Source organism: Erythrolamprus reginae, chromosome 11, assembly GCF_031021105.1.
Source record: "Erythrolamprus reginae isolate rEryReg1 chromosome 11, rEryReg1.hap1, whole genome shotgun sequence".
Lineage (NCBI taxonomy): Eukaryota > Metazoa > Chordata > Lepidosauria > Squamata > Dipsadidae > Erythrolamprus > Erythrolamprus reginae.
This window is the reverse complement of record NC_091960.1, coordinates 32684225-32828403: the sequence shown is the minus strand read 5'-3', so window position 1 is coordinate 32828403 and position 144179 is coordinate 32684225. Positions and strand designations below refer to the sequence as shown.

General features: G+C 43.5%; 1 protein-coding gene and 1 long non-coding RNA gene across 2 annotated transcripts; one reads left to right on the top strand and one right to left on the bottom strand.

The window, feature by feature from the left end:
* Positions 1 to 77876: 77876 nt before the first annotated feature.
* Positions 77877 to 121553, top strand: CRYBG2 (crystallin beta-gamma domain containing 2). Its single transcript, XM_070764255.1, has 19 exons — positions 77877 to 79521; positions 86367 to 86411; positions 87850 to 87968; positions 89051 to 89207; positions 91633 to 91772; positions 94320 to 94446; positions 99772 to 99807; positions 100656 to 100792; positions 101372 to 101498; positions 103498 to 103640; positions 104821 to 104947; positions 106519 to 106551; positions 109569 to 109681; positions 111552 to 111681; positions 112478 to 112617; positions 114263 to 114386; positions 116077 to 116235; positions 119157 to 119316; positions 120158 to 121553. Exons 1-19 carry the CDS (start codon positions 77929 to 77931, stop codon positions 120244 to 120246), a joined length of 3699 nt encoding a protein of 1232 aa, XP_070620356.1. The 5' UTR covers positions 77877 to 77928; the 3' UTR covers positions 120247 to 121553.
* A 7271-nt stretch (positions 121554 to 128824) lies between these two features.
* On the bottom strand, positions 128825 to 140708 carry LOC139174568 (uncharacterized). Its single transcript, XR_011560378.1, has 2 exons — positions 140390 to 140708; positions 128825 to 129803 (listed from the first exon to the last, which is right to left on the bottom strand). It is a non-coding gene; the product is annotated as an uncharacterized lncRNA (long non-coding RNA).
* Positions 140709 to 144179: the final 3471 nt, after the last annotated feature.

Sequence of the window (144179 nt, the reverse complement as noted above, 5' to 3'; positions counted from 1 at the left end):
ATTTTTTGAGTTTAGTAAATATTTTCTTTCTCTTATTTGGTGCGTTAAGTCCATTAACATTCAATGAGATCCATTTAATCTGTTGGTCCATATTTGTTAATTTTAAAATTTTTCCTATCTTAAGGCTTTTGCTTTTCTTTTGCTGATCTCGTCATAACTCATTGAAACTCTTGGCAACTGACTCGTATTCCTGATGGCTGCAGCATTATTATTATTATTTATTATTGTTTATTAGATTTGTATGCCTCCCCTCTCCGAAGACTCGGGGAGGCTCACAACAGTAATAAGAAACAGTGTAACAATGGGACAAATCTAATAATAAAAAATATATAAAAAACCCAACAATTATAAACCATACACCACATACATACCAAACATGAAATATAAAAAGCCTGGGGGAGATGTCTTAGTTCCCCCATGCCTGGCGATACAGGTGGGTCTTGAGTAACTTGTGAAAGACAAGGAGGGAGGGGGCAGTTCTAATCTCCGGGGGGAGTTGGTTCCAGAGGGCCGGGGCCGCCACAGAGAAGGCTCTTCCCCTGGGACCTGCCAAACGACATTGTTTGGTCGATGGGACCCGGAGAAGGCCAACTCTGTGGGACCTAACTGGTCGCTGGGATTCGTGCAGCAGAAGGCGGTCCCTGAGATAATCTGGTCTGGTGCCATGAAGGGCTTTATAGGTCATAACCAACACTTTGAATTGTGACCGGAAACTGATCGGCAGCCAGTGCAGACCACGGAGTGTTGTAGAAACGTGGGTGAATCTGGAAAGCCCCATGATAGCTCTCGCGGCTGCATTCTGCACGATCTGAAGTTTCTGAACACTTTTCAAAGGTAGCCCCACGTAGAGAGCGTTGCTGTAATCGAACTTTGAGGTGATGAGGGCATGAACGACTGTGAGCAATGACTCCCTGTCCAAATAGGGCCGCAACTGGTGCACCAGGCGAACCTGGGCAAACGCCCTCCTCGCCACAGCCGAAAGATGTGTTCATCTGTTCTCCTTTTGCAATAAGCAAAGTATCAAGAGCCTTGGTGGCGCAGTGGTTAGAGTGCAGTACTGCAAGCAGCTTCTGCTGACTGCTGGCTGTAGTTCACCAGTTCAGATCTCACCAGGCTCAAGACTGACTCAGCGGGTAAAATGAGGACCCAGATTGTTAGGTGCAAGAGGCTGACTCTAAACCGCTTAGAGAGGGCTGTAAAGCACTTTGAAGCGGTATATAAGTCTAAGGGCTATGACCATTGCTTCTAGGGAAGCCAGATTCGCTTAACAACTGGCAAGAGAGGTCATTAAATGGGGCAAAACCAGTGATGGGCTACCAAACTTTTTACTACCACACTGTGGGTGTGGCTTATGCATTTTGTTTCAACATTTTTCAGTGCAATTTTCGCTACCCCACTGTGTCCCCCCCGCCCCGTCTGGGCAGTAGCCCACCCCTGATTATCTAATATATAAAGTGTATGTACACACATGCACGCACAACTCTTCTAAAATTATACACATCCAACCTCATTTACTGTGATAGGAAAAACATGCTTGGCTGCATAGAATGCTTGGCTGCATAGCTAGAGGTATACGTAGCACGAAGAAGGAGATTGTGATCCCTCTGTATAGAGCGCTGGTGAGACCACATTTGGAGTACTGTGTTCAGTCCTGGAGACCTCACCTACAAAAAGATATTGACAAAATTGAACGGGTCCAAAGATGGGCTACAAAAACGGTGGAAGGTCTTAAGCATAAAAGGTATCAGGAAAGACTTCATGAACCCAATCTGTATAGTCTGGAGGACAGAAGGAAAAGGGGGGACATGATCGAAACATTTAAATATGTCAAAGTGTTAAATAAGGTTCAGGAGGGGAGTGTTTTTAATAGGAAAGTGAACACAAGAACAAGGGGGCACAATCTGAAGTTAGTTGGGGGAAAGATAAAAAGCAACGTGAGAAAATATTGTTTGACTGAAAGAGTAGTAGATGCTTGGAACAAACTCCCAGCAGACGTGGTTGGTCAATCCACAGTCACTAAATTTAAACATGCCTGGGATAAACATAGATCCATCCTAAGATAAAATACAGGAAATAGTATAAGGGCAGACTAGCTGGACCAGGAGGTCTTTTTCTGCCGTCAATCTTCGATGTTCCTATGTTTCTATGCATTATATCATTTATTTCATTGAATAGTTCTTTGAAGCCCCCTCCTCTCCACCTTAGTTTTATTATTATTATGTCAGTACCACACAGCAAACGAGATCACTATGCTGGATTTCGTATTTCATCACCAGTCGGGCGCTACCCAAGTACCTAGGACTGTGTAATGTAGCGGTGAATTATGGTTGCCGATCCCAGTAAAGCGGCCTTTTGCAATTGACAGATGGAGATTTTGTCAATTCCGATGGTTTTCAAATGTCCGCTGAGATCCTTTGGTACTGCGCCCAGCGTGCCAAGGACCACTGGGACCACTTTCACTGGCTTATGCCAGAGCCGTTGCAGATCGATTTTTAGATCTTTGTATTTCACTAATTTCTCTAGCTGCTTCTCCTCAATTCTGCTGTCCCCTAGGATTGCGATGTCGATGATCCATACTTTCTTTTTCTCCACGATCACAATGTCTGGTGTGTTATGCTTCAGAATTCGGTCAGTCGTAAGTCGTAAGTCCCACAGTAGTTTTGCTTGCTCATTTTTGACCACTTTTTCGGGCTTATAATCCCCCCAGTCCTTTGCCACTGGTAAATGGTAGTTCCGGCACATTATTATTATTATTATTATTATTATTATTATTATTATTATTTAGATTTGTATGCCACCCCTCTCCGCTGCAGTTTGCTGATTCTGGCTGTAAACAAGCCTGATAGTTCCTGAATAGCCAAAAGCTCGCTACATCCGATGACTTGATTTGACTCAGAATCCGTGACAAAGCGAACGTCGCCAGCATGTCTACAAGAGCCCAGCTACCTTTATTGCTCTCCTCTGCACTTTGAAAAAATGCTAATAATGTGCCACAGGCCATGTTGGCAGGGCATTATGGGACTTGGAATCCCGAGTTGCCCAGAGGCTACAAAGTTCAGAAAAAGTTGGCGTAAGCACTTTTTGATTGTTTCAGGAGCTGAGTCACCGGGTGGACCTTACAGGGATCATCTTTCAGATTCTATTTTAGTTTCTACCCCAAGGCATTTTTTTTAGGGGGGGGGAGCGGTGCTGTTTTAATTCCCCTTTTTGCTTGTGGATCCCTGCACTTCGCCTGGTTTCTTCTGTCCATTTGGAATCCATTCGGTCACCTAACTCCAGTCCGAGAATTTCAGAATTTTGTGCTCGAAATGTACCGTATTTAAATGATTTGCAAGGCCAGCTCGTCCATCCTGTTCGGCGGTGGAGGATTCTCATTTGAAACCATAAAAGATGAAAGCGTGTGGCGAACATGAAGAAAGCAAAATAAGCAGGAATTAAATGCAAGCAGCAAATAATAAAAACAGCAGAATTAATAGTATGGCCTTATTATCAGCCTTAAATATATATGTGCTGGAAATGGGGGAATGCAAAACGCTTTCTCTGCAGGAAATGTCATAAAATGAGGCTGCTGGATAGAGTGGAATTCTTTATTGGCCAAGAGTGATTGGACACACAAGGAGTTTGTCTTGGTGCAGATGCTCTCAGTGTACATCAAAGAAAAAGAGACATTTGTCCAGAATCATGTAGTACAACACTTAAGGATTGTCATAGGGGTCAAATAAGCAATGAGGAAATAATCAATATTAATAAAAATCTTAAGGATACAAGCAACAGGTTACAGTCATACAGTCCTAAGTGGGAGGAAAAGGATGATAATAATAATAATAATAATAATAATAATAATAATAATAATAATAATAATTTATTAGATTTGTATGCTGCCCCTCTCCGAAGACTCGGAATGATGAGAAAAAAACCTAGTAGAAATAGAACTGCAGATTTAGTAAAAGTTTGACAGTGTTGAGGGTAATCCAAAATTTCGGTTACTAAGTGAGATGTGTTTCTGTCTGTCTGTCTGTCTGTCTGTCTGTCTGTCTGTCTTAGATTTGCATGCTGCCCAGGACAGCTGGCAGCATATAATATAACGATACAGTACAACGGCAAATCTAATTAAATTTAAAATTACAATCTAAAAATCCGATATTTAAAAACAATCATACCAGTTCAACATTTTGTTGGCCAGGGGGCTGAGATCTAATTGCCCCAAACCTGGCGACAGAGGAGTCTTAAGACTCTCGCAGAAGGCAAGGGAGGGTGGGGGCAGTGTGAATCTCCAGGGGGAGCTGATTCCAGAAGCTGAATTTTGCACTAATGCGTGCGCCCACCAGCTGGTCAGCTGGAACGGTGCGCACAGCTCCCTTTTCACTACCGGGACGGCATATTGCCCTGTACCGGCTGCAACCAGGTACTGGCAAGGACCTTCCATAGTTTTCCAGAGAATAAAGGAGAACAAGGGAGAAGATGAAGAATGAGGATAGAGCTGAAAGGCACCTTGTAGGTCTTCTAGTTTAGCCCCTTGCTCAAGAGGGAGACCCTGTCCCATTTCAGACAAATACAGTAGCTGTCCTATCTCTTCTTGAAAGCCTTCAGAGATGGGGAAGGAAGGATGGAAGGATGGAAGGATGGGAGGAAGGAAGGATGGGAGAAAGGTAGGAAGGATGGGAGGAAGGAAAGAAGGAAGGAAGGATGGGAGGAAGGAAGGATGGGAGAAAGGTAGGAAGGAAGGATGGAAGGAAGGAAGGAAGGAAGGATGGAAGGAAGGAAGGAAGGAAGGAAGGATGGATGGAACGAAGGAAGGATGGAAGGAAGGAAGGATGGGAGGAAGGATGGAAGGAAGGAAGGATGGGAGGAAGGAAGGATGGGAGAAAGGTAGGAAGGAAGGAAGGATGGGAGGAAGGAAGGATGGGAGAAAGGTAGGAAGGAAGGATGGAAGGAAGGAAGGAAAGAAGGAAGGAAGGATGGATGGATGGAAGGAAGGATTGAAGAATAGAAGGAAGAGTGGAAGGGAGGGAGGGAGGGTGGGTGGAAGGAAATACGGAAAGGCAAATACGTTCAGCCTGGCAAGATTCAATTAATCTAACTTTACCATAAAGGTAGAGCTACTCTTCCCGGCGGGCTACTTCTTCTTGCCTTGGCTACTTCGTAGGCTGAGTGACTTTGTTGTACTTTCATCTTAGCTTTATTTATTTTTGAGGCTGCCAGCTGGAGGGGAGAAAGTATTATAGCGTCCGAGATAGGAGCTCTTGGCTGTTGACTTATGACACATTGCAAAGCATCCATACACATGAATGAGAGAGAGAGTAAGCCACAATTGCCTGGGCTCATTACATATGCCCTGAACCTGTATGGCTAGGTTCATCAAGCCAAACCAGCTACATTCACTCTTAGTCTATTCTACTAGTCTAGGGAGAGAGAGAGTAACTTGCCCTTGGCCATCTGAAGCAAAAATTAAGCCGTCTGATGCTGCCCAGAGCTACACAACCCAGAGCTACACAACTCAGAGCTATGTCTTCGAAGAGCTGGAGCCCCAACTACTCAGAAAGCACCAGATTGACTGTCTCTAGCAGGAAGAGGTATTAAAGCAAAGATGAACCACTAACGCCATTGCGAGTGACCTCTGCTTTTCCTTTGAAGTCAAGGCTCCTTTTAACCTTTTTCTCCCCTCCAGAGCGAGGGAGAAGGATGTGCCAGCTCCCCGCGGGAAGCGTGTTGCTGCAGAATCCTCAGCCTACAAGAAGCGGCAGAAGTCAACCACAAAGGTACCAGCTTTACCCCGTTCCCACCCCCCCACCCCCGAAGCAGATTGCATTGAAAAAAGATTTGTTTTCTTCGCGGGGCAATTTGGGAGGTGGGAAGAAAGTTTAGAACTAAGACGCCTTAAACAAGATCTAGGTATTGCCCACAAGATCATATGCTGCAACATCCTGCCTGTCGGCGACTACTTCAGCTTCAACCACAACAGCACAAGAGCACACAACAGATTTAAACTTAATATTAACCGCTCCAAACTTGACTGTAAAAAATACGACTTCAGTAACCGAGTTGTCGAAGCGTGGAACTCGTTACCGGACTCCATAGTGTCATCCCCAAACCCCCAACACTTTACCCTTGGATTATCTACGGTTGACCTATCCAGATTCCTAAGAGGTCAGTAAGGGGCGAGTACAAGTGCACTAGAGTGCCTTCCGTCCCCTGTCCTATTGCTCTCCTATATCTCCTATTCCTTTCTTCTATTCCTCTATCTCTTCCTCTATTCTTTCATTGATATGTTCTATTATTATATCTTCTTTTCTATTATTTCTTAGATATATTTTACTATGAGTATCTCCTCTATAACCTTCATCATGTATTTTACTATGTGTATATAGATATATACCCACTAAAACCCTCATTGTGTATTGGACTAAATAAATAAATAAATAAAATAAAATAAATAAAATAAAATAAAATAAAATAAAAAATAAGATTTCCAGCACGGCAATCTTTAAGACGGGAGGACTTCCTGTCCCAGAATTCCCCAGCCAGCTTACAGCAATTACAGTGAAAAAGCTTGTAAGCTTGTTTGGGGGGATTCTGGGAATTGAACTTCAACATCTCAAAAGATGGTGAAGATAAAAAAAAGTTTATCCAGCAGCTGCAGAGCACACCCGTTCGTTTCTGACCTGCTTTCGGCTTGTCACGATACAATCTTTGAATTTTTGCCCTTTTAACAATCTTTAATCATTTTTACAAATTTTAAGGTTTTAGGTTTCAACTTTTTCGATCCCTTTAGGCAGTAATGGGCAGCCCAATTTTTTACTGCCACACTGTGGGTGTGGCTTATATTGTAGGTGTGGCTTGCTGGCCATGTGACCAGGCGAGAGTGGCTTGAGTAATCATCATTGTTCAAGTGAACTGTTAAGTCCTCGACTTACAACCTCACCAGTGTCGTTCGCTGGGTTTCCCACGCTCTCCTTCCTGGGTTGCCCCCCCACCTCAGGCTGGGTAGCTAGGCAAAGGTGTCAATCAGCTGTTGAGAAAAAATGAGGAAGGAAAAGGACCCAACGCAACTCCTGCCGGTGCTGGTCTCCCTGCTGCTTTCAGAAGAAGAGGAGGAGGAGGAGGGGAGGGGAGGATTTAAAAATATCGGAAAGCCGAGGGAGAGTCACAAGGTTATTATTGCCACACAATGCCTTTTTGTCTCAGCTGCGGGTGGAGTGAGGGCTTTGCAAGAGGAAAAAGACGGCAGCCCAGACTGCTTTGGCGCGGCGTGGCTCGACTCTCCTTTTTTCCCCTGCTGCTGCTGCTGCGCTCCTCGCTTTTTTCCTCTTTCCTCCTTCCTGGCCTTGTGAGGCTGGAGGGGAGACGTGTGAGGCTGGAGGGGAGCCGGGAAGGAGAGAGGGAAGCTCATCCGAGGCCAGGAAGGAGGAAAGAGGAAAAAAGCAAGGAGCACACAGCAGCAGCAGCAGCAGCAGGAGGGTAAAAAATGAGAGCTGAACCGAGTCCAGTAATCCAGGAAGTGACTGCCACCAGTCAGCTGGAGCTGTGCACGCAGCTTCATTTCCGCCGGTGGAACTGCGTACCACCCTGTCCTGCCTGCTGCCTACCCCTGTCTTTAGGCCAGTGATGGCGAACCTTTTTTTCCTTGGGTGCCGAAAGGGCGTGGGCACGCTATCACGCATATACAAGTGCCCACACCCATAATTCAATGACTGGGAAGGGCAAAAACAGCTTTGCCCACCCCCCACCCCGAGGCCGTCTGGAGGCTGAAAATGGCCTGTTTCCCAACTTCTGGTGGGCCCAGTAGGCTCATGTTTTGCCCTCCCCAGGTTCCAAAGGCTTCCCTGACGCTGGGGAAGGGTAAAAACGCCGTCACACATTCCCCCACAGGCTCTTTGGAAGCCAAAAATCAGCTGGCTAGCACACACATATACGTTGGAGCTGAACTAGGGCAACAGCTCGCGTGCCAGCAGATATGGCTCCTTGTGCCACCTGTGGCACCCATGCCATAGATTCGCCATCACTGCTTTAGGCACATGTTGAGTTGTTGTGCAGAAAAATTCAAGAGTTGTGTTACGTTCCCTGACGCAAGAGTGCCCTCTACTGAGAGCACAGTGTAACTGTAGGGAGCTGGGCCATTTGACAATTGTACAGTACTAATGTTTAATATATGCTGTGATTGTATCTTAACACATTGCTAGCAGGTGTTTATTTATTTTGATTTTTCGGATCGTAGTCAGGATGAGCGGCTCTCTCTCCTTTCAATGCGTCTTTCATTCATGATCAATGTTTTTCTCTCCTTCTCTGACCATTTGCCTGTCTGCAACCTTAACTGAAACCTCATAAAACTGAATATTTGCTACAGGTAGTCCCTATTAATTTTCCAATATTTGTTTTTTAAGTTTCAATTGATTTAGAATTTCTCCTTCATACTTTCTAGCCTTTAATCTTGGTTCTCCTCTCTGTCCAACTGTATAATTTGTTCCAGGTTTCAAAGTAATCGGTGTTTAATTTGTCCTTTAACTCTAACATGTTTATTATTATTATTATTATTATTATTATTATTATTATTATTATTATTATTATTATAATACTGGGCATATATCTTCTGCTTCGCAGAGTTGGCGTTCTCCAGGTCCCGTCAACCAGACAATGTCGTTTGGCGAGGCGTAGGGGAAGAGCCTTCTCTGTGGCGGCCCCAGCCTTCTGGAATCAGTTCCCCCCAGAGATGCCCCAGGCCTGGGGCAATTAGATCTAGACCCCTCTGACCAATAAATGCGATGCATGGTGTGTTTGAATTGGTTGATTAACAGATTGGGTTTTTAGCTATAGATTATTATTATTATTATTATTATTATTATTATTATTATTATTATAGGAATCAGTTGCCAATCCTCTAAATTTTGAACATGTGACTTATGGGAGATTCTACGGCCATTCGTGTGAAAAAGGGCCTGCCGTCACTTTTTTCAGTGCCCGTTATAACTTTGAACGGTCACTAAATGAATCATCATAAATTGAGGCCTTTCTGTACTTTTAAGAACATGGGACAGAAATGAGCAAATCCACATTAAAGCAGAACCTAGCTTTTCAGATGCACCTCTGGGCTTTGGGTTGGAAGGAAGGGAAGACTGTCCGACTATTAGTGTTTTTCGCTGTGAGATTTGGATGGAAGTTTTAATTTCAATGATTCAGAAGTCTTGACAAGCCTGTCCTGCTTATCTTTAAAAACAGTCTGTTGGTATACAAGGAGTGGTGCTCAAACCTCTTTGATGCATTCGATTAAGCGCTTGCAAAGTTGGCAGAAATTTGGTTTTCTGCATAGGTTATTTGGCTTTTCATTAGCAGCATGAATGAGAACACTTTAGATTAGATTAGATTTATTGGATTTATATGCCGCCCTTCTCCGCAGACTCGGGGCGGCTCACAACAATGGCAAAAACAGTACATAGTGACAAATCTAATCATTACCAATCTAATTACAGTTTTAGGTTAAAAAAATTCATAAAAGCAGCCCCAATATATATAAAAAACAAGCACACAATCAAACACCAAAGCAACATGGGCAAGGGGGAGATGTTTCAATTCCCTTATGCCTGACAGCAGAGGTGGGTTTTAAGGAGTTTATGAAAGGCAAGGAGGGTGGGGGCAATCCTAATCTCAGGGGGGAGCTGGTTCCAGAGGGTCGGAGCCACCACAGAGAAGGCTCTTCCCCTGGGTCCTGCCAGACGACATTGTTTAGTCGACGGGACCTGAAGAAGGCCAACTCTGTGGGACCTAACCGGTTGCTGGGATTCGTGCGGCAGAAGGCGGTCCCGGAGATATTCTGGTCCGGTGCCATGAAGGGCTTTATAGGTCTTTATCCAGCACCTCTATAGGCAAAATGGGGGCTTCTAAGTTATCCTTGCAACTAGGGAGTAAACTCAGAGCAATTACAACAGAAACTGAAGATCAAGAGATTTGCAGAAGAGTTGTTGCAAAATCTTTCAGGCGGGAAAAAAGAGATTGCATAAAAATATCCTTGGAGTTTTTCAGTACCCTAAACCATGGGACTCCAACCTTGGCAACTTTAAGACTTGTGGACTTCAACTCCCAGAATTCCTCTGCCAGCAGGCAGAGGAATTCTGGGAGTTGAAGTCCACAAGTTTTAAAGTTGCCAAGGTTGGAGTCCCCTGCCCTAAAGATTGATTTATTGATTGGATTTATATGTCGCTGCTCTCTTAGGACTCGGGGCGGCTTACAACATATAAAAAGAACAATAAAACACAACGTCTAAATCCAATTAATTAAACTAAGCATCTAATCTAAAATCCCCAATAACATTAAAAATCTGTCGTACCCACGCAAACAGCAATCATGCAAAACATTCGTCAACCAGAAGGCCAAGATCTAATCGCCCCAAACATGGCAGCATAAATGAGTCTTAAGACTCTCGCGGAAGGCGAGGAGGGTGGAGGCAGTGCGAATCTCTGGGGAAAGCTGATTCCAGAGGGCCGGGGCCCCCACAGAGAAGGCTCTTCCCCTAGGCACCGCCAAGCGACATTGTCTAGTAGTTGACGGGACCTGCAGAAGGCCGACTACGGCAGAAGGAGGTCCTACAAATAATCTGGTCCGATGCCACGTAGGGCTTTATAGGTCATTGCTAATACTTTGCTCTATCAGTGCCACTTTTAGCAGCACGGCCAATGTCAGACAGCAGCGGAACCTGTTGGGGTAGTTGCGGGAGTTCTCTCCCTTCCTCCCAAAGCTGCAGAAGGGTGTGTTACTTCACTAATTCAGCGCAAAGGTATTGTAATGAAGCTCCCAAAACGGCTAATAAATCTCCCTCCCCGCATCACTATGCTTGTATTAGAAGGAAGCACATAGGCCTTAAAAATACCCCTTGAGTTCTTGTCATTCCTGGCTTGGAGCCACGTTTGCCAGCTTAGAAACATAGAAACATAGAAGTCTAGTCTGCCCTTATACTATTTTCTGTATTTTATCTTAGGATGGATCTATGTTTATCCCAGGCATGTTTAAATTCAGTGACTGTGGATTTATCTACCACGTCTGCTGGAAGTTTGTTCCAAGGATCTACTACTCTTTCAGTAAAATAATATTTTCTCACGTTGCTTTTGACCTTTCCCCCAACTAACTTCAGATTGTGTCCCCTTGTTCTTGTGTTCACTTTCCTATTAAAAACACTTCCCTCCTGGACCTTATTTAACCCTTTAATATATTTAAATGTTTCGATCATGTCCCCCCTTTTCCTTCTGTCCTCCAGACTCTACAGATTGAGTTCATGAAGTCTTTCCTGATACGTTTTATGCTGAAGACCTTCCACCATTCTTGTAGCCCGTCTTTGGACCCGTTCAATTTTGTCAATATCTTTTTGTAGGTGAGGTCTCCAGAACTGAGCACAGTCTTCCAAATGTGGTCTCACCAGCATTCTATATAGCGGGATCATAATCTCCCTCTTCCTGCTTGTTATACCTCTAGCTATGCAGCCAAGCATCCTACTTGCTTTCCCTGAGTGTCACAGCCTCTCCCATGTTTTTATACCGGAACGTTTTTCTCAGCCCTCTCCAGAGCCCATTTCTTTCTACGCATGCCGCATTTACTGAGCTATGACGTACACGTCGCTTGGCTCAGGGGTGAGAATCCCCTGAGGCTTAGGTGAGAATCCCCTGAGCCAAGCGACGTCTACGTCATAGCTCAGTAAATGCGCCGTGCGTAGAAAGAAATGGGCTCTGGAGAGGGCTGTGAAAAACGTTCCGGTATAAAAACATGGGAGAGGCTGTGACACTCAGGGTAGATAATCTAGGCTAGACCTATAAATATGTGCCTGTGTTGTAGCTGACTCAACACTCCTTGAGTAAGGTGGATCCTTCCAAGAGAAGATGGTTTGGCAATTATTATTTTTATTATTATTTATTGGATTTGTATGCCGCCCCTCTCCACAGACTCGGGGCGGCTAACAACAGCAGTAAAACAGTACAACAAAATCCAATACTTAAAACCTGTTAAAAACCCATTATATAAAAACCAATCATACATACAAACATACCATACATAAAATTGTGAAGGCCTAGGGGGAAAGTGTATCTCAGTTCCCCCATGCCTGGCGGCAGAGGTGGGTTTTAAGCAGCTTACGAAAGCAAGGAGGGTGGGGGCAATTCTAATCTCTGGGGGGAGTTGGTTCCAGAGGGTCGGGGCCGCCACAGAGAAGGCTCTTCCTCTGGGTCCCGCCAAGCGACATTGTTTGGTTGACGGGACCCGGAGAAGACCCACTCTGTGGGATCTAACTGGTCGCTGGGATTTGTGCGGCAGAAGGTGGTCCCTGAGATATTCTGGCCCGGTGCAATGCTACCAGTTCGGCCCAGTCCGGCCCAGTCCGGGCGTGCCAGTAGTGATGCCGGCATGTGGTTTGGAGAACCGGCAGCAGCGTTAGTGCGAGACTCTGCCCACCCAGCCAGACATCACAATTTTCTCTTTTTTTAACCCTCTGCGCATGAGCAAAGCATTCTGCACATGTGCAGAGGGAGGAAAGGCATGTGCACGAGCAAGTCGCGGGTGAAAATGCGCACGCATCGCGTGCACTTCCAAACTGGCATACAGCAAAATCTCACGAGGGGGCGCACACAAGATTTTGGTGATTTTTTTTTTTTGCTTCTGTGCATGCGCAGAAGCAAAAAAAATTGCTGAAATCTTTCATGTGCACGTCCTCTTGCGAGGTTTTTCTCCCTGTGCATGCGTATGCAGCAAAATCTCACGAGGGGGTGCGCACAAGATTTTGGTGGGGGTTTTTTGCTTCTGTGCTTGTGTAGAAGCAAATAATAATAATAATAATAATAATAATAATAATAATAATAATAATAATAATAATTTATTAGATTTGTATGCCGCCCCTCTCCGAAGACTCTGGGCAGCTTACAGCAACAATAAAACAATACAGAAAAAAAAATCTAATAATTAAAACTAGCTAAAACCCATTATGTTAAAAACTGCCGATACTACACAATCATACCCACTCATAACTTTAATGGTCAGAGGAGGGGATACATTCCCAGTGACCGGTTAGGTCCCACCGAGTTGGCCTTCTCCAGGTCCTGTCGACGAAACAATGTCGTCTGGCGGGACCCAGGGGAAGTGCCTTCTCTGTGGCGGCCCCGACCCTCTGGAATCAACTCCCCCCGGAGATTAGGACTGCCCCCACCCTCCTTGCCTTTCGCAAACTCCTAAAAACCCACCTGTGCCGCCAGGCATGGGGAAATTGATTCCCCTGGGCCGTTTCTGTTTTATGTATGGTTTATATGAGATGTATGAGTGCTTTTTATATTAAAGGTTTTAAATTGTTTTAATCATTGGATTTGTACTGTTTTGCTGTTGTCAGCCGCTCCTAGTCTCCGGAGAGGGGCGGCATACAAATATAATAATAATAATAATAATAATAATAATAATAATAATAATAATACTTTATTAATGCCTTCTTAAATGGATTTAATTTTTATTATTAGATTTGTAATGTATTGTATTAATGTTATGCTGTGAGCCGCCCCGACTCTTTGGAGAGGGGCAGCATACAAATCTAATAACTATAACTATAACTATAACTATAACTATAACTATAACAACAACAACAACAATAATAATAATAATAACAATATTAGTTTCCCCATACCTGGCGACATAGATAGGTCTTCAGGCTCTTGTGAAAGACGAGGAGGGTGGGAGCAGTTTGAATCTCTGGGGGGAGTTGATTCCAGAGTGTCGGGGCCGCCACAGAGAAGGCTCTTCTCCTAGGCCCTGCCAGACGATACTGTTTGGTCAACGGGTCCTGGAGAAGGCCAATTCTGTGGGACCTAATCGGCCACTGGGATGTATGCGGCAGAAGCCAGTCCCATAAGTATTCTGGTCCGATGCCATGTAGGGCCTTATAGATCATCACCAACACTTTCAATTGCGTCCGGAAACTAATATCTCTCATCCCCTCACTGGGCATGCGCAGAAGCAAATTCTCACTGGGATGCGCCCACGCGCCCTCAGCAGGAGTAAAGCTGTGCCCGCAGCTCAATTCTCGCTACCGGTACGGCGTCCTTATCCGTATCGATAGTCACCCGATATCCAGTGAAGGGCTACCAAAATTTTTACTACCACGCTGTGGGCTTGGCTTATGTATTTCCTTTCAACATCTTTCAGTGCCAATTGGGTACTTTATGGCAGTGTTTCCCAACCTTGGCAACTTGAAGCTATCTGGACTTCAACTCCTAAAAAGGAATCCTCAATCTGAGTATTGCATTGGCAGTTCTGTGTTAGCAAAAACCTCAGAAGAGAAGGATTTAGGGGTCGTGATTTCTGACAGTCTCAAAATGGGTGAGCAGTGTGGTCGGGCGGTAGGAAAAGCAAGTAGGATGCTTGGCTGCATAGCTAGAGGTATAACAAGCAGGAAGAGGGAGATTGTGAGCCCCTTATATAGAGCGCTGGTGAGACCACATTTGGAGTACTGTGTTCAGTTCTGGAGACCTCACCTACAAAAAGATATTGACAAAATTGAACGGGTCCAAAGACGGGCTACAAGAATGGTGGAAGGTCTTAAGCATAAAACGTATCAGGAAAGACTTCATGAACTCCATCTGTACAGTCTGGAGGACAGAAGGAAAAGGGGGGACATGATCGAAACATTTAAATATGTTAAAGGGTTAAACAAGGTTCAGAAGGGAAGTGTTTTTAATAGGAAAGTGAACACAAGAGCAAGGGGACACAATCTGAAGTTAGTTGGGGGAAAGATCAAAGGCAACATGAGAAAATATTATTTGACTGAAAGAGTAGTAGATCCTTGGAACAAACTTCCAGCAGACGTGGTTGGTAAATCCACAGTCACTGAATTTAAACATGCCTGGGATAAACATAGATCCATTGTAAGATAAAATACAGGAAATAGTATAAGGGCAGACTAGATGGACCAGGAGGTCTTTTTCTGCTGTCAGTCTTCTATGTTTCTATGTTTCTAATTCCCCAGCCAGCATTTGCTGGCTGGGGAATTCTGGGAGTTGAAGTCCAAATACAGTAGCTTCAAGTTGCCAAGGTTGGGAAACATTTTCGCTGCCCCATTGCGTTTCACCCCCCTTGGCTCACCTGGGGGCAGTTACAGGTATGGGTGGCAGCGGAACTCTCCAAGAGGTGTGTGTGGAACATGGAAAAAGAGGATGCTTATTATCTAAGTGGTTTCCTGCTACCTCAGCAGCTCCTCTGGGTAGGGTGCCCCCGAGCTGTTTTTCAATCCTTGGAGTTGGCCCCGAGGGTTGGCATGGCTGCTATCCAGGCCTGCTTCAATCTGCTGCAGGAGAATCCACCCATTTCCTGCCCTCCATACGTTAAGTTGAGCTGCACAATAGGGAGGCCTGCCCCGGGAACATTTTTACATAATTGGGAGTTTTTTAGGGTCATAAAACTTGAATTCCTGACAACTTTGACTTTAGCGTTAAGGCCCAGGAGCTAAGCTGTCAGTCCTCATGGCTGGAATGTAACTTATTTTATTTATTTATTTTATTTTATTTTATTCTTTGTCCAATATACAATACATATGAAAGAGAATAGACATTGAGTAATATATATAAAGATTGAAAGTAAGAAAGAAGAGAAGTAGAAGGAAAGGAGAGAAAATATATGAGATATGAGATAGAAACATAGAAACATAGAAGACTGACGGCAGAAAAAGACCCCATGGTCCATCTAGTCTGCCCTTTTACTATTTCCTGTATTTTATCTTACAATGGATATAAGGAAAGACAATTGGACAGGGGACGATAGGCACATCAGTGCACTTATGTACGCCCCTTACTGGCCTCTTAGGAACCTGGAGAGGTCAATCGTGGAGAGTCTTAGGGAGAAATGTTGGGGGCTGGGGGCTGACACCACTGAGTCCGGCAATGAGTTCCACGCTTCGACAACTCGATTGTTAAAGTCATATTTTTTACAGTCAAGTTTGGAGCGGTTAATATTAAGTTTGAATCTGTTGCGTGCTCTTGTGTTGTTGCTGTTTAAGCTGAAGTAGTTGTTGACCGGAAGGATGTTGCAGCATATGATCTTGTGGGCAATACTTAAATCGTGTTTTAGGCGCCGCAGTTCTAAGCTTTCAAGATCCAGGATAGTTAGTCTATTTTCGTAGGGTCTTCTGTTTCGGGTGGAGGAGTGAAGGGCTCTTCTGGTGAAATACCTTTGGACGTTTTCGAGAGTGTTGATGTCTGAGATGTGGTGTGGGTTCCAGACAGATGAGCTGTATTCGAGAATGGGTCTGGCATAGGTTTTGTAGGCTCTAGTCAGTAGTGAGAGATTGCCAGAGCAGAAGCTATGTAGGATCAGGTTAACAACTCTGGAAGCCTTAGATAGGAAAGCAGCCAGAATATTTATAAGGGGTAGGGTTCCTGGGCCAGGAATAGGGGAATGGCCTCTTTTTCTGCCTTCCTTAATTTTCTAAGCCCACTCAACGCATTTTATGATTTGTTTATGGTTTAATTAAAATGCACACATTGTTGCTTCATTACAAGTTGGGCATAGCTGGCTAGGGAATTCTGGGAGTTGAAGTCCACAAGTCTTAAAGTTGCCAAGTTTGGGGACCGCTCAACTAGTCAAATTACACTTCTATCCCAGACTCATATTTACTTGGTTCTGGCTTTTCCTCTAGGGCCGTGATGCCGAACCTTTTTCCCCTCATGTGCCCAAAAGCGCGTGGGTATGTGCTATTATGCACTATTATGTGACTGCCCACATCCATAATTCAATGCCTGGGAGGGCAAAAGTGGCCTCCCCCCCCCAAAGGCCCTCTGGAGGCCTGAAACAGCCCATTTCCCAACCTCTAGTGGTCCCAGTAGGCCTGTTTTCGCCCTTCCCAGGCTCCAGAGGCTTCTCTGGAGCCAGGGGAGGGCAAAAATGGCCCCCTATATCCCTGGAGAGTCTCCGGAAGTCAAAAATGCCCTTCCAGAGCCTCCGGGCAAGCCAAAAATCAGCTGGCTGTCACACACATGCACATTGGAGCTGAGCTAGGGTAACAACTTGCATGCCAGCAGATATATCATTATCATTATCATTATCATTACTATTATTGTTATTATTACTATTACTATTATTATTATTATTATTTTTTATTAGATTTGTATGCTGCCCCTCTCCGAGGACTCGGAGCGGCTCACAAAAGCAGTAATAATACAATACAAATCCAATATAAAAGTAAATTAAAAGCCCATTATTACTAAAAAACAATCAATTCTACACAATCACACCACTCTCAGATGCTAAAGTCAGAAGGGTGGGGGAGAGAATTAATCTCCCCATGCCTGGCAGCATAAATGGGTCTTCGACATCTTGCAGAAGGCAAGGAGGATGGGGCAATTCGAATTTCTGGGGGGAGTTGATTCCAGAGGGCCGGGGCCGTCACAGAGAAGGCTCTTCCCCTAGGTGCCACCAGACGACATTGTTTAGTCGACGAGACCCGGAGAAGGCCAACAGACATACTCTGTGTGCCCCCTGTGGGCCCCCAGTTTGCCATCACTGCTGTAGTGCCTCAAGGTTGTTCCTTCTGCCCACTAAATCTCCATCTGGCCTACCCAACAAGCAGCCCTTCGGAAGTTATTATTATTATTATTTATTGGATTTGTATGCCGCCCCTCTCCGTAGACTCGGGGCGGCTAACAACAGTGGTAAAACAACATGCGACAATCCAATACTAAAACAGCTAAAAACCCTTATTTTAAAACCAATCATACATACAAACATACATAAATTGTAGAAGCCTAGGGGGAAAGAATATCTCAGTTCCCCCATGCCTGACGACAGAGGTGGGTTTTAAGAAGCTTACGAAAGACAAGGGTGGGGGCTATTCTAATCTCTGGGGGGAGTTGGTTCCAGAGGGCCGGGGCTGCCACAGAGAAGGCTCTTCCCCTGGGTCCTGCCAGATGACATTGTTTAGTCAACAGGACCCGTAGAAGGCCAACTCTGTGGGACCTAATCGGTCGCTGGGATTCCTGCAGCAGAAGGCGGTCCCAGAGGTAATGTGGTCCGGTGCCATGAAGGGCTTTATAAATCATAACCAACACTTTGAATTGTGACCGGAAACTGATCGGCAACCAATGCAGACTGCGGAGTGTTGGTGTAACATGGGCATATTTGGGGAAGCCCATGATTGCTCTCACAGCTGCATTCTGCACGATCTGAAGTTTCTGAACACTTTTCAAAGGTAGCCCCATGTAGAGAGCGTTACAGTAGTCGAACCTCGAGGTGATGAGGGCATGAGTGACTGTGAGCAGTGAGTCCCGCTCCAAATAGGGCCGCAACTTGTGCACCAGGCGAACCTGGGCAAACGCCCCCCTCGCCACAGCTGAAAGGTGTTTCTCTAATGTGAGCTGTGGATCGAGGAGGACGCCCAAGTTGCGGACCCTCTCTGAGGGGGTCAATGATTCTCCCCCCAGGGTAATGGACGGACAGATGGAATTGTCCTTGGGAGGCAGGACCCACAGCCACTCCATCTTGTCTGAGTTGAATTTGAGTCTGTCGACACCCATCCAGGCCCCAACAGCCTCCAGGCACCGGCACATCACTTCCACTGCTTCGTTGACTGGACATGGGGTGGAGATGTATAACTGGGTATCATCGGCCTATTGATGATACCTCACCCCATGTCCTTGGATGATCTCTTAGAAACATAGAAACATAGAAGTCTGACGGCAGAAAAAGACCTCCTGGTCCATCTAGTCTGCCCTTATACTATTTTCTGTATTTTATCTTAGGATGGATATATTTTTATCCCAGGCATGTTTAAATTCAGTTACTGTGGATTTATCTACCACGTCTGCTGGAAGTTTGTTCCAAGGATCTACTACTCTTTCAGTAAAATAATATTTTCTCATGTTGCTTTTGATCTTTCCCCCAACTAACTTCAGATTGTGTCCCCTTGTTCTTGTGTTCACTTTCCTTTTAAAAACACTTCCCTCCTGGACCTTATTTAACCCTTTAATATATTTAAATGTTTCGATCATGTCCCCCCTTTTCCTTCTGTCCTCCAGACTATACAGATTGAGTTCATGAAGTCTTTCTTGATACGTTTTATGCTGAAGACCTTCCACCATTCTTGTAGCCCGTCTTTGGACCCGTTCAATTCTGTCAATGTCTTTTTGTAGGTGAGGTCTCCAGAACTGAACACAGTATTCCAAATGGGGTCTCACCAGCGCTCTATATAAGGGGATCACAATCTCCCTCTTCCTGCTTGTTATACCTCTTCCCTTCTCATGATTTCTCTCTCTTCCATTCTACAGACCCGCTCCCTTAGCTCCTCGGAGCCCAGTCTCTGGAAGAACAGCCTCTTCAACAAGTTCAGGAATTTCGCTTGGCACAAGCGCCGCAGCAGCCACCTCGAGCTCCCGAACTGTGTTGACCACGCGGCCTGCGATCCTTGGTCTTTGGGGCGGCTCCAGAGACCAGCTGTGGGCAGCTGCGTGGATATGAAGAGCAGACCTGACGTCTGCCCTCCGCCTCAAGAACCCGAGAAGGAGCAATTCTCATCTCAAGCAAGCGAAATGGATTCTGCATGGTCGGACCTGGTCCCATCCACATCCTTGGACACGCTGCATTTATGGGTAGACAAGTCCTTCTCCCTCAGCCATTCTTCCCTGGACTGTCCAACAGCATCCAAAATAGATGAAGACTTGGGGGCAACTAAGGAAGCTCCCAAGCTTTTCTCTGATTGGGTTGAAACTTCATTAGAAGATCCTTCAACCTTCGAAACTTCTCTGCTTCCTATTGTGGGGAATTCAGAAACCCTGAGTGACCGCACCTGGCCCAGAAAGTCTGGACATTTGGGCAAAGGGACAAGACTTAGGAGTGTTATGTCCGGCTCGTACATCCATTGGCCTCCAGGAGTAGCGGAGGGAGTGAAAACCACCCCAGCCAAGAATCCTTCCATAATTCGCTACGAGATTACGATCACGATGACTAAGTCAGAAGAAGAAGACGTGGTTGGAGCCAAACCCACAGCCGTCTGTGCCGAGCAAAGCTCGCCTGGCCACTCACCGGGGAAGGCAGCACTTTCTCCGGGGGTTGCTGAATTGGAGAAAACAGAGGGACGACGTCACCCAAAACCTGCCCGACCGGCTCCACGGTTGTCAGCGTGCAAAGAATTCCAAGACTGCAACAGGTTGCATGGGGTGGAAACCCGTCAGGGGTGCAGCCTGGTAGGAACTCCTGCCACCAAGAGCCTGGCTATTCCGCGGGGACTGCTGAGCAGCCCAAGGGGAGGAGCGCGGCGGAACGGAGCCGATCCACGGCGTTCGCGGCATGGCCCCTCGGTGGACGGGAAAGTAGCATCGGAGACCTCGGCCAACAGGTAGGAGGGGAACGGGGTTGGGAAGCCAGGCATCGGAGCAGGTGTGTTCTCTAAACCAGCCCTGAGCTGCCGAGAAGTGCTAAATTAATTAAATGTGTCTCAGCAAAGAAAAGAGAGAAAGCTGGGCGGTCATTTTTCACCTTCTCCAGTCCGCTAAACCTTGGGAGGTCCTGGATGCCCGTTGGGATAGTTTATGTCCCACAACAAACTCATTTTAACGTTTAACCTGTCTGCAATCTTTGGTTGGGCACTGAAAAGCAGTTATCAGAGAAAAGATGGAGAAGGGAGGTGTGAACAGGTTTGGGGGCAAGGTCACGGCTAGTCCAGGGTTTAGGATTTGTGCAGAATGAGAGAGAGAGAGAGGGAAGGAAGCAAGGAAGCAAGGAAGGAAGGAAGCAAGGAAGCAAGGAAAGAAGGAAGGAAGCAAGGAAAGAAGGAAGGAAGGAAGGAAGGAAGGAAGGAAAGAGGGTACAGAAGGTAAAAGGAAGAGAAGGAGAGAGTAAGAGTGGAGTGAGAAAGAGAAACAGGAATATAGACATAATTTTATCAATATGATAATTTTATTAATATGAGAGAGAGAGAGAGGGAAGGAAGGAAGGAAGGAGAGAGGGTACAGAAGGTAAAAGGAAGAGAAGGAGAGAGTAAGAGGGGAGTGAGAAAGAGAAACAGGAATATAGACATAATTTTATCAATATGATAATTTTATTAATATGAGAGAGAGAGAGAGGGAAGGAAGGAAGGAAGGAAGGAAGGAGAGAGGGTACAGAAGGTAAAAGGAAGAGAAGGAGAGAGTAAGAGTGGAGTGAGAAAGAGAAACAGGAATATAGACATAATTTTATCAATATGATAATTTTATTAATATGAGATAGAGAGGGAAGGAAGGAAGGAAGGAGGGTACAGAAGGTAGATGGAAAAGAAGGAGAGAGTAGGAGGGGAGTGAGAAAGAGAAACACAAATATAGACTGATAATTTTATCCATATGACAAAGATGTTGAATAGAATACAAATTGACTAGAAAGTTATAATAATATATGTCATGGAAATGTTTGTATGGCGTATGCAGTAATACATGTGTGAATATGGAGTTAACAAAAATAATATATATATATAAAACTTTTAAAAGAAAGAGAGGGAGAGAGAGAGAAAAGAACCAATCCCCATACTATTTGTTGCAGTCCTTGTGACCTGCTTTTTGGAAGGAAATCTTGGGTTTGATTAGAAGGGGGCTATGGAAACTCTACTTCAGCATCCCTGGAGGTACTGGGGGGGGGGGAGGGAGTAGATGGCTGGCCAGCATGGTTGCCAGTTATTCCAATGGCTCAAAAGGAAAGAAATGCCATTGGACTAGTGCTGTGTTCTCTTTTAAAAGTTTGAACCCAGCTTCCTTCCATCCAAAGAAATCCCATCCAGTCTGGAGAAGATTATTCCTTTGCAAGATTGTGCAGGATTATAATTAGTGGGCCTGCAAATGACGGAGGCATTTCCTCATTTTTTTCAAAGCCTTTGGATATTGCAAAGGGCTGGGGAAGAAACCAGTGATAATTTTTTTTTCTTTTTAAATTTAGTAACTGTCTGGTCTTCCTGAGTTGGGTTAAATAAGGTCCAGGAGGGAAGTGTTTTTAATAGGAAAGTGAACACAAGAACAAGGGGACACAATCTGAAGTTAGTTTTTTTTTATTTATTTATTTATTTATTTATTTATTTATTCATTTATTCATTCATTCATTCATTCATTTATTCATTTATTCATTTGTCCAATACACAAATACATAGGAAGGAAAATAGACATGTAGTAATATATATAAGGGTAAAGTGAATTTAGAGGAGAGGATATCTGAAAGAAAGAAAATATACATGATAAGTGAGAGAAAGGAAAGACAATTGGACAGGGGACGAAAGGCACACCAGTGCACTTACATACGCCCCTTAATTAGTTGGGGGAAAGATCAAAAGCAAAGTGAGAAAATATTATTCGACTGAAAGAGTAGTAGATGCTTGGAACAAACTTCCAGCAGACGTGGTTGGTAAATCCACAGTCACTGAATTTAAACGTGCCTGGGATAAACATAGATCCATCCTAAGATAAAATACAGGAAATAGTATAAGGGCAGACTAGATGGACCGTGAGGTCTTTTTCTGCCGTCAATCTTCTATGTTTCTATGAATGAGGAAGAGAGAGAAGAAGGAAAGGAGGAAGGAAAGAAAGAGAAGGAAGGAATGAGGAAGGAAGGAAGGAAGGAAAGAAAGAGAAGGAAGGAAGGAAGAATCCACAGTCACTGAATTTAAACGTGCCTGGGATAAACATAGATCCACCCTAAGATAAAATACAGGAAACAGTATAAGGGCAGACTAGATGGACCAGGAGGTCTTTTTCTGCCGTCAATCTTCTATGTTTCTATGGGACCAGGAAGTGGTGGGACGCAGCGCGTTCAGACCACTTTGCCCGATCCGGTGGTGGAAATTTGCTCCCGCTCGTTGAATCGGCAGTGGTGGCTGGCTATCCGTGCCCCCAAACCAGTCCTCTGGTCACTGCTTCTGGAAAGTGGCTGGCATGTGCATAGCTTTCTGTGCATGTACAGAGAGGGTCATTTCCCCCAACGCGACGTAGGCAAAATGCGGACTTCCTTCGCGATGCAAAGTCAGTGGACTCCACTCCTGGGTTGAGCATTGCTCAAAACAAGGAGAAAAAAAGGAATGGCACTTTGCAAGAGGGTTGCACAAGTTAATTTATAGGTAGAAATATAGTCATTTGGAAATAGTGACTATAATTTATATAGAAATGAAAAGGTACTTCAACCGACTGGAGAAAGACTTTAGCCCAGGTGACAATTCCTGCATGCAGTTGTAGATGAATGATTTCAAGGGCCCCCATCTCTGCCCCTTTAAGATGAATGTAGGATGAGCAATACTTTTAAATGTATTAGCTGTTTGGTCTTGTGAAGTCTTGTGAGGGATGCTAAGCCGCCTTTTAAAAGAGAACTAATTATTGAACCATGTTCGTCTTTAGCTTAATGCCCACGGGACCACCTCCTGCTGCATGAATCCCACCGTCCGGTTAGGTCCCAAAGAATCGGCCTTTGCCAGGTCCCGTCAACGAGACCAGTGTTTCCCAACCTTGGCAACTATTTGGACTTCAACTCTCAGAATTCCCCAGCCAGCGAATTCTGGGAGTTGAAGTCCAAATATCTTCAAGTTGCCAAGGTTGGGAAACACTGAACTAGACAATGCCGTTTAGCGGGGCCTAGGGGAAGAGCCTTCTCTGTGGGGGCCCCGGCCCTGTGGAATCAGCTCCCTCCGGAGATCCCCACTGCCCCCCACCCTCCTCGCCTTCTGCAAGAATCTCAAGACTCACTTATGTCGCCAGGCCTGGGGCCATTAGATTCTTGCCCCTTGGCCGATGAATGGACTGAGAGAAACTGATTGAATGAGAATGACTGGGTTGTTTTTTTTAAGGGTCTTTCGTTTTAGATGATATATTTAATTCATTGGATCCGAAATGTTATGCGTTGTTTTATTATATATTGTGAGCTGCCCTGAGTCCTCAGAGAGGAGTAGCATAAAAGTCCAATCAATCAATCAATCAATCAATCAATCAATCAATCAATCAAATAAATAAATAATAAATAAATAATAAATAATAAATAATAAATAATAAATACATAATAAATAAATAATAAATAATAAATAATAAATAAATAATAAATAAATAATAAATAAATAATAAATAATAAATAAATAATAAATAAATAAATAATAAATAATAATAAATAAATAAATAAATAAATAAATAAATAAATAAATAAATAAGTGGGTTTCTAATTGTCTATGTGTGTACGATGTGCGAAACCTCTAGGTGTGAGAGGTTTCCTGTTGTTAGCCAGCTTGAACTTGGAAGTGGGTGGCACATGAGCGATAAGTAGGTAGACCCCTATCGATGGGGAACACCTTCAAAGAGGTGTCTTTGCTAGAGCCAGGCACACCACCTCTTTATTTCCTCATAAGAACTTCAAAAGACATCAGGAAATAGCAGTTGTTAGTGGGCAATAATAATAATAATAATAATAATAATAATAATAATAATAATAATAATAATTTATTAGATTTGTACGCTGCCCCTCTCCGAAGACTGGAGACTACATAACTGAAGACTGGATTCCAATAAATATCCACTTAACGAATATTTAATCATTTCTGTTGGACTGAGTAGAATTTGCTTCTGCGTGAATGTTGATTGAATTGCATTATCTATCTATCTATCTATCTATCTATCTATCTATCTATCTATCTATCTATCTATCTATCTATCAGATTTTGTATGCGGCCCCTCTCCGTAGACTCGGGGCGGCTAACAACAATAATAAGACAATATAAACAAATCTAATATTTAAGTTAATTTAAAAACCCTAATTTAAGAAACCAATCATACATACAGACATACCATGCATACATTTTATAAGCCTAGGGGGAAGGGAAAGTCTCAATTCCCCCATGCCTGACGACAGAGGTGGGTTTTAAGGAGCTTACGAAAGGCGAGGAGGATGGGGGCAATTCTGATCTCTGGGGGGAGCTGGTTCCAAAGGGTCGGGGCCACCACAAAGAAGGCTCTTCCCCTGGGTCCCGCCAAGCGACATTGTTTAGTCGATGGGACCTGGAGAAGGCCAACTCTGTGAGACCTAACTGGTCGCTGGGATTCGTGCGGCAGAAGGCGGTCTGGGAGATACTATGACCAGATAAATGGTGAGTGCTTTATCAGCTGGTGTATCTTCAGATAGATTCGGCACAGAAATCTAACTCTGTATTCTGATTGTAGACAGATACACATTATGCTCTTCTTTCATTGCACCCTTGACCTCTCTTGTTCACATTACTGGGATTCTATAAAGCAGTGTTTCCCAACCTTGGCAACGTGAAGATATTTGGACTTCAACTCCCAGAATTCCCCAGCCAGCGAATGCTGGCTGGGGAATTCTGGGACTTGAAGTCCAGATGGAGGAAAGAGGGCTGTATGATGCATACTTATTTTGGGAGGGCACATGTGGTAGCATAGGAGCATTTCCAAAAAAGTTAAATGCTTCTTCCTCAGCCTCCCTTACAGGAAAATATTCCACGGCTTTTGCAATTGTTGGTGGGAATAATTCTAATTCTAGAGTCGAGGCGGCCCAGTGGTTAGAGTGCAGCGCTGCAGTTCGGCAGTTCAAATCTCACCACCGGCTCATGGTTGACTCAGCCTTCCACCCTTCCGAGGTGGGTCAAATGAGGATCCAGATTTTTGGGGACAAGAGGCTGGCTCTGTAAACTGCTTAGAGAGGGCTGTAAAAGCAACTGCCAAGCGGTGTATAAGTCTAAGTGCTACTATTCGTTCAAAAGTTCAAAAACATTGACTGCTGTGGTGATCAGCAATGGAGCCATAGATTACAAGTTTGCCTTGGGATGTTGTCTTGCGAGAAAGAGAACAAACAAACAAAGCTAAATATGAATGCAGCTTTGAATAGAGCTTTGTAGAGCCTCGGTGGCGCAGTGGTTAGAGTGCCGTACTGCAAGCTACTTCTGCTGATCACCGGCTGCCAGCTGTTTGGCAGATCGAATCTAAGTAGGCTGAAAGTTGACTCAGCCTTCCATCCTTCCAAGGTCAGTAAAATGAGGACCCAGATTGTTGGGGGTGATATTCTTACCTTCTGTAAACTGCTCAGAAAGGGCTGTAAAGCAATGTGAAGCGGTATATAAATTTAAATGGCATCGGACCAGAATATCTCCGGGACCGCTTTCCGCCGCACGAATCCCAGCGACCGGTTAGGTCCCACAGAGTGGGCCTTCTCCGGGTCCCGTCGACTAAACAATGTCGTTTGGCGGGACCCGGGGGAAGAGCCTTCTCTGTGGCGGCCCCGACCCTATGGAACCCCCCAGATATCAGAGTTGCCCCCACCCTCCTTGCCTTTTGTAAGCTCTTAAAAACCCACCTCTGTTGTCAGGCATGGGGGAATTGAAATATTCCCTTCCCCTCGGCTTATATAATTTATGAATGGTATGACTGTAGGTATGACTGATCTCTTAAATTGGGGTTTTTAGATTTTTTAATATTAGATTTGTTTACGTTGTCTTTTTATTGTTGTTAGCCGCCCCGAGTCTGCGGAGAGGGGCAGCATACAGATCTAATAAATAGATAGATAGATAGATAGATAGATAGATAGATAGATAGATAGATAGAAAGATAGATAGATAGATAGATAGATAGAAAGATAGATAGATAGATAGAAAGATAGATAGATAGAAAGATAGATAGATAGATAGATAGAAAGATAGATAGATAGATAGAAAGATAGATAGATAGAAAGATAGATAGATAGATAGAAAGATAGATAGATAGATAGATAGATAGAAAGATAGATAGATAGATAGATAGAAAGATAGATAGATAGATAGATAGATAGATAGATAGAAAGATAGATAGATAGATAGATAGAAAGAAAGATAGATAGATAGATAGAAAGATAGATAGAAAGATAGATAGATAGATGATAGACAGACAGATAGATAGATAAATAAATGCTATTGCTATTGCTATTTATTATTTCATAGCTAAAGCATCTGAGTAAACCAAAGGATTGTTTGTCTACCCCAGCGGTTCTCAACCTTTCTAATTCCACGACCCCTTCATACAGTTCCTCATGTTGTGGTGGTGACCCCCAACCATAAGTCTAGCACCAATTTCCCCAACAGAGCTTTAAGCTGATTGGCAGGAAGGTCAGAGGGACACCTCCACTGTAAATGCCTGATTGGTCGGATTTTAAAAATATGTTCCAAGGCGCCAGAATAGAAGGTTTAGTTCCTTTTGTCTTTGTCCATGGTCTTAGGGCAACCCCTGTGAAATGGTTGTTCGACCCCCAAAGGGGTCCCGACCCACAGGTTGAGAACTACTAGTCTACCCAGACATTTCCTCATTTGCTAGAATGGAGATCTGAAGCTTAGTTTTAAGAGAAGGACACGAGAGCCCTCATCACCTCGAGGCTCGACTACTGTAACGCTCTCTACATGGGGCTACCCTTGAAAAGCGTTCGGAAACTTCAGATCGTGCAGAATGCAGCTGCGAGAGCAATCATGGGCTTCCCTAAATATGCCCATGTCACACCAACACTCCGCACTCTGCATTGGTTGCCGATCAGTTTCCAGTCACAATTCAAAGTGTTGGTTATGACCTATAAAGCCCTTCATGGCACCGGACCAGATTATCTCAGGGACCGCCTTCTGCCGCACGAATCCCAGCGACCAGTTAGGTCCCACAGAATGGATCTTCTCCGGGTCCCGTCAACTAAACAATGTCGTTTGGCGGGACCCAGGGTAAGAGCCTTCTCTGTGGCGGCCCCGGCCCTCTGGAGCCAACTCCCCCCAGAGATTAGAATTGCCCCCACCCTCCTCGCCTTTCGTAAGCTTCTTCAAACTGAGATACTCTTTCCCCCTAGGCCTTTACAATTTACGCATGGTATGTTTGTATGTATGTTTGGTTTTATAATAAGGTTTTTTTTAGTTGTTTCAATATTGGATTGTTACATGCTGTTTTTTATCACTGTTGTGAGCCGCCCCAAGTCTACGGAGAGGGGCGGCATACAAATCCAATAAATAATAATAATAATAATAATAATAATAATAATAATAATAATGATGATAATGATAGACAGGTAGTAGTTTGTTGTTACATGCTTTCATGCTTGGGAAAGATTTGAGGTTTGGGATGCGAATCTGGAGCTTGCAAGCACCAGTAGGGGCAAGCCGGCTCTTAATGGGAGAGAGCAGAGAAGGCAAAGTTAGGGTGGAGGAGCAGGAAGGGCCTTGCTCAAGCCCCCTAGGCCAGGTGGGATGCTCTGAAGAGCTATATTTATCCTTGTGTTGTAAGCTTTCATGTTAGAATTATGGTACTAAACAGGGACATGAGTACTGTCTGGCCGTTATAGTGGCCACTTCTAGAACATTTTATTTCAAAAGCCACCCATCACATTAGGGTCTGCTTTGAAAAGTAAGGTGAGAATGCCCAACAAATGCAAACAGCAGGTCAAGATCAAGGAGGCCACCACAACTAGAGTCCACTACGGTGGCTTTTAATGCTACTGTTAGGGGTAAAGGCAGAATCTTGGAAAATGCAAGAAGAATGTATTAGAGTTAATTTAGGTGGAGACTCTTGGGATGTTTTGAATAGTTTCTACCTGGTTTCGTTGTGATCTGAGCTGCGTACTATTTATGAGATATGTTACCAATGCGCCCTCTTGTCTCTTGGTTGGTTATGTTTAATGCGCTTTCCATTGCTGCTCTAGTTTCCCCCCCAGGGAATTTTTGTATCGTTCTATTAATATTCTGCAAAGGTATGGTTGGCAGGCAGTGAAGGTTGGGCTGTGGATGCTGAAAACAGTTAAAGTGTTTGGAAACTTCAGGTCGTGCAGAATGCAGCTGTGAGAGCAATCATGGGCTTTCCCAAATATGCCCATGTTACACCAACACTCCGCAGTCTGCATTGGTTGCCGATCAGTTTCCGGTCACAATTCAAAGTGTTAGTTATGACCTATAAAGCCCTTCATGGCACCGGACCAGATTATCTCAGGAACCGCCTTCTGCTGCACGAATCCCAGCGACCAGTTAGGTCCCACAGTGTCGCTTGGCTGGACCCAGGGGAAGAGCCTTTTCTGTGGCGGCCCCGGCCCTCTGGAACCAACTCCCCCCCAGAGATTAGAATTGCCCCCACCCTCCTTGCCTTTCGTAAACTTCTTAAAACCCACCTCTGCTGCCAGGCATGGGGGAACTGAGATACTCTTTTGCCCCTAGGCCTTTACAATTTTATGCATGGTATGTCTGTATGTATGTTTGGTTTTATAATAACTGTTTAATATTGGATTGTTATGTGCTGTTTTTACTACTGTTGTTAGCCGCCCCGAGTCTACGGAGAGGTGCGGCATACAAATCAAATCAAATCAAATCAAATCAAATCAAGGAAGAAAGAAAGAAAGAAAGAAAGAAAGAAAGAAAGAAAGAAAGAAAGAAAGAAAGAAAGAAAGTGTTCTCCTTTAGAATACCAGAAGCCAGGGGTGAAATCCAGCAGGGCCTGACAGGTTCTGGAGAACCGGTAGCAGAAATTTTGAGTAGTTTGGAAAACCAGCCAATACCATGTGTGGCTGACCCCAGAGTGGGTTGGGAATGGGGATTTTGCAGCATCCTTCCCCCTGGAGTGAGGAGGGAACGGGGATTTTGCAGCATCCTTCCCCTGCCATGCCCACCAAGCCAAAATACGCCAATCAAGCCATTCCCATGGAGCTGGTAGTAAAAACAAAAATTGGATTTCACCACTGCCAGAAGCCCTTTCCCTTTGGAAGTTGTCTAAAACTTCTATGCCCAACTTTAGTTGATCCATATCAGAAGCAGGTATTAAAGGCACTGGACCAAGTAAAGATGACAGCAGCTTCGTGTCTCCAGCCAACACTTTTGATTCACACAATGCTAGCCTGTAAAATAATGCTAGGTTGCACTTTGTTCTCAACTTTGGGAAAACTAGCTAAAATTCCAAATGTTTGTCTCCTTAATGGCTCATCAAGATGTTGCTGTTAGTCATAAAGCTAATTAAACAGCCCACACATTTAGAGTTAGATGAAGCTATGATAATTCCGCTTTAGTGTCTGCAGAAGCGAACTTCTAGGCAAATCACCCCAGGAGAACAGAAAACAAAGACACACACCTATGCATTTTTAAGAAATAAAAGCTGTTCTTCTCAGCCCGTTCCAATATAAACTCGCCATTCCTTTCCTTGGGTATTAACTGCAAATATACCTAATCCCAAACCTAACTGAGTCAAAATGGTCTGAAAATTGAGCACGAGGGTTCTGTTGCACCAAATGAGTTTCTTATACAGTGGAACCCCGACATAAGAGCTGCTCTACTTAAGAGCAACTCGAGATAAGAGCTGGGAGGGGAGAGATATTTTTGTTCTACTTACAAGCCCAAATTCGAGATACAAGCGCCAAGGAGCTGTCTCCTGAAGCCAAACGCTAACTTCCGCGTTCGGCTTCAGGAGACAGCTGCGAAGCGGCGCGCGTGTTTTAAAAGGTTGCAGCCGGCCTGGGGGGCTCGGGGGGGGGTGCTTGCAGCTTTCTTTCTTGCTCTTTTTCTTTCTCTCTTTTACCTTCCCTTCTATTTCTTCTTTTCTTTCTCCTTCCCACCTTCTTCCCTCCCTCCCTCCCTTCACTCATTCCTCTCTTACTCTCCCCTTTCATAAGTTTCCTTGCTTCCTTCCTCTGTTCCTGTCCCTTCCCCCTTTCTTTCTTTCTTTCTTTCTTTCTTTCTTGCTCTTTTTCTTTCTCTCTTTTACCTTCCCTTCCTCTATTTCTTCTTTTCTTTCTCCTTCCCACCTTCTTCCCTCCCTCCCTCCCTTCACTCATTCCTCTCTTACTCTCCCCTTTCATAAGTTTCCTTGCTTCCTTCCTCTGTTCCTGTCCCTTCCCTCTTTCCTTCCTTCCTTCCTTCCCACCCTCCGTCCATTCATTCACCCATTCCTCTCTTGATCGCTTAAAGCCGGTCCCTGGTGCAAAAAGGGTTGGGGACCTCTGTCCTACAGGATTGGGTGGCAGAGAAGTTGAACATATGTAAATTTAAAAGTTTAAGAAAGTTTACAAGTTAAGTGAAAGAAACTTCATTATTCATTTATATGTACATGTACATTTCTTCATTAAAAACATGTCTTTCTGCATAATTTAGACTAACTTTGTGAGTTTTTTGAGGGCTGGAACCAATTAAAATTATTTACATTAATTCCTATGGGGAAAAGTCGTTCGAGATAAGAGCTGCTCGACTTAAGAGCCCAGGTCCGGAACGAATTAAACTCGTATCTCGAGGTACCACTGTATATATATATATATATTTTATTATTATTATTATTATTATTATTATTATTAATTAGACTTGTATGCCGCCCCTCTCCGAAGACTCGGGGCGGCTAACAACAATAAAGAAAACAATGTAACAAATCTAATATTAAAAAGTAATCTAAAAAACCCCAATTTAAGAGACCAATCATACAAACAAGCATACCATGTATACATTCTATAAGCCTAGGGGGAAGGGAGAAAAAATTTTCAATTCCCCCAGGCCTGACGACAGAGGTGGGTTTTAAGGAGCTTGCGAAAGGCAAGGAGGGTGGGGGCAACTCTGATATCTGGGGGGAGCTGGTTCCAGAGGTTCGGGGCCATCACAGAGAAGGCTCTTCTCCTGGGTCCCACCAAATGACATTGTTTAGTCGACGGGACCCGGAGAAGGCCAACTCTGTGGGACCTAACCGGTCGCTGGGATTCGTGCGGCAGAAGGCGGTCCCGGAAATATTCTGGCCCGATGCCATGAAGGGCTTTATAGGTCATAACCAACACTTTGAATTGTGACCGGAAACTGATCGGCAACCAATGCAGACTGCGGAGTGTTGGTGTAACATGGGCATACTTGGGAAAGCCCATGATTGCTCTCGCAGTTGCATTCTGCACGATCTGAAGTTTCCGAACACTTTTCAAGGGTAGCCCCATGTAGAGAGCATTACAGTAGTCGAACCTCGAGGTGATGAGGGCATGAGTGACTGTGAGCAGTGAGTCCCGGTCCAGACAGGGCCGCAATTGATGCACCAGGCGAACCTGGGCAAACGCCCCCCTCGCCACAGCTGAAAGATGGTTCTCTGATGTGAGCTGTGGGTCGAGGAGGACGCCCAAGTTTGTCATTTACTGGGAACCAAAGTATTTTGATCACCTTGCTCTCTGAAGTGTTTGCCATATTTTAATTGTTTATTTGGACGGAATAAAGAGTGGGGCTGTTCCGTAGCTGAACTGAATAGGAATATCGTCAAGGGAACCCTAATCCTGGGGTCCCCAAACTTGACAACTTGACAACTTGACAACTTTAGGACTTGTGGACTTCAACTTGTGGACTTCAATTTTAATTTCAGCTGGCTGGAGAATTCTGAGAAATGAAATCTCCAAGTCTTAAAGTTGCCAAGTTTGAAGACTTCTGCCCTAACCCTTAAGGTTGTCCTTTTAAGGTTAAGACACACTTTTAAAGAGAAATGCTAGATTCAGTTTAGATGCTAGAAAAGGTTTGGATTTTTGGTCCTATTTATAGAGCACCATTCCTGTTTCTGGGTTTTAAAAGCTTTCCTGTATATAAAAAGACTGTTAGAAACCTTACCTTTCCTTCCAGGGCAGTAGTAGTCAGTCCTTTCTCTGAAGTTCTTCATTAGAAGAACTAAACTGAGGTTTGGCAAAAGGTACATATCTAGTGGGATACAAAGAAACAGAGATAACCATATTTTTACACTATTTTAAATATATTTGTACCTAGTAGTTATATTGCATTAGACAGTGGTATCTAAAAGCTGATGACCCTCCTTACCACCCATTGCAATCATTATAGGTAACATGCTGAGTAGAATTCCTTCCTGTGTTTTAGTTCACTTACTGTACTGTGTTCGGAAACTTCAGATCATGCAGAACGCGGCCGCGAGAGCCATCGTGGGGCTTCCTAGATTCGCCCACGTTTCTGCAACACTCCGTGGCCTGCATTGGCTGCCGATCAGTTTCCGGTCACAATTCAAAGTGTTGGTTATGACCTTTAAAGCCCTGCATGGCATTGGACCAGAGTACCTCCGGAACCGCCTGCTACCGCACGAATCCCAGTGACCAATAAGGTCCCACAGAGTTGGCCTTCTCCGGGTCCTGTCGACCAAACAATGTCGTTTGGCGGGCCCCAGGGGAAGAGTCTTCTCTGTGGCAGCCCCGACCCTCTGGAATCAACTCCCCCTGGAGATTAGAATTGCCCACACACTCCTTGTCTTTCGTAAATTACTCAAGACCCATCTATACCGCCAGGCATGGAGGAGTTGAGATACCTTTCCCCCAGGCTTTTTTATATTTACGTTTGGGTATGTATATGTATATTTTTAAAATATGATAGGGTTTTATGTGCTTTTTAATATTAGATTTGTTTTCGCTGGAATGTTGTTTTTATTATTGTTGTTAGCCGCCCCGAGTCTTTGGAGAGGGGCGGCATACAAATCTAATAAATTGAATTGAATTGAATTACTAGTTTATAGGAAAATATATACTGCTGGAAAAAATACAGGGAACACTCAAAGAACACATCCTAGATCTGAATGAATGAAATATTCTCATTGAATACTTTGTTCTGTACCAAGTTGAATGTGCACAACAGCAGGTGAAATTGATTGTCAATCAGTGTTGCTTCCTAAGTGGACAGTTTGATTTCACAGAAGTTTGATTTACTTGGAGTTATATTGTGTTGTTTAAGTATTCCCTTTATTTTTTTGATCAGTGTATATATATTTGTCAGCTTTTAGAGACCCATCAGCATACAAAAATTTAATAAGAGTCTACTGGAGTTGGGTGACCAATAAATTTAAATCAGAGGTCTCTAAACTTGGCAACTTTAAGACTTGTGGACTTCAGCTCCCAAAATTCCCCAGCCAGCATGGGAGTTAAAGTCCACAAGTCTTAAAGTTGCCAAGTTTGGAGGGCCCTGATTTAAATTTTTATTTATTTATTTATTTATTTATTGGATTTATATGCCGCCCCTCTCCGAAAACTCGGGGCGGATAACAGCAATCATAAACAGTGTACAATAATACTAACAGCAAATTAAAAAACCCTTAATATAAAAAACTAAACATACATACAAACATACCATGCATACAATTGTAAAGGCCTAGGGGGAGAAGGAATCTTAATTCCCCCATGCCTGGCGGCAGAGGTGGGTTTTAAGTAGCTTACGAAAGGCAAGGAGGGTGGGGGCAATTCTAATCTCTGGGGGGAGTTGGTTCCAGAGGGCCAGGGCCACCACAAAGAAGGCTCTTCCCCTGGGTCCCGCCAAACGACATTGTTTAGTTGATGGGACCCGGAGAAGGCCCACTCTGTGGGACCTAACTGGTCGCTGGGATTCGTGCGGCAGAAGGCAGTCCCTGAGATAATCTGGTCCGGTGCCATGAAGGGCTTTATAGGTCATAACCAACACTTTGAATTGTGACCGGAGACTGATCGGCAACCAATGCAGACTGTGGAGTGTTGGTGTGACATGGGCATATTTAGGGAAGCCCATGATTGCTCTCGCTGTCCCTATTCTAATTTAATGTAGTTTTTCCGAATGGGATGGACTTGAAATACATTGCACTACAACTGTCAGACTTTTATCCTTAAGGAAATATCCATTGGCCCTTTTCCCTGTAGGATCCTTTAATTGCCTGTTTCCTTCTTAAATACCAGGTCACGGAGATGCCTTCGCTTTTCTCCAGATATTCTACTTACTGCTCCCACCCAGCCCTGTGAAATATGCATGCCTGCTCTGGCACGTACAGTATATTGCAGCTTTTGTTTATGTAAAAGCAGAACATTAACATAGGCTTTGCTGCATGGCAGTGTAGGGCGTTTTTAATATTGCTGGAAAGCAATGAGGAAACCAGATACGGGAGAGTATTAACAGGACTTTGTTAAAAGGTAGCTGGTATATATGAGGCACATTCCTCTCTAAGGGCTTTTGCTCCAGCAGTTTGTTTGTTTATTTGTTTATTTGTTTGTTTGTTTGTTTGTTTGTTTGTTTATTTGTTTGTTTATTTATTTATTTATTTATTTAGTTAGTTAGTTAGTTAGTTAGTTAGTTAGTTAGTTAGTTAGTCCAATACACAATGAGGGTTTTAGTGGGTATATATCAATATACACATAGTAAAATACATGATGAAGGTTATAGAGGAGATACTCATAGTAAAATATATCTAAGAAAAAATAGAAAAGAAGATAAAGTAATAGAACATATCAATGAAAGAATAGAAGAAGAGATATAGGAATAGAAGAAAGGTATAGGAGATATAGGAGAGCAATAGGACAGGGGACGGAAGGCACACTTGTGCACTTGTACTCGCCCCTTACTGACCTCCTCGGAATCTGGAGAGGTCAACCGTAGATAATCTAAGGGTAAAGTGTTGGGGGTTTGGGGATGACACTATGGAGTCCGGTAATGAGTTCCACACTTCGACAACTCGGTTACTGAAGTCATATTTTTTTTACAGTCAAGTTTAGAGCGGTTCATATTAAGTTTCAATCTGTTGTGTGCTCTTGTGTTGTTGTGGTTGAAGCTGAAGTAGTCGCCGACAGGCAGGACATTGCAGCATATGATCTTGTGGGCAATACTTAGATCTTGTTTAAGGCATCTTAGTTCTAGGCTTTCTAGGCCCAGGATTGAAAGTCTAGTCTCGTAGGGTATTCAATTACCTTCAAGTGACGTTCTGTGGCAGTAATAGTGAACCTTTTTTGGCAACGAATGCCGAAAAGGTCCTGCAGAAACACCGCGTGGGCGCATTCATCAGGGCTGCACTCTGGAAAATGCCCAACATCTGAGTTCTAGCATGCATGTGCGCCAGAGAAGAGCCGCAAATTTTTTTACTACCACACAGCAGGTATGGCTTATTCTATGGGTGTGGCTTGCTGGCCATGTGACCAGGTGGGAGTGGCTTGGCGATCATGTGACTAGGGGGTGGCTTAAAGGTCATGTGACTAATTTAAAGGTGGCCAACTTGACGTCATTCACGTCAAGGGTTTGGGTTAGGGTGCCTGGCCTCTCCTTGTCTACAAAAGCTTAGAACTTCAATGCCTTAAACGTGACCTAAGTCTTGCCCACAAGATCATATGCTGCAACGTCCTGCCTGTCAATGACTACTTCAGCTTCAACCACAACCACACATGAGCACACAACAGATTCAAGCTTAATATTAACCGCTCCAAACTTGACTAAAAAATACGACTTTAATAATTGAGTTGTCGAAGCGTGGAACTTGATACCGCCTCCATAGTGTCATCCCTTAACCCCCAACATTTTACCCTTAGACTATCCATGGTTGACCTCTCCAGATTCCTAAGAGGTCAGCAAGGGGCGTGCATAAGTGCACTAGCGTGCCTTCCGTCCCCTGTTCCATTGTCTCTCCTATATCTTTTCTTCTATTCCTATATCTTTACTTCTTCTATTCTTTCATTGATATATTTTATTCCTATATCTTCTCTTCTATTCTTTCATTGATATATTTACTACGAGTATATCCTCTGTAATATCTCCGGGACCGCCTTCTGCCGCACGAATCCCAGCAACCGATTAGGTCCCACAGAGTTGGCCTTCTCTGGGTCTCGTCGACTAAACAATGTCGGTTGGCGGGTCCCAGGGGAAGAGCCTTCTCTGTGGCGGCCCCGACCCTCTGGAACCAGCTCCCCCCTGAGATTAGAACTGCCCCCACCCTCCTTGCCTTTCGTAAACTCCTTAAAACCCACCTCTGCCATCAGGCATGGGGGAACTGAGATAACTTCCCCAGGCCTATACTGTTTATGTATGGTATGTTGTGTGCATGTTTTTTAAATTATGGTTTTTTTGTTTTAATTATTAGATTTGTATTATATATTGTTTTCTATTACTGTTGTGAGCTGCTCTGAGTCTACGGAGAGGGCGGCATACAAATTTAATAAATAAATAAATGAATGAATGAATGACTGAATGAATGAATGAATGAATGAATGAATGAATGAATAAATAAATAAATAAATAAATAGTGTTCTGGACAAAATAAAATAAATAAATAAATAAATAAATAAATAAATGTTCCTATTTACTGTTACCAAACATCCAAAATATACTATTTAATTCTATGTACTGTATATATACCACATGTGTACATACATATTATACACAGGCGCACAAAAATATATATTGTCTACTATATAAATTGCACGCACGCACAGCTCTTCTAAAATTATACACATTCAACCTCATTTACTGCGATAGGAAAAAACAGACCCAGAGCCCAGAAAGGGGGGGGGGGGGAATCAAAATTTTTCTACCAGTTCTGTGCACCTGACCAAAATTTTTCTACTGGTTCTGTGTATCTGACTGTATCCGTAGGAGACCATCACTGAGGTGCGCCCCACAATCAGCTGGCCAGAGCGCACCGGTTTTCGGCACTGCTGCGTGCGCGAAGGACATGCATGCTAGAAACCCGGAAGACAAACAGGCAAAGCCACACATGCTGAGCGACATGGCTTTCCACAGGCTCGCCATCCCTGTTGTATAGAGTTCCTCACAAGTTTAGAAACATAGAAACATAGAAGTCTGACGGCAGAAAAAGACCTCATGGTCCATCTAGTCTGCCCTTATACTATTTTCTGTATTTTATCTTAGGATGGATATATGTTTATCCCAGGCATGTTTAAATTCAATTACTGTGGATTTATCTACCACATCTGCTGGAAGTTTGTTCCAAGGATCTACTACTCTTTCAGTAAAATAATATTTTCTCATGTTGTTTATTTATTTATTTATTTATTGGATTTGTATGCCGCCCCTCTCTGCAGACTTGGGGTGGCTAACAACAGCAATAAAACAGCATATAATAATAATCCAATACTAAAACAGTTAAAAACCCTTATTATAAAACCAAACATACGTACAGACATACCATGCATAAAATTGTAAACGCCTAGGGGGAAAGAGTATCTCAATTCCCCCATGCCTGGCGGCAGAGGTGGGTTTTAAGAAGCTTACGAAAGGCAAGGAGGGTGGGGGCAGTTCTAATCTCTGGGGGGAGTTGGTTCCAGAGGGCCGGGGCCGCCACAGAGAAGGCTCTTCCCCTGGGTCCCGCCAAGCTACATTGTTTAGTTGACGGGACCCGGAGAAGACCCACTCTGTGGGACCTAACTGGTGGCTGGGATTCGTGCAGCAGAAGGCGGTCCCTGAGTTTGTCCAGGGTGCTCCCTGATAAGGAGATCGATTACCCCATGCTCCCTGATAAGGAGGTCAATCACAGCCTACAGACATCCTAAAGGATGAGTTTCCTGTTCCTGTCGCTCTTTTCCTTTTTCTACAAGAGGATGTTGATTCAGCATATTCTAATTCCCTTTATGTGCGACTGTGATGATGCACAATCTGAATCACACAGTCTCTCAGTGGGTGGCGGGAATGACGGATGGGGTAATTGAACATGTTCAGGACTTAACGTGTGCCAAGTATGTCTGACAAGACACCTGCCAGAATCTCCGAAGCGTGTTAGGTGTTATGAAAATCTTAGAGGATTCTTGGGTTAGGAAGTTAGGCAATTGGTTGGACCAATTCTCCACGAATGAAGGCAAATGTACGTGTCCCAGGATAATCTACGGAGAGGGGTGGCATACAAATCTAATAAATAATAATAATAATAATAATAATAATAATAATAATAATAATAATAATTACAAGCATAGACATGATGCTGTGGCACAGATGATCCACTGGAACTTGTGCCAGAACTACCATCTACCAGTGGCAAAGAACTGGTGGGATCATAAGCCCGAAAAAGTGGTCGAAAATGAGCAAGCAAAACTACTGTGGGACTTCCGACTTCAGACTGACCGAATTCTGAAGCATAACACACCAGACATTGTGATCGTGGAGAAAAAGAAAGTATGGATCATCGACATCGCAATCCCAGGAGACAGCAGAATTGAGGAGAAGCAGCTAGAGAAATTAGTGAAATACGAAGATCTAAAAATCGAGCTGCAACGACTCTGGCATAAGCCCGTGAAAGTGGTCCCAGTGGTCCTTGGCACGCTGGGCACAGGGCCGAAGGATCTCAGTGGACATTTGAAAACCATCAGAATTGACAAAATCTCCATCTGTCAATTGCAAAAGGCCGCTTTACTGGGATCGGCAAACATAATTCGCCGCTATATCACGCAGTCCTAGGTGCTTGGGAAGCGCCCGACTGGTGATGAAATACGAAATCCAGCATAGCAATCTCGTTTGCTGTGCTGTACTGATATAATAATAATAATAATAATAATAATAATAATAATAATAATAATAATAATAATAATAATATTGTGGGATCCAATCTTGGTCGGTCGTTGGGTCGTTTAATCTTCTGAGCTTTTGGACTAGTGTTGCAGTCCAACCTCAGGGAACTTCTCTCGAATGGGATGGAACCTGGGGGTCGGGACCCTTTTGGGAGTCAAATGACCGTTTCACAAGGGTCACCTAAGATAATAGGAAAAGACAAATTCCCCATGGTGCTAGTAACTAAAACTTCTATTCTGGTGCCTTGGAGCATATTTTTACACTCCGACCAATCAGGCGCCTACAGTGGGGGTGTACTTGGTAACATCATCCATTTGAGTAATGAAACTTGTGCAAGAAAGTCACCAACCTTGGAGAGCACCAAGGAAGGACTGCTCATTTCAGCCCTGAGCTACAAATATTCTTCTTTCTAGGTACTGTATTTGTCATTTTCTTTTCCTTCCCCATTTTATATTAGCGGCCATGTTCTGATGAAAGGAAGAGCATCTATCTGTTCCACAAATCTTCCACAATTCCACAACCAATGCAGTCCTAAGATGTAACAGGGGCAATGGGTTAGTGGCCAAAAATCATATTGACTTTTTGGCACAATCCAGAAGTCTCTTCACCAATTACAGTTTATTTTGTCCATGATTGGCATCAGTCAGTGGATGTTAAACTTTACTGGTGTTGATTAATTTTTGTAACATCTCATTTTTAGGTTGCTAAACTGAAAAGCAGTCAGAATTGCTGACTGCTGACTTAGTTAAGAAATGTTTTTCTAAGGGTTGAGTGAGCAGGTTGGACTTCCAGTGCAAAAATGGTTTTAAAACACCGCCTTTCCGTCCATCTCCATAATGGGTTTAAATGGGTGTAACCATTTAAAGCCCAAGCAGTCTAGATTTGGCACTTCTCCTTTTAACATGCTTATTTTTCCCCACCAGAAATTAATCTCCCTGGAAGCAGATGTGCCTGTGGTAATTTCTATAATAAGCAACATTTTGTGACAATCCTGCCTTCCTTTCCCTTAGGCTTTAGACAGTAATTCAGGTGACATTTCCATTCAGTAAATAGGACAGAAAGAAAGTCAGATTTTTTAAAAAAATCAGGACAGAACAATCCTCCCCGAGTCTATGGAGAGGGGCGGCATACAAATCTAATATTATTATTATTATTTTATTATTATTTATTGGATTTGTATGCCGTCCCTCTCCGGAGACTCGGGGCGGCTAACAGCAATAATAAAACAGTATACAATAACAATCCAATACTAAAAACGATTAAAAAACCCATTAATATAAAAACCAAACATACATACAGACATACCATGCATAAATTGTAAAGGCTTAGGGGGAAAGATTATCTTTCCCCCTAAGGAAAGTGGGGACAATTCCAATCTCTGGGGGGAGTTGGTTCCAGAGGGCCGGGGCCGCCACAGAGAAGGCTCTTCCCCTGGGTCCTGCCAACCGACATTGTTTAGTTGACGGGACCCGGAGAAGACCCACTCCGTGGGACCTAACTGGTCGCTGGGATTCGTGCAGCAGAAGGCGGTCCCGGAGATAATCTGGTCTGGTGCCATGAAGGGCTTTATAGGTCACAACCAACACTTTGAATTGTGACCGGAAACTGATCGGCAACCAATGCAGACTGCGGAGTGTTGGTGTAACATGGGCATATTTGGGAAAGCCCATGATTGCTCTCGCAGCTGCATTCTGCACGATCTGAAGTTTCCGAACACTTTTCAAAGCTAGCCCCATGTAGAGAGCGTTACAGTAGTCGAGCCTCGAGGTGATGAGGGCATGAGTGACTGTGAGCAGTGACTCCCGGTCCAAATAGGGTCGCAACTGGTGCACTAGGCGAACCTGGGCGAAGGCCCCCCTCGCCACAGCTAAAAGATGTTTCTCTAAGGTGAGCTGTGGATCGAGGAGGACGCCCAAGTTGCGAACCCTCTCTGAGGGGGGTCAATGATTCTCCCCCCAGGGTAATGGACGGACAGATGGAATTGTCCTTGGGAGGCAAGACCCACAGCCACTCCGTCTTGTCTGGGTTGAGTGATAAATAGATAGATAGATAGATAGATAGATAGATAGATAGATAGATAGATAGATAGATAGATAGATAGATAGACAGACAGACAGACAGACAGACAGACAGACAGACAGACAGACAGACAGACAGGCAGGCAGGCAGACAAATATATTTTATGATTTATTGGACATTGTTTTGATCCCGTAACAAAATGGCGAATTTCCAGTAATTTAGCATTTCTTACTCATGGCTAAAAGGTTAAAAAAAACCAAATTCAAACCCAGAGCTCTTCAAACTTAAGACTCGTGGGTTTTAACTCCCAGAATTTAACTCCAGCTCTGCTGGCTGGAGAATTCTGGGAACTGAAGTCCACAAATCCTGTCAAATCCATCGAACTGGTAGGATGCACAGAGAAATCACTTATATCTCAGGAAGGCTATCAAAATACAGTGTTTTCTGTTTTTATAGACTCAAGAACAGCAACCTTGAATGGGAACTCTGGGAGTGGCAATCTTCAAACACTGTGGATTAGAGTAGTGCGCGGCCTGTTCTATAAACACAAGGGATAAACCACCTCTTTTGAGTTCTTCTTACTTCTTCCACTGTTCTGTTGTTTGATACTGAAAGTGTCATAAATGCATTGTGCAGCATTAAAGGAATTCCAAAAGCAAAACGTGTAAAACTCAGATGTAAATACTCACAGTTGGATCTACCTATTAGCTAGGTGAGCATTTACAGGAAGACAGTCTGCATTGGTTGCCGATCAGTTTCCGGTCACAATTCAAAGTGTTGGTTATGACCTATAAAGCCCTTCATGGCACCAGACCAGATTATCTCAGGGACTGCCTTCTGCCGCACGAATCCCAGCGACCAGTTAGGTCTCACAGAGTGGGCCTTCTCCGGGTCCCGTCAACTAAACAATATCGCTTGGTGGGACCCAGAGGAAGAGCCTTCTCTGTGGCGGCCCCGGCCCTCTGGAACCAACTCCCCCCAGAGATTAGAATTTACCCCCACCCTCCTTGCCTTTCATAAGCTTCTTAAACCCACCTCTGCCGCCAGGCATGGGGGAACTGAGATACTCCTTCCCCCTAGGCCTTTACAATTTTATGCATGGTATGTCTGTATGTATGTTTGGTTTTATAATAAGGGTTTTTAACTGTTTTAATATTGGATTGTTATATGCTGTTTTTATTACTGTTGTTAGCCGCCCCGAGTCTACGGAGAGGGGCGGCATACAAATCCAATAAATAGATAGATAGATAGATAGATAGATAGATAGATAGATAGAGGTAGAGATAGAGATAGAGATAGAGATAGATAGATAGAAAAACAAAGAAAGAAAGAAAGAAAGAAAGAAAGAAAGAAAGAAAGAAAGAAAGAAAGAAAGAAAGAAAGCCAGCTATGACATTGATTAGGAAATTTACTGTTTCAATTTCAGGGCATGTTTTTTTTTTGTCCTTACATCCACCTTCTGGGCTATGTCCAAGACAGAGAAATGCCCTTCCCCTGTCAATGTTACCAAGCTATCATAGACCAAGAATCCACCAATTTTAATTTGACGAGGGCTTTAACCTTATTGTCAATTGAACACAGACAGTTGGATAAAGGAGGAAGAGACGCAAGCACAAACTTTTTCATGCCCAAGATTTCTGGATAAAGTCACGAGGATTGTGGTTTTAATTAAAAGAACAAATGCACTCACTAGGCCTCCGGGTAAGTAGCACACCTGGTTGTATTTGTACATCTTAACAAGAAAAAACGTAAAGAAAAAGGCAGCGAGGTGTGTAGCGGTTACTCTTTGAATCCTAAAACTCAATCTTGGACCAGTCCCTGGTTTTTTTTTTTCAGTTTCACCTTCTTTACATAAGATAAAAACCAGGTGTGGGGAGACCTGAATGTATTGCTTGACCTTCTGGAAGGAAAAAATAGGATAGATCAGAGTTCTTCCAACTTGGCAACTTTAAAACTTGTGGACTTCAACTCCCAGAATTCTCCAGCCAGCTAGGAAATCCACAAATCTTAAAGTTGCCAAGTTTGAAGGCCTCTGGGATAGATGTTAAATGAATCCTTCTAACTGGAGTAATTGCAATAATTTAACTATTTATTTATTTTTATTATTTATTTATTAGATTTGTATGCCGCGGCTCACAACACAATAAAAACAGTTTATAACAAATCTAATAATTTACAATTTAAAATATTAAAAAATCCCATTATTAAACAGACATACACACAAGCATACCATACATAAATTGTATAGGCCCGGGGGAGATATCTCAGTTCCCCCATGCCTGACGACAAAGGTGGGTTTTAAGGAGTTTGGGAAAGGCGAGGAGGGTAGGGGCAGTTCTAATCTCTGGGGGGAGCTGGTTCCAGAGAGTTGGGGCCGCCACAGAGAAGGCTCTTCTCCTGGGGCCCGCCAACCGACATTGTTTAGTTGACGGGACCCGGAGAAGTCCCACTCTGTGGGACCTAATCGGTCGCTGGGATTCGTGCGACAGAAGGCGGTCTTGGAGATATTCTGGTCCGATGCCATGAAGGGCTTTAAAGGTCATAACCAACACTTTGAATTGTGACCGGAAATTGATCGGCAACCAATGCAGACTATCTATCTATCTATCTATCTATCTATCTATTTATCACTCTATTTATCACTCAACCCAGACAAGACGGAGTGGCTGTGGGTCTTGCCTCCCAAGGACAATTCCATCTGTCCGTCCATTACCCTGGGGGGAGAATCATTGACCCCCCTCAGAGAGGGTTCGCAACTTGGGCGTCCTCCTCGATCCACAGCTCCCTAGGTAAGAGCAGTCATGGGCTTCCCTAGGTATGCCCATGTTACACCAACACTCCGCAGTCTGCATTGGTTGCCGATCAATTTCCGGTCAATAATTCCCCTCCCAGGGTGATGGACGGACAGGTGGGATTGTCCTTGGGAGGCAAAACCCACAGCCACTCCGTCTTATCAGGGTTGACTTTGAGTCTGTTGCCACCCATCCAGGCCCCAGCAGCCTCCAGACACCGGCACATCACTTCCACTGCTTCGTTGACTGGGCATGACGGAAGAAAGGAAAATCTATGCAAAGAACGTCTTTATTCTTTGAATTTCGCACCCCCTTCCACCACCCACCCCACCCAAAAAGATGAATTTAATCCAAAATGGGTTGGCTGTAGAATAAAAAAAACATGTTTTCCTTTCCCCAAACGTCACTGTGCTGTCCAGTTGGAACACTTCTAAAGACCTACAATTTTCTAAGATAATGGGTGAGTAAAGAACGTGCAAGTCTAATAATCACAGTACAAAATGAAAAGGGAAAAGGGAGATTAGAGGACAGGAAGCTATGAGAGCAGCTGCTACCTGGTGAATTCCTGGTGTCTATAAGACTATAAGCTATGCAGTGGAGTGATGGTCTTTTTGGAAGAAATAACTTGTGTCTTGGCAATATCCCATCAATCACAGGCCCATTTTCAGGTAAAATCATTTCAGCCAGTATCCCAAATGCGTCTTCCACACTGTCTAGTTGAGGATCCATGGTTGAGCTTTGAAAAAATCTCAGAGACCAAACTGGAGGCTTTCTGCAGGCAAAGAGGTCCATTATAATACGCCTATAGCAAGAGTCGGGTTCATACCGAACTTTGCGGTGTTTGCATAACGAACCCGAACCCAAATTTTCTTAAAAATTCGTGTTCTGGTTCGGCGTTTGTGCCGAGCACTGCGAAGCGCTGCTGCCCAGCTGTCATCTGCTGAGAAGAGGAGGAGGAGGAGCCGGGCGCCGGTGGTGGCGGAGGAGGGCGAACACCGGGGAGCTGTCGGCTGGTCGGGAGGCACGAAAGGAACTGGGGAATCCCACGAAGGGATTCCAGGGGTGGAGCCTTGACGTCACTTCCTGGATTCTGGGGGCGCCCGCAATTTTGGGCTTTACCTCCGCGCGCCGCCGCTTACAGGCAGGTTGCTAAGCACACCAAGGTGATCACTTCCTGGATTCCGTCCTCCCACCATTACTCTAGTACCGCCCCCCGTCTTGAAAGGACATCACAGAGTGCTCGGGGTTCGGTTTCAGCCGAACTTCACGCAAAGTTCGACCGAACCCGCCGAACCCAAACTCCGTTGGGTTCGCCCATCACTATCGGCAACCTTAAGTACTCAAAGAGCCATTTATTTAATTGGATTTCTAGGGTGCCCACTCCTTCTCAGGGTGACTTACACAATAAAGTCAATACAATATAAAATCTGAGAACTCCAATATAAGACCTAAAATCAATATAATCTAAACCCCACATAATAAAAAGCATTTAACTGACATTCATTCATGATCGTTCATTAATACTGTCGGCAGGAACCATTTAGAGTCCTCGGAGAGGGGCGGCATACAAATCAAATTAAATAAATAAATAAATAAATTTATTCAACGGCCCCAAGCCTGCCGGTAAATATGTGTTTTTGGGACCTTACGGAAGGCCAGGAGGGTGGGGGCAGTGAGAATCTCTGGGGGGAGCTGATTGCAAAGGGTCGGAGCTGCCACAGAGAAGGCCCTTCCCCTGGACCCTGCCAGGGGACATTGCTTGGCTGACGGGATCCGGAGAAGGCCGACTCTGTGGGCTCTTAACCAATCGCTGGGAAATTTTCCCTAGTGTTAAGAACTAAAGCTTCTATTCTGGCGCCCTGGAACATATTTTTACAATCCGACCAATCAGGCGTTTACAGAGGGGGGGTCCCTTCCTGCCAATCAGCTTCAAGCTCTGTTGGGAGAATTGCGGCTAGACTTATGGTTTGGGGTCACCCCAACATGAGGAACTGTATTAAGAGCATTAGGAAAGGTTGAGAACCACTGGAACAGCTCTTGATTCACTTGACAACTGGGGTGTGTGCTTGTTGTAAAATAAAATCTGGTTATGTGACCACTGGCATAATAACCACATCATTTAGCCACCAAAATCCTGATCCCAACTGTTGCTCTACCTGTGCCGCCTTTTTCTTTTTCGAGCCACTTAGGAAGAAACACCATATTTTAAAAGCAGTTGTTATGACTCCTTTTCCTGTTTCAATACTGTTACCATTAATAATTAGCCTCTTTTGTTGTTGTTGTTGTGGTAGCCAAAAGATTAATGGGTTTAGCATGCATTTTTATGGTACTAGGCAATATAGGACTTAATTGCAAAGGGTGGAATCCAAAGTCTCCAGCTGCTGTTTTGTTCTGATGGAGAGGAATGTTATGTGAGCATAGCAATTATTTTAGTAACCTGGATTTAGTGTTTTGTGCTAGTCTAGCTACTGTACAGCAACCTTCTCCAACGATTAAGTGTTGTACCCAGTGGTGAGCTGCATCTGGTACAAGGCCACACCACAGTGTGGTACCGAAAATCACAATGTGTATGCAGCTATGCACCAAGAATGGTGGAAAGTCTTAAGCATAAAACGTATCAGGAAAGACTTCATGAACTCCATCTGTATAGTCTGGAGGACAGAAGGAAAAGAGGGGACATGATCGAAACATTTAAATATGTCAAAGGGTTAAATAAGGTCCAGGAGGGAAGTGTTTTTAATAGGAAAGTGAACACAAGAACAAGGGGACACAATCTGAAGTTAGTTGGGGGAAAGATCAAAAGCAACATGAGAAAATATTATTTTACTGAAAGAGTAGTAGATCCTTGGAACAAACCTCCAGCAGACGTGGTTGGTAAATCCACAGTAACTGAATTTAAACATGCCTGGGATAAACATATATCCATTGTAAGATAAAATACAGGAAATAGTATAAGGGCAGACTAGATGGACCATGAGGTCTTTTTCTGCTGTCAGTCTTCTATGTTTCTATCCTCAATGCGAGCACATGTGCCCCCGCGTGAGATTCAGCTTCTGCGCATGTGCCACAAGTGAAATCTCACGCTAGGGCGCTAGGATACTTGCATGCATGAGATTTCATCAACTTCCTGTGTTTTTTGGCTTCCGCGCATGCGTGGAAGCAAAGAAATAACTGAAAACGGCAGTCATGGGCTCACCGTCCAGGTAGCGGGAATGGCCCAACCAAAAGATTCCTGGTGAAAATAGCCATTTTTTTGCTTCCGCGCATGTGCGGAAGCCAAAATACCAGCGAAAGTAGCCAAAATCTCTTGTGCTCGTGAGATTTTGTCAATTTTCACAGTATTTTGCTTCTGCGCATGCGCAGAAGGAAAAATATCAGTGAAAATAGCCAAAATCTTGTAAGATTTCACATGCTGCGCATGGGCAGAAGCCAAATCTCACGTGGGGTGCGCGAGCACATGTGTCAGGAGTGTTCACACCTGTGCCGGCTGCCGAGAACCATCTGGGTAGTGAGGTAAGTGGCTGCCCACCACTAAATTATGTTACACCAACACTCCGCAGTCTGCATTGGTTGCCGATCAGTTTCCGGTCACAATTCAAAGTGTTGGTTATGACCTATAAAGCCATTCATGGCAGTGGACCAGATTATCTCAGGGACCGCCTTCTGCTGCACGAATCCCAGCGACCAGTTAGGTCCCACAGAGTTGGCCTTCTCCTGGTCCCGTCAACTAAACAATGTCGTTTGGCAGGACCCAGGGGAAGAGCCTTCTCTGTGGCGGGCCCGGCCCTTTGGAACCCACTCCTCCCAGAGATTAGAACTGCCCCCACCCTCCTTGCCTTTCGTAAACAACTTAAAACCCACCTCTGCCGCCAGGCATGGGGGAATTGAGATCCTCTTTCCTCCTAGGCCTTTACAATTGTATGCATGGTATGTTTGTTTGTATGTTTGGTTTTTATATTAATGGATTTTTAATCATTTCTAATACCAAATTACTATTGTACACTGTTTTATTGTCGCTGTTAGCCGCCCCGAGTCTCCGGAGAGGGGCGGCATACAAATCCAATAAATGAATGAATGAATAAATAAATAAATAAATGCGCAGAAGCCAAATCTCACGCCGACATATTTGGAGGGCGCATTGGTAGCACCGAAGACGAGCAGCCCTTCACTGGTTGTACCTCATGATGATCCTTGACGAACGTATCTTTTCTTTTATGTACACTGAGAGCATCTGCAGCGTGTCCAATCACACTTGGCCAATAAAGAATTCTAATTTATTCTCATCTAATCTAATCTAACCTAGTGAGTTTTTTGTGTGTGTTAATAACATCTGGGAGTTACGGAACTGTGTTCAGGTTGAACCTGGGAGAGATTATGGGAGTATCTGGGAAAGGAATGGAAAAGGCTTTCAGTTTACCTCATCAATAGTAATTCTGCCAAGGTTGAGGGAAGACACTTTTCAATTCCCTCAGAGACTCTGCCTTAATTAACACCCTATAAATGTGTGTAGGACAGGGGTGTCAAACTCAAGGCTGCATCCGGCCCATGGGGTGCTTAAATCTGGCCCACTCGAAATAGCAAACGACCGGCCCGTGGTGCCTCTGGCACCCAAAATGGGGTGCAGGCATACGTGAGGACCCCTGCCCCATTTTCAGTCTGGATGGCCTCCTGCAGCACACACAGTGAAAAAGGGGCGTGAGAGGGCTGCATGTGCCCCACACATCCTGTTTTGGCCAGTAGGAGGCTTTGGTCCTGTCCAGGGAAGGCTTGCCATCTTCGGCGCTACAGGTGTGCCCTCTGATGCTGTCGTGGGCACGTGGATGCCTATCAGGCACATGCGCACCCATCGGCGTAAGATTTTGCTTCGGTGCATGCACAGCAAGCAAAACCTTGCATGAAGATGCTCAAGTGAGTAAGATTTTGGTGATTTTCGGCGATATATTTGCTTCCGCGCATGCGCCAAAGCAAATAATTGGAGACAATCACCAAAAACGTGCTCGGCGAGGGTCTTCACACAAGATTTTCTTCTGAGCATGCACAGAAGCATAATCTTGTGTGGGGGAACGTGTGCACACATCGGGGGCATGAAGCTGTGCACGCATCCCAAAAATCGCTACTGGAACGGAGCGCCTTACCATTTCAGTAGCAGGCCTTCACTGGTCCTATCTCACCCCGACCCCCCGTCCGGTTCTTGGAGGCGAACTACAATGTTGATCCGGCTCTCAAAGAGATCCAATTTGACTCTCCTGGTTTGGGAGATGCCTCTTACAGTTTCCAAAATTCTGTATTTGTCCCAGAGATAAATTAAAGAGGCATTAAAGACATTAAAGAGACTGGCCCAGTGGCATGGAGATTGGCAGATCCTGGTGGTGTTGACGATGATCATATTTATTTATTTATTTTATTTATTTATTAGATTTGTATGCCGCCCTTCTCCGTAGACTCGGGGCGGCTCACAACAGTGATAAAGAACAATATGTATTGACAAATCTAATAATTTAAAATCTAAAATAGCAATTGTACATTTAAAAAATCTAAAAGCAAGGAACCCCAATATAAAAAACATACATACAGTCATATCATGCACTGACACTACATAGGCAGGGGGAGATGTCTCAGTTCCCCCATGCTTGACGACAGAGGTGGGTTTTGAGGAGTTTGCGAAAGGCAAGGAGGGTAGGGGCAGTTCTAATCTCTGGAGGGAGCTGATTCCAGAGGACCGGAGCTGCCACAGAGAAGGCTCTTCCCCTGGGTCCCGCCAGACGACATTGTTTAGACGACGGGACCCGGAGAAGGCCAACTCTCCTTTTTTATTTTTATTTTTTGAGCTAGGTAGTTTAAGATATCTGGGCTTTACAGAGGTGGGTTTGGACCGGTTTGGACTGGTTCACCCAAACTGGTAGCAACCCACTGGTGATGTCATGATGATGTCACAGAATCTGATCTGTCAGTGCCAGTCCCTGGATGCCGGCATCTTTTGGGGGGATTTTTTTGGGAATTTTCTTTTTAAAAAAAATATTTGGGGGGGGGGATTTTTCCTCGTTTTTTTCTTCTCTGCATGCGCAGAAGCCAAGTTTCCAACACTGTGCATGTGTTGCCATCTTGTTTTCAGCTTTTTAATTTTTTAAAAAAGGTTTTTTTTGGCACATTGGCAGCCAACCGGCAGTAAGTTAGAACCCACCCCTGGGGCTTTAGGTTGGCCGGACACACAAACATGTGTCCTCTTTGAACCTATACTTTACGTAATATAGATGAGGCCATAAATTTGAAATTATAAACGGTGAATTAAGCAGAATAAAGGAAATGAACAAGGAATGCACACGCCCGTCATTCTTTCATTAACCTAGCTTTAGCATTGGATTATTATTGAAACTCCGGAAGGATTGGCCTAATCTCTGGGGTTTATTTTTGTAGCACTACCGTTCACGAGAAAATCAGTTTCATTTAGTCGTTAAAGGCTCTGGGCTAGAAAAGCAGAAGTTGGTGAGTTTTAGCTCTGTTTTAAGCATGAAACCATTTGGTGATTTGAGGCTAGTCACTGTCTGTGCTACCGTAGATGGTCTTAGAAAAAAAAGACAACTCACCACTTTGGAAAGTGATGCCAAGAAAACTGCTTGGACTTGTCTAAACAGCCAGGAGTCAAGACTGACTCAATGGCACAAATCACCATTAGAGTCACTACCGAATGACAAGAACTTAATAATAGATGGGCAAACCTTTAAGTAGCTTAAGGGCTATATTTTTTTAAAAAATTACTGCATTTGGCAACCTTGTGGTACAATGACCACACATGAAAGGGATTTTTAGGGATATTAGGCCACTCTGCAATACACACACAGACACAATACACACACACATGTCAGCAAGAGCTAAAGGAACTGTTCTTGAAAATTAATGGAAATTTAGATGGCATCGTCCCATCATTTTAAGCCAGTTCTCCAATCTTCTACTTTCTCGATGGTAAGGAGGTCAACTCCCATAATTCCTACTTAATGCTAAGTCTGTTGGCTAATAATTATGGGAATTAAACTCAAATATAGCTTAGAGAATAGAGAGATGGGTAAGAATTGTGTCTTTAGATTCCCTCCCCAAATGTTTGGATGCTAACTCCCCAAATTATTACTGTTGACGATTCTGGCAATTAAAATTCCATATATCCAGATTTGGGAAGGCTGTTATACAGTAGCCATTAAATGGTTCAGTGGACAGGCTACTACTGCCTTACCCTCCTTCATTAACTGTTCAAACCAGGAGGCTGTCCTATACCACATCAAAGTATCTGATCAGCAAGCTTAGGACTTTCTTCTCTGGTTCTATTGGATGTGCCACTTTAGTATATCTGGATGAGATCACAAACCTCTGCTGCTATCAAATCTGTTTTGATCTCGGAGATGGTTTGAAAGATTTATAAAAATGGAATTAGTGATTTATAGATGGTTTATGGAAAAAAATGAATGAAATTAGTTGTATTTTCCACCCCTCTTTCTTAGTACTTTTAATGTTTATGATTTGATAGACTATTATATGGGTTTTTGATTTAAGTAAAATGTGCAAAGAGAAATAGGTGGCACCACAGCCTAGCAGTTAATTAGAATGTTAGAAACATTGTTTATTTGTCAGTAGATATTTGAAGGAACAATAATGAGGAAATGTAATACATGACGATCGCGATTGCTGCAGGACAAGATTAGGGAAAAAAATTACAATAAGGGAGAAAGGATTTATAGAGAAAAATTTTGAATTATGTTTTTTTTTTCTGGGATTACTGTGCTGAAATTAGAAGATATTTGGCATTGTATTAAATTGTATGAAGGGAAAAAATAAAAAAAATTATACTGAAAAAAAAATCTGTTTTGATCTGAGTATAGAGCAGTTGGGCCTTTTCCCATGCAAGATGCCTTCTATTGAGTAATTGTTACTCCCTTAAGTAAAACCAGTGAGAGGATGCAATCCAGCCATTCAATACTGTTAAATTCAGTAGCTTTAAGCTACTATATGACCATGTTTTATTGAATAAGCTATACTTGGTTGCATTTGCACTACACAATAGCACTTCATGGCATCGGACCAGAATATCTCCGGGACCGCCTTCTGCCGCACGAATCCCAACGACCGGTTAGGTCCCACAGAGTTGGCCTTCTCCGGATCCCTTCGACTAAACAATGTCATTTGACGGGACCCAGGAGAAGAGCCTTCTCTGTGGCGGCCCCGACCATCTGGAACCAGCTCCCCCCAGATATCAGAGTTGCCCCCACCCTCCTTGCCTTTCACAAGCTCCTTAAAACCCACCTCTGTCGTCAGGCATGGGGGAATTGAAATTTCCCTTCCCCCTAGGCTTATAGAATTTATACATGGTATGCTTGTATGTATGAGTAGTTCTTTAAATTGGGGTTTTTTAGATTGTTTTTATATTAGATTTGTTTACATTGGAGCCATATCTGCTGGCACGCGAGCCATTGCCCTAGCTCAGTTGCAACGCACATGTGTGTGCCGACCAGCTGGTTTTTGGCTCTCACAGAGGCTCTAGGAGGGCGTTTTTGGCTTCCAGAGAGCCTCCGAGGGGGTGGTTGAGGGTGTTTTTACCCACCCCTAGCTCCGGGGAGGGTTAGGAGCCTTGGGAGGGCAAAACACGAGCCTACTGGGCCCAGCAGAAGTTGGGAAACAGGCTGTTTCTAGCCTCCAGAGGGCTTCCCGTGGGTGGGGGAGGCTATTTTCGCATTGAAAATAGGTAATGAATTATGGGTGTAGGCACTCGCGCATGCGCGACAATGCAAACACATGCTCTTTCAGTACCTGAGGAAAAAAAGGTTGACCATCATTGGTCTAGTGGTTAAGGCACCAGGCTAGAAAGCAGGAGACTGGGTTCAAAACCCAGAGTCAAACTCAACCCTGATAAGACGGAGTGGCTGTGGGTTTTGCCTCCCAAGGACAATTCCATCTGTCCGTCCATCACCCTGGGAGGGGGAAATTATTGACCCCCTCAGAGAGGGTCCGCAACTTGGGCGTCCTCCTCGATCCACAGCTGACATTAGAAAAACATCTTTCAGCTGTGACGAGGGGGGCGTTTGCCCAGGTTCGCCTGGTGCACCAGTTGCGGTCCTATTTGGACCGGGAGTCACTGCTCACAGTCACTCATGCCCTCTTCACCTCGAGGCTCGACTACTGTAATGCTCTCTACATGGGGCTACCTTTGAAAAGTGTTCGGAAACTTCAGATCGTGCAGAATGTAGCTGTGAGAGCAATCATGGGCTTTCCCAAAAATGCCCATATAACACCAACACTCCGCAGTCTGCATTGATTGCCGATCAGTTTCCGGTCACAATTCAAAGTGTTGGTCATCACCTATAAAACCCTTCATGGCACGGGACCAGGGTATCTACGAGACTGCCTTCTGCCGCACAAATCCCAGCAACCGGTTAGGTCCCACAGAGTGGGCCTCCTCCGGGTCCCGTCAACAAAACAATGTCGTTTGGTGGGAGCCAGGGGAAAAGTCTTCTCTGTGGTGGCCCCGGCCCTCTGGAACCAACTCCCCCCGGAGATTAGAATTGCCCCCACCCTCCTTGCCTTTCGTAAGCTCCTTAAAACCCACCTCTGCTGTCAGGCATGGGGGAACTGAGATATTCTTTTCCCCTAGGCCTTTACAATTCATGTATGGTATGTTTGTACGTATGGATGTTTGGTTTTACAATACGGGTTTTTTAGTTGTTTTAGTATTGGATTTACATGCTGGTTTTTTTGTTACTGTTGTTAGCCGCCCCGAGTCTACGGAGAGGGGCGGCATACAAATCCAATAAATAAATAAATAAATCTTATTCATGAAAGCTTGCTGGATAACCTTGGGCCAATCACTTGCTCTTAGGCCAACCCACCTCACGGGATGGTTGTTGTGGGGATAATAGGAGAAGGAATTATATTAGATATTTTAACCCCCTTGAAGTATTTGTAAAAATAATACAAGTGGGATACAAACACACAAATAAACAGATGCTTCCTCCTGATTTTAATGTGTCCAACACAGAGACTATGCTGCTATGCGGAATCTCATAGTCTCGTGACAGCTTCTGCTAAACATCACTTGTGTATTTTATTTCTCACCTTCATGCTGGGAACAAGATGCTTATCGCAAATGCCTCCCACATATTTCAAACATATGTATAAAATAATGGTATTATTATTTTTAAAACATCTTGTAATTTCCCAAGATGACTTGATTGAGAATTCTTGCTGCTGTAAAAAGGTGGGCGATACCTATATACCAGATAAAATTCCGCAGCCCTGTTTAAATGATATCTTTGACTCGGCTATTGCAGGGTGTATTGTACGTGTGCTGTGTAAATACTAATCCAGACAATTGTTCCAAACAATTAGCCCACATGTGGTTAATCTTAGCCTACAACAGCCCCAAGGCCATTTATAGTAAAGTAACTTCCCTGAATCAGCTGTATTGTCTTAACACAGGGGTGTCAAACTTGGGTTTCATTGAGGGCCGCATCAGGGTTGTCTTTGACCTCAAGAGGGCCAGGGTGGGCGTGGCCAGTTCAATGTCATTCGTGTCAGCCCCTGTGATGGCCCAAAGGCTCGGCCAGCGAAAAAAGGCTCCTGAGCTCCATTTTTGGTTGTGATGGCTTCCTGAAACCTTCCGCCAGCAAAAATGCAGCTTGAGAGAGCCACACATACCCTGTTTCCCCGAAAATAAGACGTACCCCGAAAGTAAGGCATGTCAGAGGTTTTGCAGAATTTGCTAATATAAGGCACCCCCCGAAAATAAGGTGTAATCAAGTTTACATACGGTACGGTGGAAAAACATACGGTACCATTCAAAGCTGTTCATAGCGGTACCGTAATAATGTGGCGTCCCCTGCTGGCCCCTTCCATCGCTTTGTACCGTCCAGTACAGCAGACAGAGTCTGCTGCTGTCTCACCGCCATTACAGTCTCCACGACAGTGCGTAGACTGTAGCTCCTCTGGTGGCCGGAAGCTGCAATAGCGTGAGTATACGGTTGTACCATACAAGTGCCGTCGTTTGTGTGTGTGCCATACTGACAGGTACCGTACTGTAATCAGTGTACCGTACGGTACACTTTCTTTGGGGGTGTCAGCTTTTCTGCCTGTGAATTTGTCTTATTTGAGAAATATAAGGCACCCACCCGAAAATAAGACGTAGCACAACTTTTGGAGCAAAAATTAATATAAGACAGTGTCTTATTTTCGGGGAAACACGGTAGCCCTCTGTAGCTCCATTTTCTATGGCGGAGGCACCGCAGGCCGGTCCTTTTCTGTTTCCAAGGCTTTCCTGTAGGCCAGATCTAAGCACACATACACCCTGGGATGGATCCCGCCTCCAGGCCTTGAGTTTGACACAGAGGTGGGATTCAATATGTTCTGACTAGTTCTGGAGAACTGGTAGTGGAAATTTTGAATTGTTTGGAGAACTATTAGCCCAATGGTCCAACCAGAAGTTCATTTCCCAACTTCCGGTAGGCCTGTTGGGTCCATTTTTCATAGGTTCGCCATCACGGATATCTTATTTTATTATTATTATTTATTAGATTTGTATGCCGCCCCTCTCCGAAAGACTCGGGGCAGCTCACAACAGTAATACAAAAACAATATAACAGTGAGACAAATCTAATATTAAAATAAAACATATCTAAGTGTAGATATTTTCCTAGCAGCATATCACAAGCACGTTGAGAAAAATGCAGAACCCATTGTAGTAAACCATCTGCATAGCCAATCTTGATCCTTGGAAGATGTGTGGACTTCAATTCCCAGAAATAGGAGTGGATGCTGGGTCGGTGGGGAATTCTGGGAGTTGAAGTCCACACATCTTTCAGCGGCCGTGATTGAGAAACACTTATATAGCATGTGCCATGTGTTCTATGAAGCATCAAACTATAATTCACATATAATAACATTCTTAGTTGGTTCATGGTGGGAAAATAAAACGAATTCAGAGTTTTTAATTTATTTATTTTTAAATGTGTAAAAACTAGTCACTGCCACATGAATAGATCTTTCAAAATCTGTTTTTCTCAGTTTCCTATTTCTCTGATAACACAAGTCTACAAAAAATATTTTTTTGTAATCATCACAGGTGTCCTTGTACTTTTATGAAACATTTTTTTTTGTTCTGATTTTTAAAATGTATATAGTTTTTCTGTAGCAAGTAGAGTTTCCACGGAGTAGCATCATTATTATAAGGTATATGAAATATACTGGCGACATTAAGAAAACAGTCTACATATCAGATATAACGTAATAACAAAAATGCTTCTGTATCAGACACGTTATGTGATAGAGCAAAACTAAGCATATTTTTGGAATCAGCACATAAAACAGACACATTACTTTTGCTGATGATTTTTTTGTGCAAACCAGTGTAATAAATCCTCGGAGAGGGGTGGCATACAAATCCAATAAAATAAATAAAATAAATAATTTCAGTCAGTTCCCCATGTTTGGGGAGAGGAATGAGCAGAATGTTTTAGCCTCCATTAGAAACATAGAAACATAGAAGACTGACGGCAGAAAAAGACCTCATGGTCCATCTAGTCTGCCCTTATACTATTTCCTGTATTTTATCTTAGGATGGATGGATGTTTATCCCAGGCATGTTTAAAATCAGTTATTGTGGATTTACCAACCACATCTGCTGGGAGTTTGTTCCAAGCATCTACTACTCTTTCAGTAAAATAATATCTTCTCATGTTGCTTCTGATCTTTCCCCCAACTAACTTCAGATTGTGTCCCCTTGTTCTTGTGTTCACTTTCCTATTAAAAACACTTCCCTCCTGAACCTTATTTAACCCTTTAACATATTTAAATGGTTCGATCATGTCCCCCGTTTTCCTTCTGTCCTCCAGACTATACAGATGGAGTTCATGAAGTCTTTCCTGATACGTTTTATGCTTAAGACCTCCCACCATTCTTGTAGCCCGTCTTTGGACCCGTTCAATTTTGTCAATATCTTTTTGTAGGTGAGGTCTCCAGAACTGAACACAGTATTCCAAATGGGGTCTCACCAGCGCTCTATATAAGGGGATCACAATCTCCCTCTTCCTGCTTGTTATACCTCTAGCCATGCAGCCAAGCATTAGTCCCAGAAAACTATATCAAGTGATCAGAATTTCAATTAAAAAAAAAAATCACGTATAGCCTATTCAAGATCTTTGGATAAAGTTCTCCAAAAATGATTTAGCCTTCCATTTGATTTTGCTAATGTACATTCCATTTGCAGGTGCTTATGCTAAACAGCAGGTGGCAGTAGTAAGATGCTCTTGACAAGAAAACCACTGAGAAGAACCAACCCTTGCTAGTCCTTAAAATGCCTAGAAAATCCCAGAGCTGTACAATAGATTAGAACAGGAGCAGACAACTATGGCCTTTTTATGACCTGTAGACTTCAACTCCCAGAATTCCTCAGCACGGCTTGCTTAAGAATTCTGGGAGTTGAAGTCCACAGGCTGTAAAGCTGTCATTGTTGCCCTTCTCTGGACTATGGGGATCATGAAATCTTGCAGGATTCGATGGCCGGATTTATTCACTGTTGTAAATTTTATTTTATTTATTTATTTATTCATTTGTCCAATACACAAATACATAGGAAGAAAAATAGTCATGTGATAATATAAAAGAGGGTGAAAGTGAACTTAGAGGAGAGGATATATGAAAGGAAGAGAATATATAAGATAGGTGAAAGAAAAGAAAGACAATTGGACAGGGGACGAAAGGCACACCAGTGCACTTATGTACGCCCCTTAATGACCTCTTAGGAACCTGGAGAGGTCAATCGTGGAGAGTCTAAGGGAGAAGTGTTGGGGGTTAGGGGTTGACAATATTGAGTCCGGTAATGAGTTCCACGCTTCGATAACTCGATTGTTGAAATCATATTTTTTACAGTCAAGTTTGGAGCGGTTCGTATTAAGTTTGAATCTGTTGCGTGCTCTTGTGTTATTGCGGTTGAAGCTGAAGTAATCATAGTGTAGTTTAAAAAGAGGGGAGCAAACTGGCTCCCTAAAGGCCATATGTGGGGTTAAGCCTCATGGTAAAGACCCCAGACCTCTCCCTGAAGGAAATTCCAAAACGTTCATGCTGCAATTCATCCCTACCAACTCTTGCTGTTTTTAAGTGGAAAACTTCACATTAAAAACCCTTAGATAGATTTAGAATCTAGGGAAAAGGTTTAGGTACATTATGTACAACATATTCTTCTCACAGCAACAAGAATAGTAATGGCACAATACTGGAAACAGAACGAAATACCAAGTGATAGGACTATTATTAAAAAAATATTAGAGAGTGCGGAATTGGATAAATTAACATATAAAGTGATACCTTGTCTTACAAACTTAATTGCTTCCGGGACGAGGTTCTTAAGGTGAAAAGTTTGTAAGACGAAACAATGTTTCCCATAGGAATCAATGGAAAAGCGATTAATGTGTGCAAGCCCAAAATTCACCCCTTTTGCCAGCCGAAGCGCCCGTTTTTGCGCTGCTGGGATTCCCCTGAGGCTCCCCTCCAGGGGAAACCCCACCTCCGGACTTCTGTGTTTTTGCGATGCTGCAGGGGAATCCCAGCATAACAAAAATGAGCGCTTCGCTGGCAACGGACGTCCGGAGGTGGGGTTTCCCAGCAAAGGGAGCATCAGTGAAATCGCAGCATCACAAAAACACCGAAATCCTTAAAACACCGAAGTCCTTGAAACCCCACCTTCGGACCTCTGCGTTTTTGCGATGCTGCGATTTCACTGAGGCTCCCTTCGCTGGGAAACCCCACCTCCGGACTTCCATTGTCAGCGAAGCGCTCATTTTTGTTATGCTGGGATTCCCCTGCAGCATCGCAAAAACACAGAAGTCTGGAGGTGGGGTTTCCCATGGAGGGGAGCCTCGGGGGAATCCCAGCAGTGCAAAAACGGGTGCTTTGCTTGCAACGGAGGTGGCACATCCCAGCAGCAGCGGTGGGTTTGTAAGGTGAAGTTTGTAAGAAGAGGCAAAAAAATCTTAAACCCCGGGTTTGTATCTCAAAAAGTTTGTATGACGAGGCGTTTGTAAGATGAGGTATCACTGTACATTAAATAACAAAGAAGATACAGAATTTTATGAAAGCTGGAATGTGTTCTATAGCTGGATAGAGGAAAGGAAGAAGATAAGGAGAGTAGAGGGAACAGGAGAAATCTGAAGTGTGTAAAGTCATAGATAGAGGTATGAGGAATAAACAATAATAATAAGTAAGTGTTTGTACTCTTATTATATTGTATATATAGTAGATATTGAAATATTGAAAGATAGATAGACCTATTGCATTGAAAAACCAAGTTAGAGAAAACACGCAAAGCCAAGTAAGGCTTGTGGAGTGAGTTCTCTCCAACCTTTGGACCAGCAGGGATTGCAGGAGGTCTATGCATTTTTCTCCTGTACTCAAAGCAGAGTGTTGTGCGCGTCTCTGTGTGTTTGCTTCTACTTCCTCTTCGTTTTATAGATGTACCTTTGTGTGAGTGGCAACCCAAGGCACCCTGCACGCTCTCTGCTCACACCACCACAAGGAGGTTTGAAATAAATGGTTTCCATAGGGATTCATTGGGATCCAACACGGATGAAATAGGTTGTGAGCAGGGGTGCGCAACAGTAGCAGCCTACTGGTGATATAATATAGAAGTGGGTCTTCTCCGGGTCCCCTCAACTAAACAGTGTCGCTTGGCGGGACCCAGAGGAAGAGCTTTCTCTGTGGTGGCCCCGGCCCTCTGGAACCAAGTCCCCCGAGAGATTAGAATTGCCCCCACCCTCCTTGCCTTTCGAAAGTTGCTTAAAACCCACCTCTGCCGCCAGGCATGGGGGAACTGAGATATACTTTCCCACTAGGACTTTACAATTTTATGCATGGTATGTCTGTATGTATGATTGGTTTTTATATTAATGGGCTTTTAACTGTTTTTAGTATTGGATTTTGTTATATACTGTTTTACTGTTGTTGTTAGCCGCCCAGAGTCTGCGGAGAGGGGCGGCATACAAATCCAATAAATAAGTAAGTAAGTAAGTAAGTAAGTAAGTAAGTAAGTAAGTAAGTAAGTAAGTAAGTAAGTAAGTAAGTAAGTAAGTAAGTAAGTAAACAAACAAACAAACAAACAAACAAACAAACAATTTTGGCTTGACAATTCCGGTACTGTTTGTGCCAATCCATGCACGCCACCATCTTTTTTAGGGGGAATATTTGATGATTTTTTCAGGTTTGGATGGCTTCTTCTCATTCTCTGCTTTGAAGAAAAAAAATATAAAGTAATTATTAAGGTATTAACAGTCATGGACTCTTCCCCCCACATGAGGGGATGCCGTCTGGTAGAGGAAATGGCCCGGGAATGGCACGACCGACAGATTTCCAGCAAAAATCGCCCTTTTTTTGCTTCTACGCATGCGCGGAACCAAAAATACCAATGAAAATAGCCAAAATTTCGCTCACGCTCACAAGATTTTGTCAATTTTCACTGTTTTTTGGTTCTGTGCATGCTCGGAAGCAAAAAATATTGGTGAAAATAGCCGAAATTATGTGTCGGGAGCGTGCGCACCCCCGCTGGCTGCCGAGGACTGTCTGGGCAGTGAGATAAGTGGCTGCCCACCACTGGGTATTAACCTTAATAAAAGTTAACCTTAATAAAGGTTAATACCACCTTTATTTCTTTGTCCGAAGCACAGCAAGCAGCTCCTCAGCAGTGTTTTGGGCTGAAAAGTCCTTCTGAGTAGGCACAGAAGTAAAATTGTGCACGAGGCGCTTGTGTGAATGCTAACAGAATGATCGGCATGTGCAAACTTCGTGATGCGCACCAGTAGCAAAGGTAACCGGAGCCCACCCCTGGTTGTAAGTGACCTTGAAAGCCTGGGTCAGTGATGGTGAACCTTTCCTCCCCTTGGGTGCCGAAAGAGTGTGCACACACACTATTGCGCTTGTGCGAGTGCCCACACCCATAATTCAGTGCCTTGGGAGGGCAAAAATAGCTTCCCCCATCGCCTGGAGGCCTTCTGGAGGCCAGAAACAGCCTGTTTCACAACGTCTGGTGGGCCCAGTAGGCTTGTTGTTCACCCTCCCCAGGCTCCAGAGACTTCCCTGGAGCCAGAGAGGGTAAAAACGCCCTCCCCCATCCCGCTGGAGGCTCTCTGGAAGCCAAAAACGCCCTCCCAGAACCTCTATGCAAGCCAAATATTATGTAGCCAGCACACATATGCACATTGGAGCTGAGCTAGAGCAATGGCTCATGTGCCAGCAGATATGGCTCTGCGTGCCACCTGTGGCTCCTGTGCCATAGGTTCGCCATCACTGGCCTAGGTCTTGCTGTACAGGTACAAGGAGAAAAAAGGACCAGCTCTTTTTAAAGAAAGGAAGTGGCTCTTTTGGTGGAGGCTTGAGAGGTGCGGAATGCTGCCCCCCAGCATCTCATACACAACCATAAGCCTGACTCACCCTGGAAATTAACAACGCTTCCTGCTAAGTAGGTCAAGACATCTTTAAACCTCATGGTGTAACCTGCTTCTTGGATGCACCAATTGAAGAGATGTGTCAATCTGGCTCAGCTGGATTTTAAGAGAGCCATTCAACCGTTCTGGATGAAACTACAGCAAGAACTTGGTGGCTTTGGTTGTTGTCTTTGTTTGGATTTTGTTTTGTTCTTTGTTTTTTTTTACTTGATAGGTTTCTGAAACAGGTGAATTTCCTGCTAGGAGAAAGGTGCATTTATCAGAATCCAGATTGCAGCACCAACACTAGCTCTTAGATTTATATAACATTGCTTTGCAGCCCTCTCTAAACGGTTTAGAGAGTCAACATATTGCCCCCAACAATTTGTTTGCTGTTTGTTTATTTATTTATTTGTCAAACATGTATAGGATAGTAGTACAGTGATCCCCCGCTCGTTGCGAGGGTTCCGTTCCAGGACCCCCCGCAACGAGCGGGTTTTCACGAAGTAGCGCTGCGGAAGTAAAAACACCATCTGCGCATGTGCAGATGGTGTTTTTACTCCCACAGCGCTAGCGAGGAACCGAAGATTGGGGGCGGCGCGGCTGTTTGCCGCCGGCATGGGGGGCTTCCTAGCAGCCCCCCAAACCCGGGTTGGGGGTCCGGGGGGTGCTGGCAAGCCCCCCATGCCGGCGGCGACATTTTAAAATAGCCGCGCCGCCCCCAATCTTCGGCTCCTCCGCGCTGGCTCTCGGCGCTTTCGAGCTGAGTCCGGGAGCGAATTCTCTTCCGGACTCAGCTCAAAAGCGCCGATAGCCAGCGCTAGTGAACGGCTCCTCCGCGCTGGCTCTCGGCGCTTTCGAGCTGAGTCCGGGAGCGAATTCTCTTCCGGACTCAGCTCAAAAGCGCCGATAGCCAGCGCTAGCGAACGGCTCCTCCGCGCTGGCTATCGGCGCTTTCGAGCTGAGTCCGGGAGCGAATTCTCTTCCGGACTCAGCTCAAAAGCGCCGATAGCCAGCGCTAGCGAACGGCTCCTCCGCGCTGGCTATCGGCGCTTTCGAGCTGAGTCCGGGAGCGAATTCTCTTCCGGACTCAGCTCAAAAGCGCCGATAGCCAGCGCTAGCGAACGGCTTGTCCACGCTGGCTCTCCGCGCTTTCGAGCTGAGTCCTGGAGCGAATTCGCTTCAGGACTCAGCTCGAAAGCGGCGAGAATGAACCGCATGGGCGGGCGAAGGGCGGGCGGCAGCGAGGAGTTTGCGTGGGCGGTGGGGAAACTCCTCGCTGACGCCAGCAAGAGGGGGAAGACCCAGGGAAGCCGGTTGCCATCTACGCATGCGTGCCCATAGAAAAAACGGGCACGCATGCGTAGATGGTATTTTGACTTCCGGGTTGAAAAATAGCGAAGTACCCTGTTCGCAATGGTTGGGGACGCAATAAACGGGGGATCACTGTAGTTTGTATTTATTTGTTTGTTTGTTTGTTTACGCCGCACGAATCCCAGCGACCGGTTAGGTCCCACAGAATTGGCCTTCTCCGGGTCCCGTCAACTAAGCAATGTCGTTTGGCGGGACCCAGGAGAAGAGCCTTCTCTGTGGCGGCCCCAACCCTCTGGAACCAGCTCCCCCCAGATATCAGATTTTCCCCCACCCTCCTTGCCTTTCGCAAGCTCCTTAAAACCCACCTCTGTCATCAGGCATGGGGGAAGAGAAATTTCTCTTCCCCCTAGGCTTATAGAATTTATACATGGTATGCTTGTATGTATGAGTGGTTTTTTAAATTGGGGTTTTTTAGATTGTTTTTAATATTAGATTTGTTTACATTGTATTTTTATATTGTTGTTAGCCGCCCCGAGTCTTCGGAGAGGGGCGGCATACAAATCTAATAAATAATAATAATAATAATAATAATAATAATAATAATAATTTATTACTTACTTACTTACTTACTTACTTACTTACTTACTTACTTACTTACATACTTACTTACTTACTTACATACTTACTTACTTACTTACTTACTTACTTACTTACTTACTTACTTACTTACTTAACTTACTTATGGTACTTACTGACTTACTTACTTACTTATTTATTTACTTATTTACTTATTTATTGGATTTGTATGCCACCCCTCTCCGAGGACTCAGGGCGGCTCACAACATATCAAAGAAAACCTAACAATACATCTGGATCCAATTAATGTAATTAAAAAACCTAAACATTCTAATATAATTAAAAACATTAGTTACCATTCACTGTGTGAAATGCACTAAAACACTTGTTGGTCAGGGGGAAAGATCTAATGACCCCAGGCCTGGCGGCATAGATGAGTCTTTAAACTTTTTCTGAAGAAGGGTGGGGGCAGTGCAAATCTCCGGGGGGGGGAGCTGATTCCAGAGGGCCGGCCCCCCCACAGAGAAGGCTCTTCCCCTAGGTCCCGCCAAGCAACATTGTCTGGTTGATGGGACGCTGAGGAGGCCAACTCTGTGGGACCTGACCGGGCGCTGCGATTCATGCGGCAGAAGGCGGTCTCGGGGGTAATCTGGTCCGATGCCATGTAGGGCTTTATAGGTCATGGCCAACACTTGTAGGTTATGACCAACACTTATAAACGTAACATAAGCAAAAAGTAACGATAAAAGAGGATAATAGGACAGGGGATGGTAGGCACAGTGGTGCGCTTGTGCAGACCTCTTAGAATCGGGGAGAAGGTGACTGTACACAATCTAAGGTTAAAAGTTTTGGGGTTTGGAAAAGAAACCACAGAGTCAGGTAGTCCATTCCATGCATTGGCCACTTTGTTGCTGAAGTTGTATTTTCTGCAGTCGAGTTTAGAGTGGTTTACATTTAGTTTGAATCTATTACAAGGCTGAGCGCAAGGGTGGGTTCTGGATTCTGCTACTGCCAGCTCACTCAGGGATACGCAGGCACAATGCTAAAAAACAGCTTCTGTGCATGCGCAGAAGCAAAAAACTAGATGGCATCACCAAGAAAACAGGCTCGGGCGCATAGCAGGCCCGGGTCAATGCCGGTTCCAGTGACCCAGACCGCCAAGTTACTAACAGTTCTATAGAACTGGTCCGAGCCTAGCTGAGTCAATCTTGAACAGCTCAGAATCGAACTCTTGGAGTGAGCAGTGCCACCACAGTGGTCTATGGCTAGGCCCACTGGCAGCTGGAAATGTAGACATTAGGACAGTGTTGGCAACTTTTAAGATGTGTGGACTTCAACTCCCAGAATTCCCCAGCCAGCTGGGCAGCATGCCATATCACTGTATTCAAGATTTCCCCAAGAAACCCTGCTTGTATACTGCCTGTATTGAAAATTCAGACCCTGCTCTTTGTGTAAAATAGAACAAAACAAAATTTATTTATTTTATTTATTTATTTATTGGATTTGTATGCCGCCCCTCTCCGCAGACTCGGGGCGGCTAACAACAGCAATAAAACAGCATATAATAATAATCCAATATGAAAACAGTTAAAAACCCTTATTATAAAACCAAACATATGTACAGACATGCCATGCATAAAATTGTAAAGACCTAGGGGGAAAGAATATCTCAGTTCCCCCATGCCTGACGGCAGAGTTGGGTTTTAAGCAGCTTACAAAAGGCAAGGAGGGTGGGGGCAATTCTAATCTCTGGGGGGAGTTGGTTCCAGAGGGCTGGGGCCGCCGCAGAGAAGGCTCTTCCCCTGGGTCCCGCCAAGCGACATTGTTTACTTGACGGGACCCAGAGAAGACCCACTCTGTGGGACCTAACTGGTCGCTGGGATTCGTGCAGCAGAAGGCGGTCCCTGAGATAATCTGGTCCAGTGCCATGAAGGGCTTTATAAAATAGGGATAGAACAGTTATATTGTTGTAGAGGTGGAGATGTAGAGGCCTTCTAGATCTTGCTAAACATTTGACGGTAATCTTGATTCTTCAGGCTGGTCATTTCAGGACTTGGTTTGCACAACATAATGAATCTGTTGAATATGCATGGAATACACAAGGTTGGGTAAACACTACTTATCATGTTTTCATCCTGCTTTGCAGCAAAGTTTCCATTTTCATAAGGCTAATACTAGGTTGGGAATTCTGGAAGTTGAAGTCCGCAGGCTGGGGTGGGCTGCTGGGGTTTTTGCCGGGGTTTGTGAGAACTTCTAGCTAAGGTTTTGTGCAGTTTGGAGAACTCCCACATCTCACTCCTGGCTGCCCCCTTTCACCCCTCCCCTCCCAGGAGTCCCACTGAGGCCCATTTTGGATGAGGGTACGTGCAGAGTTTTGCAGGGTTTTGCCTCCCAAAGACAATTCTATCTGTCTGTCCATCACCCTGGGGTGGGGGAGTTATTGATCCCCTCAGAGAGGGTCCGCAACTTGGGCATCCTCCTCGATCCACAGCTCACATTAGAGAAACATCTTTCAGCTGTGGCGAGGGGGGCATTTGCCCAGGTTCGCCTGGTGCACCAGTTGTGGCCCTATTTGGACCGGGAGTCACTTCTCACAGTCACTCATGCCCTCATCACCTCGAGGCTCGACTACTGTAACGCACTCTACATGGGGCCACCTCTGAAAAGTGTTCGGAAACTTCAGATTGTGCAGAATGCAGCTGCGAGAGCAATCATGGGCTTTCCCAAGTATGTCCATGTTACACCAACACTCTGCAGTCTGCATTGGTTGCCGATCGGTTTCCGGTCACAATTCAAAGTGTTGGTTATGACCTATAAAGCCCTTCATGGCATCGGACCAGAATATCTCCGGGACCGCCTTCTGCTGCACGAATCCCAGCGACCGGTTAGGTCCCACAGAGTTGGCCTTCTTCGGGTCCCGTCCACTAAATGTCATTTGGCGGGACCCAGGGGAAGAGCCTTCTCTGTGGCGGCCCCGGCCCTCTGGAACCAACTCCCCCCAGAGATCAGAATTGCCCCCACCCTCCTTGCCTTTCGTAAACTTCTCAAAACCCACCTCTGCCGTCAGGCATGGGGGAATTGAAATATCTTCCCCAGGTCTATATAATTTCTGTATGGTGTGTTGTGTGCATGTTTTTTAAATTATGGGTTTTTAACTCCGTATTATTAGATTTGTATTGTATATTGTCTCTATCACTGCTGTGAGTCGCCCCGAGTCTACGGAGAGGGGCGGCATACAAATTTAATAAATAGGTAGGTAGGTAGGTAGGTAGGTAGGTAGGTAGGTAGATAGATAGATAGATAGATAGATAGATAGATAGATAGATAGATAGATAGATAGATAGATAGATAGATAGATAGATAGATAAGAGTGCGGATGGAGGCTCGGGGAAGGCCTCCGGAGCTCAAGGAGGACAAAAACGCCCTCCCTACCATGGTGCAGGAGGCTGATTGGGCCATGTCCACCCTGGACACGCCCAGCGGTTGATTCCCAATCCCACCATTACTGGTACACTGGCACGCAGCTTTCTTCTCCAGCATATGCGCACGCACATCGCCGTGCATGCGCAGAAGCAAAACATTGCCGAAATATGAGGATGCGCTTCCCCTCGTGAGATTTTGCTTCCTGTGCATGTGCAGAAGCGAAAACACGCTGGGATACATGGTTGCGCATGCAGCAGCAGAAATCTGCGGGCTCAGTGCAACTTTTGCTACCAGTGCGGTATTCTTATCCATACCGGTAGCAATCTGCCAACTGGTCACGCCCAGCCAGCCGCCGGGCAGAGAACCCCTCGCTAATATTTTGGAAGCCCACCCCTGTCTACAGGTCGTAAAGGGGCCACTGTCGCCTACCCCTCTTTTGGAGGAGAACAAATGTATGGAAAGGAAATGGGGGAAGGCATGGGGGAACTGAGATATTCTTTCCCCCTAGGCTTCTACAATTTATGTATGGTACGTTTGTATGTATGATTGGTTTTAAAATAAGGGTTTTTAGTTGCTTTAGTATTGGATTGTCGCATGTTGTTTTTACCATAGTTGTTAGCCGCCCCGAGTCTACGGAAAGGGGCGGCATACAAATCCAATAAAATGAAATGAATGAAATGAAATGAAATGTAAAATTTGTATGCCGCCTCGAGTCTACAGAGAGGGGCGGCATACAAATCTAATAAATAATAATAAATAAATAAATTTCCCAGGAAATTTGAGCGCGGCACGAAGGCCCAGCCAGTTCTCTGCCATTCCCCCTGGGTTTCTCTCTTTGGCACAGTATACAGGAGGCAGCTTTGCGCTGGGTGTATGGGAGGCACGTGCTCTTTCTCGCCACCTAAGAGTCCCTCGGTTATTTTTAAGCCTTAAAGTTTTGGATTTTTTTTATTCCCCTCACCTCACCTTCTTCCTTCGGCAGTGACTGTCCTCCTCCTCTTCTTCCTCTTCCTCCTCCCACCCAAATTCCAAGCTTTTATTTCTTTCCTAATGAGTTTGCACGCATTATTTACTTTTACATTGATTCCTATGGGAAAAATTGCTTTTACTTACACACTTTTCTACTTAAGAAACTGGTGACGGAACGAATTAAGTTCTTAAGCAGAGGTACCTCTGTATTGTGTTCAGTTCTGGAAACCTCGCCTACAAAAAGATATTGATAAAATTGAACGGGTCCAAAGATGGGCTACAAGAATGGTGGAAGGTCTTAAGCACAAGGGGGCACAATCTGAAGTTAGTTGGGGGAAAGATCAGCAAGGTGAGAAAATATTATTTGACTGAAAGAGTAGTAGATGCTTGGAACAAACTTCCAGCAGATGTGGTTGGTTAAATCCAAAGTAATTGAATTTAAACATGCCTGGGATAAACATAGATCCATCCTAAGATAAAATACAGGAAATAGCATAAGGGCAGACTAGATGGACAAGGAGGTCTTTTTCTGCCGTCAATCTTCTATGTTTCTAAAATGCAGATGCTTGATGGCTGTCATTTTCAGCCTGGGGATATTCTGTGCATTTGATGATATTTCATATTCCACGAAAAGATTCTTTATGTCTGCACCTTGTAAAAGACAACGTAAACAAATCTAATATTAAAAAATCTAAAAAAACCCAATTTAAAAGATCAGTCATACATACAGTCATACCATACATAAATTTTATATGCCTAGGGGAAGGGAATATTTCAATTCCCCCATGCCTGATAAAAGAGGTGGGTTTTTAAGAGCTTACGAAAGGCAAGGAGGGTGGGGGCAACTCTGATATCTGGGGGGAGTTGGTTCCAGAGGGTCGGGGCCGCCACAGAGAAGGCTCTTTATTATTTATTTATTATTTATTAATCAGATTTGTATGCCGCCCCTCTCCGCAGACTCGGGGCGGCTCACAGCAATCGCCATACAATGTAAACAAATCCAATATTTAAATTAATTTTAAAACACCACAAGTTAAAACCAATCATACACACTAGCATACCATACATAAATTTTATAAGCCTAGGGGGGAAGGAACATGTCAATTCCCCCATTGACAATTTAAAGAACCCGCCAAACAACATTGTTTAGTTGACAGGACCCGGAGAAGGCCAACTCTGTGGGACCTAACTGGTCGCTGGGATTCGTGCGGCAGAAGGCGGTCCCAGGTTCCGGCTTACATGTGCAGCTTTGGATGACCGGTGGGCGCAGGCACACCTCAGAGTGAAATTTGACTCCTGCACATGCGCAGGAAGCAAATCTCGCAAGAAGACGCACAGGCGCAAGAGATTTTGGTGGAAAATCGCCGGAAAATCGCCGGAAATTGCCAAAATGTCTCATGTGTGTGCCCTCTCGCAACATTTTGCTTTCTGCACATGCGCAGAAGCCAAATCTCACTCCGATACATGCGTCACCTGGTGCTGCATGCGCAGATCGATTTCAGCTACCGGTGTGCCATCCCTCCCTCCCCCTTCCGTCCATGTAGGAGCCCAATACTGACCTTGGCATTTTTTTGAACCTAGATGCCCTATGATTTCTAATCTGTACGGCAGAGGCCCGGTTTGTTTGAACAACAAAAATATGTTGGCAATTTGGACTTTCTGGGAGGAGCTCTTGAGCTAGAGAGAGAGAGAGATTACACCGATCCCTTTTCTCTTGTAATTTAGCCTGGGAGCAATTTGCCACCTTCTTCCACCGAGTTATTTCTGACATTTCCTGTTCTTTTATTTTATTCCGTTCTGTCATGCTCTGGTTTTAAATGCCTTTTCCAAATGAGCCGATTTATAAGCTTCTTTCTCATCGTTTGTTTTCATATATAGTCATGGTTAAGTCACTGGCAGGGTTTTTGTAAGTTAAATAGAAAGCAATCCATTATGTTTTTATTAGATGTATAAAAGGCAAAGGGAAAGATTTCCTTGTTCAGTTGGTGTCCGACTCTTAAGGCGAGGTGCTCTTCTCTGTGGCTTGGCCAAGGCAGCCAGGGTTGTCCAAAGACATCTTCCATGGTCGTCTGGCCAGCATGACTGTACGCCGAGGCTCCCGGAAAACTCTCGTCTTCCCTCTGAAATGGTACCTGTTTATCTACTCGCGTTTGCATGCTTTCGGAGTGCTAGGAGGGCAGGAGCTGGGGCAAGGAGTAAGAGTTCACCCCATTGCACGGTGCTCAGATCTTGAACCCGGGCTGTCAGCTTTGCAACCTGGGTTCTATTAGATTTATACCCTGTCTTTATTCCCTATATCGCGAGGCGGCAGGCATCCCCTTCTCCGGGTTTTCCCCACAACGATACCCCTGCGAGTTGAGTTGGGTCGAAATCTCTTAGCCGTCAGAACCATGTGGAAATTACTGACCTGCTTTTTGTGTTTTATGGAGTGAGGAAAATGCACTCTGCGTGTGTTCAGATGCATTCTTTATTCCCTTCTTGCCTTCCCTTCTGTAAAAGTAAGAGATGCGTTTCGATCCTTATTTCAGATGTTTCCTTCTTTTAAAGCAACTGAATTTTGAAAAAAAAATTTGGGTTTTTTTAAGCTTTGCTTCTAATTTGAGCTTCTGAACAAAAACAAACAAACAAATAAATAAATATATTGTGTAGCTTGACAGAGTAGGCACTATTCTCTCTCTTTTGTTGCGTTGTACCCCAAATTGTCTTCCGTGCCTATTTATTTATTATTTTCCCATCTCCGGGACCGCCTTCTGCCACACGAATCCCAGCAACCGGTTAGGTCCCACAGAGTTGGCCTTCTCCGGGTCCCGTCAACTAAACAATGTCGTTTGGCGGGACCCAGGAGAAGAGCCTTCTCTGTGGCGGCCCTGGCCCTCTGGAACCAGCTCCCCCCAGATATCAGAGTTGCCCCCACCCTCCTTGCCTTTCGCAAGCTCCTTAAAACCCACCTCTGTTGTTAGGCATGGGGGAATTGAGACTTTCCCTTCCCCCTAGGCTTATAGAATTTATACATGGTATACTTGTATGTATGATTGGTTCTTTAAATTGGGTTTTTTTAGATTATTTTTAATATTAGATTTGTTCACATTGTCTTTTTATTGTTGTTAGCCGCCCCGAGTCTTCGGAGAGGGGCGGCATACAAATCTAATAAATACAAATACAAATAGAGGATAATATTGAGGAGAATATCAAGGGTCCTGTAGCTCTGATGATGTTACCTAAATTTGGAAAATAAAACATTTTAAGAAGACAAACCAAGCTCAGAGGATACCAAGGACCCCTTATTCTGTGGTGTAACTGGTTTTCCAAATTGGAATCTTTTCGTTTTTACCTTTGTAAGCAGTATGTCACGATTTTTTGCAGCTGAGCACGGCTTGGAGAGGACAATGACTCACAAGGAAGTTTTAATTTCCTTTTCTGAAGACAAAACGAAATTCCAGTGGTGACATTTCAAATGACCCATCCTATGCCACAATGAGCAAAGTGGCAAAACAGAATGTGTTTGGCTACCAGGTTGTTTACAAGCAAACATTAGCAAGTGTTAATGAGCATTGCCCTAATCAGGCTAAGGTGTAGTCAGTCCCTTCATGCTTAAAACATGGACGTCTCAACCTCGGACCAGTTTAGCAAACTATTCAGAGATTTCATGGCCCTTCAGTTTGGCCCCTTCTATTTTATTTATTGATTTTTGTCAAGTACGTATTGGTGGTATACAAAGATATAACATTGTTTATATACATGATATTGGTACTAATAAGAGGAAACATTAGGACAGGGGTCGGAAGGACACTGGTGCACTTATGCACGCCCCTTACTGACCTCTTAAGAATCGGATGAGGTCAACAGTGGATAGTCTATGGGTAAAGTTTTGGGGCTTTGGTGATGAACCTCTAGCTGTCTTAGGACTCTGAAATGATGGGCATCATTCTGGGATATGGGTGTGGGGGTGACATATATATGTATGCATTGAAGAGCTACCAAAATTCTCACTACCACACTGTTGGCATGGCTTATGCAGGACACCCTGCATTTAGAAACATAGAAGTCTAATGGCAGAAAAAGACCTCATGGTCCATCTAGTCTGCCCTTATACTATTTTCTGTATTTTATCTTAGGATGGATATATGTTTATCTAAGGCAGTGATTTTCAACCTTTTTTGAGCCGCGGCACATTTTTTACATTTACAAAATCCTGGGGCACACCACCAACCAAAATGACACCCTAAGACACTCTCCTCTCTTTTTCCATCCCTGTCTCCTCCCCACCCTTGTGTGTATGTGTGTGTGTATACACACTCTTGAACCATTTGCAAAAACAGGTGAGGGCTGGGTTTTTTTCTCTCTTATTCTTTGGGTGCTTTTTATCATATGCTTTAAATCAAGAGTCACTTCTCTCTCTCTCTTTTGTTTCTCTCTCTTTCCTCTCATTCTCTGTCTCAATCATTTTCTCATTTCTCTTTTTTCCTCCCCTTTTTGCTCATTTCTCTCTCTCTCTCTCCCTTCCTCTCCTTTTCTCTCTCTCTCTCTCTTGCTTTCTTTCTCTCTCTTGCCTTCTTTCTCTCTCACTCCTGCTTTCTCTCTCTTTCTCTCTTTTCTTTCTCTCTTTCTCTCTCTCTCTCTCTCACTCTTTCTCTCTCTCTTTCTCACTCTCACTCTCTCAGCAAAAAGTTGCGAGACCGGAACCTGAGCTTCCCTCTTCGCGGCACACCTGACCATGTCTCGTGGCACACTAGTGTGCCACGGCACACTGGTTGAAAAACACTGATCTAAGGCATGTTTAAATTCAGTTACTGTGGATTTATCTAACACGTCTGCTGGAAGTTTGTTCCAAGGATCTACTACTCTTTCAGTAAAATAATATTTCCTCACGTTGCTTCTGATCTTTCCCCCAACTAACTTCAGATTGTGTCCCCTTGTTCTTGTGTTCACTTTCCTATTAAAACACTTCCCTCCTGGACCTTATTTAACGTATTTAAATGTTTCGATCATGTCCCCCCCCCCCCCTTTTCCTTCTGTCCTCCAGACTATACGGATTTTATTTCAACATCCTTCAGTGCAAATTGGGTGCTCTGGGGTGGAGCTCCATTTTTGCTACCCCACTGCGTTCCCCCCCATCCAAGCAGTAGCCCACCCCTGTATGTATGTATGTATGTATGTATGTATGTATGTATGTATGTATGTATGTATATCAGATTTAGAAGCTGCCCATTTCACCCACAGTGTGACTAAAACAAAAAAATATAAAAGCTGAATTATTTCATTCCATAAATTGGTCCTTTGTTGTTGCTACTTCTTAAAAAAACCGATATCCAGTTGAATTGACTCAGACTCTAGAGCGGTGATGGTGAACCTTTTTTCCCTTGGGTGCTGAAAGAGCATGCCCGTGTGCCCACACCCATAATTCAATGCCTGCGGAGGGCAAAAACAGCTTCCCCCACGCTCCGGAAGGCCTCTGGAGGCTGGAAACTGCCTGTTTCCCAACTTCTGGTGGGCCCAGTAGGCTCATGTTTTGCCCTCCCCAAGCTCCAAAGGCTTCCCTGAAGCTTGGGGAGGGTAAACACCCTCCCCCACCTGCCCGGAGGCTCTCTGGAAGCCAAAAACACTCTCCCAGAGCCTCTATCTTAGCCAAAAATAAGCTGACCGGCACACAAATGCACATTGGAGCTGAGTTAGGGCAATGGCTCGTGTGCCAGCTCTGCCATAGGTGCCATAGATTCGCCATCACTTCGACACAAAACCTTTGGGCCCTGAACAGACCTTTTCTTTATCCACTGCTCAAAAAAATAAAGGGAACACTCAAGTAACACATCCTAGATCTGAATGAATGAAATATTCTCATTGAATACTTTGTTCTGTACCAAGTTGAATGTGCACAACAGCAGGTGAAATTGATTGTCAGTCAGTGTTGCTTCCTAAGTGGACAGTTTGATTTACTTGGAGTTATATTGTGTTGTTTAAGTGTTCCCTTTACTTTTTTGAGCAAGAGGCGAACAGAGGCGAACGGCAGCCGCGCGGGCGGTCACTTACCTGTTTCTGGGTTTTTTCGCTTCTGCGCATACAGAAGAATAATCGCAAGAGTAATCTGTTTGGAGGCAAACTGGATGAGGTCTGTTAATGCCATATGCATAACTGGTTGGGTGTTACACTATGTAAAGCAAACCAGCAATGTATGCTTGAAAGGTTTAGTACAGTGATGGCGAACACAGGTGGCACACGGAGCCATATCTGCTGGCATGTGAGCCATTATTATTATTATTATTATTATTATTATTATTATTATTATTATTATTAAGATTTGTATGCCGCCCCTCTCTGAAGACTCGGAGCGGCTTTTAGATGTTAAGGAGTAAGCTGTGCTACTCTTAACTTACAAAGAATATACGGAGGAAAACGTGGAGGTAGCAGAGAACAGAACAGAACAGAATAGAATTGCCCTAGCTCAGCTCCAACGTGCATGTGTGTGCCATCCAGCTGATTTTTGGCTCACACAGAGGCTCTGGGAGGGCGTTTTTGGCTTCCAGAGAGCCTCCAGGGGGATGGGGGAGAGCATTTTTACCCTCCAGGGAAGCCTTTGGAGCCTGGGGACGCCGAAACACAAGCCTACTGGCCCTATCAGAAGTTGGGGAAAAGGCCATTTCTGGCCTCCAGAGGGCCTCTGGGAGTTGGGGGAAGGTGTTTTTCCCTCCCTAGGCATTGAATTATGGGTATGGGCATTCGCTCATGCACAATAGCGCGCATGCACACACTCTTTTGGCACCTGAGGGGAAAAAGGTTTGCCATCATTGGTTTAGTACATTGTTGCTTTAAAATCTGGAGATGCATTAAGCCAGCAGGGGGAGCCAGCAGCATCTCTCTTGGGGGAGAATTGTGGTAAGAACTACTGTGTATAGCAGTGTTTCCCAAGCTTGGCAACTTGAAGATATTTGGACTTCAATTCCCAGAATTCCCCAGCCAGCGAATGCTGGCTGGGGAATTCTGGGTGTTGAAGTCCAGATATCTTTAAGCTGCCAAGCTTGGGAAACACTGGTGTATAGCATTCTCATGTTGTATATGTACATGTATTGAGAAGATTGATTGATGTACTGTATTTTGTGAATGACTAGGATTGTTTCTGACAACGGTGTTTGATAAATGTAAATAATATTTATATACTTAAGCTATCTGGTTTTCTTATATGTAATATTACTCATATCTCTGGGTTATTAGTTGGATATTGGAACAGTTTTCCCCCAAATGCCATCACTCTGCTAAACAAATAATTCCCTCAACACTGTCAAACTATTTACTAAGTCTGCACTACTATTACTACTACTTTTCCCCCTCCTCATTCTTATCACCCATTTCCTCCCACTTATGACTATATGACTGTCACTTGTTGCTTGTATCCTTAAGATTTTTATTAATATTGATTGTTTCCTGATGGCTTATTTGACCCCTCTGACAATCATTAAGTGTTGTGCCTCATTATTCTTGACAAATGTATCTTTTCGTTTATGCACGCTAAGAGCAAATGCACCAAAGACAAATTCCTTGTGTGTCCAATCACACGGCCAATAAAGAATTCTATTCTATCCCCTTATATAGAGCGCTGGTGAGACCACATTTGGAATACTGTGTTCAGTTCTGGAGACCTCACCTACAAAAAGATATTGACAAAATTGAACAGGTCCAAAGACGGGCTACAAGAATGGTGGAAGGTCTTAAGCATAAAACGTATCAGGAAAGACTTCATGAACTCAATCTGTAGAGTCTGGAGGACAGAAGGAAAAGGGGGGACATGATTGAAACATTTAAATATGTTAAAGGGTTAAATAAGGTTCAGGAGGGAAGTGTTTTTAATAGGAAAGTGAACACAAGAACAAGGGGACACAATCTGAACTTAGTTGGGGGAAAGATCAAAAGCAACGTGAGGAAATATTATTTCACTGAAAGAGTAGTAGATCCTTGGAACAAACTTCCAGCAGATGTGGTTGGTAAATCCACAGTAACTGAATTTAAACATGCCTGGAATAAACATATATACATCCTAAGATAAAACACAGGAAGTAGTATAAGGGCAGACTAGATGGACCATGAGGTCTTTTTCTGCCGTCAGACTTCTATGTTTCTATGTTCTGTTCTGTTCTGTTCTCTGTACCTCCATGTTTCCCTCTGTATATTCTTTGTAACTTAAGAGTAGCACAGCTTACTCCTTAGCATCTAACAGGGACCCAGGCCTAATCTTTCGCTTTCCTTTTCTCCCACCCTGTCCCCCACTCCCTCCCCTCCCCACTGCAGCAAAACCAAAGGAAGCCCTTGGGAAAGCAGCCACGAACAGCTTCCGCCTCAAAGTGGGGCCGACTCTGAAAAAGATTCCCCTTGCCCTAATTCCACCATGGAGAAAATGGCCGGCAAGACCCGTTCCCATCCAAGCAAGCCAGGAGGTCCTCCCTCAAGTCCTTCGCTACGATGGAAGAAAAGCTCCCCTGACTCTGTTAAGACGACGCCGTTTGGCAAAGTGTCGGCAGCCTCCCAGAGGGTTGAGGGAGGAGGAGGAGGAGGTGCCCGATCGAGCAGCCCCTCTAAAGTCTCCAAGCTGCTTGAAGCCTGGGAGAAAGGACTCGTGGGGATGGATGCCGCCGTCCCGGCTCCTCCTGCTGAAACCAGGACTTCCCGTTCTCCCTTACCCTCCAGGCGCTTCCTTTCGCCTCCAGAGGGCGCCCATGTGCCTCACGCCATTGGTTCCAGGGCTTCTTTACCATCCAATGTGTCCTCTGTGAACGCCAAGCGGTGCCTTTCTCCGGTAAATGCCAAGCAGTGTTTTTCTCCAACGGGGAGAAGGAAATTCTCAGAGGAGGCCAAGCGTTCCAGTTCACCTGATCCTTGGTGTCCTCCTGGGCCCACAGCAGAAAAGCGGAGGTCCCAGTCTCCGGCGGAGAAGAGGCAACCTCCCCTGCCAGCGGCAAAACCGCAGCTCCCTCCCCCGCTCAAGGCCAAGCCGACACAGGTGCCCCTCTTGCCGACAGGTAGCACCCGTTCATGTTCTCCAGTTGGGAGGAAAGATATCCCTTCCAGGACAGACAACCATTCCTCCTCCTCCTCCGCAGACGATACCCAGCACTCGTCCTCCGCGGCAGGGAACAGGTCCTGCTATTCCGTGGCTGATATGAGGCGTTTGTATTCTGGAGGAAGCACCACAGTTTCTTCAATGGTGGACACCAAGCGGCCTTTCACCTCAGCAGAGAGCAGGAGCAAGTCTCCCTTGCCCAAGGCCAAGAGCTCACCTTCCCCAGCGGCTCCAAAGTGTTCCTCACCCTCCTTGGACATCAGGTATCCATCCCCTCCACCAGACAATGGATGGTTTTCCTCTGCCGCGGATGCCAGGTGCCCTTCCCCAGTGGAATTCAATTGTTTGCCTCCTCCACCAGATGCCCTGCTCTTGTCCACCCCAGTAGGCAGCTGGCGGTCCTCAGCCCCAGCAGATGTTGGGGTCTGCCCTTCCCTGGCTGACCCCAGAAGCTTCCCTCCCGCAGCAACGGAGAGAATGGAGAACGGAGAAGGGCATTCCTCCTCTCCCAGCCCACAGAGAAATTTTACCGCTCACGGGCCTGTCTTCGCTCAAGTTTATTACCGACTTCCCAAGCCGAAGGGCCCGGTGGCGAAAGAGATGCAAGATGGCGCCAATACCAGAATGACCGAATCGCTTGGACCCACACACTCTCCGGCTGCTGTTGACAACCCTGGAGACATCGCATTCCAGAAAGAGGGCCAGGCCACAAACACCAGTGGGCCGCGAGAGCAGAATCTGGGCCTTTCTCGTGACACCTTGAATGGAACCATCTCCCAGAAGGAAGGCCATCATATGCTAAATGGGGATTTTCCCAATGGCTCCCTGAAGGAAAACAGCATCCCTGGTGCTTTGACACTTCAAGCCTTAAGGGAAAGTTCTCCCAACACCCTCAATTCTATTTCATGCTCCGGATCCCCAGGGAGAAATTACACATCCTCTGCCCCGAGCTCTGCATTTGATGAGGAGCCTTGTGTCCCTCCGGTCCTGTGTTCCAGCACTCTAGCCAAATCCCAAACCCAGTGGTACGGCCCCAAGGGGAACAGCACAGTTGTTTATCGAGCCCAGCAGCAAGTCATTGTGCCTCAGCCCGGATGCTCCACCGTCTACCAAGTCGGGCGAGAGTTTGTGATGTCTGGATTGGGAAACCCCAGCCAGAGCCAGCGAGAGAAGCCCTTCGCTCCCAGTTCCAACCCCAGCACTGCGTCGGACGAAACCTGGCCGTCCCAGGCCGATCTCCCCAGCGCCAGGTCCCTGCAAAGAGTCCACGCCACCTTCCCCAGAGCCCGCACCTACGCCACGTTAGACTCAAGACCTGAGAATGGCCTGACTCACTCCCAAAATGCCAATGTGAGGGATGCCCAGAGGGCAAGGTGTGTGCCTGCGCCGAGCCCTGATCGCACATCAAAGAGAGAGGCTGCTGCAGCCCAGGAGGGAGACGTTCCATTCAGCGCAGCTCAGAGAGACGGCAGCCTGCCGAGGAATTCTGCCTCCCAGAAGCCCGTCAACCTGTTCGCAGGGAGCAGGTCCGAACAGGAGCAAGGCATGCCCACTGCAGGAGGCCTAACAACCAACGGGCCAGATCACGAGAGCAGCTGGCTAGGCGTGGGAAAAGGCAGCTTATCTGCCAAGAGGAGAAACAAGGGCCCCTTGGACCCCACCGCAGAGGACATTGCTGCGTCTCAGCCAACTTCTCCAGGGGATCCTAAAGCCAGGACGCAGGACGATGAGCTAAAGAAAGACAAGGCGAACTCGGGCAAGAGCCCTCTGATATTCGCCCTGGAACAAGAGAGTTCCCCTGCTGGGACCCTAAGCCCCTTTTCGTGGCCCGAACCTCCAAGTGACTTAATAAGGAGCCTCAGCCAGACGGGAGAACAGGAACCCGAGGAAGGATTCCTGGGGGAGATGGAGCATTTTGTGGACACCCTCCGCAGCATGGACCCTGCTGAGCTTCGGAAGCCTTCCAAAACCCTCCCGAGGACGCCACGCCCTTCCACGCTTGCCAAACACACCGTCCTTCCCCCGATCGACGAGAACCACGTCGCTCCCAAGTCAAAGGTTTCTTTCCCAACAGTGTTAGGCGAGCTGTTTTCTCTCGCCGAGGAAAACCCGGAGGAAGGAACAGCACCCAAGGGGGAGGAGCCGGGATTGGCAGGAGAAGACACGGAGGAGGTCGAGAACCCTTATCTCACTCAGGAAGAGAAGCCACGGGATGGCAGCGTAGGCAGGAGATCTTGGGGAAGCCAGCAACACCAGACCGAAGAAGACTTCAGCTCTTCTTTCCTGGGGAAATTCCCACAGAGCCTAGGAGATAGCAAAGCCAGCGCTGTTGCCCCCAGAGCTGTTGGGAACCATCAGCCCAATTTGATTAGAGCCAATGTCCTCTCCGGGATGTCTCTCTTGTCCAACTTCGTAGACAGAAAGGGCGTGGAAGACAAGCCGTATTCTCGCTTGGACAACAGCTTCCTCTACAGCAAGTTCATCTCCCCGGAGAGGGTTGAAGCCAAAAGCATCACCAAAAGGAAGGAAATGAGCCCGGTTATCCAGAAAAACAGCAGCCAGACATCTCCAAGCGCACATCAGCAAGAGGTAGCTCAGAAGGGGTCATCCCGAACTGCGCTCCATGCTGGGCACCGCTTCAGAGCGCCGGACACAAGCGGTAGCTCCAAGCAGATTATTCTTCTGTCCAGGGAAGCGGAAAGCTTGACGCAATCAGAAATTCAGGTGAGTGGACTGTTGCTGGGCATCCTGAAATCCAGGTGAAGTTGTAATTTTAATGTAACTGTTCTCAAGTTTGTACCTGCGTAATGTCTCGGGCTTTCACTTGCACTATTCTACTGTGTACTTTGGGGATTATGGGAGTTGAAGTCTAAGGCAGGATGTCTCCAACCGTGGCAACTTTAAGGCTTGTAGACTTCAACTCCCAGGCTCAAAGTTATCTCAGCTTTCCAAAGTCGGTAAATTGAGGACTCAGATTATTGGGGGCAATATGTTGACATTGTAAAGCACCCAGAAACTGCTGTAAAGCACCATGGGGCAATATATAAGCTAAATACTATTGCTATATTTTTCCAGGGGATATTTATTAGTTTAATTGGAGCAAACGGAGGAGTCTTTTGCGCCCCAGGCTTGCAAATTGGGATTGCCACCAGGTTCTAAGACATATGGGTCATCACCAAAGAACAGTTTTGAATAAGCGAGCCACCTGTAGAATAGAGAGATCTGTAAAAAGAACTGGCAAAACAAATAATTATAACAATATCTTCCGAATGGAACTGTAATCCCAAGAAAATTTCTGGAAGGAGACAGTTTGATCAATGCTTTAAGCCAGCAGTCCTCAAGCCTGGCCACTTTAAGACCTGTGGACTTCAATTCCCAGGATTCTCCAACCTGCTAAGGAATTCTGGGAGCTGTAGTCCACAAGTCTTAAAGTTTGCCAAGGTTGGAGACCCCTGGTCTAAGGCGTCTGCAGAGCCCTGAGTTAAGGAAACCTGAATGAGACTGTTCTGTCCGAATTCCTAGCGCCATGTAACAGAGTGATCTCCCATTACTTGCGCCAGCTTTTGCCAACCTAGCAGTTCGAAAACACGTAGAAAAGGCAGGTAGAAAAATAGGGACCCCCCCCCCTTTGGTGGGAAGGTAACAGCGTTCTGACGCCTTCGGCATTTAGCCATACCGGCCACATGACCACTTTGGACAGTGCTGGCTCTTCGGCTTAGAAATGGAGATGAGCACCGCCCCCTAGAGTCGGGAACGACCAGCACATATGTGCGAGGTGAACCTTTAGCTTTATTAGCTCATGCAAAGAGATTTCAAAGCATAACATTAAAATTTTTACCTTTATTAGCTCATGCAAACACATTTCAAGGCATAACATAATTTTTTTTTACCTTTATTAGCTCATGCAAGCAAATTTCAAAGCATAACATAACATACATTCCCAAGCAATATGACACCCAGATTGCTCACAAGCTGCCAGGAGCTCTTTAATATCCCAGCGGCCGGTTAGGTCCCACAGAGTTGGTCTTCTCCGGGTCCCGTCGACTAAACAACGTCGTCTGGCGGGACCCAGGAGAAGAGCCTTCTCTGTGGTGGCTCCGACCCTCTGGAATCAGCTCCCTCCAGAGATTAGAACTGCCCCTACCCTCCCTGCCTTTCGTAAACTCCTTAAAACCCACCTCTGTCAAGCGTGGGGGAACTGAGACATCTCCCCCTACCTATGTAGTTTTTGTGCATGATATGACTGTATGTATGTTTTTTATATTGGGGTTCCTTGCTTTTAGATTTTTAAATGTACAATTATTTTAGATTCTAATTATTAGATTTGTCATTATATATTGTTTTTATCACTGTTGTGAACCGCCCCGAGAGGGGCGGCATACAAATCTAATTAATAATAATAATAATACTAATACTAATAATAATAATAATAATAATAACTACAGCAAAGAGACACCAAAGATGGACAGTTCCCACAGTATCTAGTGCTAGGTTCTGTGCAGAAGGACTGCATGGCACATGACTTTAGGATGGATCTGAGACTTTTACAGTAAGAAAAGCTTGCAACTACGTTAAAATCTCGGCTTCTCCTTCATTCAAAAACAAGAGTAAAAAGCAGGTTAGCTCAGAACGAGTTCTAAACCTCTAGACTTTTCTTAATATGAAAGGAGAAATCAAAATAATGGTACTAAATTCTTTGGAGTAAGAATAAGCTGCAGGCAACTTTTAAGACTTGTGGACTTCAACTCTCAGAATTCTCCAGCCAGCTAAGCCAAAGTCCACAAGTCTTAAAAGCTGCCAAGTTTGAAGACCTCTGAGTTATCGTCTCCGGCTTCAGCAAGTTGTGGAACTGGTGGCCCAGCTTAAGTTCAAAAGGATGGTTGCAGGAACAAATTGCTCAATTGCCCAGCGCTTGGAGAAGCCACTTGAATGCTGTGAACGAAGGTTGTTATTTACAATCTTTTAAATTGGGACAGAGTCAACGATGCTCATTAAAGAAATTTATTTATTTTATTTATTCTTTTGTATTGATAGGCCGCCCTGCTCCAGCGGAGTCAGGGCGGCTTACAAGATAAAAAGAATACAAAATCTTAAAACCCCAAATGTCAAAATGAAACAGTACAAGATTTAAACAATACAAAAGTTTTAAAATTTTAGCATTAAACCATTCAACCAAATCAAACCATAAGCGTACTATAGGCCAGAGAAGAATGGCAACACATAACGGTTCCAGGCCTACTGGCAAAAAACAATGTCGGTTGGCGGGCCCCAGGGGAAGAGCCTTCTCTGTGGCGGCCCAGACTCTCTGGAACCAACTCCCCCCAGAGATTAGAACTGCCCCTACTCTCCCTGCCTTTCGTAAACGCCTTAAAACCCACCTTTGTCGTCAGGCATGGGGGAACTGAGACATCTCCCCCGGGCATATACAATTTATGCATGGTATGTTTGTGTGTATGTTTGCTTAGTAAATGGGGTTTTTAAAATATTTTAAATTATAATTTAGATTTGTCATGAATTGTTGTATTCTGTTGTGAGCCGCCCCGAGTCTGCGGAGAGGGGCGGCATACAAATCTAAATAATAAATAAAATAAATAAATGTTTTTAAAGCCTTTCCAAAGGCTAGGAGGGTGTGGGTAGTGGGAATCTCCAAGGGGAGTTGATTCCAGAGGATGGGCGCCACCACAGAGAAGACCCTTCCTCTCAGCCCCGCCAATTGAAAAGTGGTCATCTCAGATAGCAGCAGAGATCCACGATGAAACACACAGCAACGATCCATTTTAGAGAGCTGAAACCCTCACCTCAAACTACAGTTGTTGTGAGATCTTGGTCGGCGGGGTTAGACTAGATCAGTGTTTCCCAACCTTGGCAACTTGAAGATATTTGGACTTCAACTCCCAGAATTCCCCAACCAGCGAATGCTGGCTGGGGAATTCTGGGAGTTGAAGACAAGGTATCTCCAAGTTGCCAAGGTTGGAAAACACTGGACTCGATGACCTACAAAGTCCCTTCCAACTCTCTTTGATCTACAGCTGTAAACATGTCCAATTCTCACCCACCCTTTTTTCCCCTTTATGTTTAAACAAGAACCTTCAGTGGTGAAGAGAACAAGAGGACTCCGATGTTTCTGATATGTAAAGCATTGCAACCTGACAGTTTCACAACGGCCTCCTTTATGGAGCAGGAGAGACAGGTTCCGACTCGCTTCCCTGGATAAATATTCCCACCCCCCGCCCCCTGCCCCCAATTGCTTTTATGTCGGGCCCTTTTGAGCAATCTGGATTTCCATGCAGGGCTGGGTGCACCAGGTTTCAGAACTGTGATGGATGCTTCCAGAGAAAGAAAGAACACTCCTTATGCGGGCAAGGGTGCATTAAGTCAGAGAACTTTCTGTCGGCGTTGTGAAATTGACTTCAATAGATGATGACACCCACTAGATGAGTTCTTTGATGAGATTGGCTTGCAAAACCAATTCCTGTAGAACAGTGTTTCCCAACCTTGGCAACTTGAAGATATTTGGACTTCAACTCCCAGAATTCCCCATCCAGCGTTCGCTGGCTGGGGAATTCTGGGAGTTGAAGTCCAAATACAGTAGTACCTCTAGATACGAGCTGCTCCACATGCGAGTATTCCAAGATACGAGCCACGAGGGGAGAGAAATTTCTTTTCGAGACCCGAGCTCAAATTCGGGATACGAGCCGAGCGTCCACTAGGTGGCACAAGAATCCTTGCTTCTGGTTATCTCGGAGGGGAAAAACAAAGTCTAAAGCCATTTGTTCCAGATACGAGTTGTTCGACATACAAGCTCCCTTCTGGAACGAATTAAACTCGTATCTAGAGGTACTACTGTATCTTCAAGTTGCCAAGGTTGGGAAACACTGCTGTAGAACATGATTGAGGGCCCAAGGAGAGGATGGGGAGAATGAACTGTCTTCTCCCTCCCGGCTTCTGAAGCCATAATTGTCAGAGTCGGTTTAATGTCAGGGTCCCTAGTGATACACCCATAGCAAGCAGAACTCCGAGGCAGATAGGTTCATCAAAGACATCTCCACCCCATGTCCAGTCAGTGAAGCAGTGGAAGTGATGTGTCGGTGCCTGGAGGCTGTTGGGGTCCGGATGGGTGTCAACAGGCTCAAACTCAACCCTGACAAGACGGAGTGGCTGTGGGTTTTGCCTCCCAAGGACAATCCCATCTGTCCGTCCATCACCCTGGGAGGGGAGTTACTGACCCCCTCAGAGAGGGTCCGCAACTTGGGTGTCCTCCTTGATCCACAGCTAACATTAGAGCACCAACTTTCAGCTGTGGCGAGGGGGGCGTTTGCCCAGGTTCGCCTGGTGCACCTGTTCCAGCCTTATTTGGACAGGAACTCACTGCTCACTGTCACTCATGCCCTCATCACCTCGAGGTTCGACTACTGTAATGCTCTCTACATGGGGCTACCTCTGAAAAGTGTTTGGAAACTTCAGATCGTGCAGAATGCGGCCGCGAGAGCTATCATGGGCTTTCCCAAATATGCCCATGTTTCATCAACACTCCGCAGTCTGCACTGGCTGCCGATCAGTTTCCGGTCACAATTCAAAGTGTTGGTCATGACCTATAAAGCCCTTCATGGCATTGGACCACAATATCTCTGGGACCGCCTTCTGCCGCACAAATCCCAGCGACCGATCAGGTCCCACAGAATTGGCCTTCTCCGGGGTCCCGTCGACAAAACAATGTCGTCTGGCGGGATCCAGGGGAAGAGCCTTCTCTATGGCAGCCCCAGCCTTCTGGAATCAACTCCCCCCAGAGATCAGGACTGCCCCCACCCTCCTTGCCTTTCGCAAACTACTGAAAACCCACCTATGCCGCCAGGCTTGGGAGACATAACTGACCCTTAGCTGTTTCATTTTATGTACGGTTTAATTGGATGGTATGACTGTTTTATAATGGGTTTTTATAATTGTTTTAGATTTGTGCTTCGTATTTTGTTGTGAGCCGCTCCGAGTCTTCAGAGAGGGTTGGCATACAAGTCTAATAAATAATAATAAATAATAATAATAATAATTGGATAGATCAGTGATGGTGAACCTTTTTGGTGGGGTGCTGAAAGAGCGTGAGTAAGTGCTATCGCACATGCACGAGTGCTCACACCCATAATTCAATGCCTGGGGAGGGCAAAAATAGCTTCCCCCACCCCTGGAGGACCTTTGGAGGCTGGAAACGGCCTGTTTCCCAACTTCTGGTGGGCCCAGTAGACTCATGTGTCACCCTCCCCAGGCTCCAAAAGCTTCCCTGCAGCCAGGGTAAAAATGCCCTCCCACATCCCCCTGAAGGCACCCTGGAAGCCAAAAATGCCCTCCCAGAGCCTCTGTGTGAGCCAAAAATCAGCTGGACAGCATACTATTATTATTATTATTATTATTATTATTATTATTATTATTATTAATTAGATTTGTATGCCGCCCCTCTCTGTAGACTCGGGGCAGCTCACAACACAATAAAACAGTTCAAAGTAAATCTAATAATTTAAAATTTAAAATATTTTTAAAACCCCATTATTAAGCAGACATACATACAAACATACCATACATAAATACCCATGCACACTGGAGCTGAGCTAGGGCTACAGCTCACGTGCCAGCAGATATGGCTCTGCGTGCCACCTGTGGCACCCGTACCATAGGTTCGCCATCACTGGGATAGATTATACTGGCACAAGATGGTGAAAACCGACTCTGAAAGTTCTTACGGTTTTCACCTAATTAAAAGTAAACTTTTGCCCCTTTTCCCAAATTATCAGTCAATGATCCAATCAAAGGACAGTCCAGTTCCTTGGACAACATCATTCCTCCTTTCTTTAGCTACCTGTGAGAATGTCCTCAGTAGGGAAAGTATGTTGTTTTGGCTACCCAAAACACCTGTCTGTCATCTGCACCTCTATAATGGTCTGGTTTGGTTCTGCAACCCAACAAGACCGACACAGACTTCAGAGGAGAATCAGAACTGCAGAAAAAACAATGGCTGCCAACCTGCCTTCCATTGAGGACCTGTATACTACACAAGTCACAAAGAGGGCTGTGAAAATATTTATGGACCCCTCGCATCCTGGACACAAACTGTTTCAACTCCTACCCTCAAAACGTCGCTACAGAGCATTGCACACCAAGACAACTAGACACAAGAACAGTTTTTTCCCTGAACGCCATCACTCTGCTAAACAAATAATTTCCTCAACACTGTCAAACTATTTACTAGGTTTGCACTACTATTGCTACTAGTTTTTTGTCATCATTCCTATCACCCATCTCCTCCCACTTATGACTGTAACTTGTTGCTTGTATCCTTAAGATTTTTATTAATATTGATTGTTTCTTCATTGCTTATTTGACCCCTATGACAATCATTAAGTGATGTACCACGTGATTCTGGACAAATGTATCTTTTAGGTACTCTGAGAGCATCTGCACCAAGGCAAACTCCTTGTGTATCTAATCACATTTGGCCAATAAAGAATTCTACTCTATTCAAACCCCAGTGTTCACTCTTCTTGTAATTCTTCAGTAATTTCCCGTTTATTTTGCAATTTCAGGAAGAAGAACAAAATCCTTTGAAGATCAACAAGCGTCCCAGCAAGGTAGGATGGTGAAAAGGAAGGGCAACTTCCACTGTCGCACAACAGAAGGTTAAAAAACCAAGAAAACGGCAACATCTGGGTGGGTGGGCAGAGCCTTGCGCTGCCAGCCACTACCAGTTCTCTGAACCACCGACTGCCGCTACCAGTATGCCCAAACTGGTAGCATTTCACCCAGCGAAGGGCTGCAAAAAATTTTACTACCACACTGTGGGTGTGGCTTATTTTGTGGGTGTGGCTTGCCAGCCATGTGACCAGGTGGGAGTGGCTTGAAGATCATGTGACCAGGGGGTGGCTTAAAGGTCATGTGACTGGCTTAAAGGTGGCCAACTTGACGTCACTCACATTAAGGGTTAGAGTTAGGGTGCCTGGCCTCTCCTCACCTCAAAGAGATACAATTTCCCTATCTATTTACTATTACTGAATATCCAAACTATACTATTTAATTATATATATGTGTGTGTGTGTGTGTGTGTGTGTGTCACATGTTTTTTTGCTGAATTTGAAAATTAAGGGAGACTAGGATAGATCTATTTCGGCCTTATTTTGGCCTCATCAGCTAGCCATACCCACTGGGACTTGAACCTGCAACCTTTGCCTTGTAAAGCAGAGAATTATTTTCTAGGCTACAGTATCCAATCCCTTCAGCTCTGCACCAGGGAAGGGTTACATATTTTTGTGTCAAATCACCCTGGTGTATTGAAGGAACATCACTGCGTTCCGAGACTGCCCGCGAAAGTCGAATTTCCGTGAAGTAGAGATGCGGAAGTAAATACACTATTTTTGGCTATGAACAGTATCACAAGCCTTCCCTTAAGACTTTAAGCCCCTAAAGTGCAATTTCCCATTCCCTTAGCAACCATTTAGATCATTACTCACCATGTTTATCTATTAAAGTTTATTAAAAAAAATATTTATTAAAGTCAGATGAAAGTTTGGTGATGACATATGATGTCATCGGGTGGGAAAAACCATGGTATAGGGAAAAAACCCACAAAGTATTTTTAATTAATATTTTTGAAAAACCGTGGTATAGACTTTTCGCGAAGTTCGAACCCGCGAAAATCGAGGGAACACTGTATATATACTGTATATATATACCATGTGTGTATTACACACAGGCACACAAAAATATACATGATCTACTATATAAACTGCATGTGTATGTACACACAAACGCACGCACAGCTCTTCTAAAATTATACACATTCAACCTCATTTACTGCGCTAGGAGAAACGTACCCAGAGCCCAGAAGGGAAAAAAAGGGGGGGGGGGGAAATCAAAATTTTTCTACCCGTTCTGCATACCTGACCGTACCCGTAGGAGCCCATCACTGATTTCGCCCCTGGTGACTTCCCAAGATCTGGCAAAGAGATTCCATCTTGCTAGGCACAGAGTTAAGATGGCACCTTTCCCTCCACCTCCCCGCTTATCTTGCAGATCATTTTATACGCCGAGGCAGGTTTTGGAGGGCAGAAAAGAGAAATCTGGAACGATGTCCCGGATGCCACTTCTTGGGAACTCTCGAGCACTATCTCCATCCAGGTCATCCGAGGAGGGTAAGCAATGCTTCGGCTGCCTTGTGGGTAAGCATCTACGTAAGAGTCTACAGAGAGGGGCAGCATACAAATCTAATAAGTAAGTAAGTAAGTAAGTAAGCATGTTGGGGAAACAGAAAAAGAAACCAGCAAGGAAATACTATGAAAAGGATCAAAAGCTTCAGTGTTGTAATCGTTGGAACTTTGAAATCCGGTTCTGAATGGCCCTGGGGAGATCCGTCGTACCTTTGAATGGTCACTAAGCAGTCGGATTGTCAGACTTCCTAGATTCTGTTCCTTCCTCCCCTTTCTTTCTTTTCCCCTTTCTTTTGTTTCTCTCTCTGGAAGTTTTAAAGAAGAGCCTGGATAACCATTTGTCTGAAATAATATAAGGCAGTGATGGTGAATCTGTGGTATGGGTGCCACAGGCGGCACGCGGAGCCATATCTGCTGGCATGCGAGCGGTTGTCCTAGCTCAGCTCCAATGTGCATGTGTGTGCTGGCCAGCTGATTTTTGGCTCAAACAGAGGCTCTGGGAGGGCGTTTTTGGCTTCCAGAGAGCCTCCAAGGAGATGGGGAAGGGCGTTTTTACCCTCCCCTGGCTTCAGGGAAGCCTTTGGAGGGCAAAATGCGAGCTTACTGGGCCCACCAGAAGCTGGGAAACAGCCGTGTCCGGTCTCCAGAGGGGTGGTGGAAGCTGTTTCCGCCCTCCCAAGGCATTGAATTATGGGCATGGGCACTTGCGCATGGGCGATAGTGCACATGCATGCTCTTTTGGCACCCAAGGAAGAAAAGGTTCGCCATCACTGATGTAGGACGATGAGGAATGTGGGTGGGTACCCAAGTAGCTCCTTCAATATCACCAGCCAATCGAGGTCTAGAATTTTAAGACTTTCTCTAAGAGTGTCATTCTCTAATGCAGTGTTTCCCAACCTTGGCAACTTGAAAATATTTGGACTTCAACTCCCAGAATTCCCCAGCCAGCATTCGCTGGCTGGGGAATTCTGGGAATTGAAGTCCAAATATCTTCAAGGTGCCAAGGTTGGGAAACACTGCTCTAATGGACACTCAAAGAAATGATGTTCCTTTCTGGTTCTCTCCAGCTGGCTGATGTATGAAAAGCCCCGATTCCATGGGCGGAAGTGTGTGCTGGCCGAAGGGAACGTGGAAATCAGTAACCCTTGGAGAATGTACTGCAACGAAGAGTCCGAAAGAGATAACGCCCCGTTCCGTATTGGCTCTCTCAAACGGGTTGTGCAGGTAAAAGGGACCGAGTTCCCTTCGAAAGTCTTTCTCTTTTCGGGGAGTTGGTTGGCCATGCAATTGAATGTTGATGTTGGAACAGTGAGAGTATTGAAAGCCGCTGTTGTGGCTTGCTGGCTGCCAGCCCTTCCAGCAGCCGGATCAGAGGAAGAGGCGGCGGCGTGGGAGTCAGGGCTCTGAGGGGGAAGAGGGAATGGAGCAGCCAGGAAGAGAGACAGAGACAGAGAGGAGAAAGAGAGAGAGAGGAGAAAGAGAGAGAGATAGACAGAGAGAGACAGAGACAGACAGACAGACAGAGACAGACAGAGACAGACAGAGAAGAGAAAGAGAGAGAGAGAGACAGACAGACAGACAAAGACAGAGAGAGACAGACAGAGAGAGGCGAAAGAGAGAGAGAGAGAGAGAGACAGAGACAGACAGAGAGACAGAGAGAGAGAGACAGACAAAGACAGAGAGAGACAGAGTAAGACAGAGAGAGGAGAAAGAGAGAGAGATAGACAGAGACAGAGAGAGACAGAGAGAGAGAGAGACAGGGAGAGACAGAGAGAGGAGAAAGACAGAGAGAGACAGAGAGAGGAGAAAGAGAGACAGAGACAGACAGAGAGACAGAGAGAGAGACAGACAGACACACACAGAGAAGCAGAGATGGTGACTCACCATCTGTGGCAGATGAGGAGGACATTGGTAGCAGTAATGGGTTGCAGCCGGTATGGCTGGGATCGGGTTTCCGGTAGCGGAAATTGAAATGCGCATGCATCTCCGCGCCTCCAATGCATGTGCCCATGTGCCCATGCGAGATTTGGCTTCTGCGCATGCGCAGCAAGTGAACTCTCACACGAGGACACTCACACGCATGAGATTTTGCCAATTTTCATGCAGAAGCCAAATCTTGTGCCGTAGGATCTGCTTGCGCGCCCACTGGACACGCATGCGCCCACAACAATCCCGGAGAGCATACCGGTAGTGGCCGCTAAATGTAACCCCTACCAGTCCAAAAGTGCCAGTAGGAGTACCATTATTTCCATACCATTATGGTATGGCCACTTTGGGGTGAAAGAATGGCGTGAACATAAAACAACCAAATTATAACCCTAAGTGATTGAAACTTCAATTTTTCAATGCAAAGCACTTGACTGTATTTTGAAAGAATCGGTTGATGCATCACATCTGCCTTGATCAGTCGGGCTCCTCTTGAAAATAATTTTCTGAAAAACAAAAGCTTTTGCCTACTGTTTGTTCTGCCTGGCCCCGGGCCACCCAGACACAAAGTAATTAATCCAACACACACACACAGACACAGGCTTGTAAAAATAAAGCAAAGAGCTGTTCTTTATATTCAGAAGGCTGCCAGTCACGGAGTTTCAGAACAATGTTAGTTTAAGAGTCCAGCAGGTCAGAGTTAATTCACTCAAGTCTGTACAGAAGCCTTTCTGGCTTACGTCAGCCAAAACTCACAGCTTAAATGTCAGAATGTCCAAAAGTATCCACAGCAAACACGAAAGCACAATTCAATTCAATTCCAATTCAATTTATTAGATTTGTATGCCGCCCCTCTCCGAAGACTCGGGGCGGCTCACAACAACCATAAAAACAATATTATAATGGCACAAATATAATATTAAAAATAACTAAAAACCCTATCATAATTAAAAAACCAAACAGCACATATATACCAAACAAATTATAAGGAGCCTGGGGGAAAGATGTCTCAAATCCCCCATGCCTGGCGGTATAGGTGGGTCTTGAGTAGTTTATGGAAGACAAGGAGGGTGGGAGCAATTCTAATCTCCGGGGGGAGTTGATTCCAGAGGGCCGGGGCCACCACAGAGAAGGCTCTTCCCCTGGGGCCTGCCAGACGACATTGTTTAGTCGACGGGACCCGGAGAAGGCCAACTCTGTGGGACCTTATCGGCCGCTGGGATTCGTGCGGTAGCAGACGGTTCCGGAGGTATTCATCGAAGTCATTCCAAGAACTGAACTGATAAACTCCCATACTGTTATCTGCAAACATTTCCCTTTATCAAGACTGCGGCAGCATCTTTAATTCTTAACTCCTGTGACCTAGAATGTTTCTGTGTTTCTGCAGCTGACCCCAACATTGAGAATAGGATCATTCATAAAATCCTCCCCGTCTGATTCAGAGGAAACTCTATCTGGAGAGCTGACTGGCTCCCTCTCTTCGTCTCTAACCCTTTCCTCATCCTTTTCTCCTTCTGTTTCACTGTCTGATTCTTCCTCCAGCCAGACCGGTCTTCTGTGATCAGACGGCTCCCACTCCTCTGAGTCAAAATCCGCAGCCATAGGAGCCGGCCTGAAGCCAACCACAACACTATTGAACCATGTAACCATTACTGAATGCTAGGAAGTAATGATTATGGAAATCAACTTTTTCTCCATTAAGAAACCAAAACTTTTTTTGCAGGACTTCAGGCTGCCTGAGATCACTTTTTTTGCAGAGGAAAACGGTGAAGGGAGAAAACAGAAGTTCACCGATTCTGCAGAAGATTTACGAACATGTGGCCAACCCTTGAACGCAGCATCTATCATTGTACACTCTGGCCTGTAAGACATCATTTTTTGCTTTCTTCTCTTTTGGGTACCCACCTTGTAAAAGGTGACCTTGAGCTAAAGTGCTTGACTTCTTTTTTTAAGAGACTAAAATAGAAAGAGATCTGAAGAGTGACCATTATCTCCTTGTCTAATTTATTTATTTATTTATTGGATTTGTATGCCGCCCCTCTCCGCAGTCTCGGGGCGGCTAACAACAGCAATAAAACGGCATATAATAATAATCCAATACTAAAACAGTTAAAAACCCTTATTATAAAACCAAACATACGTACAGACATACCATACATAAAATTGTAAAGGCCTATGGGGAAAGAGTATCTCAATTCCCCCATGCCTGGCGGCAGAGGTGGGTTTTAAGCAGCTTACGAAAGGCAAGGAGGGTGGGGGCAATTCTAATCTCTGGGGGGAGTTGGTTCCAGAGGGCCGGGGCCGCCACAGAGAAGGTTCTTCCCCTGGCTCCCGCCAAGCGACATTGTTTAGTTGACGGGACCCGGAAAAGACCCACTCTGTGGGACCTAACTGGTCGCTGGGATTCGTGCAGCAGAAGGCGGTCCCTGAGATAATCTGGTCCAGTGCCATGAAGGGCTTTATAGGTCATAACCAACACTTTGAATTGTGACCGGAAACTGATCAGCAACCAATGCAGACTGCGGAGTGTTGGTGTAACATGGGCATATTTGGGAAAGCCCATGACTGCTCTCGCAGCTGCATTCTGCACGATCTGAAGTTTCCGAACACTTTTCAGAGGTAGCCCCATGTAGAGAGCGTTACAGCAGTCGAGCCTCAAGGTGATGAGGGCATGAGTGACTGTGAGCAGTGAGTCCCGGTCCAAATAGGGCCGCAACTGGTGCACCATGCGAACCTGGGCAATTGAAAGCTTATGGGTTACATTACAACAGGCATGTCAAAGTCAATTTCTTTTTTCAGAAAATTTTTATTTTCTCACCAATCACAGTACAATGTAAAGTACCAACAAGATTAAATTGTTTAAATACATCAATAATTCAATTTTAAAAATTATGGTATACAAATCCAATGCTCCCTCCTTTACTTTTGACATCTGGATAATACATAGCTGCTCAGATTTCTTATATTGTATTAATATAATATTCGCTAAAACATCTTTTAAGCTGATCCAAATTTTAAATGCCTCCAGTTAATTAGGCTGTAGTAGTTCAAATTTGTGCACATCTCTTCCATTTCAATTTTCATATATATTTATTAACCTTTTTTATTAGTAAATGCCCATTAAAAAGGAATTTAAAAAAAAAAGGAATTAAAAAAATGATAATTTCAATGAGGGTCGCACCAGGGTTTGTATTCAGGGGTGGGCTACTGCCCGGATGGTAGGGAACGCAAAATGGAGCTCTTCCCCAGAGCACCCAATTTGCACTGATAGATGTCACTTGGCTGGGGTGCTTTAAGATGCCTGCTCAGGCAGGGGGTTGGACTTGATGACCTGCATGGTCCCTTTCAACTATAGCAATAAATGAATGAATGAATGAATGAATGAATGAATGAATAAAATAAATAAGTAAGTAAGTAAGTAAGTAAGTAAGTAAGTAAGTAAGTAAGTAAGTAAGTAAGTAAATAAATAAATAAATAAATAAATGTTGAAAGAAAATGCAGGGCGTTCTGCATAAGCCAGGCTCACAGTATGGTAGTAAAAATTTTGGTAGCCCTTCCCTGGTTGTATTTGACTTTGGGTGGGGCAGGAGGTGTGACTTTACTACAAGTTCTGTGGGCATGGTTTGTTGGGCATGGCTTGCTGGGCATGGCATGGGAAGGATACTGCAAAATCTCTATTCCCTCCCCACTCTGGTGGCTAGCCAGAGATGGTATTTGCCGGTTCTCTGAACTACTCAAAATTTCCACTACCGATTCTCCAGAAATTGTCAGAACCTTTGCCTGCAGCAGCTTCTCATGACTAGTTCTCATCTCACTTTCTCATATCCATTTGGAAATTCAAGTACTTGATTATTTGAGGCATTTAGGGACAAGCTCTGCAGACCACTTTTTGCTTGAAAAACCCAATGTACTATTGAAAAATTTTATACAAAAAAGTCTGCACTACTTCTTATTCAGATTTTTATTTTTTCCTTTACACACAGTACCGAATCCTGTCCACATTTTGTTCCGAATGGTGTATTTTATAGATATTTTACTTATTTTGCAAACCTGGGGTAGATTGTGAACTTTGAAACTGGGGCAAAAAGCAACCAATCATTGCCTTCTAATTCACGTATTGGTCTGGAAACACAAATTGGCTTAACACTCGTTGGCTCCAAGCAGAGGCCTTCAAACTTGTCAACTTTAAGACTTGTGGACTTCAACTCCCAGAATTGCTTAGTTGGTTGGAGAATTCTGGGAGTTGAAGTCCACAAGTCTTTAAGTTGCCAGGTTTGAGGACCCCTGACCTAAAGCATTGATCAAACTGTCTCCTTCCAGAAGTTCTCTTGGGATTACAATTCCATTCGGTAGATTTTGTTATAATTATTTGTTTTGCCAGTTCTTTTTACAGCTCTCTCTATTCTGCAGGTGGCTCGTTTATTCAAAACCGTTCTTTGATGATGACCCATATGTCTTAGAACCTGGTGGGTATCCCAATTTGCAAGCCTGGGGTGCAAAAGACTCCTCCATTTGCTCAATGCATCCAATTAAACTAGTAAGTATCCCCTGGAAAACTATCAATATCAATAGTATTTAGCATATATATTGCCCCATGGTTCTTTACAGCAGTTTCTGAGTGCTTAACAATGCCAGTATATTGCTCCCAACCATCTGAGTCCTCAATTTACTGACCTCGGAAGGCTGAGATAAGTTTGAGCCTGGGTGTTGAACTGCTTGCAGTGGGCAGAATTAGCCTGTAATCCTGCATTGAAAGGGAAGAGAAGGATAGCAACAAGCACTTAGATTTATATACTACTTGACTTTGCTTTACAGCCCTTTCTAAGTGGTTTACAGAGTCAGCATATTCATTATTATTATTATTATTATTATTATTATTATTATTATTATTATTATTATTAATTAGATTTGTATGCTGCCCCTCTCCGTAGACTCGAGGCAGCTTACAGCAATGATAAAAACAATATATAATGACAAATCTAATAGTTAGAACCTAAAATAACAATAATACATTTAAAAAGTCTAAAAAATAAGAAACCCCAATTTATAAAACATACATACAGTCATATCATACACAAAAAACTACATAAGCAGGGGGAGATGTTTCAGTTCCCCTACGCTTGACGACAGAGGTGGGTTTTAAGGAGTTTACGAAAGGCAAGGAGGGTGGGGGCAGTTCTAATCTCTGGAGGGAGCTGATTCCAGAGGGTCGGAGCTGCCACAGAGAAGGCTCTTCCCCTGGGTCCCGCCAAACGACATTGTTTAGTTGACGACATTTAGTTGACGACATTGTTTAGTTCATACACAAAACACACACCAATTTGGGTCCTCGGTTTGCCGCCCTCAGTAGGATAAAAGACTGAGTGAACCTCGAGCTGATCAGGATTGAACTCTAGGCTGTGGCCAGAGTTTGCCTGCAATACTGCATTCTAACCACCGTGCCACCAAAGCTTGCTTGCTTCCCTCCTTCCTTCCTTCCTTCCTTCCTTCCTTCCTTCCTTCCTTCCTTCCTTCCTTCCTTCCTTCCTTCCCTTTTTCCTTCCTTTCTATTATTAACAACATCTGACCAAGCAAGTTAACATCACATTAAGTATCATTAGTCAGATTTCAAGTCAGGAAAAGGCAGTATGGATTCTTGGAAATCAAATATATATGTACAATCTAGCATTAATATTCTAATTCATTAAGGCAACATCTCAATTGGTTGTTTATTCCATATTTTTTAAAAAACTGGTTCCTTAATAGATGGACTAAGACAGGGGTCATCAAACTTGGCAACTTTAAGACTTGTGGACTTCAACTCCCAGAATTCTCCAGCCAGCATAGAATTCTGGGAGTTGGAGTCCACAAATCTTAAAGTTGCCAAGTCTGAAGACCTCTGGACTAAGATCTCAAGAGGCAAGGCCATCTGGTCATCAGTTCTCATGTCTTGGAGATGTTCTCAAACCCAGATAAACCTACTATTAGTGACTTTATTTATTTGCTTGCTTTAGACTTACATTTGCATTTTTGCTTACTGGAGAACGTTGGGGGTTGAGGTCCACACATCTTAAAGTTGCCAAGGTTGGGAAACTTTGCTTTAGAGCTATGTTTCTCAACCTTGTTAGCCATGTAAAGGTGTATGGACTTCAACTCCCAGAAGTCCATACATCCTAAAAATGGCGGAGGTTGGGAGACATTGCCATAAAGCTTCATAGCCTTAAAAGGGGGATTTTTTGATGGGGAATGAATTTTGGCTACACAATTGAACTAGAAAAAATGGGAAAATTATGGATTAACAATTGGCAGATGACAACATCGACCGCATTCAAGGAAAACCAATTAAAAATGTTCTACAGGTGGCATCTATCGCCAGAAAGACTTGCAAAAAGGTTCCCAAAAACCTCTCCAATATGTTGGAAGTGTAAAAAAGAAAGAGGCACGTTCTACCACCAATGGTGGACATGCACACAGGCAAAAAAGTTTTGGAATAAAATAACAAATTGGTTAAAAGAAATAGCAAATGAAGAAATTGGGGAAAAAACCCAGAATTATATTTATTGGGTATTTTTAATAAAAAAAATAGAAAAAGAAGTAAGATACCTAGTTATACATATACTAACAGCTGCCAGAATAGTATATGCCCAACAGTGGAAAACAGATAAAATACCGGAAGAAAACATAATAATTAAAAAAATACTAGACTGTTTGGAGATGGACAGGCTATCCAAAAGATTAGAGGGAAAAGAAGAATCAGATTACTATAAAACATGGGCAAAATTTTATGATTGGCTAAAAGAAATAAATAAATAAAAATTTATGCAAAGCAACACGTCAAATAAAAGAATTCAAAAATTAATATTATGTAAAAGAAGTGTAATTCTCTGATCAAATATCCAAAAAAAATAGTGGGGAAACTTTCATTTCCCAAATGTTGTATATATATGTTTTTATGTATGCTTTTTTCCTTTGTCTTGTATGTCACATTTATAAAATAAAAAAATAATAATTATTTAAAAAAAAGAAAAACACTTCCCTCAAAAAAAAAAAAAGGGGGGGGGTTGAATTGCAGTTTGAGACCAATTGCAGGTGAGCCAGAAATAAATTGTGTGAGTTAGCTGAGAAATTAGCAATCCTTGAGGATCCCATCGATATGGGATCCTCAACACAAATTCCATATATGGAAATCCTGAACTTGTTAAACATGTAGACAACGTTTATTTTGCAGATTGCAAAATTTATTTTACAGGTTGTCTCTTTGATTCTTAGCCTGAGAGAGCAGATTTAAATAATACACCTACAGCAATTTTTAAAAATAAAAATTGCACCACTTTCACCAAATGTATTCAAACTGGTATTTTACTTGTGTAAGTCAGCTGAATGACAGGTTTGTTTGCCATGATGTCCTCGTTCTGTCTGGACCTCATTTGCCTTCAGTCTTTCCCTGGAGGATTTAAGTGAAGTGGTTGCTTCTCTTGACTTAGCCAAGCAAATTCTTTTCGTAAAAAGGGAAATAGTATGGAACGGTTAGAATAGTAGCAGCATAAAACCGTCAAGAACCAGTAAGAGCAATAAAGTTGTACAAGGAGTGGATGCATTTAAACCAATGGTGAGTTTCAAAATTTTTTTGCTACCAGTTCGTTGGGCTTGGCTAGATGAGATTTTATTCATTTATTTATTTAATTCACTTCTATGCCACCCAAGAACTCAGGGTGGCTTACAACAGTATAAAATACGAAAGCAGTAAAAAGAAGTTAAATACAGTGGTACCTCTACCTAAGAACGCCTCCACTTACAAACTTTTCTAGATAAGAAACGGGTGTTCAAGATTTTTTTGCCGCTTCTCAAGAACCATTTTCCACTTACAAACCCGAGCCTCTGAAACTGTAACCGGAAAAGGCAGGGAGAAGCCTCCGTGGGGCCTCTCTAGGAATCTCCTGGGAGGAAACAGGGCCGGAAAAGGTGGGGAGGTCTCTGTGGGGCCTCTCTAGAAATCTCCCGGGAGGAAACAGGGCCGGAAAAGGTGGGGGGAAGCCTCCGTGGGGCCTCTCTAGGAATCTCCTGGGAGGAAACAGGGCTGGAAAAGGCAGGGAGAAGTCTCTGTTGGGCCTCTCTAGGAATCTCCTAAGAGGAAACAGGGCCGGAAAAGGCGGGGGGAAGCCTCCGTGGGGCCTCTCTAGGAATCTCCTGGGAGGAACCAGGACCTCCACCCTCCCTGTGGTTTCCCCAATCACATACATTATTTGCTTTTACATTGATCCCTATGGGAAAAATTGCTTCTTCTTACAAACTTTTCTACTTAAGAACCTGGTCACGGAACGAATTAAGTTCGTAAGTAGAGGTACCACTGTATAGTATCTAAGCTACAAAACCTTAATTAAAAGCCATAATAAGCTAACCCAACATGCCTACTTGACATTTGGCCATGATTGTTCGTGGCCCCCAGGCCTTGTGACTGAGTGGATGTGGCCAACTTGACATCACTCACCTCCATGCCAACTCAGTCACATGAACTCCCACCTAGCTACACCCACAGGAAATGATAGAAACCTTTTTGGAATTTCCACCTTTCTACCTCCACCGTCTCTTTGCCAGCCACCTCCGTTTCCCCTCCTTTAGCGGCCCAGACCCTAGCCCCACTTCCTTCCCCACCATTGCCTCTTTGTTCGGACTGCTTACCTTACATGGAGGCCGGTCCAGAGTCCAGAAGGCCAGCTAACCGGAGTTTTCCGCAGCCCCCAGCCATCCACCGCTGCTGGAAAGCGACTGGCAAAAAAGCTTCCATCAAAAAGTACCTGAGGTTTATTTATTTATTTATTTATTTGTTAGATTTGTATGCTGCCCCTCTCCGTAGACTCTGGGGCGGCTAACAACAATAATGAAACAACATGTAACAAATCTAATGTATTTAAAATAATTTAAAAAACCCTTATTTAAAAAACCCAAACATACACACAAGCATACCATGCATAAATTGTATAGGCTTAGGGGGAAAGAATATCTCAGTCCCCCCATGCCTGATGACAGAGGTGGGTTTTAAGGAGCTTACGAAAGGCGAGGAGGGTGGGGGCAATTCTGATCTCTGGGGGGAGTTGGTTCCAGAGGGTTGGGACCGCCACAGAGAAGGCTCTTCCCCTGGGTCCCGCCAAACGACATTGTTTAGTCGATGGGACCCAGAGAAGGCCAACTCTGTGGGACCTAACTGGTCGCTGGGATTCGTTGCGGAAAAAGCTACTGCAATGCTGTCGCTGCCATGTTTTTCGCACAATCACACGGGACTTGCAAGGCAATGGGATGTGGGTGCGCCAAGAACATGGCAGCGATGAACACGGTGGGCAGGGCAAGCTAGCGGCAACTGGGGACCTGTTCAAGGGCGTGGCCAGCCGGCTATAGCTACCGGATCGGTGACCTTGACCAAATTTCCGCCAACATTTCGCACAAATCGGTGCGAACCGGCTAAATGCCACCTCTGATTTAAACATCCTGCAGGCTTGTTTGCACGCTCTTCAAAGAGATGCAACTTTTATCAAATGGCTTGGGGGAAAAAAGCAGCATTTTGGGACCAGTGCAGGTAGTCCTCAACGTACGACCACAATTGAACCCAGAATTTATGTTGCTGAGTGAGAAATGTGTTGAATGGATTTTGCCCCATTTTACAAATTTTCTCGCCACATCTGTTAAGTAAATCACTTCTATTCTATTCTATTCTATATGTTTTTAATCAATTGAAAATTGAAAGCAAGGCCATTTTGATGGATGATAATGTAATATCGGGAAGAATTCTTATGCAAAAATGGTACCAGAAATTATCTCAAGAATTCAGATAATGATAAGCTGATAGATCCATTTATAGAATGTTCCCTTTTTTTAATTCTCTTTTCAGGGCTCCCCTGTGGTTGAAACGCCTGCAGAGCCCAAGGTAATTTGTCTTGCCAAAAAGGCAACGGTTAAGCAAATTGTGCTCCGTTGTATCGCCTTTCTGCCACGTTTGTTAAGCATCATTGCTGCAATTGTTAAGTGAATCGTGTGATTGTTAAGTGAGGTGCGATGTCACTTCCAGGCAGTATTTGGGGAAATGGGCTGTGGGATTTCAACATCGTTCAATGGAAGAGATGCGAGACTGGGCTGTGTCAGTGGGTTCGCTCCAAGGGCTGTGCACAGAACACTTTCCGGCCTTCCCCAACTTCCGTAGGCCTGTTTATTCATTCATTTATTTATTTCTTTATTCAATTTTTATGCCGCCCTTCTCCTTAGACTCAGGGCGGCTTACAACATGTTAGCAATAGCACTTTTTAACAGAGCCAGCCTATTGCCCCCACAATCCGGTTCCTCATTTTACCCACCTCGGAAGGATGGAAGACTGAGTCAGCCTTGAGCCGTTGATGAGATTTGAACCGCTGACCGCTGTTCCCTTCCCCCTCCCCAATCCTCCACGTGTGTCCTGTACTTACCTGTATCCAAAACAGGCCGCGTGGGGACTTCTGGGAGGGGAGGGGTGGGCGGGGCCAACCAGGTGTGGGATTTGGAGGTTCCCCGAACTGCACAAAATGTTAGCTAAAGGTTCTGAACCCTTGCAAACCCCCAGCAGCCCCACCCTTGGTCATAAGTCACTCGTGGACTATCTGTAATTGTGGTTCAGCTCCCTGGGAATTCCAGCATTTATTCATTCCTCCATCCCAATATTTTGTTTTTTTACTCTTGAAATCAGTATTAAAAATGTGTAAGCCAAGCAGATGTTCACCCCATTCTCCATCATTTTCTTCCCAGGTGCTAATTTTTGAGAGGCCTCATTTTCAGGGCCATAGCTGGGAAGTGAGTCGAGATATTTACAACTTAAGGAAGCCAGAAAACAACCAGGATTTCATGATGTCCACTGCTGGTTCTCTGAAAATCTTGGGAGGCTGGTGAGCAATTTTGGATGACACGATTTGCCCCATTTGCCTTATGTTCCTTCTCCTATGTTCTTTTCTGGGAAGTAAAAACATTAGTTTCTTCCAAAAAATCCAAGTAGTTCTTTTGCTATCCTGAACTTTAAAAATTGTTTTTTGCTGATATTTTTTGTTTTCTTGTTTTTGTGTGTTTTAATATTGCTTGTCAGTTCATCATATAATATTTTTCTTACAATATACATCTGTACATCACTGGGGTATCCATCCAGAACCATGAAATAAATAAAACAAAGAAAAAAATGCAAAAATATTGTAAGTAACTAGACAAAGTAATTACAAAAGTTGTACAATTAATGCTCAAGAATATCATTGATGAAAAATAACTCTTAAAAATACATTGTTGTCTTTAACAAGAAGGAAAAGGATTTCAGAGATCTATTTCCACTATGGAGCTGAATACTAAACTTTTCACCAGAAAAATCCCTTCTTTTCCACTTGTTTAATAATAATAAAATAATAATAAAAAGGGAGCTTGGAGGTCTTCTAGTTTCCCTCTTCACCCCTTTTTTATTGTTGGTCTGTTGTCATCTCCAGCTGGGTTGGCTATGAGAAAGAAGGCTTTCGTGGCCATCAGTACCTGTTGGAAGAAGGGGAGTATTGCGACTGGACCGATTGGGCTGGCTATAATGAAGAGCTGTTGTCGCTGAGGCTGATCCGGACAGTAAGTCTGCCCGTTTGCTCACTGAATTAAAAACGAGAGGCGCTTTGGTCCTGCGGTATCGCCTAAGAAAGTGTTTAACCTTTAGATCAGGAGTCTCCAACCTTGGCAACCTCTTAATCCACACCTTTTATACATTCATGACCTGCCTGTTTTCCTCTTTATCTCATATCCTTTCCCTCCGTCTCTCTCTCTTCCTTCTACCGTCTTTCTCCTTTTCTCCCACTTTCCTACTTCCCTCCTCTCCCCTCTTCCTTTCCTTCTCTACTTCCTGTTCTGTCTGGGTCACTCCGGAAGCCAAGACCAACCCAAAAAGAGAATCCAGACACACCGGTAAAAAGCAAAGGCAGTTTATAAAACTCAAGAAAAACACAGGTAACAGAAAATGTCCTTACAAACAGGAAAACGCTGTATCTTCAGATATATCCATGAAGGCAAAAGTCCATGCAGCAATACAGGATTCTTGCTGCCAAGACGAGGCTGTAGATAGCAGACCTACACCTCCCATGGGTCTTCCAAACTGCTGGGCCACACGCCAGGAACAGAGATCTCGAGAACAAAGCAGGACACCGTAACTCCAACTGATAACACTCCACATGGCTTCAAGGGCTTGCCTGCCTTTTAAACCCTGCTGATGAGGACCACACCCAAGCCCAGCTGTTCCTGATTCAGTGCTGATAATACTTCTTTAATTGCTCCTTTCTTTGATCTGAACGTCTCTGTCGCATGTCAATGACGGCTTGTGCTTCATCACCTAATGACTCCAAGCTACTGGCTGGGGAGAGCCCCCCCCGGGTCTCTCATGCTGTTCTCCTTCATCCCATTCCTGACTTTCCTCTCCCCCGTCCGACTGTTTAGCCCCCTCCTCTTTGCTGTCATCCTCCTCCGGGCATGGAGCCAGCAGAAACACAGCTGGACTCTGATCGGCCTCAGGCTGAACCATAACACTTCCTTTTCTCCTTCTTAACTCTTCCCTGAGTGTATCTAGTCACAGCCCATCTTAAGCAGTATTGGGCTGGCCCCAGTACGCCTAGGATCATCGATCTGGTAGCGGAAACGGCAATGCGTGTACATCTGCACACCCCACCGCGCCCCCACGCACTCCCGCACAAGAATTTGCTTCCGCGCATGCACAGAAGCAAAGAAATAACTGAAAAGCACCAAAATCTCACGCTTGCGAGTGTCCTTGTGCGATATTTTGGCGATTTCTGGCGATTTCTTTGTTTCCATGCATGCGTGGAAGCAAATTCTCGCATGGGGGTGGCTATGCCCGCCACTGCCCACACGCACACCTGTGCCAGCTTCCAGGACCAATCTGGTAGGGAAAGGTAAGTGCGGCCCTTCAGTGATCTTCAGCTAACAGGTAACATCTATACGTAAATCCATTTAATGCTTCTCTTAAACTCATTTGTCCGTCCGTCCGTCCCCAGTATCCATATCTATGCTTATTTCTTGTATTTTCCTAGGTATTTTAACTACCATCTCAATGCTGCCTCCTCAACTGCCTAATTTTGTCACCTGGATCTATCAGCTTCAATGTTCTGTTTTCTTCCATTGAATTCTTCCAATTCTGAGTCTACGGAAAGGGGCGGCATACAAATCTAATAAATAAACAAACAAACAAACAAACAAATAAATAAATAAATAAATTCAAATGTGGATAGAAAAAATATTGAAACATATATTCTAAATTCAATTCTAAACGTCTATTCTATACGTTTATAATTGGAACCAGGGATATTCCTGGTATATTATCAGAGAGATTTAATAAAGAAAAAAAATTACACATTTAATTATTCATATAATCACAGCAGCTAGAATTGCATTCGCGCACAAATGGAAAGCAGCCAAAGCTGGCATAGGGCGATGCCTCGCGTGCCCTCAGATATGGCTCCGTGCGGCACACATGCCGTAGGTTCACCATCACTGCTATAGAGAGTAGGGCTAAATGCTGTTGCTCCATTATGATACATTCAATTTTTTTCTTTCCATCCCTGGGCAGGATTTTGTGGACCCGGCCATTGTACTCTTTGAAGCCATGGACTTTGAAGATGGCCCCAGTGTTGAGCTCAGCGAGGCCCTGCCAGATGTTGAGCTGGCCAAATACGGGATCATTACACAATCCATCCATGTCCTGAACGGAGTGTGAGTATTGGCTGAGGAAATGTGGAGAGTAAGGAACTTGACCTTGATGGAAATAGGTCAAAACTGCTACCTGGGCAAAAGGGATGGAAACTTTCTTTCCGTTCTGGGAAAGAAGAAGACATTCAAAAGTGGATGATACACTGCAATGCACCCATTCCTCATTTCATAAACCAAGTACTGTTCCAACGATGAGGTTGTTCAGTGAAACGGTTGCTAAGTGAACACTACTTACTGCTGTATCAAGGAGAGAAACTCAGAAATAAGGAGAAATTTCTTGGCAGTGAAAACAATTAAAACAATTAAAACAATTAATCAGTGGGACTTGCCTTCAGAAGTTGGGGGTACACCATCACTGGACGTTTTTAAGAAGAAACTGGACAGCTACTTGTCTGAAATTCTATTGGGCAGTGATGGGAAAACTTTTTCGGTTCATGTGCCAAAAGTATGCGCTAGCACACGTGCACTTGCCCTCACCCAATGTCCCAATTTTTGCCAGGCTGCCTATAGTATTACCATATTTTTCGGGGGGGGGGGATAAGACCTCTGGACTATAAGACGCACCTACCTTTTTGGGGGGAGAAAAAACAAGGAAAAAACCCCTGCTTCTGCCTCTAAGCAATTTTCCCCCTTGCAGCAAACAGAAAACAGCCCGTTTCAGCTTCAGTACGTGATTAGCACAAGGAAAATAAATCTGCCTCTGCCTCCCAGGAAACAGCCTGTTTCAGTTTCAGTTTCAGCACAGCCCGATTAGCACAAGGGGGGGGGGGAATCTGCCTCCCAGCAATTTGCCTCCTAGCAGCAAATAACAAACAGCCCATTTCAGCTTCAGCACAGCCTGATTAGCACAAGCAGCTAATTATCCCGATAATCAGCTGTTTCAGGCTGCAAGGAATGCCATAGCCAATTGCCGCCTGTGCGCGACCCATTTTTGGCAGAGTGGGCGGCATTTGGTGTATAACACACGCCCAAATTTTCACTTTCTTTTGGTGGGGGAAGTATGTTTTATACTCTGAAAAATATGGTAATCTCAGCATTCCTGGGATGAAGGGGCCTATTGGAGCACTAATAATGTTAGATCTGTAACTGTTTTTGTAACAGATGGGATAGAACTGATACCTGATCGTAACACTTTTTGGGGACTAGTACATGGGGGTAATTTTATTTCCTTTGCTGTGACCAGGTGGGTAGCCTATGAAGGCAAGAATTTCAGTGGGGAACAGTATATTTTGGAGAAAGGAGTGTATCGCAACTGTGAAGACTGGGGAGCAAACAGTTGCCAGATCTCCTCCGTACAACCTGTCCTACAGGTAAGGGTTCATTTCCCTCCAGTTCAGATATGATGTCCCGCAACCTACGCTCCAAATCTTGAAGCAACAACTTTCTCTGGATCCTTTTTGCACATAGTCCATTAAAAATGGAGACACCTCAAAGCTTTGCTTTGCATGCTCACCAGTAGTGATGGGCAAACCGAACCCGCACAATTCGGGTCTGTACTGAATTTTGCGGTGTTCGGTATGCCGAACACGAAATTTTTTGAAACTTCGGGCAAAGTTCGGGGTTGCGTTCGGCATTCGGAGCTTTGACGTCACCGGCAGGTTGCTAAGGACGCCAAGGTGATCACTTCCTGGATTCCATGGAATCCAGGAAGTGATCACCTTGGCGTCCTTAGCAACCTGCCGGTATACGTGACATCAAAGCTCCACCCCCAGAATCTCTTGGTGGGATTCCCCGTTCGGGTTTGGTTCTGGTTCGGCCGAATTTTGTGTAAAGTTCGTCCGAACTTGCCGAACCCGAACAACGTTGGGTTCGCCCATCACTACTCACCAGTGGTGGTATTCAGCCGGTTCTATCCTGATTGGGTGAACCGCTAGTGCTGACTGCTGGTGGCCCTTCCCGCCCGCCTGGGCATAAGCACTTTGCATTTTTGATGCTCTGCGCATGTGTGCACTCACTATTGGGAACTGGTGGTGAAGGTAAGGGAATACCACTCCTCATGTTGATGTATCTTCTTCAGAGATTAACAGCTAAACAATAAGCAGTGTGTTAAATCTGGCTGAACACAATGTTTTTCAGATCTTTTAAGTCCAAAACTGAAAAGAGGTTGCAAGGCATCGGCCATTTCCCCATTTCAGATCTCACTCACGTAGGAGTGAATTCTGTAGCATAGTTATACAGTAGTACCTCATGATACGAACCCCTCGTCATACAAACTTTCCGAGATACGAACCCGGGGTTCGGAAATTTTTTGCCTCTTCTTACGAACTTTTTCCGCCTTATGACCACGCCCGAACACTGAACCCGGAAGTTCGGCAAAAGTTCAGGTTCGGCATTCGGGAGGCCGCCGAGAAGCCCTGCCGCCCGGCTTGGACTCCAGGAAGGACGTCTTCGTGACGTCAAAGCTCCGCCCATGGAATTCCCTATTGGGATTCCCCACCTCCGTTTGAGCCTCTGGACCGGCCGACAGCTCCGTGGCTCTTTTGTAAAGCTGACAGCCGGGCGGCGGGGCTTCTCGGCGGCCACCTGAACCCGAACTTTTGCCGAACTTCCGGGTTCGGCATTCGGGAGAACACTGAGAAGCGCCTGGCGGTTTCAAAAGGTGACAGCCGGGTGGCGGTGCCGCTGGGCGGCAGCACCCAGCGGAGCGCCATTTTTTTGCTTGCACGCATTAATTAATTTTACATTGTTTCCTATGGGAAACATTGTTTCGTCTTATGAACTTTTCGCCTTACGAACCTCCTCCGGGAACCAATTAAGTTCGTAAGACGAGGTATTACTGTACTTCTTTTCTATGTTGTGCTAGCCAGACCATCCAGTCAATAATGCATTTCTTTAACCTGGTCTAAACAGTATATCATAATTCACTTTTATTTCCTCACAGGTTGGGGAACGCAGCCTGTTCTTCATTTCTAAGGTGAGCAGTTGGCATCTAGATTTTTTTTTAATGTCACACTAGCTGATAACCTGGCGTTGCTCTTCTGCCTCACTGCTGTTCTTCTGCCTCACTGCTGTTGGACCCCTAGGCAACTGATAGCTGTGAGACTGCCCTGGTGTTGTCAATCAAAGAGGCAGGAGGCAAGATTTGTTTTACTTATTTATTTATTAGATTTGTATGCCACCCCTCTCCATAGACTCGGGGCGGCTAACAATAGTGAAACAGTATGAACAAATCTAATATTTAAGTTAATTTTAAAAAACCCTTATTTAAGAAAGCAATCATACACACAGACATACCATGCATAAATTTTATAAGCCTAGGAGGAGAGGATATCTCAGTTCCCCCATGCCTGACGACAGAGGTGGGTTTTAAGGAGCTTACAAAAGGCAAGGAGGTTGCGGGCAACTCTGATCTCTGGGGGGAGTTGGTTCCAGAGGGTCGGGGCCGCCACAGAGTAGGCTCTTCCCCTGGGTCCTGCCAGACGGCATTGTTTAGTCGATGGGACCCGGAGAAGGCCAACTCTGTGGGACCTAACTGGTTGCTTGGATTCGTGCAGCAGAAGGTGGTCCCGGAGATATTCTGGTCCGATGCCGTGAAGGGCTTTAGATGGCATCATGTGTGGAAGACACTTGTTTTTTGAACAAGACCTGCATCCCCTTTTATTATCATCCATCAGTCATCAAGTTACATCTCATTGGATATTAGCGAATACAGGATCCTATTGGATGGTTCAATGCGTGGGAGGCCTGTGTTTTATCTCATGGACAGTGAATGGTCAATTGGTGTTGTCCTGAAATCTCATGGCCTAGGTGCTTTTATGGAAGTCTTCTCCAGAGCTGTTTGCATCTCAGTGACCGCCTTCTGCTGCACGAATCCCAGCAACCAGTTAGGTCCCACAGAGTGGGTCTTCTCCGGATCCCGTCAACCAAACAATGCCGCTTGGTGGGACCCAGGGGAAGAGCCTTCTCTGTGGCGGCCCCGGCCCTCTGGAACCAACTCTCCCCAGAGATTAGAATTGGCCCCACCCTCCTTGCCTTTCGTAAGCTGCTTAAAACCCACCTCTGCCGCCAGGCATGGGGGAATTGAGATACTCTTTCCCCCTAGGCCTTTACAATTCTATGCATGGTATGTCTGTATGTATGTTTGGTTTTTATAATAATGGGTTTTTAACTGTTTTTAGTATTGGATTATTATTGTATGCTGTCTTGTTATTACTGTTAGCCGCCCCGAGTCTTCGGAGAGGGGCAGCATACAAATCAAATCAAATCAAATCAAATCAAATCAAATCAAATCAAAAAATAAATAAATAAATAAATAAATAAATAAATAAACAAACTGATAAGGAAGCATGTCTTCCAGGGGGAGGGAAGAAATGTATGCAATGTCGCGTAGACAAAAGATCATACAGGTCAGAGTGCTTATCACAGAACGTGGCTTGCCAGCCACTAGGGGGTACTGTTCTGTCTCCACACCTGACCCCATCTCAGCCTCTGACACAGGGCCTTCCCCAGACTCCAGGACTGGCCCATATTTTCCCCCCACCCAACCTTGGGGGCGCAGTGGTTAGAGTGCAGTATTGCAAGCTGCTTCTGCTGACTGCTGGCTGTAGTTCACCAGTTCAAATCTCACCAGGCTCAAGGTTGACTCAGCCTTCCCTCCTTCCGAGGTGGGTAAAATGAGGACCCAGATTGTTGTGGGGCGATAGGCTGACCACTTAGAGAGGGCTGTAAGGCACTGTTTTCGGAGAAGGGCAGCATACAAATCTAATTAATAATAATAATAATAATAATAATAATAATAATAATAATAATAATAATAATAACAACAACAACAACAACAACAACAATAATAATGATAATGATAATAATTAGAGAAACATCTTTCAGCTGTGGCGAGGGGGGCGTTTGCCCAGGTTCGCCTGGTGCACCAGTTGCGGCTCTATCTGGACCGGGAGTCACTGCTCACAGTCACTCCTGCCCTCATCACCTCGAGGTTCGACTACTGTAATGCTCTCTACATGGGGCTACCTCTGAAGAGTGTTCGGAAACTTCAGATCGTGCAGAATGCAGCTGCGAGAGCAATCATGGGCTTCCCCAGGTATGCCCATGTTACACCAACACTCCGCAGTCTGCATTGGTTGCCGATCAATTTTCGGTCACAATTCAAAGTGTTGGTTATGACCTTTAAAGCCCTTCATGGCATCAGACCAGAATATCTCTGAGACTGCCTTCTGCCGCACGAATCCCAGCGACCGATTAGGTCCCACAGAGTGGGCCTTCTCCGAGTCCCGTCAACTAAACAATGTCGGTTGGCGGGCCCCAGGGGAAGAGCCTTCTCTGTGGCGGCCCCGACTCTCTGGAACCAGCTCCCCCCAGAGATTAGAACTGCCCCTACCCTCCTCGCCTTTCGCAAACTCCTTAAAACCCACCTTTGTCGTCAGGCATGGGGGAACTGAGATATCTCCCCCAGGCCTATACAATTTATGTATGGTATGCTTGTGTGTATGTCTGCTTAATAATGGGGTTTTTTAAATATTTTAAATTGTAAATTATTAGATTTGTTATGAACTGTTTTTATTGTGTTGTGAGCCGCCCCGAGTCTACGGAAAGGGGCGGCATACAAATCTAATAAGTAAGTAAGTAAGTAAGTAAGTAAGTAAGTAAGTAAGTAAGTAAGTAAGTAAGTAAGTAAGTAAGTAAGTAAGTAAGTAAGTAAGTAAGTAAGTAAATAAATAAATAAATAAATAAATAAATAAATAAATAAATAAATAAAAGCGGTATGAAAGTCTAAGTGCTATTGCTATTCTCACTGTCCAAACTGGCCACTGGCAGGCCACAACACAGCCAGCACAGTGAAGGCAAAATGATTTCCCTTCCTTACGGGATTCCGAACACCCTCATTTTAAAAATAAAAGGATGAAGACTGATGAGACGGTTATTCCGAGCCACTTCAACCTATCTCTTACTCACATCAAGATATTTCTGACTCCCCAGATTCAACTCTTCTCGGAGCCTGATTTCTCAGGGAACTCCATGACTTTTAAGGAGGACCAACCGACTCTTCCAGAGAATTTCATCCCCCAGTCCTGTAGGGTCAATGGAGGCAGGTAAGGATCTCTCACCAGCCCCATCTCCCTCCTTCACTGGTATATGTATATGTATATTGCTCAAAAAAATAAAGGAACACTTGAACAACAGAATATAACTCCAAGTAAATCAAACTTCTGTGAAATCAAACTGTCCACTTAGGAAGCAACACTGATTGACAAAAAAATTCACATGCTGTTGTGCACATTCAACTTTGTACAGAACAAAGTATTCAATGAGAATATTTCATTCATTCAGATCTAGGATGTGTTATTTCAGTGTTCCCTTTACTTTTTTGAGCAGTGTACTGTATATGTATATGTACAGTATACATATATGCATATGTATATGTACATGTGCATGTATGTGTGTGTGTGTGTGTGTTTGTAGATTTTCACAGATATAGGTATGAAGGTCTTGGCATATTCGGGTTTCTTTCCGTGTAATATGTTTGTGTGTGTGTGTGTGTGAGTGAGTGTAACATATTTTTGCTGAAATAGATCTATTTCAAGGTTGTTTCCTCTCATCAGCTAGCCATATCCTCACTGGGATTTGAACCTGCCGCATCTGCCTTGTAACCAATATAGATACAGTATATATATATAGGGATATATAGGGATTGGATACTGTAGCCTAGAGGATAATTCTCTGCCTTACAAGGCAAAGGTTGCAGGTTCAAGTCCCAGTGGGTATGGCTAGCTGATGAGGCCAAAATAAGGCCGAAATAGATCTATCCTAGTCTCCCTTAATTTTCAAATTCAGCAAAAAACATGTGACATACGAAAACATATATATATATATATATATATATATATATATATATATATATATATATAAAAAACATGTTGTTGTTTTTTTTTGCTGAATTTGAAAATTAAGGGAGACTAGGATAGATCTATTTCGGCCTTATTTTGGCCTCATCAGCTAGCCATACCCACTGGGACTTGAAGCTGCAACCTTTGCCTTGTAAGGCAGAGAATTATCCTCTAGGCCAGTGATTTTCAACCTTTTTTGAACTGCGGCACATTTTTTACATATACAAAATCATGGGGCACATTGAGCAGGGGAGAAGGGGCTAAAAAAGTTTGGACAAAAAAATTCTCCTCTCTCTCTCTCTCTCTCTTCCTCCCTTTCGCTCTATTTCTCTCCCTCTTTCTCTCTTTCCCTTCCTTCCTCTCTCTCTCCATCCCTCTTTCTTTCTCTCTTCCTTCCTCTCTTTTTTGCTCTCTTTCTTTCTATCCCTCCTTCCCTGCCTTTATCTCTCTCTCTCTCTCTCTCTCTCTCTCTTGCTTTCTTTCTCTCTCTTTCTCTTTCTCTCTCTCTTTCTCTCTCTCTTGCTGAGCTTCGCGGCACACCTGATCATGCCTCGCGGCACACTAGTGTGCCACGGCACACTGGTTGAAAAACACTGCTCTAGGCTACAGTATCCAATCCCTTCAGCTCTGCACCAGGGAAGTGTTACATATTTTTGTGTCGAATCACCCTGGTGTATTGAAGGAACATCACAGCTCCTTTTTTGCCTCTCGGCCCAACCCAGGGCCATTTCCAAGGCAGTTACTTTTATTGATAGCCAACAATTCTATCTGTATGTGTCACATGTTGTTGTTGTTTTTTTGCTGAATTTGAAAATTAAGGGAGACTAGGATATATATATGTTTTTTTCTTTATGATATTATCTTTTTCTAAGAACATCATTTCCATTTTCAGTTTCCAATCTTTCTAGCCACTATTCCCAGGTGACTGTGTTTTCAGTAGATACTGGTTTGTTCTTCAGATGGTGTGAAGGTGAATTTTAAAGGGAAATTGGGTTTCCGTGAATTGTTTCGTTGATGAGCTTTTGATCACTGTCTCTAAAGTCACACACGTCAAATACAAATTGTCTCTTCTTAGCTGGATTCTTTATGACGGCCACCAGTTTGATGGTGAGCAGCACGTACTCTCGGAAGGCGAGTATCCAACGCTGAGCTCCATGGGTTGTACCTTCACCACAGCTCTCTGCTCTCTGAAGAAAATCCCTATTGTAAGTCCTAAGCTTTTATCTGGAGTTCTTAGTACTCAGTTGCTGCCCAGAAAATGGCATTGTCAAGTTCGATTCAAGAGAGTTCTTTCTCTTTTTGATTGTCCAATCTTGGGAAGTTTTAAGTTCAGGATAGGAAGAAGAAGTTGCCTTTTCATATTAGGAAGAAACCAATTATTACAAGATATGGAAATCTATCTAGAACTGAACTTGTATAGCAATTGAAGAAAATTGAGCTACTTGCCTAATCTGTTATCCTACTGAACCAGTACAAAAATCCTTAAAATGTTACTGTGCCCCTTAACAAATAATGCTGTCTCTCATTTGTCCTTTTTCTGGCTATTCAAATAATGTGACTTAATCAACTGAAAAAGAGTCTAAGCACCTATTTAAAAACTTACCTTGGTCGGTAAGCCACTCCCACATGGCCACATGGCCGGTAAGCCACTCCTACCCAGTCACGTGACCATCAAGCCACACCCACAAAATAAGCCACACCCACAAAATAAGCCAGTGTGTCAGTAAAAAATTTGGCAGCCCATCACTTCCTGTTAGGATCATTCACATGGACATCTTTTCTGAAATCATCCTCATTCTCTTGGAATTCTTTGGAGTAGCAACTACCCACAGAATTTGAATTCTTTACTAAATTCAGACTGGCATGCCGATCTCTCACCGAAGAGCTTTCACGGCATACTTTGAGGGGCTGCCTGCATTTTATTATTTGACCAAATAACCCCCTCCTTGTTTTCATCTTGTTCTTTGCTCTTCTCTGTTTTTTAATTTATTTTTTTTACAGTTCTTCTCCGAGCCCTCCATCTTTCTGCATGGATTGGAGTGTTTCGAAGGGAAAGAGATTGAGTTGAATAGTGAAATACGCAGCCTGAAAGCCGAAGGGTTCAATAATCACGTGCTCTCTGTCCGAGTGAAGGGAGGGATGTAAGTAAAGCAAAAAAACGAGGGGATGGACTGTTGGCTCCTTTCCCTTTGCGTTGGTCTCCTTCCACACCACACGTCCGGCCGAGCTTCTTATGAAATTGGCTCAAAATGTTTATCTGAACTTTTGAATCCATTTTCAGTAGTGTGTATCTGTTCTGTCGGGCTCTCTGGTAGACTCCTCCCAAAAATTCACAGGTACAAATTTCAGACACACACACGTTTGAAAATTCAAAACAATGTTCTTTATAATGAAAATTCACTTAAACCAAGCCCTCTTTTGGTATAGCAAAGAGCACTGGTCTCCAAACAAACTGGTAATTTGTACAAGTCCCTTATCAGTTCTGTGATACTTAGCTTGCAGCTGTGAGGCAATTCACAGTCCTTCTTCTTTAACAAAGTGAAACACACTTTGCTCTGGTTTAGTTTCAAAGCGGGGAAAAATCAGCACACAAAAGGTCAAAGTCAGCAAAGCAGGCACGAAACACAACGATCAGATAATCCTCCACAATGGCCAAACCCACAGGCTGCTCACTAATGATTACAGCCCCACCCAACCACAGGTGGCCTCATTTTCTTTGATAATAATCTCTCAGTTGTTGTTGCCTATGCATCGCTCTCCGCATGTGTGGCTGTATCATTAACTCTTGTTCTGAATCCAAGGAGGAGCTAGAGAATTTATCTCCTTCTGAGCTGTCTGCCACACTCTCCTCCTCGCTGTCATTCATGTCTTCTTGGTCAGAGGAGCCCTCATCAGCAGATTCCACCGGGAGCAAAACAGGCCTGTGGCATGTGGATGTCTCCCCCACATCCACAGTCCTTGGGGCAGGAGCTGGGCCAGAGCTAACCACAACAGTATCAAAGGTTCAAATTTATTATTGCAATCATAGACAATTATAAAATTATAAAAAAAAGAGAGGGTGGTGAGCACAGACCGGCAAAGACAGGCTGGAGCCACCACACCAGAATTGCGTAATTGGTGGCCAGCTACCTGAGCAGCTGTAAGAAGACAGCCAAGCTCAGAGAGCACCAAGGACCTCCCAGTTCAACCCTGAGCTACAAACATCTACTTCTCTTGGTACAATTTATGTATCTCTTCTACCGCACGAATCCCAGCGGCCGATAAGGTCCCACAGAGTTGGCCTTCTCCGGGTCCCGTCGACCAAACAATGTCGTTTTGTGGGCCCCAGGGGAAGAGCCTTCTCTGTGGCGGCCCCGGCCCTCTGGAATCAACTCCCCCCGGAGATTAGAACAGCCCCCACCCTCCTTGTCTTTCCCAAGTTACTCAAGGCCCACCTATATCGCCAGGCATGGGGGAACTAAGACATCTCCCCCAGGCTTTCTTATATTTTATGTTTGGTATGTATGTGTTGTATGGTTTTTTAACAGTTGGGTTTTTTTATATAATTCTTCTTATTAGATTTGTTCCATTGTTTATACTGTTTTTATTGTTGTTGTGAGCCGCCCCGAGTCTTCGGAGAGGGGCGGCATACAAATCTAATAAAATAAATAAATAAATAAATAAATCTCAGGCTTCTTTGGATAAAAAAAATATTTGACAACTAATACTGATCAATGGGCTTTTTTTTTTTTTTTTTTTAAATGCTTTTTCTCCTATGGTTGGTTTCATGCTGATTCTAATTCACAGCTGGGTGCTGTGTGAACACAGTGACTTCCGAGGGCGTCAGTGGGTTTTGGAATGCACAGAGATCACCAACTGGCTGACCTACAGTGGGATTCAACATATTGGCTCCCTGTATCCCATCAAGCAGGTGAGTCTCACAGTTTCCCGATCATTGGTTGGATGGGTAAACATAGAAGGAACTGAATGAATAATGTGACCAAGTAGCTCACTAAGAAAGGATTTTTTGAAATGACCATCAGATCATTATTATTTCTTATTAACATGCTCTGATGCTCAGGAGTTAGACGTTCTACTCACCCTCCCCACCTGAAAAGAACTCTGTTCCAACTGCCAGTTGCTTTATATTAACACGCTCTGATGCTACCCTTTTGCTAAACTGGGCATGGGCATGGGCATGGCCAGTGCGTGGCTGATCCAGTCTGTGGACTGGGAGTTTAGACATTCTACTCCTGCTCCCCACCTGAAAAGAACTCTGTTCCAACTGCCAGTTGCCTTATATTAACACGCGCTCTGATGCTAAGGAGTTACACATTCTACATAAAGTCTTCAGAGGAGGAGTCTTCGGAGAAGGGCGGCATATAAGTCCAATTAATAAATAAATAAAATTAAATACATTTTCAAGCTTTAAGTGTCAAAGTATCATGCCTGATCATAACTACTCATTAAGTTTCAAGCTTTAACCATCAATTTATCAAGCCCCATCACATAGTTTCATAGCGAAGCACGGGTATCCAGCTATTAGTAAATATATATTGGTTCTACATCTAAGAAAGGATTGCAAGTCTGCATTAGGAGCAACATCTCAACAGTGGAAGCTGTTTTGGAAAGAAAATGTTTGTAAAACAGTGGTCTCTCTTCTCCTAAAAAGAAGAAGGATATGGCACATTTCTTCTTGGGGACAAGAGATAGGCTAGATGACTTTTGGGGTATTTTTCAATGTTGTGACATAGAAACATAGAAGACTGATGGCAGAAAAATGCCTCATGGTCCATCTATTCTGCCCTTACACTATTTCCTGTATTTTATCCTAGGATGGATATAGGTTTATCCCAGGCATGTTTAAATTCAGTGACTGTGGATTTACCAACCACGTCTGCTGGAAGTTTGTTCCAAGCATCTACTACTATTTCAGTAAAATAATATTTTCTCACATTGCTTCTGATCTTTCCCCCAACTAACCTCAGATTGTGCCCCCTTGTTCTTGTGTTCACTTTCCTATTAAAAACACTTCCCTCCTCAACCTTATTTAACCCTTTAACATATTTAAATGTTTCGATCAGGTCCCCCCTTTTCCTTCTGTCCTCCAGACTATACAGATTGAGTTCATTGAGTCTTTCCTGATACGTTTTATGCTTAAGACCTTCCACCATTTTTGTCGCCCGCCTTTGGACCCGTTCAATTTTATCCACCTCTTTTTGTAGGTGAGGTCTCCAGAACTGGACACAGTATTCCAAATGGGGTCTCACCAGCGCTCTATACAGCGGGATCACAATCTCCCTCTTCCTGCTTGTTATTCCTCTAGATATGCAGCCAAGCATTCTACTTGCTTTCCCTACCGCCTGACCGCACTGTTCACCCCTTTGGAGACTGTCAGAAACCACTACCCCTACATTCTCAATCCTTCTGACCAATAGAGTTCTTTGCAACCAGAATTTTCTGCCTGTGTTCTTGTTGCTCTGTGTTCCTGTAACTGTAAGGTCTAAGTAAGCAATCCCAACCTTGGCTACCGATACTTTAGAGATGTTATTCCACAGTACAGGACTCGTTTCCAAGCACAGACCATTCAAAGTAATTCAGCTCTCCTCCCCTTTTTGCAGAGAAGGGTCTATTTCCGAATAAAAAACCAGGAGTTGAAGTCCTTCCTGTCTGTGCCCGATGATGTTGAAGACATGAAAGCTGGGCGAGTTCTGGTTTCGGAGATCAATGATCAGAACAGCTGCATCTGGTACTATGAAGAGGGACTTATGAAGAACCAAGTAAGGACCTTGGATAGAGATAGTGGTGGAGGCAATCAAGAACGTATCGATCTAGTTCTACACATATCCAAACATTTAAACCAGGCCCTGGGATCCTGTCCCCCGGGAGGGAAAATAGTGTAGAAACAAGCAAGACGACTAATATGACCTTCCTCGCCTTCCACAAGAGTCTGAAGACTCATCTATGCCACCAGGCTTGGGACCATTAGAGCCTAGTCCAGTGATGGCAAACCATTTTTTTCTCGGGTGCCGAAAGAGCATATGCTATTGTGCATGCGCGAGTGCCCACACTCATAATTCAATGCCTGGGGAGGGCAAAAACAGCTTCCCCCATCCCCTGGAGGCCCTCTGGTGGCTAGAAATGGCCTGTTTCCCAACTTCTGGTGGACTCAGTAGGTTCACGTTTTATTTATTTATTTATTCATTTGTCCAATACACAAATACATAGGAAGAAAAATAGACATGTAGTAATATATATAAGGGTAAAGTGAACTTAGAGGAGAGGATATATGAAAGAAAGAAAATATATATGATAAGTGAGAGAAAGGAAAGACAATTGGACAGGGGACGAAAGGCACACCAGTGCACTTATGTACGCCCCTTACTGGCCTCTTAGGAACCGGGAGAGGTCAATCGTGGAGAGTCTAAGTGAGAAATGTTCGGGGTTAGGGGTTGACACAATTGAGTCCGGTAATGAGTTCCACGCTTCGATAACTCGATTGTTGAAATCATATTTTTTACAGTCAAGTTTGGTGCGGTTCGTATTAAGTTTGAATCTGTTGCGTGCTCTTGTGTTGTTGCGGTTGAAGCTGAAGTAGTCATTGACCGGTAGGACGTTGCAGCATATGATCTTGTGGGCAATACTCAAATCATGTTTTAGGCGCCATAGTTTCGCCCTCCCCAGGCTCCAAAGGCTTCCCTGGAGCCAAGAGAGGGTAAAAATGCCCTCGTCCCCCTGGAGGCTCTCTGGAAGCCAAAAACGCCCTCCCAGAGCCTCTGTGCAAGCCAAAAATCAGCTGGCTGGCACACACACGCATGTTGGAGCTGAGCTAGAACAACGGCTTGCTTGCCAACAGATATGGCTCTGGGTGCCGCCTGTGGCACCCGTGCCATGGGTTCGCCGTCACTGCCCTAGCCCCCTGGCCGACAAGTGTAAGGTGTGTCTGTTATTTGAATGGGAATGAGCTATTTTAAAATGCTATTAAGGTTTTCAGAGCTATTAGTTAAATCAGTGTTTCCCAACCGTGGCAACTTGAAGATATCTGGACTTCAACTCCCAGAATTCCCCAACCAGCATTCGCTGGCTGGGGAATTCTGGGAGTTGAAGTCCAAATACCTTCAAGTTGCCAAGGTTGGGAAACACTGAGTTAAATCAATTGGATTTTTAGATATTTATATTGTATATTATATGGTATATTGTATATTGTTTTTGATGTGTTGTAAGCCCTCCTGAGCCCTCAGAATGGGGTGGCATATAAATCAAATTAAAAAAATAATATCCCAGAGGTGGGACTTGCAACATGAAGTTACAGAATGGAATGTACCAGTTTAAAATCCCAACTGTTTCTCCCTTTGATCTCCTCATCAGATTTCCATCCTGTTTGCTCAAATCTTCCCCCACTCCTGGAGTGAATACAACAACTCAAATTTGTTCATCTATATTGGATACTTCAATGTCTCCAAGCTTAACATTCTGTTCCCCCCCCCCCAAAAAAAATAATCAATATGTAGTAACCCTTCATCCTGTACTATCTTGTAGCAGAATGGAAATTCTCAATCCTCTTTTGTTTTTTTGTAGTGGCACTTGGGCCATTACTTAGATCACGTTGTTGTCCCCAAAGAGTGTCATGATTGTCCATTTATCCATAGAAACATCAGGGGGAAAAAGTTTTAGATCAAGCCTAAAGTGTCCAAAAAGCCAACATTGTTTCCTGGAAAGATTAACCAGATATTTCTGGCCCCCAAAATTCGGTTGCTTCTTATCCTGGAGTTTGTTTATTTATTTATTTTATTTATTTATTTATTTTTGTCCAATACACAATGAGGGTTTTAGTGGGTATATATCTATATACACATAGTAAAATACATGATGAAGGTTATAGAGGAGATACTCATAGTAAAATATATCTACGAAAGAATAGAAAAGAAGATATAGGAATAGAACATATCAATGGAAGAATAGAAGAAGAGATATAGGAATAGAAGAAAGGAATAAGAGATATAGGAGAGCAATAGGACAGGGGACGGAAGGCACTCTAGTGCACTTGTACTTGCCCCTTACTGACCTCTTAGGAATCTGGATAGGTCAACCGTAGATAATCTAAGGGTAAAGTGTTGGGGGTTTGGGGATGACACTATGGAGTCCGGTAATGAGTTCCATGCTTCGACAACTCAGTTACTCAAGTCATATTTTTTACAGTCAAGTTTGGAGCAGTTAATATTAAGTTTAAATCTGTTGTGTGCTCTTGTGTTGTTGTGGTTGAAGCTGAAGTAGTCGCCGACAGGCAGGACGTTGCAGCATATGATCTTGTGGGCAATACTTAGATCTTGTTTAAGGCGTCTTAGTTCTAAACTTTCTAGGCCCAGGATTGAAAGTCTAGTCTCGTAGGGTTAGGGTTAGTAAGTGGCCATCACGATTAGCATGATTAACATCATCCATGAGTTGAAAGTCTTTTAATTGAGGTCCTCCGCCATTGAAATCTTGCGCAAGCCAATAACGTCCATATATGATGGAGTACAATCCCTTTAGTCTCAGCCAACCAATCCAACAGCTGTTATACCTGGCGATTATGGAGATGGAACTCCACTGTATCTAGACCAGATGAGGTTGAGGAAAGATCTCAATTTAATGCTACTTGATGATGAAGATAAGAAATGCTAATAATGGTGCTTTTTACCATGAACCTGCTCTTGGTTTCCAGGTTGCCCCCAGTATGAGTCTGCAGGTGATTGGCGCAGCTGCAAAAGGCACCAAAGTGGTGTTGTGGTCTGAGAGTCGGATGCCTCGGCAGACATGGAGAATCGATTCATCTGGCAGAATATGCAGCCAGATGTTTGAAGATAAAGTTCTAGATATAAAAGGTAAGAGAATGGAAGGGGATCATTCTGACTTAGCTCCAAAGCTGAGTCATGAGTCCCAGATTTTGGACGCATTCTGTAAGTTAGCCCACTTGAGTACTTTGGTTCAAAAGTTTTTGTCTTTGGTAGAAACATAGAAACATAGAAAATTGACCTCATGGTCCATCTAGTCTGCCCTTATACTATTTCCTGTATTTTATCTTAGGATGGATATATGTTTATCCCAGGCATGTTTAAATTCAGTTACTGTGGATTTACCAAAAACATCTGCTGGAAGTTTGTTCCACGCATCTACTACTCTTTCAGTGAAATAATATTTTCTCACGTTGCTTCTGATCTTTCCCCCAATTAACCTCAGATTGTGCCCGTCTAAGGAGAAGGGCGGCTTAAAAATCAAATAGATAGATAGATAGATAGATAGATAGATAGATAGATAGATAGATAGATAGATAGATAGATAGATAGATAAATAAATAAAATAAAATAAAAAATAAAAAAAATAATATAATATAATATAATATAAAATATAATATAATATAATATAATATAAAATATAATATAATATAATATAATATAATATAATATAATATAATATAATATAATATAATATAATATAAAATATAATATAATATAATATAATATAATATAATATAATATAAAATATAATATAATATAATATAATATAATATAATATAATATAATATAATATAAAATATAATATAATATAATATAATATAATATAATATAATATAATATAATATAATATAATATAATATAATATAATAAACTTCCCATTGCTTCCTTCCCATATGCACACTCACCGTTTTTCCTCCTTTCTTTGCAGGAGGTAAAACCTACGACCGGGATCATGCCGTCCTCTGGGAACCCTCCGAAGAGAGACCCACACAGGTCTGGGATGTCCAAGTGCTGTGAAGGGGGATCGGGAGCAAAAGAAGAGCTCGCCTTGCCAGTCATGGTTGGCTTGGAAAAGATTAACACAAGCAGAGGCTCCTACTTACTGCCACTACCACTGCGATGCACACGCAGCTCTGCACACTTTCCAGCAAGATTTTGCTTCTGGAAACAAAATGGCTTCCGGAAACAAAATGGCTTCTGGAAATAAAATGGCTAAATGGCAAAATGGCTTCCGGAAGCAAAATCTCGCGAGAGGACGCACGCGCGTGAGAGATTTTGCCGATTTTTTGCTTTTGCGCAAGTGCAGAAACATAAAAATCACTAAAACCTCACACGCACGCGTGTCCCAGCGTGAAATTTTGCTTCGTGAGCATGCACAGAAGCAAAAGCTCACTGGGGAGAATCACGCCAGCGACGCACAACTGCTCCATTTCCGCAGTGCGGCACATACCGGGTAGCAATCCGATATTGGATTAACCCTGGTTTTGGTCAAGCTAAGCCACCTGTCCTTTTCCAAAGCTCAATTGTTTAATGACACAGATCTGAAACTGACTTTCTCAGTCGGTTTGCACTGGACATTTTTTCCTTCTATGCTTTTTTTTTTTCCTTTTTTTTTTTTTAAGCTGCCCAGAGTGATGCTTTCCAAAGTACAGATTGTATGGCCCAATTCGAAGACACAAGTTATTCACCGTTAACAGGGTTGGGACTCAAGCAGGAAGAAGCATCCCAGCTGGATTGGATATTTAAAGAGAAATTCAATTAACATAAAACACATATATAACCTGTTTCCCCCAAAATAAGACATCCCCTGATAATAACCCCAGTCGGGCTTTTGAGTGCTTGGCAATAAGACTAAGCGCCAGGGGTCGGCTGTAAATTATTTTGCTACTGTTTTGCGTGTGCACACGCGAGCGCAACACTTCTGCGGATGCACAGAAGCATTCTGGGCGGGTGGGCGGAGCCTCCCATTGGCGATGCTGTCGGTTCTAAAAAACAGTTCAAACCGGGAGCAACACACCGCTGCCAAGCGCTTAGTTCAGGGTTCAAAAAAGTATAAGACCGGGTCTTATTTTTGGGAAAACACTATATGTGTGTGTGTGTGTGTGTGTTTCTGTCTATGAATGTGTGCGTCTGTGTGTACGTGTGTGTGTGTGTAGATATATATATTTATATATATGTTATTTTGTTTTTTGCTGAATTTGAAAATTAAGGGAGACTAGGATAGATCTATTTTGGCCTTATTTTGGCCTCATCAGCTAGCCATACCCTCACTGGGACTTGAACCTGTAGATTTTCACGGGTATATGTATGTAGATTGTTCTGAGTTCGGGTTTTGCCCTGTGTAATATTTTGAGTATTACACGGGGCAAAACCCGAACTCAGAACAATCTACATATATATGCATGCAAAATGATGCTTGTGCCTTTTACTTTTTTTTCCCAAGGGGGAGGCCTTCCTACCTTTAAAAAAATTCTATTTATGTATCTATGTAACATAAGATGCTTTTATAAACTTATCTCTCTCTGGTGCATTTGTTTGATTCTCTTATTTCCCACTGAAATAGTCTCCAGGTATAGGATGAATAGGGAAATACATAAGTACATATGTATGTTCTATATGCAGGGGTTGTGAAAAAGTTTAGGCCGAAATAAAAGCTTACAAACATTTCCTGTAGCAAAATTAAAAGTACTTTTCCATTTATAATCCCCCCCCCCTATTCTTGTGAGTCTGTAGCCATGGTCCTTGGCCACAAGTGGTATTTATTGGGGGTCTGGGCAGTAGTGGGTTGCTACCAGTATGGTAAAGGATAGCGCCACCGGTAACAATCGTTGTGCTGTGCATAAAGCTTCAGGTCTCTTGCATGCGCGGATGTGCATCACAGCATGTTTTTGCTTCTGCGCATGCGAAGGAAGCAAAATCTTGGGCATGGATGCTCTCCTGCGTGAGTTTTTGGCGATTTTTTGCTAAGCAAAAACATGTCCGTGCATGTCCATTTGCACCGCCATCTTGTTTTTGGCCTTTTTTAAAAAAGTGATTTCTTTGGGCATGCTCAGTGCAGGAGGAAGCGAACCGGAGGTAATTTAGGACCCACCCCTGACTCAAAGCCTCTTTCCAGTTGGCCTCCAGCCTCCATTTTGTCTCTAGTGCCTTTCTCCCGGCTTGGAACTGAACCAGGTGGGTGCAAATGGGAAATGACTTCATGGATGGACCTGTCCTACCCTGTTTCCCCAAAAATAAGACGTACCCTGAAAGTAAGGCATGTCAGAGGTTTTGCAGAATTTGCTAATATAAGGCACCCCCCGAAAATAAGGCGTAGTCAAGTTTACATACGGTACGGTGGAAAAACATACGGTACCATTCAAAGCTGTTCATAGCGGTACCGTAATAATGTGGCGTCCCCTACTGGCCCCTTCCATCGCTTTGTACCGTCCAGTACAGCAGACACAGTCTGCTGCTGTCTCACCGCCATTACAGTCTCCACTACAGTGCGTAGACTGTAGCTCCTCTGGTGGCCGGAAGCTGCAATAGCGGGAGTATACTGTTGTACCATATAAGTGCCGTCGTTTGTGTGTGTGTGTGCCATACTGACAGGTACCGTACCGTAATCAGTGTACCGTACGGTACACTTTATTTGGGGGTGTCAGCTTTTCTGCCTGTGAATTTGTCTTATTTGAGAAATATAAGGCACCCCCCGAAAATAAGACGTAGCACAACTTTTGGAGCAAAAATTAATATAAGACAGTGTCTTATTTTCGAGGAAACACGGTAGCTATAAAATTTGTGAGGTTTTCTCCAGGACTTAATGAGGCTCCTTAATACTCTGTGTGCAAGTGTTTACCAGGGTGGGGTGGGATAATCACAATAACCAAAAGGCAGGGAACAGGTAAGACTGAAGTAAGCAATCTGTGGTAAAGAACAGGAAACTGCTCCCTATCATTATCTGAAACATCAGGTTCACATGCGTTAGAGCATTGCACACCAAGATAAGTAGACACTGTTTTTCCCCAAACGTCATCACTCTGCTAAACAATTTCCTCAACACTATCAAATTATTCACCAAACCTGCGTTAATATTATTACGGGGGTCGCCTAGAAAGTAATGCACCACATTTTTTTTCTCAGCCTACAGTAATGGTATGAATGCGAAACTTTAGATATATATATTTATTATTTGAATTGTCAGGAGTGCGTGTGTATATTTTCCGTTTCTTCAGACCGATAGTGTAGCTGCAGCCGTGTTTCAAAATGGCGTCTGTAAGTGATGTACTTTACAAGCAGCGTGCCGTCATTGAATTTCTCACTGCGGAGAAAGAAACTGTTGGGAACATTCACAAATGTTTGTGTACAGTTTAGGGAGAATCTGCAGTCGACAGAAATACGGTTAGTCGCTGGGCACAGAGGGTGAAGCCATTAGAGGGGATTCGCACAGTGGAGAAATGGCTTCGTGACCAGAACAAGGAGTGGTACCAACAGGACATACATGCCCTTGTGTCTCGCTGGAGGAAGGCCATAGATTACGTGGAAAAATAGGGAGTGTAGAAGAAACATCATTCTTTCTTGTGCGTAAGTTTCATTGTGTTCAATAAATAATTGCTGAAGGAAAAAAAATGTGGTGCATTACTTTCTGGGCAACCCTCGTATTAGTTTTCTCATCGTTCTTATAACCTATCTCCTCCCACTTATGACTGTAACTTATTGCTTACAATTTATATTAATATTGATTGTTTCCTGATTGCTTATTTGACCCCTGTGACAATCATTATGTATTGTACCTTGTGACAAATGTATTTTTTTCTTTTATGTATACTGACAGCATATACATCAAAGACAAATTCCTTGTATCACACTTGGCCAACAAAGAATTCTATTCTATTATATTCTGTTCTATTCCTATTCCTATTCTATTCTATTCCTATTCTATTCTGTTTTGTTCTATTCCTATTCTATTCTATTCTAGGCAATGGAGCCTGATGTATAACCGCAGAATGGGCGGGGGACACATACATCCTGTTTTGAACATTAAAACGAAATAAGAGTCGAAGAGAAACCTCCCATGTATTATGCCACCTCTTCCCTTAAATTTCTTAAATCTTTCCCATTTTGCTTCGCAGCTGATCCTAAAATTCCAGCTTGTCCCCACCCTAAGAAATCAGCACCAGGGATCCAGGTACGCACAAAAGCACAAAATGAGCATGGGTTCAGTGCACATCCCCTTCCCCTCTCGGTGCTGCCTCTATGAGCTGATGGTGATTAAGATCTGAAGATAACAAAATTACCCACTTCCTGAATGGTGGGTGTAAGATTGCCAGCGTTGTAGGCTCTGCGGCTTTCACTAGAAATGAAGAAGTTCTGTGAAATGAGCAGGTGTTTTAGTCCTCGGAAGCTGCAAAAGGTTTGCAACCCTCCACCCCACACCCAATAGCCTTGTTTTTTTGCCACTTTAAGTTGGAACACAGTCGATAAAGGGGAAAACAAAGGGCGGGAGGCAAATTTGAGTTAACAATATTCACACGTTTAGGGGTAGATCTGAAATAACATGAATTTCGGGGTTTGCATTTTTTGGGTTGGTGGGACAAATCAGTCTTGTGAAAATTATTATTATTATTATTTATTAGATTTGTATGCCGCCCCTCTCCGAAGACTAGGGGCGGCTAACAACAATATAAAAAGACAATGTAAACAAATCTAATATTAAAAACAATCTAAAAAACCCCAATTTTAAAAAACCACTCATACATACAAGCATACCATGTATAAATTCTATAAGCCTAGGGGGAAGAGAAATTTCAATTCCCCCATGCCTGACGACAGAGGTAGGTTTTAAGGAGCTTGCGAAAGGCAAGGAGAGTGGGGGCAACTCTGATATCTGGGGGGAGCTGGTTCCAGAGGGTCGGGGCCGCCACAGAGAAGGCTCTTCTCCTGGATCCCGCCAAACGACATTGCTTAGTCGACAGGACCCGGAGAAGGCCCACTCTGTGGGACCTAACCGGTCACTGGGATTCGTGCGACAGAAGGCGGTCCCGGAGATATTCTGGTCTGATGCCATGAAGGGCTTTATAGGTCATAACCAACACTTTGAATTGTGACCAGAAATTGATTGGCAACCAATGCAGACTGCGGAGTGTTGGTGTAACATGGGCATATCTTGGGAAGCCCATGATTGCTCTCGCAGCTGCATTGTAAATATAACATAGCTAAACTAAAGCATATGAGGAAAGGTTGCAGGAACTGGGCATGGATAGTCTAGCAAAAAGGAGGTCCAGGGGGGACATGATAGCAGTCTTCAAATACTTGAGAGGCTGCCACAGGGAGGAGGAGAACACATTATTTTCCAAAGGACCAGAGACCCAGACAAGGAGCAACGGTTGGAAGCTGTCCAAGGAGAGATTCAACCTGGAACTTAATGATTGGGAGAGCGATTAACCAGTGGAACGGCTTGCCCACAGAGATGGTGAATGCTCCAACACTAGAGGCCTTTCAAAATTGGACTAGTGTGATGCAGGGTCTCCTGCACCAGCAGGGGGCTGGACTCGACACAAAAAACAAGTAACCTTTCCCTGGTACAGAACTGGAGGGACTGGATGCTGTAGCCTAGAGGTTAATTCTCTGCCTTTCAAGGCAAAGGCTACAAATTCAAGTCCCAGTGAGGGTATGGCTAGCTGATGAGGCCAGAAAAAGGCTGAAATAGATTGATTCTAGTCTCCCTTAAGTTTCAAATTCAGCAAAAACATGTGATATATATATCACATATAATATATATCATATGTCCACTTAGGAAGCAACACTGATTGACAATCAACTTTGTACAGTTGTCAGCACATTCAACTTTGTACAGAACAAAGTACTCAATGAGAATATTTCATTCATTTAAAATCTAGCATGTGTTATTTGAGTGTTCCCTTTATTTTTTTTTGAGCAGTGTATGTGTATGTATATATATTTCATCATTAGGAAGAATAGCGGCAGTCAAAATGTCCATACTACCTAAATTCCTATATTTCTTTCAAACAATTCCAATCAAATTAGAAACATAGAAGACTGACAGCAGAAAAAGACCTCATGATCCATTTAGTCTGCCCTTATACTATTTTCTGTATTTTATCTTAGGATGGATCTATGTTTATCCCAGGCATGTTTAAATTCAGTTACTGTGGATTTATTAACCATGTCTGCTGGAAGTTTGTTCCAAGGATCTACTACTCTTTCAGTAAAATAATATTTTCTCATGTTGCTTTTGATCTTTCCCCCAACTAACCTCAGATTGTGTCCCCTTGTTCTTGTGTTCACTTTCCTATTAAAAACACTTCCCTCCTGGACCTTATTTAACCCTTTAACATATTTAAATGTTTCGATCATGTCCCCCCTTATCCTTCTGTCCTCCAGACTATACAGATTGAGTTCATTAAGACTTTCCTGATACTTTTTATGCTTAAGACCTTCCACCATTCTTGTAGCCCGTCTTTGGACCCGTTCAATTTTGTCAATATCTTTTTGTAGTTCCATTAGATGGAACTTTCTTTAAAAATTTAGAAAAATTAATATCCAAATTTGTATGGGAAGGCAAAAAACCAAGAATTAGACTTAAATGGATGCAAGTAAAAAGCAAGGTGAACTGGACTTACCCGACTTCAGAACATACTTCCAAGCGGCAGTTCTAGTGTGGTTTAAAGAATGGGTCCAACTTAAGAACACAAGATTATTAGCTTTAGAAGGTCACAACATCCAAACACGCTGGCAGTTTTATTTGGGATAAAAAGTCCCTTACACATTCATATTTTAAACATCATTTGATTAGAAGATTGCTCCTAGACACTTGGAATATAATTAAGAAACAACACTATACTTAACTACCATTTTGGTTTACAAGTATGGAGGCCATAAACTTTCCAAACACAATAAGTTTAGGAAAAATGGTAAAATACTCACAAGCACTAGATAGAGATACACATTTGAAATCATTAACACAGTTAAACGAAGAAGGAATTAAAATAGATTGGTGGCCCTACAGTCAAATAAAATCTAGATTACGGATCAATAAAGAAAAATACGGAATTCAGAAGTGTGATTCACCACTGGATAAAATCCTATTGGGCTCGAACAAAAAAGCAATTACTAATATATACAAATTATTGCTAGAACATAACAATTTAGAAGAAATTGTCAAAGCAAAGGCAATATGATAGCTTGGGCTAAGAATATTGGACACCCCATTCACCTGGATCAATGGGAAAAAATGTGGCATACAAATTATAAAATGACCAGGTCCACCTCTTATAAAGAAAACACAATAAAAATGTTTTATAGATGGCGTATGCCCCCAGCCAGGCTAGCCAAGATGTACACTAATCTCAAACCCAATTGTTGGAAAGGTGGGGAAAAACACGGCTCCTACTTCCATATGTGGTGGACGTGCGCACTAGTCAAGGAAATTTGGCACAAGTTACAAACATAGATAAAAGAAATAATTAATATCAAATTAGAAATGAAACGGGAAATATTTTTACTCGGTATTATCGATAAAAATATGAAAAAAGAACAATATTATTTGACCCAACACTTAATAGCAGCAACGAGAATAGCTATAGCGCAGTTTTGGAAAAACGAATCACTGCCTAGCGATCGAAATCTGATTTTAAAAATGCTAGACTGTGCAGAAGCTGACAAACTAACACTGGAGCTGAAAGATCAGAAAAACACAAAATACTACCAGATGTGGAAAGATTTTTATACATGGCTGAACCAAAGAACAAACACCAAAAGTGCTGCATGATAAGAAAACAAATTAAGCTAAAACTGTTTAACGGTCTAAGTGTAAGTTTATTTCTACTTGACATGTCTCTATAATTATAGATTAAGAGTTTATAATTATACATTATTGATAAACCACAGGTAACGTTACCGTAAAAGAGTACTAAAGGAGGCTGCCGGTGAAACAGCTGGGGGGGGGAGAGGGGTGTGCAATGTAGGTCTGTTTTTCTGTATATATTTTGTGTGTATATGTGTGTATATGCATTTTGTGCGTATATGCATTGGTTGCCGATCAATTTCCGGTCACAATTCAAAGTGTTGGTTATGACCTACAAAGCCCTTCATGGCATCGGACCAGAATATCTTCGGGACCGCCTTCTGCCGCACGAATCCCAGCGACCGGTTAGGTCCCACAGAGTTGGCCTTCTCCGGGTCCTGTCGACTAAACAATGTCGTCTGGCTGGACCCAGGGGAAGAGCCTTCTCTGTGGCGGCCCCGGCCCTCTGGAACCAACTCCCCCAGGAGATCAGAACTGCCCCCACCCTCCTTGCCTTTCGCAAAGTTCTTAAGACCCATTTCTGCCGTCAGGCATGGGGGAACTGAGACATCTCCCCCGGGCCTATACAGTTTATACATGGTATGTTTGTGTGTATGCTTGCTTTTTAATAATGGGTTTTTTAGTGCTTTTAAAATTATTAGATTGGTTCTTACATTGTCTTTGTTATTGTTGTGAGCCGCCCCGAGTCTACGGAAAGGGGCGGCATACAAATCTAATAAATAATAATAATAATAATTTACATGTAAATAAGAATTATTTTAAAAAAATAAAAAAATTAAAAAGACAGAATTGCCAGCTAGCCAAGAAGCTTTTATTTAAATCAATTTGCACATATATTACAGAAAGTAACAGCAACTAATTTATATAACAAAATTGTATCTTGTGTTATTATTTTCACTTTGGCAAAAAAAAATCTGATTACATTTCACATAAATGCAAGATGCAGTTACAATCAAAGATATTTTTTTACGTTGGGTTACTTCCAGTCTGATGAACAATTGTCCTCTCCTGTCCTGTTTAAAAAAGGATAATCTGGTGGAATCCCCACGCTAGATGTTGCTTTTCTACTGGTATTCTTGTCTTGAATGCTGAAGCTCATCAAGATGACGCCTCCTGTCTTTCTTTGAGACAAGAGAAGGATTCTCACAAGGCAGATTCATGGGGAAAGATATAATAATCATTTCCCCACAGGTGACATCATAGTTGCTTAGGAGACCAAATATAAAAGAGCATCACCAGGATGGACACCATAACGATGAGACATTATTTCAGCCCTATGTGGCTTATGTCCATCTCTAGACAGCTCTGCAAAAGGATCTTGTGGGAAAGTATGATCTGGATGGAGATCCCTCTTGGGAGCAGAAGATGCATCTGAGATATTTCATGACTCCTCTTACTCAGATTTTCCCCTGAACAATGACAGTCATATTGCAAACCAAAGCGTGCATTTGAGGATTGACATCAGACATGTTCTTGGATTTCTTTTCACTTTAGTTGGCTGATGCAATGAAATCGTGAAAAGTCCAACATGTTGGACGGAATGCAGCTAGAGCAAGATGCTGGCTGGAGTATTAAGCAGTTAGCAGTGGAAAACTCCCTTTCTTAAACTCGGGTAGGACTGATGGACCGTCATGTTTTCATGGAAAGTGAAGCTTCAGGTTTGTTATATGTGAAGAAGATGGACCACCATCCACATCAGTGGCAACACAAGGAAGACTGGGACCTCCGACATTATTCTGTTGCCAGCAGACTCATTTGGGTTAGGCTGCTGGAAGAGAAATTGAGAAAGATGTTTTATATTGGGTCAACTAGTGTGTGCACAAACATGAATACTAACAATAATTTTATTCAGTGACACATGTCCCCGTTCACAGAGGTGAAATTTATTATTTATTTATTTATTTATTTATTTATTTATTTATTTATTTATTTATTTATTTATATTCATTCATTCATTCATTCATTCATTCATTCATTCATTCATTTATTGGATTTGTATGCCACCCCCTCTCCACAGACTCGGGGCGGCTAACAACAGTAATAAAAAACAGCATGTAACAATCCAATACTAAACAACTAAGAAACCCCTTATTATAAAACCAAACATACATACAACCATACCATGCGTAAATTGTAAGGCCTAGGGGCAAAGAATATCTCAGTTCCCCCATGCATGACAGCAGAGGTGGGTTTTAAGAAGCTTATGAAAGGCAAGGAGGGTGGGGGCAATTCTAATCTCTGGGGGGAGTTGGTTCCAAAGGGCCGGGGCCGCCACAGAGAAGGCTCTTCCCTTGGGTCCCGCCAAACGACATTGTAAATCTCCAGACCATTCCAAATAGCTTTGGAAGGTGAGATGGGAGGCATGCAAATTTTAAAAATAAAATAAAAATGGATGTATACGTAGTACATAATAACATATGCAAAGCAGAAGAACATGAAACATTCATCCTGAAATATTGTTAACGTTTGTTCCTCCTCCCTTCCTAGGAATACCTATAATATTCGAATATGATTAGAGAAGCAAAGGCATTAAAAATAACGCAGAGAAGAATTTTTAATAGGAAATACAGTGGTACCTTGGTACTCAACTGCTTTGAAACTCACCGCGTTTGGTACTCAAGGCATTTTGACATGGAAATTTTGTCCCGGTAATCAGTGTTTGTTTGGTAGTCAGTGCACAAGCTAGTACTGTACTTGTCAGTGTCAGCTGTCTTGTGACTCACTACATTATTACCTATGGGGGGAAATTGTATGGTACTCATCTCGGAATTAATTAAGCAGGAGTACCAAAGTACCACTGTATATGGAAAGGATAACTTTTAAGGTTCCCTTGAAGCCACTCCATTAAAGTTAGATATGTAGGCGGCCACTGATTGTAGGACAGATAGATCTAAACTACAAGGAGCAAGTGGGTGTGCCACTCAGCTCAGAGTTCATCGTGCATTTTAGGTAAGGTCTGAAAAAGAACATCTAAATGCACAAATCCAAATACTAAATACACACTTGGACAAACTGAACTTGTACTCAGTCAAAGACCTTGGAGTACTCATTTCCAATGACCTAAGTGCCAGAACCCACTGCAACAGCATTGCCAAAAAAGCACTAACTTAATTCTACGCAGCTTCTTCTCTAGAAACACCTATCTACTGAACATACAAAACATTTGTCAGACCAATTCCTGAATACAGCTCACCTGTATGCAATCCACACTGCATAACAGACATTAATATAATTGAAGGAGTCCAGAAATACTTCACAAGAAGAGTCCTCCACTCCTCTTCACGCAACAAATTATCTTACTTCTCCAGACTTCAATTACTACGTTTAGAAAATTTACAGCTACGCCGCCTCCGAACTGATTTAACCATTGTTCATAAAATTATACATCCCTGTTAGCGACTACTTCACCTTAAACAACAACACAAGAGCATGCAATAGATACAAACTAAATGTAAATCGCTCCAAACTAGACTGCAGAAAATACGATTTTAGCAATGGAGTGGTCAACGCCTGGAATTCACTACTGGACTCTGTGGTTTCTTCCCCCAATCCCAAAACATTCAACCTTACACTATCTACAATAGACCTCTCCCCTTTTCTAAGAAGTCTGTAAGGGGCGTGCATAAGTGCACCATTGTGCCTACCATCCCTGTCCTAATGTCTTTTTGTCTTTTCTATCTCTACTTTATACTTATATTATGTTAAACATACTGTACTACAATACTACATTTGTATGACAAACAAATAAATAAAAATAAATAAATTCTGGCTCCAAAGCTCCACGTGCTTCGAACACTCCAAATCTCACAGCATGTAGAAAATGCATTAAAATCTTTTTTTAAAAAAAATATTTATTTATTTATTTATTTATTTCTATTTTCAGTTTTTCATGATTATATATACATATATATAATTCTATTTATTGTTCCTATCTCTTTTAGTACGAAATAAGTTTCTTTCTCTCTCTCTCTTTTCAATGAAGTAAGAATAAATAACAACTGTATATAAAATGGGAAATGATCTGTAAGAGATTTCTTGAGATGTTTTTCTCTTTTTCTCTTTTTAATGTTTATTTATTTTATTTTTATTTATTTATTTATTTTGTCCAATACACAATGAGGGTTTTAGTGGGTATATATCTATATACACATGGTAAAATACATGATGAAGGTTATAGAGGAGATACTCATAGTAAAATATATCTAAGAAATAATAGAAAAGAAGATATAGTAATAGAACATATCAATGATATAGGAATAGAAGAAAGGTATAGGAGATATAGGAGAGCAATAGGACAGGGGACGGAAGCCACTCTAGTGCACTTGTACTCGCCCCTTACTGACCTCTTAGGAATCTGGATAGGTCAACCGTAGATAATCTAAGGGTAAAGTGTTGGGGGTTTGGGGATGACACTATGGAGTCCGGTAATGAGTTCCATGCTTCGACAACTTGGTTACTGAAGTCATATTTTTTACAGTCAAGTTTGGAGCGGTTAATATTAATTGATGTTGTGAGATGGTAGGTTGAAAGTTAGACCGGAAGATGTGGGGAGAATTATGGGTTTTGGGTTTGATGCTTTCTGTGCGGTAATCTATGTAAAGGTTTGTTTCACCAAGTTCATAGCGTCTCTTGAGTTCTGCCCATAGTTTGCGAGAGCGAATACATTGGAGGAGAGAAAGATCTGGTCTGGATCTGAGTTTGTTGAAGGACTTGTTATTTCTGGCAATGTGGTTAATGGTCTTGATGAATTGCTGTTTTATTTGTTCATTTTTGCATACTACTTTGCAGAAGCGGGGAGCTATTGAGCCATCGTTATACTTGTGCTCAGGTCCAATTCTGGTAACTTCCAAAATGTCTTCTTGGGTGATTGTTTGTGCATGTGAGTGATGGAGGTGGATGAAAACAATAAATATAACTTTAAAAAAAGAAAAGAAAAATTGTGGAAAAAGCAGATTGTTGTGGATCACCCTCACCCTGGGTCAAATGACTCCATGAATCTTAACTGGAACCTAAAAACAGGGTTTTTTGGGTGGGGTGGATTAGAAGCTGCACAGGGAATGCCTCCTTAAGACATTCTTTGTCCACCATGCTCCTCCACAAATCTCCTGACTTTGTCTCATTGAGTTCCAAGGGTTAATTAAAATTTTATAATGTCTTATGTCCCCCTCCACCAACGGCCCAGATTCCTGCACCAGTTGCTTAAGTTATCACTTAAATCAATGCAACCGTGGCAACAGACAAATTAGAACTTGAGGAAACCTGCTGGCTGCGCTTACAAAAGTGTGGTTTCCTCTTCCTGCACAAACAATGCCTGTTCCTGCTTCTTATTTTAGTTCACAGAAAAGGAAATGCAGAAAGCATGAAAGACGTGTATCTCCAAAGAAATGAATGGCAACCCATCTGCTTGTACAAAAAATAAAAAACACCATTATCATGGCTGCTGTGTTTAGTTGATTTTAAAGGAAAATTGAGCAACTGAATAGAATGGAATGGAATTTGAATGGAATGGAATAGAATTTGAATGGAATGGAATGGAATAGAATAGAATGGAATTTAATGGAATGGAATGGAATGGAATAGAATGGAATTTGAATGGAATGGAATAGAATTTGAATGGAATGGAATAGAATAGAATGGAATTTAATGGAATGGAATGGAATAGAATAGAAGAATAGAATGGAATAGAATAGAATAGAATAGAAGAATAGAATAGAATAGAATAGAATTTGAATGGAATGGAATGGAATAGAATAGAATAGAGCTGGAAGCTTGGAGAAGTTCTTGATTTAGGAGACACCGAGGGAAACTGCAATACCTAGTGTCGTGGAAACATTTCCCTCCATTTCATGCAGAATGGGTGGAGGAACAGCACATGAGTGCCCAGAGAGAAATTGATCGCTTTAGAGCAAAATACTGTATCTGACAAATCATAATGTGTAACTTTGTGGGGGTTTTGTCTGTTTTCTTCTTCTCTTTTAGGACTAACGTCCCTGTTCTGGGGGGTCCGAATGTCACCCTCGCTATGTTTCATCTCTACACACGCTTCGTTTGCCATGAGTAATGGGGGGTGGGTTATGGGATTTGGGAAGGGAAGATTCAGGAGGCCCTGATACGTTTTGTTTTCCTAGCACAGAGAAGGATAACTTTCGCTTTCCTGGAAAGCAGGTGACCAGAAGGAGACCTTAGAAGTTGCATTCCACAAGTGTGACGTGGTTATGAAGATGCGCCCACCTGACAAAGATTGGCAAGGGGGATTGGCTAATTTCCGGGGGGGGGGGCAGTGGGATCTTTTGATATGAGCTATGGTCGGGCCTTTTTCTTCAGTCTTTGCTTTACCTTCGTTGCTTTCAGTACTGATTTTGATAAAATTCACTTTTGAAGTTCAAAATGGACTCTGAGTTTTATTTTTCTTAAATTCCGATTGAAGCACCTGACACTAGAACACTAGAATACTAATTAAAGACCAGGTTTTCCCCAAACCCCATCACTCCACTAAGCAAATAATTCCCTCACCACTGTCAAACTATTCACTAAAGCTGCATTATTGTTACTTTTCATTTTCTCATCGTTCCTATCCTCCATCTCCTCCCACTTATGACTTTATGACTGTAACTCGTTGCTTGTTTCCTTATGATTTATATTAATATTAATTGTTTCCTGATTGCTTATTTCCCTATGACTATCATTAAGTGTTGTACCTTATGGTCTGTTAGGTTGTCTGATTGTTTTCTTTTTATAATAAGGGTTTTAAATTGTGTTTAACATTAGATTTGTACATGATGTATTGTTGTGAGCCACTCCGAGTCCTCGGAGAGGGGCGGCATACAAATCTAATAAATTATTATTATTATTATTATTATTATTATTATTATTATTATTGACAAATGAACCTTGTCTTTTTATGTACACTAAGAGCATCTGCACCAAAGACAAATCCCTTCTGTGTCCAATCCCATTTGGCCAATAAAGAATTCTACAGTATTTTTATTCTATTCTATTCTATTCTATCCTACCCTATCCTATCCTAAAGGACTAGGCTACCAGTAGAAACTGGCAGATAGTGAGTTGTAGTCCAGCCTTAGGCTATAGGGACGCCAGTCACATCCTCTCAGCCCTAGGAACCACATCTGAAAACCCTTGCAAAGTAAACTGCAGAGACTTGTCCACATAGCCTGAGAATTGAACATGGATAAATAAGAGAAAAAATGATGTACACGCACACCACAATTAAGCTATAAAATAGAAGAATGGAATAGGAACCAGATTAAATAATTTTTAAAACGACGGTCTGTTTATGCAGTGTGCATAAATACAATTTTAAAAATGCAGGCATTGCACAAAACAAATCTTGCACATTTAGAATGAAACTGAAGAAATTGCAGATTGGGGTCAAATGAGTCATTGGATAAATTATTAACTGATGCCCCCTGGGAGGAAATGATTATTTTCTCTAGTTATCATGTAGTTAAAGGAGGGGAACCGAAAGTAACGAAAACAATTAGGTTATTTCAAATTCTTGTTCCTTTCCAAAAGTGAAAGGCAAATCATACCATATATAGCTTTGTATTTAAAATAATATCAAATAGATGACCCTTTTCATTTCAATTTATTGCTCATGAATACCCCAGGCTTTCTTCAATCTTAGGGTTGTAAGTACACAGTAAACCAGGATTCATATTTTATAAATTACTACAGCTTAATCAAATCCAAATGATCTTATTACAGTCACACCATAAGGTTTGGCTACGTGTTACACACCCAATGTGATTAAAAAAATCAGACAGTACAGTGTTTAAATAAAATAATTATGAAGACATATTGATTTCCAGAATGCTTAATTTAATTGCTGGAAAAACAGTGCACTAGAAAAAAAAATTGTCTGAGTCTCTATAACAAATGAATTTTGAGTCAGGATGTTTTTCCTATAATTTAATTGCAGTCAGCTAAGTGAGCACATTTTCTAACTCTTAAAGTATGACTATTTCTCAAGGAACTAGAAAAAGCCGGGTAAGGGGACAATTAAAAAATGAGAAACAAGAAGTTAGGAACAAAGATAATAAGAGACTAATAAAGAGAAGACAGATACACAATACTGTATTACAGTTTATAATGGTACTGAGAGAAGAGAGAAAAAATCCTTTAAAAAACAAAAAGGAAGAAATGCTGTATATGCACACCACAATTAAGTTATAAAATAGAAGAATGGAATGGAATAGGAACCAGATTAAATAATTTTTAAAATGACAGTAAATATAATAACATGTGGATGTGTGTTCAAAAAATGCAGCAGAAAGAGACAAAAAGAAGTCAGAAGGGAAAGCTTAGTAGAAACAAAAAATTAAAAAGAGATACAAGATACCAAGAGAAAGAGAGAGAGATAAAAGATTAACCAAAAAAGAGCCTTCTCTGTGGTGACCCCGACCCTCTGGAATCAACTCCCCCCGGAGATTAGGACTGCCCCCACCCTCCTTGCCTTTTGCAAACTCTTAAAAACCCACTTTTGTCACCAGGCGTGGGGAAATTGATTCCCCTCGGCTGCTCCGTTTTATGTATGGTTTGTTTGGGTTGTATGATTGTTTTTAATTAAGGGTTTTAAAACTGTTTTTGCTTTTAACATTGGATTTGTATTTTGTATTACTGTTGTGAGCCGCTCCGAGTCTTCAGAGAGGGGCGGCATACAAATCTAATAAATTATTATTAATTATTATTATTTGACTTGAATGGGATGTGAAACAGTCCTAACGGCAGATAGATGAATTTGCACTCAATTAAGTCAAAATACAGTGGAACCCCGACATAAGAGCTGCTCTACTTACGAGCAACTCGAGATAAGAGCTGGGAGGGGAGAGATATTTTTGTTCTACTTACAAGCCCAAATTCGAGATACAAGCGCCAAGGAGCTGTCTCCTGAAGCCGAACGCTAACTTCCGCGTTCGGCTTCAGGAGACAGCTGCGAAGCGGCGCGTGTGTTTTAAAAGGTTGCAGCCGGCCTGGGGGGCTCGGGGGGTGCTTGCAGCCAGCCTGGGGGGCTTGCCAGCACCCCCCCGAGCCCCCCAGGCTGGCTGCAACCTTTTAAAACACGCGCGCGGCTTCGCAGCTGTCTCCTGAAGCTGAACGCGGAAGTTAGCTCTTTTTCTTTCTCTCTTTTACCTTCCCTTCCTCTATTTCTTCTTTTCTTTCTCCTTCCCACCTTCTTCCCTCCCTCCCTCCCTTCACTCATTCCTCTCTTACTCTCCCCTTTCATAAGTTTCCTTGCTTCCTTCCCACCCTCTGTCCATTCATTCACCCATTCCTCTCTTGATCGCTTAAAGCCGGTCCCTGGTGCAAAAAGGGTTGGGGACCTCTGTCCTACAGGATTGGGTGGCAGAGAAGTTGAACATATGTAAATTTAAAAGTTTAAGAAAGTTTACAAGTTAAGTGAAAGAAACTTCATTATTCATTTATATGTACATGTACATTTCTTCATTAAAAACTTGTCTTTCTGCATAATTTAGACTAACTTTGTGAGTTTTTTGAGGGCTGGAACCAATTAAAATTATTTACATTAATTCCTATGGGGAAAAGTCGTTCGAGATAAGAGCTGCTCGACTTAAGAGCCCAGGTCCGGAACGAATTAAACTCGTATCTCGAGGTACCACTGTAATTACCAAGTTCTCTACTGGACTGAACTAAGCATCCAACTGTTGAAATGGCCACCAGATGGCACACCAAGTCCTGCTGGAAAATTTAAGTCACCATCCCCATAAAGCTCGTAGGCGGATGGAAACATGGAGCGCTCCAACATCTCCCGCTAGACGGCTGCATTGACCCTGGACTTAATGAAGCACAGTGGACGAATACCAGCAGGTGACATGGCTCCCCAAATCAACACAGACTGTGGAAACTTTTGCATCTCATTTGTTCAACCAAGGACCCAGAGTATGGAGGAAGAATGAAGAGACACACACTGCAAGATGCTTGAGGTCCAGTGTAACGTTTCCACAGTCAGTGTTGATTTGGGGCATTGCCAAGAGAAAGATGAGAGACATGACACCGAACAAGGCAGAAGAGCAGAAGGCCGCTATTGAAGCATCCTGGTCTTCCATAACACCTCGGCAGTGCCACAGGCTAATAGCGTCCACGCCACGCCGCATTGAGGCAGTAATTGCTGCAAAAGGGGCCCAAACGAGACACTAAGTACAAATGCATGCTACCTTTGAAAAGTGTTCGGAAACTTCAGATCGTGCAGAATGCAGCTGCGAGAGCAATCATGGGCTTCTCTAAATATGCCCATGTTACACCAACACTCCGCAGTTTGCATTGGTTGCCGATCAGTTTTCGGTCACAATTCAAAGTGTTGGTTATGACCTATAAAGCCCTTCATGGCACCGGACCAGATTATCTCAGGGACCGCCTTCTGCTGCACGAATCCCAGCGACCAGTTAGGTCCCACAGAGTGGGTCTTCTCTGGATCCCGTCAACTAAACAATGTTGCTTGGCGGGACCCAGAGGAAGAGCCTTCTCTGTGGCGGCCCCGGCCCTCTGGAACCAACTCCCCCCAGAGATTAGAATTGCCCCCACCCTCCTTGCCTTTCGTAAGCTGCTTAAAACCCACCTCTGCCGCCAGGCATGGGGGAATTGAGATACTCTTTCCCCATAGGCCTTTACAATTTTATGCATGGTATGTCTGTTTGATTTTTATAATAATGGGTTTTTAACTGTTTTTAGTATTGGATTATTATTATATGCTGTTTTATTATTGCTGTTAGCCGCCCCGAGTCTCCGGGGAGGGGCGGCATACAAATCCAATAAATAAATAAATAAATAAATAAATTAAATAAATAAATAATAATGATAATTAAAAATAATAATTTATTAGACTTGTATGTCGCCCCCCTCCAAAGACTCGGTGCAGCTCACAACAACAATGGAACAATACAGATACAAATCTAATAATTAAAAACTGTAACTAAAACCCATTACCTTAAAAACAATTGATACTACACAATTATACTTTTCATAAGTCCGATATTGTTTTATTTACAATCCTTTTTTTATTGATCACGTGTAATATTCTAATTTTCTGAGATGGGGGATTGGTGGTTTTCAAGAGCTGAATCCCATAATCATAACAATTATGACAAATCACGGCTTGAACAATCTTGCCTTGCCTTGAATATCTCTTGTACATTAAGTTTTACCTTTTAAGTTATGTTACTGAAATAAATGAATGTTTGCACGATATTCTAATTTTTCCAGTTTCACCTGTAGTCTGCTTATAAAAACCCACTAGGGAAGATGCTCCAAACAGCCCATGGAGGATAGACATAGAAAAGAGGAAGGGGGAGCAGAAAATTTGGGGCAAAAAAGAAGGGAAAGTAGCCCCAAATGGGAGAATACAATTTGAATCATTTACAAAAATTTAACAGGATTCCCTCTGGAAGCTGGAATGAAGCCATGCCAATTTTCATAGATAGATAGATGTAGGTAGGTAGGTATATATATGTGTGTGTGTGTCTGTATGTGTGTATACATACATACATACATACATACATACATACATACATACATACATACATACATACATAGACCAGTGTGGGTGTACGTTTATTTATTTATATTTTCAGCAAATAAGTTATATATAACTTAGGAAAATTTCATTCTTAGTAGAAAACCATTAATACCAATTATGAAGCATAAACCATTGAAATCTTCTGGATTATTTGTTTAGAAATTAGTTCTTCCACATTTAGTAAAAGAACAGTTTTTCCCCGAATGCCATCACTCTACTAAACAAATAATTCCCTCAGCACTGTCAGACTTTTTACTAAATCTGCACTTCTATTTCTACTAGTTTTTTCTCATGATTCCTATCATCCTTTTCCTCCCACTTAGGACTGTATGACTGTAAGTTGTTGCTTGTATCCTAAGATTTTTATTAATATTGATTGTTTCTTCATTGCTTATTTGGCCCCTGTGACAATCATTAAGTGTTGTACCACATGATTCTTGACAAATGTCTCTTTTTCTTTTATGTTCACTGAGAGCATCTGCACCCAAGACAAATTCCTTGTGGGTCCAATCACACTTGGCCAACAAAAGAATTCTATTCTATTCTATTCATTCTTTCCTAATTTCATTCTATTCTATTCATTCTTTCCTAATTTCATTCTATTCTATTCATTCTTTCCTAATTTCATTCTATTCTATTCATTCTTTCCTAATTTCATTCTATTCTATTCTATTCTATTCTATTCTAGTAGAACGCTTAAGAAATATATCCCTCCTTGAAAACCTGGACCCACTTCGCAAGCATGTATTTCCTCCAATAAAACCCAGCTGTTTGAAATAACCAAAGATTCTAATTCGACTCACCGGTTTAGTTGTGCTATTTTGAGGCTTATCTTGAGGTGGAGATTTATTGTCTTCCTTAGCCAGGACCAGGCTGACCAAGAGAATGGCACCAAGGAGCAAAGCGGCCTTCATGGCTAAGCTCTGTACAGTTCTCAAAGTTGGAGCGTCGGGGTGGGAAGAAAGCAACCTCTTTCCCTCGAAGAGATGCAGGTGGTTTTCTGCTAAGGCAAAAGCAGAAGGAACTCACCCATCACAGCCAACGTCTTCTGATTTGCTTCTGGGTGGGTGACGATGGGTGGGGATTACGAGGGTTGGTCCTTTGACACATCCAGAGCTGATCTGCTTGTCTTGAAGCAGAGCTGCAAAAGGTGGGCTGATGGAAGTGGCATTCAAGGGAGACAGCAAACCTTGGATCCATCAGAAGACAGATAGATGTTTTGTCAATCTCACTGTCTGAAAGGAAGGATCTGCAGGCATGACAAGTGCCGATCATGAAACAGAGCCCTTCTCCTTCCCCTTTGCCTCCTTTCTTCTAAATGGACATTGCTATATCTTTATTTTTTATTAAATTTTTATCACAACAAACAAACAAAAAAATCTTAAAGAAAAGTGCCCAACACCAATAAACCCCTCCACCATTTAGGGGGTTAAATTATTTACAGTAAATTTCAATTTCTTCCTTGGCTCCGGTTTACATTTCTTTACATACAAAAAGTGATTGGAGTTTATTTTTCACATTGTCGTCATATATTCTACTTAAGATATAATCTTTCACCTTATTCTATCGTGCCATCAGCTTCTCCAATTTATTTTCATCAAAGTTATTTAATCTTATTTCCATAATTTCCAAGTGGATGTGGTCCACCATGTACCAGTACCAATTCTGGATTGTCCATTTATTGCTGTCCTTCCACCCTAATACCACTACTATATCTATAATATAAATGAACATTGTTATATCTTTAGTATAAATGAATATTAGAAAACATGATAGCGTGGATGACTAATTTCGGCAACACCATCCAGCTAGAAGACTGGGAAAGGTTATGGAAACAGAGTTATAAACTGACGGTATCAGTACCTTATAAAGAAAACTTGTATAAGATGTTTTACCGGTGGCATTATGCCCCGGCAAGATGGGCTAAAATATTCCCCAATATTAATTTCCCTTTCCCTTCTGTCCTCCAGACTATACAGATTGAGTTCAGGAAAGACTGAATGATCCCACTGTATAGAGCACTGGTGAGACCACATTTGGAATACTGTGTTCAGTTCTGGAGACCTCACCTACAAAAAGATATTGACAAAATTGAATGGGTCCAAAGACGGGATACAAGAATGGTGGAAGGTCTTAAGCATAAAACGTATCAGGAAAGACTTCATGAACTCAATCTGTATAGTCTGGAGGACAGAAGGAAAAGGGGGGACTTGATCGAAACATTTAAATATGTTAAAGGGTTAAATAAGGTCCAGGAGGGAAGTGTTTTTAATAGGAAAGTGAACCCAAGAAAAAGGGGTCACAATCTGAGGTTAGTTGGGGGAAAGATCAGAAGCAACGTAAAAAATATTATTTTACTGAAAGAGTAGTAGATCCTTGGAACAAACTTCCAGCAGACATGGTTGGTAAATTCACAGTAACTGAATTTAAACATGCCTGGGAGAAACATATATCCATCCTAAAATAAAATATAGGCAATAGTATAAGGGCAGACTAGATGGACCATGAGGTCTTTTTCTGCCGTCAGTCTTTTATGTTTCTATGTTTTACTGGTGCCATTATGCCCCGGCAAGATGGGCTAAAATATGCCCCAATATTAATAACAAATGTTGGAAATATAAATCAGCATATGGCACATATTACCACATTTGGTGGACATGCCCGGGAACAAAAAAAAATTGGTCTGTGATTAAAAAATTGGTTAAAAGAAATTTTAACTTACAAATTTGAAATAAAACTAGAAATATGTATTTTAGGAATCATCAGAGGACACCACAAAAGGGCAGATTATTATTTAACAACACATATATCAACAGCGGCAAGATTGGTTTTCGCACAAAGAGATGGTGATTGGGAAAATATTAGACTGTGCAAAATTAAGCAAATTTACATTGGAGTTACAAAACAAGCAAGAAAAAGAACATTACACCATATGGGGGAAACTTTATAGTTGGATTGAAGAGAAAAAGGAATTAGAATAACTGTAAAAGAGAGGGGAAATCATAGAATCAGAAATGTAAATGGGAATTTATAATAAACTTGTTGACCTTGTTGTTTTGGGGGGTTTTGTTTGTGTTTTGTGTTTTTAACAAAAAATCAATATATAATATTAATATTAATATATACACTGCTCAAAAAACACTCAAAGAACACCTCCTAGATCTGAATGAATGAAATATTCTCCTTGAATACTTTGTTCTGTACAAAGTTGAATGTGCACAACACCATGTGAAATTGTCAATCAGTGTTGCTTCCTAAGTGGACAGTTTGATTTCACAGAAGTTTGATTTACTTGGAGTTATATTCTGTTGTGTAAGTGTTCCCTTTATTTTTTGGAACAGTATACTATTAATTTATATTATTAATATTCAATTCTATTCAATTTATTAGATTTGTATGCCGCTCCTCTCCAAAGACTTGGGGCGGTTCACAACAATAATAAAAACAGTATAACAATGGAACAAATCTAATAATAAAATTACATTAAAAAACCCCAACAATTTAAAAACCATACAACACATACATACCAAACATAAAATATAAGAAAGCCTGGGGGATAAGTCTAAATTCCCCCATGCCTGGCGATATAGGTGGGTCTTGAGTAACTTATTTATTTATTTATTACTTAGATTTGTATGCCGCCCCTCTCCGAAGACTCGGGGCGGCTCACAACATGTAAAAACAAATCATAAGCAATCAGACAAATTTAAAATATTTAATATTTAAAAAACCCCATATGCTAACAGTCACACACACAGACATACCATGCATAAATTAAACGTGCCCAGGGGGAGATGTTTCAGTTCCCCCATGCCTGACGGCAAAGGTGGGTTTTAAGGAGTTTACGGAAGGCAGGAAGAGTAGGGGCAGTTCTAATCTCTGGGGGGAGTTGGTTCCAGAGGGCCGGGGCCGCCACAGAGAAGGCTCTTCCCCTGGGGCCCGCCAACCGACATTGTTTAGTTGACGGGACCCGGAGAAGGCCCACTCTGTGGGACCTAATCGGTCGCTGGGATTCGTGCGGCAGGAGGCGGTCTCGGAGATATTCTGGTCCGATGCCATGAAGGGCTTTAAAGGTCATAACCAACACTTTGAATTGTGACCGGAAATTGATCGGCAACCAATGCAGACTGCGGAGTGATGGTGAAACATGGGCATACCTAGGTAGGCCCATGACTGCTCTCGCAGCTGCATTTTGCACGATCTGAAGTTTCCGAACACTTTTCAAAGGTAGCCCCATGTAGAGAGCATTACAGTAGTCGAACCTCGAGGTGATGAGGGCATGAGTGACTGTGAGCAATGAGTCCCGGTCCAGATAGGGCCGCAACTGGTGCACCAGGCGAACCTGGGCAAACGCCCCCCTCGCCACAGCTGAAAGATGTTGTTCTAATGTGAGCTGTGGATCGAGGAGGACGCCCAAGTTGCGGACCCTCTCTGAGGGGGTCAATAATTCCCCCCCCAGGGTGATGGACGGACAGATGGGATTGTCCTTGGGAGGCAGAACCCACAGCCACTCCGTCTTATCCGGGTTGAGCTTGAGTCTGTTGACACCCATCCAGGCCCCAACAGCCTCCAGGCACCGGCACATCACTTCCA

Excerpts from the sequence above, each read along its gene's own strand:
- CRYBG2 (XM_070764255.1), top strand. The coding sequence starts at position 77,929 with ATGTCTGGATTGGGAAACCCCAGCCAGAGCCAGCGAGAGAAGCCCTTC. Across the intron at positions 114,387-116,076 it reads CCCTGTATCCCATCAAGCAG|AGAAGGGTCTATTTCCGAAT; the intron begins GTGAGTCTCACA and ends CCCTTTTTGCAG. Across the intron at positions 119,317-120,157 it reads TAAAGTTCTAGATATAAAAG|GAGGTAAAACCTACGACCGG; the intron begins GTAAGAGAATGG and ends CTTTCTTTGCAG.